This window comes from Nyctereutes procyonoides, unplaced genomic scaffold (genome assembly GCF_905146905.1).
Source record: "Nyctereutes procyonoides isolate TBG_1078 unplaced genomic scaffold, NYPRO_anot_genome, whole genome shotgun sequence".
Classification (NCBI taxonomy): Eukaryota; Metazoa; Chordata; class Mammalia; order Carnivora; family Canidae; genus Nyctereutes; species Nyctereutes procyonoides.
In genome coordinates, this window is record NW_026575046.1 from 66,069,465 (window position 1) to 66,211,361 (window position 141,897).

General features: G+C 52.7%; 1 protein-coding gene across 2 annotated transcripts; it reads right to left on the reverse strand.

Moving 5' to 3' along the window:
• Window positions 1–2,365: 2,365 nt before the first annotated feature.
• On the reverse strand, window positions 2,366–83,235 carry UNC5B (unc-5 netrin receptor B). Of its 2 annotated transcripts, XM_055325388.1 has the most exons (17): window positions 83,081–83,235; window positions 23,264–23,488; window positions 19,253–19,396; window positions 18,769–18,872; window positions 17,834–18,014; window positions 17,028–17,195; window positions 16,131–16,295; window positions 15,875–15,907; window positions 13,682–13,876; window positions 12,944–13,333; window positions 12,191–12,278; window positions 11,130–11,298; window positions 10,755–10,988; window positions 8,771–8,920; window positions 7,975–8,139; window positions 6,978–7,159; window positions 2,366–6,165 (listed from the first exon to the last, which is right to left on the reverse strand). In XM_055325388.1, exons 1-17 carry the CDS (start codon window positions 83,157–83,159, stop codon window positions 6,000–6,002), a joined length of 2,838 nt encoding a protein of 945 aa, XP_055181363.1. In that variant the 5' UTR covers window positions 83,160–83,235; the 3' UTR covers window positions 2,366–5,999. The 2 variants fall into 2 exon arrangements, with proteins under 2 accessions (XP_055181363.1, XP_055181364.1); XM_055325389.1 differs by lacking the exon at window positions 15,875–15,907.
• Window positions 83,236–141,897: the final 58,662 nt, after the last annotated feature.

The window sequence follows — 141,897 nt, forward strand, 5'->3', positions numbered from 1 at the left end:
GGGACATCATTAAGGGAGCCTGTTATCCTGTGGGAAACACAACGTAGGCAAAATGAATTTCCGAGCAGTTATTGGAAAAATAAAACTATTTCATGTTTGTACCTCAAGGGGTTGAGACTCTTGGATCAGATCCATTATATTTAAATATTTACATGTACAAATATATGTTTGTATTTGCATAGATCTTCCTGAGAGGATATATAAAAAAAATGAACCAATTGCCTTGGGGAGTGGATTGGGGATAGGGAGGGAGCTGGGGAGGGGATGGTGAGACAGAAGGAGGGGCCTCTACTTCTCACCTATTCTTTTGTTCCTTACAATTTTCTTTCTTTTTTTTTTTTTTTTTAGCCACAGGCATGTATCATGTCTTGAACTAAAATGGGTGAGGGTTTGGACAAATTTGCTAAACGGAACTGGATGAGGTAGGTCTTCCTGTGTGTGATCTCAAGCCCTAGGCTGGGGTTGGAATGGGTTTTCTTATGGCCCCTAGTGGTAGAGGGGGCCAGCTGGTGCCCGACTCACACCCAGCAACCCTTCCTGGGCAGCAGCTGGTGGCCTGAAGTCCGCTGGCTGTGCCAGCTTTCTCACCTCACTGCCCTGCTCTATCTAGGGCACCTCCTGCGGAAGCCACTTGGCTATAGGGTCAGAACCAGCCCATTTACTGCTGGCTTCTGGTTTTTCCTGTCACCCCTAGGTCTGTGATAGAGGAAGGCCCACCAGGTGGAGTTGTCACACCCCTACCTAGAAGCAGGACCCTCAAATTATAGAACTACACCAGCCAGAGGGAACTTACAGACCAGCGTATCCAAGGCCCACATTTCATGGATAGGGAAACTGAGGCCCAGGGAGCAGTGACCCTCACAGCATCAGAACTAGAACCTAGGTCCCTGTGCCCTAGGCCAGAATTCTTTGCACCCAACAAGGGGCAGGTGGCAAGGAGAGGCCCTTCTGCTTAGGTAGTGGGCAGAGGGTAGGGGGTTTAAATGGGCTTCCTTGATTCCTGGGGGGACAATCTGCCTGTGTGCAGGGGCTGCTTGTAGGAAATAACCGTCCCGCACCTGACTCTGCCCCCTCCTTCCCTGCCCTGCTGCCTCATCTCAGGCTGTACCTCCCTTCCCTTCCTACATACCCCCCCCCCAGGGACGAATGTGAATGCTCCAGGTACCCTGGGTCTCCAGGGAATGATGACCTTCTCAGGGGTGGGTCTATGTGCCTGCATGTGCAAGTGGGCATTGACAGTCCTGCCTGCCCCACTGGGCCACAAGCTCCCAGAGGACCTAGCCCACATGTGCTCTCTACCCCTCGTGGGACAGCCAGGCGACACCTGGCACACATCCCAGGGCCACAGGTCTCTGGAAGTCAGAGCTGGCAGGCCTATAGGTACCTCACAGCTCAGGGCATGGAGGTTAAAAAGGGGTCTATGGCCAAATACATCGGGGACACACTATAATAATATGAGGACACCAGCTTCTTCTCTCAGGACTTGAGAGTCTTTCATGTGCTGATGGACACTGTGGGTCTCCACTATGAGACCAGAGGGTACTTTCATGCCAAACCTGAGATATCATAGAATCCACCACGAAGCAGACACGGCAAGCTAGAAAATGCTGGGAGTGGACTCAGTTCACATAGGGAGGCTTGACGACCAGCTAACAGGGCCCCTGCCAGTCGTACCACAGCTGTGTGCAAAGCAGAAAAATATGCCCCTTCAAGATACTTCCATATGTAGGAAAATTAACACTAATATGTTGATTTTATTAGAACAAACCTTTACTGCCACCTGCTGGAAACATCTCATAGTAAACACACAGGTCTACAACCTGGGGAAGGCACCATTCTCCCCTTTAGCTATGGCACTCTTGTCCAGTGTGTAACCTGCCCAACCATGCGTAGTGGCCTTGGGTCCAAAGTTGTGTGATCCCAGCCCACCCATCAATCCCTATCAACGTGCACCACTGTGTTCTAGGTGAGTGCTCTAAACTGACCTCTCAGGCTCAGCCCTTCTGCATTTCTTGTAGGCAGAAAGGGATGCTGGGGGCTTCAAGCCCACCTATCACCTGGCTCACAGCAGGCTCAAATGATTGACTCCTGAACATGTTCTGTGAATGCTTATGCATTAATGTTGCTGATTGGGGAGCAGGGATTGGGATCCAGATCCATCACAGACTCTAACTTGCTGTGTGACCGAGTCCTATCTCTCTCTGGGCCAGCTTTCCCTTCTGTAAAATGAAGCAGTAGAGCTCGATCCTTTCCAGGAGCTCAGAGAGCTCTGACGGTGACCACCCGATCCCAAACCCATGGAACTTTGAGAAAAGCAAAGTGGGTCATTCCACTCGCTGCCAGATAGTTAAGAAGACACCATGAATACAACTGCAATTTTTTTATTAGACTAGGAAATATAATTTATTTTGTAAAAATTAATTTTGTTACAATAGGAATGCTAAACTTTATTTACAGGTTGAAGTTTACAGAACAAACGGCGGTGGGATCGGGCCATCCCTGCAGCCCTACATCCCCGGGACACGTAACCATGTCCATGGCCCAGGCAGGGGGTCCAGCCCTTTGCCCCCAGGAGAGCTGCTCCCTGCACCCAAACTCCTGGTCACCTTCCCTCAGGGGGCATACTAAGGGACCTGACTCAGCTGCCTGGTTGCTGGGGAAAAGGGGACCAGAGGGTCCTGGAGCACCCAGGAGCTGGAGAGCCCCCCCCCCCAACGCCCTCAGGAGGACCCCTGGCCCGGAGCTCTGGAGCCCAGCTCACTGCAAGAGAAGGCAGAGGGGGAGGCACGTAGAGGATACGCAGATGGACCCTGTGGACTCAGAGAGGTCACATGCTCACACCTAGGTGGGGACATGTTCCTGGATGGACACCCTGATGTGCCTGCAGACAAAAGCACACGCACAAGGGCACACCCATGCATGCACGTGCAGACACGCCCCAGAGATGAGAGACACATAAACACCTACGCGAGGCCCCTGCAAGCCCTGCGGGGGGTGGGGGTGGGGCCCTGGTCTGCCCCTTGTGGGGTCCGTGGGCCACGTAGGGAGGCCTCTAAGGTCTACAGAGGAGGAGAAATCCTGATCCTACCCTAAGGCGGGCCGTGTGGGATAACAGCCACAGCAGCCTCAGCAGAGGGTTGATTGGATGGAGCCCAGCCAACCCTTTCCAGGCGTTTCTTATAAAGCCAGGCAGTTCGAACCCTCCCAGGAGGCTCCAGCCTATCGGTTCTGTGCCCCAGGCCCCGGTACACAATTTCTGAGAATCAGCTAAGAAATGGCACGTGAGCAGCTGGCCTGGCCTCATCCACCAGGGGCTCCCCTCCTGGGTGCTGAGCAAGCCGGGCAGAGAGGAGGGGCATGGCGGACCATGGCCAACCTCCCCCCACCAGCAACCTACAGTGGCCACGTGTCAGGACCCAAAGGGAGTCAGACGGTAGCTGCAGGTGTAAAGAGGAAGTGAGGCCCAGAGAAGGCAGTCCTATGCCTGGGGTCACGCAGCAGGCTAATGGCACAGCTGGGGCTGGAATGTGCTGGTCTTTGGACCCCGGGCTGCCCGTGGGCACTGTAGGGACTGACAGGAAGGGTGCAGCGGCACTGCTTAGGCTGCTCCCATGGCCGTGTTGCCACACAGGCTTGCACAGCGCAGGCTTGGAGTCATCAGGGACGCTGAGCCCACGGCGGTGGGCACCTCTGGCAGGAAGGTTCGCTGCCTTTGAGGCAACACCACAAAGGCACTGGAGTGAAGAGCTGTTGCTGCCCAGCCCCGAATGCAGGCCTGGCCCCTTCAGCGACCCTATACAAAAACTCCTCTCTCGAACCCAGCCAGCCTGTCTGCCCGTGGCTGACCTACCCCCTGGGAGGGTAGGTAGGTGGTTGAGAATCCCCATAAGCCCCAGAGTCCATGGCAGGGACACCAAATGGGACTGGAGCCCCCAGATCTGCTTTCCTCCCAGGAGACTAGACTTTGAAAGGCCAGGATATGCCCAGGCTGGTCCCAGCAGCTGCTCACGGACAAGCTGGGCAAGCCCTGGGGTCAGTGCCCGCCCAGAGCTGTCTGGGGGGCGGGGGGCTGGCACTGCTTTGCCCTGGGTGCCAAAGAGGAGCAAGAGGCCTGTGATGAGGCTCTGTGCCAGTTCTAAGAGCCTGGTCGCAGCCACTGTTAGCTGGTCAACAAGGGACCTTGATTTGATGGCCCCTTGGACATCCTGGAGCAGGCTGGTGAGGGGGTACTGGCCCCTCCCCTCTGGCAGCCCTGCCTGTTCACAGCTCACTTCAAGACCTACCAGACTGCAGAAGGAGGCCGAGACCCGGGCTGAGCGAGGTGCCAGTGGGGGTCAGAGCTGGAAGACAGCCCTCCCCAGGTGTGCATCCACTGGGGTGGGCGTGTGGAACAACGCAGCCAGGCCACCTACCTCCCGGCCTCCCGGCCCGCAGGGCTGACTGCTGACACGGCCTTCAAAGCCACACTGGGGCCCAGAAGCTCAGGCTTCTGCTGTTAGAGGCCTTCTCATCCATCCCTTCTGTCTTATGGATGAACCTCCCCAGCCAACTGAGGCTGGGGAGGAACAGTTTCTGGATTCCTGGGCATTAACAGAACGCCAATGTGCTCCAGCTCACCTAGCCTTGGGGTGCCGGGCAGATGGGTGACCTGGCTGGTCCCACCCTGGGGTGAGGGAGAGAAGTGTCCCCAGGAGACTCTCATCATCCCTCCCCTTTACCATCGGCTTCTTTCTCTGCTTGGGGCCCCACCTCTGGGCCCTGTCCCCTTCTCCGGGAGCCCCCAGAGGGGAACACTGGAGACCCTGTCCCTGGCTCACAGCTAGCACGGCCTGCCCACACTTTCTACCCCAGGGCCTTGTAATCTGCACTCCCCAGGGTCCCAGGGAGCCTGTGGGGCACCTGCCTGGGGAGGTGGGAGGACGGGATGACCCCACCCCACTCCAGACCTCAGGGCTCCTTGGCTTTACAGATTCGGCATCTGCTTAAGATTTTAGAGGGAAACGTGGTACCATGGCTAAAACCCCATCTGACCCTGTACAACTGGGGAAACTGAGGCCTTTTAGGAATTAGTCTAAGACGGAATCATTAGCAGCAAGGTGTTCCCTGTTCTGTCTCTCTCTCTCCCTGATAATCTCTCTCTCTCTCTCTCTCTCTCTCTCTCACACACACACACACACACACACACACACACACACACACACTCACACACACTCACACGCTCACTCCTGGCCAGAACCGTGAGCAAGCCTGCACTCACCCGCACTCAAGAAAAGAGTTTTCTATTTTTTTTGTGTTGTTTTTTTCATTTTCTTTTTTTTTTCTTAAAAAGGACTTATCCAAATATTTGGATAATAAATCATGTGCGTTTCCTAAGAAACTGGGTTTTTCTTTTCCCTTGTGGTTTTGGCGTTGCTCTTTTTTTCTTCTTGGAGCCTAACTAGCGGCCTGAAGTGTCTTTCTTCCTTTCCTTTTCCTTTTTGCTTTGGACAGGAGAAAGCAGTTCGTCTGAATTGTACTTGACTCTTCAAAGAGGAAAACGGTGTGAAAGGGGAAGGGGGCTCAGGGCGGGGTGGTGGCGGGGAGGGAGACACCAGGAACCGAGGAAGAAACTGGAAGGACGCAACTATGACAAAGGTAACCCAGAACTCCCAGGGTGGAGGCGGCCTGGTGGGGTGGCAGGAGTGGGGAGGGCTCCTGCTCCCACCCACCCAGCTGCCTCCAGAGGCCTCATGGTGGTTCCCGCGTGGAGATCTGAGGGCACGAGGGACAGCAGGGGGTGGAGAAGGAGCACTGGCTCCTCCAGACAACAACGGAGTACATGGATTTGCTAAGGCTGGTCACGGTCTGGGAGTGGGGCGAGGTGGGGAGGAGGGAGCAACTCCGGCTCTGAGCTCTGGGGGGTAGTGGAGGCTGCTCCACCTCTCAGGAGGCTGCCCGGGGCCTCCTTGCACCCGCCTCCTGCCCACCCTCCCAGCCCACGGTTCTGGTTCCGGGGCAGCTCAGCAGTCCCCGTCAGTGGCCATGGCCACCAGCATCTCACTCTTGCCCATGTCCTCCAAGGCACTCGCCAGGCTGTTGAGGTCCCCGTCGTCCTGCTGCAGAGCTTCCCAGAGGTCCAGGATGACACCCGTGGGGCTCGCTTTGGTGGCAAAGTAGTTCAGGTACCTGGCGGAGGGAAGGAGGAGGCCATTGGGCTCCCCAAATACCCAGCACCTCCAGGGAGCTTGGGAAATGGAGAGAGCACCGGGGTAGGTGGGAAGGCTCCCATAACCCTAGCCCCTCTGTTGGGGGGCTGTGTGGCCCTGGGCAAGCCACTGCTCCTCTCGGAGCCTTGGCCTCCTCATCTTTAAGATGGAAACAGTCTTGCTCATCACCGTCCGTCATCACCGTTAGCACTACCATTGAAAGACACCGCTGGCCCTGGGAGAGACTGTCGGAACCTAGCATTGCATTCGCTCCTCCTCCCACATCGTTCCCTGCTGGGTCTTGCCCCCCACGCTCTCCTGAGAGCAGGAACAAAGCCTTAGACTCTTTGTGAAGCCCATCCATTTCCAGTAAGGGGTCTTGCATGTGGCATCTGCTCAACGCAGGTGTATCAAAGGGTTTCTCAGAAAGTATAATGTAGTAATAAGGACTATCATTGCCATTATATTTATCCAGCATTTTAAGTTCTCCAAAAGGGCTTTGACACCAAAATATATACCCTGTCACTTGGCAAACATTTGCAGAACACCTGCTCTGTCCCGGGCATGGGGGCGCAGATGGTGATCACCTGGTTTCACCCGATCCCCACAGGCCAGCACTCTGAGCACAGCACTCCTCAAAGAATGGCCTTCTCAGATTGAGCACACCCACGCCTGAGCTCCCGATCTACCCCAGATGGAGGGATCTGATCCTGGACTGCCGGGCTGCCTGCCCCACCTGCCCCTTGGGGACCCAGGGAGGCTGGGATGGGGCGGGCCTGGCCTGACACCCACCGGTCCATGGAGAGCTTCTGCGCCAAGAGCCGCCAGTCATTGCCCCGCGAGTTAGGGGCATCCAGGCTGTTGCATATCTTCTGGCGGATGGACAGTGGAATCTTGAAGGCATAGGGTCCCAGCTGGGTGGTGACTGTGCTGCCAGGGGCAGAGCAGAAGGTGTCCAGGGAGCCGGCAGGCGTCTGGAAGGGGAGGGGGCAAGGTCTGAGGGGGGCCGAGGGCTCCCCCACATGCATAGTACTGGCATCTGCCTCTCAACCTTCCTGCCCTGGGTCTGTGCAATCACAGAGGTTCTGGTCACTCCCCACATCCTGGGCAGGCTCCAGCTGCTCAGTCAAAGGCCTCCTCCCCTGGAAGGTTAGCTTCCAAGGGCCGGGGCTGCATGCCCAACTCACAGCCCTCGGGGCATTCCATGCTCATGCACTGTCCCAGGCTAATGCTGATGCAATCTCGCGATTACAAAGCCACAAGGAGCCTCAGCCATGGTCTAATCCACACAGACCCACTTTTACATGTGTGGAAATGAAGTCTAGAAAGAGGAAGTGACTTGCCCACGTCACATGCCAAGTTAGGGGCAGAGCTGCGTCTAGGCCCATAGCCAGCGCTCTTTACGCTGCACTGCAAGGAGGTACTAGCACTGTTGTCCTGGGTGGACTGGGTTTTGTTAAACCTCAATCTGGATTTATAGGGAGGGGAGAACCATAGGCGTGAGCCAAGTGCTGACCTGATCCCAGGTCGGCGGTATCTGTCCTCCCTAAAACCTACTTTCTGACTCAGTGAAGTAATCTATGTTGCCTGGCACAGGCCAAGCACAGCACCGGGCACTCAGTAAGTGGTAGCTCTTAGCAGAACATGCCCAGGTCCCAGCTCAGACTTGGGAGGTGAAGGGGACAGAGCTTTATGGGAGACAGCATTCCCACCCAGCCGGGGGAGGGGGGCACGGGGCTCTGAATGCTCCAACCCCTGGCCCCACAGAGTTGGTGTCCTCTGGCCTCACCTCTGCCAGAGTGGTGTGCAGCTGGAAGATCTGGCCCTCCCCTTCCACCTGCCGCACACAGATCTTGCAGGTGAGCTCTGTGGAGGCCAGGCTGTGCCTCTCCAGGGTGAAAGTACAGTGCAGGGCCTTCTGGCTGCCGCTCCAGATGTGATAGAAGGGGATCTCCTGTGGGAGGGGCGGCAGGGTAAAGGATAGGAGGCTAGCCTGCCCTGCCCTCAGGGAACGGAGGCAGAGGTGGGAAAGAGGCCAGCCTCAGGGAGTGCTGGGCCCTCTCAGGGGGCAGTGTGGGCCTCTCCAAGGGCCCTTCAGCTGAGAGAGGGGGAGCATATGGGGGAGAAGGCACAAGCCTGGATACATGCATGTGTGTGTGTGTGCATGTGTGTGCACATGTGCAGGTATGTCTGGGCTGGAAGCCTCATTGTTGTGTAGATTGGTGTGGGCACAGGGATGTGACCATCCAAGATTGCTCTGGACAGTCTGCCGGGCACAAACACTCTTAGAGGTGGTAAGGCCTCTTTGAAGATGATGTGTATAGACACTGGCATGTAGGAGTGTGTGACGGGGTGGAGGGGAGCCTGGCTGCCAGTGGCACCGAACTTGGGGATGTGCCTAAGGATGACTGGGAGCCTGGAGAGTGGTGTGGGAGGGAGGCAGAGACTCGGGGAGTGAGGGGCAAGGCTAGAGGAAGGAGGCTGCGCCAAGGCTTGGGGGTGGAAGTAGACTTCTCTGGGCAGCCCCTCAAATGCTCCTCCTCCCCAGGTTCCTTCTCCCACAATTCCTTTGGCTCAGCCCTCACCTGATACTTGGCCAGCAGCTTGCTTCTCCAGTGGGCGTGGGGGATGTCATGTAGAGAGAGGCGCAGGTTGTGGTAACTGTCTTTAAACAGCAGGGGTTTGGGCTCCTCCACTAGATAGCCTCCCAGGGTCCGCTCCAGCTCTAGCACCTCCTGTGGGCCAGGAGGCAACGGGAAGGGGGAGCCCATCATACTTGGCCAATGGGTTCTTCCTGCTGCAAGTTTGGGGTCTGGGGACACACGCGGGCAAGGGAGCCAGGCTGTGATACTGAGCGCAGGCACCCAACTGAGCACAGGGCTGGGCATCTGCTAAGGGCTCAGAGAAGACATACTGTGTGAATAGATGGATGGATGGACAGATAATGGGACAGATGGATAGATGACTGGATTTACAGATGACTGGACAGATAGGTGGACAAATGGATGGATGGGTAGATGATAAATGGATGGATAGATACAGACAGACGGGTGTACAGATGGATATACAAATGGATGGGTATATAAATAGAAAGACGGAAGGAAAGACAAATGGATGGTTGGTGATGGCTGAGGCAAAGACAGAGGCATTGCCGAGTGAGTGAGTATACAGCTAGACTGGCAGCAGGCGGGATGGATGATGGATGGACAGACATATGGATGGACAGACAAATGGGGACTGAAGAGATAAGGAATGCCATCAAGCCAAAATGTGGCAGCTTTCCTCCAGACCTCCCTTCCATTCTCTGACCAAAGAGGGACACTGGCCCTGCCCCTGTACTGAGAGACGGAGACCGCAAGAGCATTGCTCAGAGCCTCCAGCCCATTCTGGGCCTTCTGGAATTTCAGGCCAGCCTGGCCCAGCAGAAGACACTTCGCTCTCCTTTGAGCCCTTTACACTTTGTGCTGCCTCAGTACGCAGCTTGTAGTCTGGGACAAGTCACATGAGCCTGGGAGATAGCAGCTAGCGGAGACCACAGACTGTGGAGCTACAGAAAGGGCCTGGAAGCTTCGCAGAGCAGTGGATGGAAGGAGGAGAAGGTTTACACGGGGCCAAGGGGCGGTGTTTTTCCAGTGTTAGGATGAGCCTGAGGTCCTAGGAACTCAGGGGTGGTGGGGGCTGGGGAGGTAATGGACAGGGCCTCGGAGGCTGACGGGAGACAGGGTGGTACTAACACACCTGCCACTTCAGGCTCTACATGCTCAAATCCGACCCCTTCACCTTTCTGCCCTCCCTGCTCCAAACCACTCGCCCCTGCTGCAACCTCCTTTGGCCTATAGTGGGAACCTGGTGGTCAGCCCTGGCACCTCCCCTCTCCCCCTCCTCCAATAGGTCGCTGGCCCTGTCCATTTTACTCATACAGTAGCCACCCCTGTCCTTGATGCTGTCACTGCCTGCTGTCCAGGGTCCAGATGCAACTTCCCAACTGGCCTCTCTGCCTCTTGTCTACCCATTCCCACAACACAGCTCAGGGGCTTTCAAAACAGCACCTGCCCCTGCCCACCGGATAGATCTCAAATTCCTGAACTCGGCTCCCGGGTCTGCTGGGGAGCTGAGCCCGGCCCATCTCTCCCCCTCACTCACGCATGCACAGCCCCTGCATGCTTTGGCCACACTGGAACGACACGCCGGCCTTCGGGTTAGCTGCTCTGCAGGCTGGGATGCCCTTTGCCCTGCTCCGCCTGGCACCCTCGTTGGCTTTCAGGGCATAGGTCTAAGGCTAACTGTGCTGTGAAGCCTTCCCAGACCTCCTCCTCCCAGCCCCCTGTCAGTGGGCCCCCTGTTTCCTCGTCTTTAGCCTGGGGCTTGGTGAGGGCAGAGCTGTGCCTGATTCATCTCTGTGTCTCGAGGGTCTGATGCCATTTCAGTGTTTGAGCGATGAATGAACGATGAATGAGGCTGACGATGGTAGAGGGGTGCCAGGATTCTGGGGTGGGAGATCCCGAAGGTTCCAGACAGCTGGTCAGCCAGGGGCGCCAGCGCTGGGTGGTGCCTATGGCCCGGCCTTACCTTCAAGGCCACAGGGGTGTCCTCCAGGCAGTAGACTCTGAGGCTGTACTCTAGGGAGGTGCAGAGGGCAGGGGCAAAGATGGCCAGCTGGAGCCGCTTCACTGCTGAGCGGGAATAGGATTCACCGGTGAACACGTAGGTGCCCAGCTGGTCCAACAGGATGTGGCACGACCTGGCCTCTAGCTGGCAGTAGCAGGGGGTGTTCAGGGTTTCCTCGTCCAGAGTCACCACCTCCTGCAGGGTGACGGCGGGGGTGAGGCACGCGGGTCACAAGGCCGTGGAGAGGTCCACCCAGGTTGGGCCTTCTTTCCATTTCTGAGGCCTCCCAGAGCAGGTTGGGATGGTGGCCCCGGCCCCCCAGTCTTGGCTCCTCACCTCCCAGTGGCCCTGGTGGGCCTGGGTCTTGAGCTGGAAGATCCAGTCACCGGCACTGACTTCAGCACAGTGGGGTACCGTGAGGATGACGGGGCGGCACAGCAGGAGGCCCGTGGGCCCACAGGTCACCGAGGGGCTCAGGACTGTCTGGGTCCCTTCTGAAAGCGGGCTGGGGAGACAGCAGAGGGCAGGAGGGAGGCAGTGAGGCGAGGCGGGGAGCTCAGCAAGGGCTGGGGCTGGTGCGGGGCTCCCACCTCTGCCCTGGCTCCTGCGTGGCCGAAGGCAGGTCTCCAGCCCTGGGCTCCCAGAGGTCAGGGGTTAAGGAGAAGCACAAGGATGGCACGGGCCTCAAGATTGTTCTCAGATTTCTGCTGTTTCGCTGCCACGTTCTCGCAGCCGTATCTCTGTTCGCATTTTCAAAGGTTCTGTACTCCTGGGATGTTTCTGACAAGGGTTGCTAACTGCCCTCTGGAAAGCTGCTACCCGTCTAGCCTTCCACGGGCACGTCATGGGAGGGCCGAGTTCCCACGTTTTTGTCAATAGGAAGGTTTTATCATTTGAAAACAAATCTGTAAATTCAAGAAGCAAAAAACTCCTCATATCTTCTGGCTGTTTGAATGACTATTTCTTTGACTACAAATTAGGCTGAGTGTTTTTTCACAATCTATCGGCCTGTGTGTATGGGTGTGTGTGCGTGTGAGGGTGGCTGCATCAGAGACTATGTGTGAATCGCTTGTTCACATCCTCCATTTTTGTAATGAAACGTTCAATTTTTCTTACTGGTCTCTAAAGCCTCTTTACATAGTAAGGATATTAACCTCTTGTCATAAAGTAGCTACTTGGTCAATTGCCTTTCAGTTTTATGATTTGTTGTGCTCGTTTTGTACAGTTTATATGTGGACATAGTAAGGTCTGTCTGCGTCTTCCTTGAAGGACCCCCTCTGGCCTTAGGATCAGGTGCAGAGTGGGGGATGGTGATATCTGAACCCAGGGTGGACGGGCAGCAGGGAGAGGAAGGGGTGGAGGGCAGCCCACACCAGAACCGGGGTCTCTCTACTCACAGGGTGTTTTCTGCTTTGTTGATAAGGAGGTACATCTCGTAGAACTTGCCCTGGGGGATGGCTCCATTGGGCACCAGCAGGCTGACCCCTAGGGGGAGAAGAGGTCAGCAGGGAGGAGCTGGAGGGAGTCTAAGAGCTTAGAATAGGGGGCAGCTGGGGAGCATGGGGTGGCTCCTAGCTTGGGACAGTGTGGGGACAAAGACACCTCCTAAAATCTGGGTGGTCAACAAACAGCAAGGGCTGGGGAGAGAAGCTCTGGGGAGTAGGTACAAGGACAGCCCAGTCACTGACAGCAGGAGGTTTGTCTGGTAACACAGGGGGGCCGCTGGCACTGTGAAGGGGTATGGAGATGGGGCAAAGACTCAAAGTTGGAAGGTCCCAGTGCCAGTTGTAGCCTTAAATCAGTGTGACTCTGGGAAACGATCAACTGATGGCTTTGCAACCCGAGATGGGCAGCCTTGCCTTCCCAGCAGTGCTCTGTGGGTCTGCTGAATTTCAAAGAGGTACTCTCTCCCACTTAACAGATGAGGTTTACTGGGAGGCTGGCCCAGAGTTCCCTTGCCTTGGAGAGGCAGAGAAAGGCCTAGACCCTAAGACTTCTATTTTATAGTCCCTTCTTCCTCCTGGGCCCTGTATTCTCCATCTGAGAAATGGGATCAGGGAAGTCCTATCTTCTGCTGGTGGAGGGGGTGCTGGGATGCCCAGAAGGACATGCTGAGGCCACGCTGACAGGCCAGCAGAGCGGGAGCCCACCTGTGCCGGGGATGCTGAGTCTCCCACCCAGGCAGCCAAAAGTGCCGCTGACGCTGCTCCCCGGGTCACGGGGCAGGCCCAGGAGCTGCTGGGAGCCGAGGCTGGCACTGCGCAGGTGCAGCAAGTGGGCATCCCGGGCGAAATCGCCAGAGTACGTGCCAGGCGGCAGGACCCCCAGCAGGTCGGCCCCATCTGGCAGGCCTGGCCCAGATCCGGTGGTGCCGGAGTTGTAGACCTTGATCTTGAGACTGGGCAGGGGGTCCAGCAGGGGGGAGTTGGTCATGGGGATCTTGTCCGCGGAGTCCTGCAGGGCATACACGGGCCCGCGGTAGATGCCAGCACTGGCCGTGAGGTCCGGAGGCACAGACGGGTGCAGGAGCTGTGGGTTGTCTGCAGGGGTTGGGGCTATGGTTAGACCCAGCTGTGCCTCGCTGGCCCACTCCTGTCCTCTGCTCCCACCGGGGACCCTTCTGTTGCAAAATCCCACCCAAATGTTCAGCTGCTAAAGGCTCAGTTACCATCACCGCAGGAAACTTTGGGGACTCGCTACCCGGCTACCCCTTCCCTTCTCTGGGTCTGTTTGACCTACACTCATGCAGTCATCTGTGGAGCAAAGTCTAGAAAAACCTCGGAAGGGAGCAGGAACCCGCGCTCCAGTCTGGCTGCTCTGGCCGGCTGCCGTGCCCCTCTGGGTGCCCCTGCCTGCATCCATCACCCCAGGTATTCCCAGGACCTTACTGGGCCTCGCGGTCTTGAAGTTGACGGGGTGGAAGCCGCCAGTGAGGGCGGCGGACGAGTCGGTGATGTCCGTGTCGAAGTCCCGGCAGTTGCGGCGGTACACCACCACCCCCACCACCATGAGGACGCCCACGACGACGAAGATGGACACCACGAGGCCCGCGTACAGAGCCACATCCCCCGAGGCCTCCAGCACTGTGGGCACAGGAGGGCTGTGTGAGGGGCAGGGGCAGAGACCTGGGGCAGAGAGACCTGGGGCAGAGACCCAAGTCTGGGGGCAGATACACAAATCCCAGGGTAGAGACTCATATCTCGGTGCAGAGACCCAGGTTCCAAGGCAGAGACCCAAGGTGGGGGCAGAGACTCAGGTCCTGGGGTAGAGGCCCAAGTCTGGGGGCAGAGACTCAGATCCCAGGGCAGAGACCCAGGTCCCCAGATAGAGATCCTAGTCTGGGGACAGAGACCCAGGTCCTGGGGCAGACCTGCACTATGCTAGCTCCTGGTCTGAGCCCTGCCACAACTGGCTGGGACCTCAGACAAGCCTGAACTGCTCTGTGCATCAGTCTCTACAAGTAAAAGGGTCTCAAATCCCCTGTCCTGCTTCCCTCTCGGCGCAGGAGGAGAGGCAAAACGACTCGTGGTCAGTCCCAACAGTGAATTCATTGCTCACTGCTGAGAAAGAGACAAGGGCTGCGGCTCAGTTTGTCCTGTCCCAGCCAGGATCTAAGCTCAGGGCCCCATCGCAGCCTGCAGCACATCCCAGGGCCCGAGGTCCCTGCTCCCAGGACTCTCTGCAAGTGGCCATCCTGAGCTCAACTCGCATCCTATGCTGAGGGTGGGGGGTGGAGATAGAGGGGGAGCAGGAGGAGAGAATGAGATGCAGGCGATGGGGTGGAGAGAAGGTGAACAGGTGGGGGGAGGAAGGGGCTCAGGGAGGCCACCCACCGCTACATGTCCCTCCCCCCGGCAGGCTGCTACACAGCTGCAAAGAGCTCTACAGGAGCCAGGCAGGAACGAGTCATGGTCACCAGGCAGCGTCCACTGCGGCGCCATCCAACCGCACTTTCTGCAATGATGCACGTTCTATGTCTGTGTGGTTCCATGACAGCCACCAGCCGCATGTGGCTCATGAACAACTAAAGTGTGGCCAGAGGCACTGAGGAACTAGTCTTCACAAGCGTATTTAATTTTAACTGACTTAACTAGAAGTCGAAAGAGCCACAGGTGGCCAGCGGCCACCACGCTGGACAGCCCACGGCCAGAGCCAAGATGTCTGCTCTTCCCTCTTGCTTGTTTTGGGAGCTCCAGGAAGCAAATTCCAGTCTCCCCTCCTGCTTTCCTTGCCTGGACCCTCCCAAGCCCACCTCCCTGGTGACTGCCCATTTTTGTCACCTTCTCGGGCCCCATCTCTCCCCAGAGGCCCTCATTCTTGTGCTCCCCAGAGGATCCCAGCACCCAGGGGGAGGGGTGGGGGGCTGCCACAGGAGGCCCTCGGGGCTTGGCTCTGCCTCCTGATGGTCTCCCTGACGACTGGGGGAGTCACCAGCCCACCCCCCAACCCCCGCTCTGTGAGCTGGGCCCAGGGCCTCACTGCTTGATTTTTATGATTCTGAATTATTTGGAAATTATGGTTTCATTACCACAGGTCAACCTGCCTAAGCAGCTTTACTGCTCTGGTGCTGCTACGGCACAGCCTGGGGGAGTCGGTGGACCAGTCCCTTGGGGCTGACGCTGGGCCGTGGGTTTCCTGGAGAACCTAACCTAGTCCTACTGTTGGGGGTATAGTAAGGGGCACCGGGATGGTGGGCGTGGGCCTGTGTGCTGGCTCTGTCTCAGAGAGGAAGGCTGAGGGCACAAGGCTAAGAGCACCAGCTTTGGCCATATAACTATTTAGGTTCAAATTGGCTGGATCCTTGAGTTAAGTCCCCTCCTCACTCTGAGACTCAGCTTCTCCTATAATGGGAGGGTCAGGATGGTGCTCTTCCTGTCAGCTGCGGGCCCGCCAGTCTGCGCGGGATGGAGGCCGTGACGTGTGCGGTACTGGGGGCCGGGGACCCCATGGAGGGCTGGTGAAGGGGCACCTTCAAGTCTCCCTGTCCCCCACCCTGCCCTGCACCCCACACCCTGGAAAAGCCAGTCAAGGAGAACCAAGGATCCCCAGAGGAAAGAGGACAGCCATGAAATGGGACTTACGGTGGCTTTTGGGGTCACTTAGAGTTTTCTTATCTGTCGAGGGAAATAAAGGGAAAGACAATGACATGGGTGGCAGAGAAAGGATGGTGAAGGTGACAAGAAACGTGCAGATGAGATGATGCATGGGGCGGGTGGGCAGAGGCCCCAGGGGCTACTCTACTGCAGCCAGCACCTGAGGCTTGGGGCTGGCTGGGGGCAGGGGTTTCCTCATCCGGTTCGAGCCCCCACCCCGGGGCCCGCTGTCCCAAGGACTCACTCTGCACGCACAGCCCGTCCGTGCAGTTCTTGGAGTCGAGCAGGGTCCCGCTGCAGTCTCGGCCTCCGTTCTGGGGTGGGGGCGCCATGCACTCGCGGCTGCGCCAGTGGGCACACTCGGTGCTGCAGGCTGACCACTTGCTCCACTCTGTCCACGCTCCATCGACTGTAGGAGCACCGCACCCAGCACGTGGGAACACAGGCACGCACCGTTAAGTGTGCAGAGCACAGCAGTGCACACACCCCCACGCACCCACGCACGCACGATGGCAGGAGAGGAACCCACGACACACAAGCCACGTGGAGACACCCACCCCCAGCCACACAGCCCTGTGCCAGGACAGTCAGGGCACCAAGGGGGCATACACAACACAGATACACAACTAAGGTCACTCATACAGCTAGAGCCAGTGCACTCACACAGACTCAAACCCAGGGCAAACACACCACGTTGTTCACATAAAACCAGAAGAGATGGGACAAAACCAGACATTCAAGGACCCACAGACAGGGACGCACAGGGTGAGACAAAGATGAAAGGAGACCAGAGGACATTTGTGGGATTTGGGGTGGTGGTCAAGATGTGTCTACATTAAGAGCAGGAGCATAGGCTCCTCTGACCCCTCGGCGGTGCTGGAACTCTGGCCCTGACACTGAGAACCCTCAGCCTGAGGCTCAGAGACCCCGTCTCTGTCTCTCCCATGGCCGGGCACAGAATGAGAGTCCATAGGCTACACCATCCTGTCCGGCCCGCTCAGCTGGCCATGGGCCCCAGGACAGCACCTTCCACTCCCCACGATGTGGGGAGAGTGGCCACCCTGAGTGCGGGGTACCCCCGGGGCCGGGGCCCGGGGTGGGACCGGGTGTGGGTAGGATGCCAGCCGGCCCATGGCCTTACCTGGGCACACTGTGGTGCAGGCGGTCTTTTGGAAGGCCTGGCCCTCACAGAAGGCGCCTCCGTTGAGCGGGGCCGGGTTGGTGCAGGTCCGGGTGCGCTTTTGCCAGCCACGGCCGCAGCGGTTGGAGCAGGGCGTCCACTCGGCCCAGCTGGACCAGCCCCCGTTCACTGCAAGGGCAGCGGGTATCACTCGCTTGGCCCGGCTCTGTGACCCGCGGCACCCCCCCCCCCCATCTCCAGAGTGACACGGCCCTTCTGCTGAGGCCTGGCCTTTCCTAACTGGACCCCTCCTGCCGTGGCACCAGGGACTCAGTGACTAGCAGCCAGATCGGGACTGTAACCGCCAGCACCAGAGGGGACCAGGGAGGTCAGGGCCTATTCCAGCTCTCATGGTACAATGGTGAACGGAGGTCCAGAGAGGGCTGACACTTACCTAAGGCTGCCCGGTAATCGAGGACCTGGGACTGGAACCCGATATAGGGTTCTTTCTAGCACACTCGAGGCATCTCAGCTATAGCTCTGGCCCTCCCACCCAAGAGAACAGCAAGGAATAGCCTACAGGCCCAGGCAGCGGTTCCTCACTCTGCTGGGACACTAGGCCCCGTTCCAACCCCAAACCCATGAGTGCGGACTTGACCACTAGCTTTGCCGTGTGATCTTGGGGAAGGCACCTCCCCTCTCTGGGCCCATCCTCCCACCTGTCCTCCAGGGTCCTGCTGGCCTCCTGGGCAGGACGCGGTGAGGCAGGCATGCGGCCTCGGCCCTCCCACTCCCCTGGCCAGGCTGTCCCCACGCGGGGCCCGTACCATAGACAGTGACTGTGGCAGTGGTACTTCGGCGCTTGGCGACAATGTTCTTGGCCACACAGGTGTAGTTGGCTGTATCTGACAGGCGGGCCTGGCGGATGATGAGGTTGTGGTCGATGGTGAGCAGGAAGTTGGTGTCCTGGGTGGGGTCGATGATGTCCTCGTTCTTCAGCCACTCCACCTGCAGGAGCGCGGTTGGGGGGGCATGAGCGCCCGGCACCTACTCAACTGCATCCGGGCAGGGGCCCGCTCTGGAGGGGAGAGGCGGCCCGGCCGTAAACAGGACAGGGGTTCTATCCACATCCACACACGGTGGTGACACTGTGAGGCAACACCTTCATGAGCCAGGCACTGCGCTGGGCTCTGCAGAACCCAGGGGTTGTGACGACCACCCACCAGCTAGACGGACCTGGAAAGGGACTTACACCAGCCTCGGTTTCATCAACCGTAGAGCAGAATTTCTTAGCATCTACACCACGGGCTGTTTCAAGCATGAAACAAGTGAGTGTGGAAAGTGAATAGTACTCCCCATAAGTACAATAAGCATTAGCTAGTACTGTGGGCCTTCACCGAGAGGCAAGGGCCACGTGGGGGGCATCCAGGCTCGGACACGCACAGTCTGAGACCCTTTGGCATCCATAAAGTTGAGACTTTGGCTTCCAGGAGGGGAAGGAGGATCTGGTCACAGGCACTTGCAAGAGACTGGGCCTGGGGTGCGCCCAAGCAGCCCCTTGGGGATCTGGCCCCGCTTGGCCCCATGCCTCCGGGTTCTGCCTCTGGAGGCCCCAGGGGGGTCTAGCGCATGCTGAGTTCTGCAGAGGTGCTAGCTCCCTTCTCGGGCTCCAGCCTCGATAATTCCCATCTACGAAATGGGGCGAGCTCTGGGAGGCTGGCGGTAGATACCCCACCTGGCTATTCCCCTCGTCCCTGCTCACCTCAGCCACAGGCACCCCCTCTGGCGGGCGGCATTGCAGGAGAACCTCCTGGTCCAGGGGCACTTCCTTGCCCAGAGGCTCCTGATCGAAGTTCTTGCGCAGGTCTGGAGAAGGAAGAGGGGTCCCCGGGCAGTTAGGCGGAACAGAAGCCCGAAGCGCCCGGCTGCAGCCACTAGGTGGCAGTGCGCACCAAGGGAATGGGCTCTCCCCGGGGTCGGGGACTATAGGATCCTAAAGGCATCACCGCCCGGAGGGCGAGGAAGCGGGCAGCTCCCTTACACCCAAGTAGGTGAAAGGGGCCCTTAGGAATCCTGTGGCCTGCGCTGGCCCAGGTCTGGGTCTAGGAGGCTTCTCTGAGCGGGCACCCATGTGCCCTGATGTCGCTGCGGATGCCCCCCCACAGATGGGGGGTTTTCTCTCCAGGATGCACCAGCCGGGGAAGGGGCCCCCGGGGGAGTGGGGTGGGGGTGTCGGGACGGCGTACATGCGATGCGGACATAGGCCCGGCGACTCTTGGTGGTGCCCGCGGAGCTCCAGGCCACACACTGGCACCAGTAGTCCTCCAGCCCGAACAGCTCCTCCACCTGCTGCCGTGACACCTCGATCTGTACCTCCCGTACCCGCAGGCCTGAGAGGAGGAGACAGGTGTCAGGAGGGCGCAGGGCGGAGGAGGTGAAGCGCGGGGCATGGCACCGTGACCTCTGCCTCTCTTCTGCCAATGCCTTCCGTTTCCATCTATTTCCTCATCCCTTCTGCCTCCTTCCAGCCCGAGCCGCCACAGCCACTCACCCCGAGGTGGCCACAGAGGGCGCGAGCCTCGACCCTGTGCGATGCACTTCCTGCCCTAAAGCCAGTGTGTGTTCCTCAAGATGCACAAATGCCAGGTCCTTCCCCTGGTTGTGCCCTCAGTCTTCACAACATAAAGGCCTAGATCCTCCACGTGGCCTTTGGGCCCTACACAGTCTATCCACGACAGCCTCACTGGGCATCTCCCCCACCCCACCCCCAGCCAAAGGGCCTTTGCATATCCAGTTCCCTGCCTGGAACACCCTGTCCTTTCTGTGCCCCCTGGACTCCTAGTCCCTATTGGCTTTGGGCTGGGCCTCGCTTCCGGAGGGGCGCCCCCCCCCCCCCCCGACCCTGGCCCATCCCCCACCCACTCTCAAAGCGCCCCGCTGAGCACTGGGCTATGCAGTGATCATTCCTGCCCGGCCTGGTTTCCCCACGGCACTGACCACTATCTGGAACTCTGTCACCTATCGCTGTGGTGGTGTGTTAATGATGTATTTCCTGTAGGGGAATAAAGAGGGCTTTGCCCTGTTTCCTGCTGTGGCCCAGGACCTGGCACAGACGAGGTGTTCCACAAATACGTGAAGGAAGAGAGCGTGTGGCCTCTCTCTGGTTAGGAGCTGGAGCTGGTGGGAGGCCCCTCTTCTGGGGAGCCTCCCATCTCTCAACAGCTCCCTGCCAGGGCCTGGAGGCCTCATTGGATAACTGGTTCCACCAGCTACCCAGAGAGGATCAACCACTCTTCTGCTAATCCTCAACAAAGCCCCTTATGCTCAGAAAAGGAGTGAACCCCCTTGGATTAGGATGCCCACCCAAAGCTCTTCCCCAAAGCCTGTGGGAGGACTGCGAGGCCTCCTCCTCCAGGAAGCCCTTCCTGACTACCCTGGTTTCAGAATTCTTAAAGCTGCTCCGCCCTACCGTGTGTCCCCAGCTCATCCTCTCATGCTTACACGTGGGTTCTGATAAGCCCCTTGAGGGCAGGGTGGTCAACTGTACCCTCTGTGGTACTGTGGCATGGTGGGCACACAGTAGGTGTAAGGTTGGATGGTTTGGCAACTCTTGGCCCCAACCTTACTCCCCAGCCGTGTGACCTTCACTAAGTTACTCAGCCTCTCTGAGCCTCAGTTGCCTCATCACAGTTAGACACTCAGGGTAAACTCTGAATGAAGCACGACGATTACTCTGCCAAGGCTGAACACAAATCTACTCCGGAAGGTCATTTGGATCCCGTCCAGCTCCTTCCTCCCATGTGAGGAAACAGAGGCTCAGAGAGGGTTGGGGGCAGGCCGCAAGTCCTACCGCAAGGTGCCAGCAGAGCTGAGATCAGCTGTCTGGGGTCTTGCCCTGGTCAGAGCTCTATACCCAAATACCTCTTTGGACCTCTCCTAGTGAAGTCCGTGGCCTTAACTGTCCTGGAGCATGGGGTAGGATGCCCTTTGCACTGGGAGCCCAGACAGTGAGGAAAACCTCCTCCTGGTGGCCAGGGATCTAAATGGGAGGAAGCTGGGGGTTTGCCACTGGGTACACCAGGAGGGAAGAGGATGCTTCTTGGGGGAGTGGCTTGACAAGCAATGTTGTGTGACCCGGGGCAGCACAGCCAGGACCCCTGCCCCTTATTCACCAGGCTGTGAAACTGGAAAGGGGTCCCTCCTAAGGGGGTCATCCCATCCAGAAACACCCAACAGCCCGACAGAGAAACCATCACCCAGTGGGGCTCAACCCCTTGGTGATGGTCACCAGCAGACAGAGAGGAGACCGGGACCTTCTGTCTCCCAGACCTGGGCCCCAGTGCCAGGTGTCCCCCTCCGGCACAGCAGCCAAGTGGCAGGTGGCGCCTGAGCCAGGACACCCAGGATTGGGCCACTTGCCCCGACCTGGCATGAGCTGGTGGGTGGGCTCGTCTTGCCTCTTCTGGCCCACAGCTGTCATCCTCTGTTCTCCCGGGCCCAGAGAGTGCCAGGGTGGGGAGCAGCAGGCTGAGGTGGAACCAGCCACACTGCTGCCAAGGGAGTGCCCACAGGACCACTGTCTATTCTTTGTAGCTAATGGGGACTAGAGTGCCCCAATTTCTGGGGCTGGTAGGGCTTGTGTGCCTAGTAGCAGGGGAGTAGGAGCCATGCTGTTACTATTACTAGTAATTGCAGGGTTTGCGAGAGACCTCAGCAGGGTACACCATCCCTTTGCTCTGTCGGGACCCCCATGACTGACCCCTGATATAGGCCGGTGGGGCCCAGGGGGATGTAGAAATAAGGACAGGCTTCAAGAGGAAAGAGGCGAAGGAAAAAACCAGAAAGAGGATGGAAGACAGGGGGTTTACTGAATGCCTGCTTGGTCCTGGCACTATGCTCAACATTGTACAGACACCTCCTTGTTCCATTCCCACCAGCACCTTCCGTTAGCATCCCAGTTTACAAAGAGAGGAAGTGGGGCTCAGAGAGGGTGAGTGACTTCCCAGAGTCACACAGCCAGAGAATGGGGGCAATGAGGGTATGTTTCTTTTATTTTTTTTCTTTAAAAAAAGGGGGGGGGATTTTTAAATTTTTAGAGTTTGGGCAAGCAGGAGACTCCACATCTATTTTTTTTTAATTTTGGCAAAATCTTATATAACCTAAAACTTACCATTTTAATATCTACCGTTGAGTGGCATTAAGTACATTTTGGGGTATGGTGTTAAGCCTGGATGGTTCTGAAATCTGCGAGCTCTTCAAAGAAAAATTAAAGTTGGAAGGAGGGAGAAGGGAGAGGGCGTGAGGAGAGCATGTTGGGGGGAAGCAGAGAGACATAAAAAGACAGAGAGACAGGGGTGAGAAGGGACAGGTGGGAAAGACAGAAGGAAACAAGAAAAGGCTGAAAAAGGAGGAACAGGACGAGGCAAGAGGTAGTAGCAGCAGAACCAAAGCTGAGGCGGGCTGTGGGGTGAGGGGCCCTCGGAGCCAGGGCCTGGCTGGGGCTGCCCGACATTGGCCACCTGCAGGTCACCAGCAGCGGGTGGCCCCGTCCCAGCCTGAGTCCTGGAAAGGACCCCCTGAGGGACCTGGGGACAGATAAGCCTCCACCTGGCCTCGGGGGCACGGCTGGGGGGGTGCCCGGGACCCCACATGCACCCTACTCTCAGCATCTGGGCTCTGTCCCAGCACCACCTCTATGGTTATTTCTGTTATAATACCAACCTCAGGCTTTAAAAGGAAAACAGCTGATGTCTATGAAGGAGACGCAGCATTCTTACAAAGGGGAACAGACTCACTTCCCACAAACATGAACGATGGTCTAGGATTTGGGGTACGTGCAGGGCTGGGGGTGGGGGGAGCCGAGGGCAGTTCCTCTCCGTCACACAGGGAGCGTAGCAGGGGCTGAGGTGTGCATGCATGTGTGCCTGTAAGAACCCAGCCCTGCCCCAGACTGCTCCCTGATGTAGGCCGGAGATGGAGAGAAACCAGAAATGGCAATGAGCACTCAGCAAGGATTCGGGGCTCTTGCATTTTGTGAACCAAAGTCAGACTGGGACATGTGGCCAACCACTGGGGAGATCCTGATCCAGGATGAATCCCAGAGGGGAAACTGAGGCCCAGGGGGCTGCCATGGCCGAGTGAGGTCCCACACGGAGCCCAGAGTGGAGCCAGGCCCAGGACACAGTGTCCCTGGCATGGCACCTCCCGGGGCCTGCCCTAGCGTCCTGGGGGTGACCAAACCAGGGAGGCAGGCTCACCAGTGGCCTCATCCAGGCCCTCCTGCGTGATGTGGTCATTCTGGCTGACCCACTCGCCGTTGCACTTGAAGTAGATCTGCGTGGCGGGGAAGGCGCGACAGCGCAGCTCCACGGGCTTGTTCTTCACAATGTAGGCGTCCTGGGGCTCCTGGAGGAAGTGGGGCAAGGGCTCGGCCGGCGCCGACGGGAAGGAGTCAGGGAGCACCTCGCTGCCAGAATCAGTGCCTGCAGAGGGAGGGTAGGCTTCGTGAGGCTGCAGGCTAGGAGGGGTGGGCAGCTGGACGCCAGGGAGGACGGCGCTGTGACCTGGGCAAGGTCTGGCACTCCTGGGGGCCTTGGTTTCCCCAGCCCACCCAGCTTTTAAGAGTTTGTGCTTTGGAGCCAGTCCTAGCTCTATAATGCTGGGTGATTCTTTCTTTACAGACAGAGATGTCAGAGTGGCCTGGAGAGCTGAAGTGACCCATCTGGGTGAGGAGACCCCTCTAGCCCTCCCCAGTGTCCCCTGCACTGGACCTACTGAGTCTACCCTCCAGTTGCTGACAGTGATGCCCCCATCCACGAGGGCTGGAATGGGGCTGAGGCCGGAGCACAAAGCAGGCCAGCTCTGCCCTGAAGCCACAGCTGCCCTTTGCAGCCCCAGCTGATGGAAGTGGGGAGACGAGCCAGGACCCGCAGAGGCATAAGGTGGGGTGATGTGAGATGGCTGCATGGGGCCTGGATTCCTTGATGCCTGGCCCTCCAACAGGGCCTCCTCCTCCAGAAAACCCAAGGCAGGCGCAGCATAGAGGGGGAGACCACCTCCCCAGCCGTGTCTCTGCCCCACGCCTTAGCCTTTCCCACCTCGGCCAAACCCACACCCTCCACCCTGACAACAGACAAGGAAACTGCAGAGCCTGGGGTCTCAACAACGTCCTCCCCAACCAGGGGCCAAATGGGAACCCTGGTCCGCCTGCCCCCTGGAAAGAGCAGCGCCTCAGGAGGTGAGACAAACAGGAAGGGAGAGGGGCTGGCCTCTTCCAGCGCCAGGAGGGAGGGAAAATAGGCCAGGCCAGCCTATTGGTCCACTGTCCACTTAGGAAAATTGACTTTCCAACACAAAGCGTCAAACAGTCAGGTGGCTGGGACAAGCAGTGGGGGGGGGGGGCTGTCCTCCTCTGCGAAGCTCCAGAGGGAATGAATCCAATTGCAGGGTGTGCATCTGCCCAGCCCCTCACTGCCAGCTGTGGCCTGTCACTGTTCCAGCACTCCAGTCCCTCAAGTGGGGTGGGGTCCCAGGAGGCCACGATGGGACATGCTTGGCCCTAGGGAGCTCCCGATGCACAAAGGGGGCAAGGGGACACTCCATTCTCCAAGAGCAGAATGAACAAAGTGTGCCTGGCATGCCCAAGCTGTGCCATCCCTTTGGGGACCCCGGAGCTCCTGCTAAGGGTGGGGGCGGGGGGCTGCAGGGGCTCTGAGAGCATGCACAGGCTGTCGCTGGCTCTGGGTGCTGGGTCGCGGGTAGGCTGCCTGTGTGCCACCTGCAGGAGCAAAGGGGAAGCCAGCCAGAAGGTGTCAATCCAGCTCCATCTAGCATATTCTGTGTGGTCCTAGGACAGCCCTTTAATTCCGAGCTTGTTACTTTGTCTCTGAAGGTGGCAGGGAGGTAAACACCCTCCCCAAGGCTGTTTTGAGGACCACATGAGCTAGACAAGCAAGGGTGCCCAGGAGGGGCCTAGCACATAGCAGGTGCAAGTTGTGGCATGAAAATGGCAACAAACACTTGCCTCACATTAGGTGCTCTGTTTTTAGTAGTTTACACAGCTAACTTACCTAACTCTTGGAACAGCCCTATAAGGTATTTATGCAAGTCTTCAGTTTATATGGGGGGAAACTGAGGCTCAGAGAGGCTAAAAAACTTGTTCTAGGGCACAGAGCTAGCAAGAGACAGAGCCAGGGTCTGAACCCGATAAACAGATTCCAGTGTCTGGGATGCCACCCAGGACCCCACACTGCGTGTCACTGGAGTAGCTCCATAACATGGTGAGTGTCCCTGCATCTGAGAATCCTAATAGATCCAGACACCAGCCAGGACCCTACAACTCTAAGAGCTGTCTCACCGAGGCTTGTGGGTAGCTACCCTGGGAATAGCACTGAGGATTCCAGAGCTTCTCCACACCCACATCCTTCGGCCAGGCAGGGAGACACACCTTCTTTGGAGGTTAGAAGACTGGCCACCCTGAGGGTCTGGGAGCTTGGGCAGCTGATGGCAAGATGAAACAGTGCCTGGGTAACTGGGCACTGGGTCTCCCAGTGGCATGTGGGCAGCAGAGCACCAGCGAGGCTCCGTGCCCACCCCACACTGCCAGCACCCTGCTTTAGTCTCAGGCCTGGGGAGACTGCAGCCCTTACTGACCTCAGGCACCTCATCTGTGAAATGGGGGGGAACCAGGCCTCCCCCTGGGGGGGTAGCAGCCCCAGAGAAGGTATGTGGGAGCCTGTGGGTCCAGGTGCCTGCTACCTCTACCTTCTAACATGCAGCCCCCAGGTGATGGCTGCCCTGGCTTTCTGCGGCACTGCAGGCTGTATTTATGACTTTGTTTTATAACCCTAATGCGGCTCATTTATAAAGCAGGCGCAGACGCGGCTGAGCAAAGTAAACATTAGACATCCATTAGTGCAGTAGGCCCGGGTCTGGCGGCCCCTGGGCCTGCCCTCCCTGCCCCAGCCCTCCTCTCCACCCTGGCATGAAGCTTCCTCTCTGGCCTTGGCAGGACTGCGGCCAGGCATCCTCACGGGTGCCTCTCTGGCACAGCAGTGCAGGGGGGGTGGCTCTTGACGTAGCCACTGTCCCCTTGCAGCGTCCCCAGCCCCCAAGGCAGGCGTGCTGGATTCAGATGCTGCCGGGAGACAAGAAGGATCAGGTCTGACCTGAGAATCCCTCCCCAGGCGGACCACGGGCAGACTAGATGCTTGCCAGGCATGGAGTAGGTGCTCAGTGAATGCAAATTAAATAAAAGTGGGGCGGGGCAGTCCTGGCGAACAGCTAGGCTGGACACCTCTCCTCCTCCTTGGCCCTGCCTTGGGCCCTCGTGGCCCAGGGAGACTCCACAGGCGTCCCGGCTGAGGGTGGCCTGAGCCTGTCCTGCAGGGGCCAGCCTGGAGGAAGAAGAGTGATGGAGTTTCAGGGTCCCCGGGGCCTTCCTCTGCCTCATGCTTTCCTACGAACTCACCGGGTCCCGCAACAACCCACACAGAGCTTCCAAAACGTCTTTGGTCTTTAGTGTCTTGGTTAATTTTTACCCCAAGGCCAAGAGAAATTCCTAGTGGTTCTGTTTATTAGTTAGATCCAAACAGCTTGTGTGTCTGTGTCTGTGTGCGTGCTAACAACCTGGCAGCCATCTGAAAAAACAACACCCGTAAGTTGAAAGAAAAAATAAGATTTGTATTCCACTCCTAAACAGCCACAGAGACTAGCAATGGGAATGTGCTTGCCGCTTGCACACGGCACAACTTCTCAGGTCTTGCAAACAGACTGGACCCCCCCGCCCCCCCGCCCCTGCCACCCATCGTCTGTCTGAGTCCTTCCAAATGCTCACCTCCCACCTTTGCAGAGAGAGGATGGTGTGTGAAGGGAAAAAGCGGGGTATCATGTGATTTTTTTTCGATTTTGAAATCGAAAGTTATCCTGAGCTAACAGCTGTGGTGGTGTCTGGCAGCTGTTCAGGACGGCTGTCTTTCCTCCAGATGAATTAACTTCCCACAGCACCCCTGGGAACATGTGCAGCACCCTGGGGTGCTTTGGCACACCGTTTGGGAACCACAGCCCTATGCGGTAGGTATTCTCATTACGCTCCTCTTACAGATGAGGAAATGGAGCCCAAGAGAGATGAAGTAACCGGCACGGGGCTATGCAGCTAGGAAGTGAATCCGGGCGGTCGGATACCTAAACCTGACTTCTGAATTGGAATTGGCATTGACTTCCACTATGTGGCAGGCATTTCAAGTATTTTGCCCCATTTACTTCCCACAACCCCCAAGGTGAGGATTATCTTCCCATTTTCCAGATGAAGACATGGGGCTCCTAGGGACTTGCCCCATAGCAAGGTCACCTGGTCAATGGGAGGCAGGGCCGTGTCTCCTGTCACCCCGGCTTCGCTACATCTTTCCCCTCAGTGCCATCCTTACAGAGGAGACTCAAACACCTGAGAGGCGCTCCCGGGGGAGGAGAGCCTGCCTCGGCCAGGCCAGGTCCAGATCTGGATCTGGATCTGGATTTCCTGCGGGTGGGAAAAGGTCCCACGTGAAGTGTGTTTTCCTAATAGGAGTCCTCATTTAAAATGCAAGCTGCCTCTAAAGCCACATACACGAATGGCCCAGCTATCCCAACATGAAGGAAGGAGGACGCATCCTGGGCCAGGTGGAGCCACAGACGGTCAAACCCTGGAAAAGCCCAGGAGCTCTGGGTTTGCAGCCCAGCCGGGGACTGGCGCTGCTGCTGGCCTTCCTCTCAAGCCTTACTCTGGTTCCTTCACCCTGACACTGCTGTAAGCGGAACCTGTCGGCCTATGATGGTGTCCTACTGGGTCCATCTTTAACTCCAGAAGCGAGTGTCCTGCACGTGTGGTCACCTTTTTTGCCACTGTTATTCCTAGCTCAAAGGCCCCGCACAGACTGGTCCTGAGGCACAGTACGGGGGGAACCCAGAGAGGGAGGAGGGGGGAGGCACTATTTGCAGCTGGGCTCTCCCAACCAGACCCAGGCCCTCCCACCCCAGGCCTCAGATCAAGAGGACCACCAGCACCTCAAGGTGGGACCCCTTGTGGGTGCCATTCAAACCCTCACTTCCAATTTACCTACAGCTGCCTGTCTGAGGGCCCTTGTCAGCTGGTCTCACGTGGACGCAGTTGCACAGGGAGAGAGGTTACCGTCAGGGCTGTCTTGTCCAACACCTCCTCCCCCCCGCCCCAGCCACTCTATCCAACCTTGATTTACACACCTCCAGGGACAGGGAACTCACCACTGCTTTTCTGAGCCAGGTCCTCTTCTGAACGGACCTAACAGAAAAGTCCTTCTTTTCAACTGAAATGTGCTGTCTGAGCTTCCCACCACTGCCACAATTTTAACCTGAGGTTCACAAAAGAGTGTTTCCTCTTCCAGCGTGACAGCTTCCCAGCCCCTGGAGCATGTAGGCGCCTTCCCTGGCCTTCTCTCCTTGCTCTCAAATATTCATGAGATGCAGCTTTGCACACCGCTGCCCGTTCCTCATGGACAAGCTCCATTTTGCTCCCAACCCACTTAAAATGTGGGAGAGGTGACCAGGGCGGGGGCTGGCAGGTGCATCCCGGCTCCCAGCGGCTCCAAGCTTCCTTAGAAGTTTTGGGGAGCAGGAGCACAACTCCCATTCCCTGGTGTTCCCCACATTGTTCGGGACTGAATAACCATCGCCCAGTAGGGGAGCGGGAGCCTGCAGGACACAGCCAGGAGCCCGAGCCACATCTCCACCCCACGGGAGGAGCCATGCTAGGTTGAATGCTTCTTCTGGGGGGGCTGGGCTTGTGCAGGGCCCAACGTGGGGACACAGGTTCCCTCACTTGGCAGGGAGGAGGTCAAGGCCACAAGTTTGTTTCAGAATCGAAGCCACTAGAATAAGCAGGAGCCAGGGCCTTGGAGGTGAACAAAGTGGCCTCAGGACAGAAGTGAAGAGACTGTATTTTACAGAGGTTCCCCCGAGAGGAGGGGGAACTATGGCTACAGGGTCCAGACATTTCCTGAAAGAGAGGCTATCACCAGATGCTCAGGGAAGCCAGTGGGCTTCCGCTTCCCTTACAGTGACCCTGAGAGCAACGGGTTCCAATCTCCAGTCCTCCACTGGGACTTTGGGAAGGTTGTTTCACCTCTCGGGTCATCGATGGGATGCAGAGGAGTCCCAATCGGAGAGGCCTAGAGCCCTACATTCCACCAGCTGAGACAGAAAGTGACTCATCAACATCACGCAGCAAATCAGGAGCCAAGCCGGGCCAGAGCGCAGTCTCGGCTTCAGGGCTCAGGTGGGGAGACAGCAGGCCAGGCCAGGGCAGCAGTGCCTCTATCCACCCCCAGGCCTGGGGCGGAAACCCACTAGCACCCATCTCAGCGGGGGCCACCTCTGGTCTGGCCACGGGGCAGGGACCGCAGCACGAGGCCGCAGTGGTTCATAGGAGGGCCTGGGTTGGGGTTCCCCGGTGGTGACAAGGCCAGGCCTGAGAGCCCGAGGCTCAGGCTCAGCAGCGGGAGGTGGGCATCTGGAGCAGGGCCCTGTGTCTCCAGGGCGGGCTGGCCCACGCCGACGGGGCAGGGCCGGGAGGGGAGCAGGGGGGCAGGCGGGAGGTGAGGGACAGAGAAACACCCCACGCTGGGCACATTCATCATCAGCAATCACAGTCTCCAGCCCCTGGACGCGCAGGCTGATTCTCGCCAGACTTGACCTCCCACTGCATGGAAAATCTCTTCCATTCACTGCGAGGCTGATGTGCTCAGTGGGGAGTGTGGAGAACGGCGGGGGGAGCCCACTTATTATTATGTTTTAAAAACACATATGCCCCCCCATGGAAGGACCCCTCCCTTAACACAAAGCCCTTCTTCCATCTGGCCCTGGCTTCTGGCGGCTGTGGGGTCCAGGCCGGGGCCCCCCTCAGAGGCGGTTACAATGGCCGTTACTGATGACAAATGGGGGCTGGCGGGCTTGGGGGATGCGGAGTTACTCCTAACAAAAGAGGCCCCTTGCACAGCCCTTTTTCCCATACCCTCTGTGCCCATGACATCACTTCCTGTGCTGGCCACGGGAAGTGGCCTCACTGGGACGGCCACCTGGGGCAGGAGCTTGGATCCTGGCCGATCCTGAGAAATGTCTCCCCTGGAAGGGCTCAAGGGCAGGCAAAGGAGCTGGTGGGAGGTTTGGGGTTGAGGCCCCAGGGTAGGCACAGGGTCCTGGAAGGGAGCCCAGACCCCATTTAACTGGGGTACACATGACTTACACAGTCGGGAGGGACACTATGGTTATTGGGGCTCCCCTCAGATGCTCAGTGGAGCCTGAGGAGGCGTATTCCACACCCAAGAGTCCAGGCGCTCCCCGCACACCTCTCCTTTGGCCACTGGACCCCCTAGGCCTGGGCCTCTCCAGGGCTGATTTCTGGTGGCTCCCCTTCCGAGCCTCAGATGCGGGGGTGTCACTATGCCTGGAGGTTCGGGCCCCAAGGAGAGGGCACTCTGCTTTGCCCTCTTCTCACAGACAAGGCGCTCAAAGCCCTCTTATGCATCACACTCTAGATTATAACCTTTCACCAGCACGCAGTGTGATAACAAACATCATCAATCCAACGATCCTGCGGAGGAGGGGTTCATGTCAAGGAGGAGCAGACGGAGGCTCACAGCTACCAAGAAAGCTCAAGAAGATAAACCACAGGCCTCCTTTGGCCCACAGTGCCCCTGAGGGATTAGCTATTTCTCTGCCCATTTTGCAGATGAGCAAATAGAGCCTCACCAGAGTTTACCAGCTCACCAGAAGGGAAGAGGGTCTTGGTTTTGTCACCCCAGCACCTGGCCTCGCTACCTCTGAGGGCCTGACAAGTCCCAGATTGTTCTGGATGCCCCAGACAAGCAGAGATCCATCCTAGCCTGGAGGGACCTGTGCTGGCCCACTGCGGCCCCCGAGATGTCACACTCAGACACACACACTCACCCCAGCGGACACCTGCAGACCCTATCTGCGGTCACAGGCCACCAGCCTCCCCTTGGATCCCCAGAGAGCCCCGCCAGGGCTGGGACAGTGACTCTGTTCTTAGGGCTGTTTATGTCAATGCTCTAAGGCAATGGCTGTGGCTCTGGCCCATGGGGGGCCCCTCTATCCTATTCGGTCATCTGTCCCCCATTCAGAGATGGCATGGGGTGTGTCTGACTTGTTCCAGTCCTACCTAGGGAGGCCTCCCCTTCCTCCCGGGCATCCTGCCCATGCTGCTGATGGACCTGGATGCTGCTAGGCAAACCTTCAAGGTGTGCCTCAAACCATATAACTGTCCCCCACCACCCACTACAGTCCCCAAGCCCATGTCCTCCCACCAGGACCTCCTCTCTGTGCTCCCTACCTCCCCCTTCAATCCCCTCTCCTCACAGCTGCCGGAGCCCTCTCGTGAAACAGAAAGAAATCTCCCTCTCCTGCTTGCACCCTCTGGCTGCCATTTGCACCTGTAATGAGGTCTCACCTGTCACCGAACCCTCTGACTTCAGATGCTCACCCATTGCCACTGTGCTCCAAGTGCCCCATCTCAGGTGTGGTCCTGCCCCTTGAATATGCCTCCCTTATTCCGCAGGGCCTTTGCTGTTCTCTCCTGGAATGCACGCACACCGCCGGCCAATCTCCCTGTGCTCCTGTGGCAACTCTCGGTCACTGAGACCCCAGTGCCACCTGCCTCTCCCGAGTGAGGCCCTCCCTGACCGCCCCGTGGACACCGACCCTCCTTGGCTCTCCCCCATATCGTCTGCAGGTTGTCTTGGGGTTTTTTGTTGTTTTGCTTGTTTGTGTGTTTTCCTTGACAGTTCATCTCTCTCTGGAATACCTTCTTCCTGTATTTGATTGTTTGCTGTCTGTGTCTGGACAGGTCTGCTCTCTGGAAGGCAAGCTCCTGGAGAACCTGGAAATCCTGTTTGCTTGTTTAGCTGGGCCTACTGGGGATGCAGAACTTTCTCCAACACCTGGGGTGGCAGGTGAAGGTGGGAGGGAGTGGCCAGAGGAGATGACTGTGCACAGGTTGGGCCAACCCCACCTGAGCCATGGGAGGCAGTCCCTTTGGAAACCCGGATCCTCTAGGATGCCACTAACAAATGGAACCTCAGAGACCATCTAATCCTCTAGGACGTGGAGATCAGAGAGGGTGTGGCCTGGCTTCAAAATCACACAGCACCTGAGCAGCAGAGCCAGTAGAGACACCGGGCTCTAGACTCCCAGGGCAGGAGGAAGGACTTTATCTTTAAAATCCTCCTTTTTCTTCTAATGAAGGCCTTTTCTTGGCCTTGTTTTTTGGCCTTTTCTGATTACAATTTAGGAAGAAAGAAAAATGAGAATAAAAACCGCCCATCGCCACCCCCAGTTTACCAGATTTAACACGGGATAATGGTCTTCCTGGACTTTTTTAGACATGACACATATTTTGTGACTTACTGAGGTACTACCATGTACAGCTGCATATTCTGTTTCCCTTGCAAGGCCATTAACTGAGGACTCTGAGACCACAAGCCAAGTGTACAAGGCATTTCTCTGGTGCTCAGCACAGTCTCACACGTCACGGATGCAGGCCAGCTGGGCTGATGACCCTGGCACAGCGTCCCAGGTCACTGGAGAGGATGCAGAGCTGGTGCGGGGAGCCACTGGGCAATGACGTCAGGTTGGCTTTGCATGTTCGGGTGCTGGGCAGAAAGATGCCCAGGGTCCTGTCCCTGTCTCCCAGGGAAGTGAACGAGCCCAAGGGTACAGCCTCTGGCTCAGAGGCTGCCTGAGGGGGCGGTGGTTGTGTCCCTGTTGCCCTTCCAGGAGAGGTGTCTGCACACCCTCCAGGGAAGTCAGGGTCAGGCCTTTCTTAGAGTGCCTGAGGCATGAATTTCCTCTCCTTCCCAGCGTCTTGCTCTGCGGATGGACAACCCCTCCTCGCCAAGGGCAGACAACTGCCAACACACTGCCAAGCAGAAAATCGGCTATGATCCCTGCCTGCTGCCGTCAGCACGGTCACCACGGCCGGCCAGACCCTGCCCCAGTGTGGTTGTGGGCCACCCGGCAGGCACCAGGAGGCAGGGCGGAGCCTGGGCCGCAGGGCCCTTAGACCTGAGTCCGAGCCCTTCACTTCCAGACAGGAGCTGTGACTTGTCCAAGGGCAGACAGCCAGCAACCCTAGCATCCATCCTGACATCACGTTCACACAAAGGGAGCCCCAGCGGGGCCAGAGAGAAGGGGGGGCAGAACCTGGCCTTTGCTGATCTGTGAAATGGGCATAGGACAAAGGAGGAGAGATGAACAGAGGTGGAGGTGGAGACACAGAGAGAGGGACAGAGCAAAAGAAAGCTGAGCGCACCAGCAGCGGAGGGTGAGGGGAGCGGCACGGGGGGCTCCTCCTGGTATGTTTTGGAGTCTGGAGTCCACGGGGGTCTGCAGTCAGGCCCCGGGAGCCAGGGGAGGTGGCTTCCATCACTGGTCTCCATCTACACTTCTGCTCTGCGTCTTCCCCAAGGCCAGGACTGGGCTAAGGTTCCAGGGGCCCCAAGGGAGGCAGACGGTGTAGCCTCGGGCTCCCAGGGGTTGGGGTAAAGGGTCTCAGGTCACAGAGCAGGGCCGAAGCAAAGCTGGACTAGAGCTTGGGCATCCTGGCACCCAGCCCAGTGCTCTTGCCCTTGCCTCTCTCTGGTTGTACCGGTCGGGGAGACCCCGGCCCTGGGCTTGGGTGAACAGCTGAGTCATCAGCGGTGAAGACGGTGGGGAGACAGATGGCTCAGGACAAGGGGAGGACCCACATGGCTGCTCAGAAGCACCTCGAGGGAGACAGGGTGTTGGGTAGGGACTCACCCCCTCTCTTTCGTCACTCATCAAACGTCCTCACCACCTACGGTAGGGTCTTGGTGAGCTGGGCCAAGCTTTGGTCACACCCATGGGAAGCTCACAGTAAAAGTTCAAGGTGAAGGATCCAACATCTTGACTCTGACTCCTACTCTGTCTGCCTCCAGCCCAGCCCCACAGGGCTGCCCCTCTGCCTGCTAACCCGACAGTGCAGAAACCAATCTCCAGCTGTGTCTGTAGCTCCCTCCTCCTCATTTAGGGAGCCAGCCTACCTCCTCCAGGAAGCACGCCTTGACTACTTCCACCTCGACTGCCATAGGGAGTTCTCATTCTCCAGGCCCCTATAATCCCTCATATTTTTCTTGGGCTGAAGCACATGGAGCTCGTGAAGCAACCTTGAGTGAGCTTCCCTCCAGGCCTCAATCTTGCCTTCTGGGAAATGGAGTCACTTTTACTTGCTTTGCCCCCTGCCATCCCAGGGCTGCTGGGAACACAATGTCAGGAGCGTGCAACTATTTTTGCCAGGTGGGCAGCCCCGTGCTCTGGCTAATTTTTAGTACTGCTTTTTTGCAGTTAAGAAATGGTGGATGTGCCTTCCTGGGGCTGCCAGGGTCACTGGCCCACATCTTGACCAAAAGCTCTAGGGTGTTCCTCTGGGTTTGAGGTGCTGGCTAGGCGCCCCACTCCCCAGCCTCCAGCCACTGCCCCAGCCCACTCAGTGAGGACCCCCACTCAGTGATGACATGGAGCTGCAAAAAAGGCTGATGCAAGCTGGAAGGAGTGAAGGAAACAGACTCGCGTGGGGCAGGTGGAGCTCCACCCCCGGCCCCCCTGGGACTCCCGGCCCTGCTCCTGCCTGCTTGTTTGTACCTGCTGATGTAACTGCTGAGCCTCCTTGGCTCAGGGCTCGGCCCGCTCCACTTGACCTCTGAGCTGGAGCCAGAGGGAGCGTGAGAGGGCAGGTGCCTGGCCCCTGGACACCCTGACAGGGCTCTTCTCCAGGGAGGGGCAGCTGACAGCAGAGGGGCGGAAAGAGCCTGAAACACAGCACAGAGAAGAGCACTTGCTCCACTGACGCTGGAGCAAGCGGGACGTGGGTGAACCCTGCTTTGCCACAGTGTCACTTCAGGGCAGTTGTCCCATGGCCCTGAGCCTGTCACATGATAGCCTCAGTGTGTCAATCTTCCATGCATTTCTCCAAGGGGGTAAAGAAGTCAGAAGGAAAAGACCTATGGGAGAAGCGTGGCTCTGTGGGAGGAAAACACTGGAATAGTTCCTGCATGACTAGGCCAGTTGCCTCACCACCCTGGGGCCTGGGTTGATCTGTAAAATGGACACAGCACCGTGCCCCTAACTGTGCTCGCTTCGCAGAGATAGCTGGAGCCAGGGGTGTGAAAGTACGACATGACATGAAAGCATGTGGGTGGCTCCGGGGATCTGGGGACAGTTGTGGGAGGGTTCTCTCCAGGAGCCTGGAGGTGGGGCTGTGCTATCTGCCCAGCCTGGCCCCAGGAGCCTCCTCGCGGGGAGGAAGGCATGGATGAGGATTACAGGGTTCCCCAGAGGCCTCCAAGGAGGCGTCAAAAACACACAGGTGGTGAGGACAAGAGCCAAAACACACTCCTGGAGACCGCAAGGCCACCTGCGTGCCGCTGAGGGCCCTGACCCCACAAACCCGGGGTCTGGAGATCATCCTGTCTCCAGACTCATTGTCAAAACTGGTTTCCCTGGAGACGCCTTTGCTCTTTCCCCAAGAAAGGGAAGGAGAAAAGAGCCTCATGCAGTTTATGTGTCTCTCTGGTTAACACTGAAGGCTCCTGAAAGACGGGGAAGGAGCCCGGTGGGGAGGACGTGCCCATCTCAGCTGCCCTCGCTTGACCCCTCAGCCCCAGGAGAGTGGGGTTACCTCTGGTTCTGCTAGGTTGCTTTGGAGGGAGGGCTGCACTCCAGTTGGGATTCGGGGGCTTCCCAGGCCACGCAGATCGGCCTTCTCTTTCCCATGGCCTTGAGTCACACGGGTAGCCAGTAACCACTGCTGTTTACAGACCAGCCCCCTCCCAGACCCCGCACGGAGCACTTGGTATAGAGCAACTACACCCAACCACCTTTGAGGCAAGTACTCTCATCACGATCCCCAGGTTGTAGGTAAGGAAACTGAGGTACAGAGAGGCTAGGCATCTTGCCCAAGGTCACAGAGCAGGGCTGTTGGCACACAAACCCGGATCTCCGTGACTCTAAGCCCCTATCATTCACCTCCATGCCAGGAGTCTCAAACGGCAGCATGCACCGGAATCACCCGTGGGCCTTCGGTGGGGCTTGAGAACGTGCTTTCCTAACAAGCTCCCAGGTGCTGCCGCTGGTCCACTGCTCTATGCCCTCTTGCCTCCCAACAGAAATGTAAAACACTTGGCACACACAACTGTGCTTAATGGAGTCAGCTCCCTTTCTAGGATCCAGCCGGAGACCTTTCAAAAGGAACCAAAGGAATCACAGGGCAGCATGGTGCCGGCCACCTTAGCTTAAATCGGCTCCGGTGTGTGGCAGTAAGAATAATGACAGCCGTCACCGGCACCTGTGTTCTGGCACACTCCGTACCCTCTCTGGGCCTCAGTTTCCTTATCTGTGAAATGGGAGGACTGAACACACTTTATGCTCACATCACACAGGGAGGGCAGTGTCTGGCACCTCAAAAGGGCTTATCGAGTATAAGCTGTGTTATTGTTATTATTGTCGTTGCCACTATCTACATCATCTATACGGTCTGTGCAACAACCCTGTGAGGCTGCTGTAATATCCACCTCCGTTGTTTACCTGATGTCGCTCAGCAAACTGGCCCAAGTCACCAAGCAGTGGCGGAGGAAGGATCTGAAGCCAGGTTTGGGAGCCCAGTGGCAGGACCTGTCCTCCACGAGCAAAGAAAGATGCCCACTTCCTCCCGAAAGGATGGAGAGTTATTTCCCTATTTTTTATTTTCTCTTTTATTTTTTTATTTTCTGACTTATTTTTTGTATTTATTTTCTTACTTATGTTTCCTGCACTTCCTTCTAGACCCCCCACCCCCACCCCCCAGCCCAGGGTATAAGAGTGTCACTGCTGAAGGGAGAATGTCTCCAGTAGGAAACCAGAGCTATGTCAGCCCCCCATGCTTGGTGACCTTGGCCAGCCAGACCCCTTCCCTCCCTGTCTGTCCATCTGTGTCCCCTGGTCTGCTTCTCCTTACTGGGAACCCTCTAGGCGCAGGGCTTGGCTTGGCATTGGCTGGTCCCGCCCCTGAGAGGGGGACGGTCACATGCTACTCCTGAGACCCTCCTGCCCCCACATCCTCTGGGATCGCAAGTTCAAAACAATAGAAGCTTCAGGTTGCCCTTGATGTAAAAGGTTTAGTAGGTGTCTAATTTTAGCTGAGAAATACTCGGCATTTTTCCCAGCCGCCGCCGATGCCGCGCTCCGTGCTGGACACACGGCCTTGGTTTTCCTCCCCAATTGTTCTCGGCTGGGGGGCTAGGGGCTGACTCCAGCTCAGGACAATTGCCTTTGTGTCTGCTTCCGGGTGGCTCTTAGTTACTCAGCAAAGAGAACGGGACAGCGTGGAGTTCTCAGCCCAGAGCTCTCAGCCCCAGCCCTCTGGCCCTCCCCCCCATCCTGGCTGCAGAGCCCTTGCTTCACAGTTTGGGTGTCCCCAAAATGTGGTCTTTGAACAAGACTTGCTGGTCACAGCCTCTCCAAACATCCAGGGGCGGTGGCAGCGAAGGCCTGTGGCCAACAGGGGCCCCCCAGGGCACAGGTGAGGATGCCAAAGCCCAGAGAGGGTGTGACTGGCCTAAGGTCACACAGCACTCTGGCAGAGCTGGGCCTGGACTGTAGGCCCACAGTCACTGTCTGGCGCCCTCCGCACCACGTGCGGAGAAATCCCACTGCTGTCTTCGCTCCCAGCCAGCGTGGGGACACCTCAGAGCGTCAGATCCCAGGCTGCAAGCCTCTCATTCTCTTGGCCTCCAGTGGAGACACCTGGAATGCTGCATCATCACCCCGCCACCCCTCACCTGAAAGGTCACCTCCCAGAGAGCCGAGCCCTGCCTGCCCCTCCTGACAACCCCGGGGCCCTGGCTCTTCCTCTGGTATTTCTTTTTCCTTATTGCTCTTGCCACCATTTTTAGTTATATATTCATCTGTGTGTTTCCTTGTTGAATGCCTGAGTCTCCCCCAGCTCCTCGACTCATCCCAGGGGGCAGTCACAACACTGAACCACTGGGGTGGAGACCCTACTGTGCCAAGGGAGGCCGGGGATGGAGTGAATGGGGCCACTGGGGCCACTGAAGCCTCGGGGCACTGCTCTCTGCCACCCAGCGTGGACATACTCAGATGTTTTCAGCAGCAGGATGTCCTCACTGGCACCCTCTGCCTGAACACCATCCCTGGCTGGATGGCACATATGTGCCCACTGCTGACGCCCAGCACCAGCACGGGACACAGCAGACACTTCGCAAATGCTTTTTTTGCCTGAATAGATGAATCCTGGGCAACTCTGGGTCCTCTCTCCCTAAGAGGCCTCGATTCGACCTATGACCCACCCTTCCCATGAATGATTCTGGAAGCAAGAGAAATGAGGAGCCTCGGGGAAGGCCCCCACGGCCCCACCCCAGAGGGCTGTTTGCTGGCCTTGCAGCGCCCAGTTCTGCTGGCCCCCCACCACCCCAGCCGGGACCCAGCACGCTATAATTAGAGTCCTCCTTCCAGGCTCCGGTAATGAGGGGTGTTGGGTGCCAGCCGTAATTACAGCCTGGTTAAAACGAACAGGAGCCGCCTCCAAGCCAAATTACAAAGTCTGCAGCCGGACTCCCTCCTGCCCTGCTCCCTTTTTATGGGGCTGCTCAGAGGGAGGGACTGGGGAGTTTACGGAGAAGCCAGCTCAGGCTGGGGCTGCGGTTTCGGCGCAGCAGAGCGTGGCGGAGAGCCGAAAGTCTGGGCCTGTGATGCTTTGAAACTCTCCTCGAACCTCCCCCACCCCACCCTCATCAAAATTCCCAGCCAAAGCCCAGGTCAGGAGCGGGCAAAGGACCCAGCCCTTCCAATACTTTCATCAGCACCACATCTTGGGGCTGAGCACTCTGTGTGCACGGTTGTATCTCACGGGCAGAGGCACCATCACCCTACATTACAGCCCCCGTTCCATGCTTAATGGGCTTGTCCCCAACCACACAGCCAGTGAAAGAAAGGCAGGACACAGGTACACAGGGAGAAGGTTTCGGAGCACATGCACATTCCATCTTGCACAAGGCAGGGTGTCAGAAAGGGCCCGGTAATCCCGAGAATGTTGAATTTTGGGAGTGAAGGCCTAAGAGATGCAGTGAAAGCCTTCTCCCCCACCTTTTGGAGATGGAGAAATTGAGAGTAACTGCCACTGGCATCTCAGGATCCAGAGGCAGAGCCAGGATAAGGGAGGCCTTGTCGGCCTCAGAAGCTCGGCATTGTAGAGTATGAGCGCTGCAGAGAAAATCTAGCTGAGGTGCAAGCACAGCAGACTGGCCCCTCCTGAGCCTGTGGCAGACATCACTAATCAATCATCAATCCCGACCTGTCTGGACAGGGCCTCAGACTCCTTCTCAACACAGGACTACACCCAGCCACACCAATCAAGTGATGAAAGACTCCACCATCTCTGATTAGAACTGTCTCCACTCACCCCAATTTAACCCAAGGGGAAAACAGAGCTCTGAGAGTTGGGGCCACCTGGCCCAGTAATGGGGTGGCTCTTACTCCTTTGTGACTGGCCTCCATGGGTGTGCATGGGCCACTCCCACTGCACCCTGAGCCCGGCCCCATGAACTCTGGGCCTCACGTGTGGGAAAGACTCAGGAGACTCAAGAGCTGGCCCTGGCCCCAGCCCGCAGTACTGACCAGGTCAGCTGGTCTGCTGCCCTGAGCAAAGGGACCTCATAGGGACAAGCTTGCTCACCGGTGGAGGAGTTCTGGTGGCAACCTCTGCCAGCACCCCCTTTCCTGGGCCTCTCGGCTGGGCTCTCCTCCCAGCCTGAAAAGCTGGCTCCAGCCACTCGCTGCCCACTCACCACAATTGGCCTGTGGTGACTCAGTCTTCTGGTTACCTGCCCCCAGCCGTTCTTCTGCCCCTGGCATCCCCCGCTCTAACAAGCCTCTTCAATGGAGCCTTTGATCCGGGCTCTCCAGGCTCTTGGATCAGGACAGCCGGCTGCCTTCAGCAAGGGGTGTTGGAGAGAGGTGGGCCTGGAGGACAGTGACCATGATAGGACGGGCCCAAGCCTGAGTCCTCAGTGTGCATGACTCCCCCAGCCTCACCAGGATGACCAAGGCCCTGAGCCTAGAAGCCCTCCAGGGGAGGTGAGAAAGCTGCTGAGATTTCTGGGAGGTGCCCGCCTCTCCCAGCACTGCGGGCCTGAACCGGAGGGCATTTTCAAAAGGACACTTTAATTAGGGAACAGGGCGGCCAGCCAGCAGGATTATAGCCACACCCGGTGCCATCAGAGGCCTCTAAACTCCCAGGCCCAGCCTGCCTGTCTTGCCTCCACCTTTTGCCACCTCCTCCCTGGAGTTGTGAGGAAAGGGGTTGGGGGGTAGATCCCTGAGCCCCTCTGCTTGCCACCCCTATGGTGGAGCCCTTGCAAAGAAACCCTGGATATCTCAGGTATGTTTTCTCAAACTGAGTTGGGGATCTCAGGCATGGAAACACAAGAGCTGGAGACAGTTGACAAAAGCAGAGAAGCCATCCTCTGGCCAGGAGGCGGGAGTAGTTCCGGGGCCTCCCCTGTGCTGGGCCATGAAAGGAAGTGGGCTCTACAGCCTCCACCCCGACCCTGTGTGCCCCCTACCTCTCTCCACCAAAAGGGACAATGACACAGGTTGGTTTGTCTCCTAGAGGCTCTGGCTCACACCCAAATGGTGCTGTTCCAGGCATCTTCCCCCCTCCACCATCCAAGATGGGCAGACCTGGAGCTGCCTGGGGCTGTCCGCCCCTAAATGTCAGGAGTGGGGACAGGGGGCCGAGGTCCACGACTGGCCTGTGGGCAGGGCACTGCACCACACATCTTCTCTGTGCCCCAAGTTCTTCATCTATAAAATGAGGGAGATCCACATGAACCCCCCAGACCTGCCTTTCAGGTAAACAGTCACCTATGTGAGAGTAACTGGCACGGGGTCTGGTTGGCTCAGGAAACCTTGGGTTTAACTTCACATCCTGCTCATATGTTAAGGCTATGTGAGCTGGGGCAAAACCACTTCACCTCTGTGGGCCTCAGTTTCCTCATCTCAGAAGAATAGGAGGTTCTAATAGATGCAAAAGTGCTTTACAACCTGTGAAAGGTGGTCCACGGCTAAGATCACTTATGATTCTTTTTCTAATGAAAAAGGTAGCTACACCTACCCTCCCTCCACCCTGCCCATGAGGCGAGGCTGGCACAGTTCTATCAGCTTCCCACCCTGAGGCTCAGCCTATCCCTTGTCATCTGCCAGCTGGCTCTCAGGCTGGGGACTGGCGGGTCCTTGGACAGGGAGGGGGAAGAGGGGCTTTGGATGTTAAGTTCTCCAGGGAGGAAATCTACCCAGTGGTGAATCCTCTGCTTGGCTGGGCACCAACCCCAAGAGAAAAGACAATGTTGGGGTAGGGTGGGGCAAGGGTGGGGGCCTGGGTGGCCCTGGGAGCAGATGGGCACTGGTGGGAGCCAGCTGGATAAAGCCCAACCTTGGTTCTTCCTTGTGCTTCTCCGAGGTAACTCCAGGGGTTCCACGGGATGCCCCAAGCTGTGTAACCTTGGGTAAGTCCCTTCCTCTCTCTGGACCTTCTTCCTCTACAAGGATGCTCTTCAAGAGCATGTCCTGCTGCTCGCAGATGCTCAGAGTAGAGGTGTTCCAGGAAAGGTATAGGGAAGCCAGCCTCTCCACACAGCTCAGCAAGAAGCCAGGTGTTTTGGGGGCCACAGGGCTGGGTTTAGGGGGGGATGTGGGGTGGCGTGTTTGAAAGCACCAGGGCTTCACTCTAGGAGCCTCTGACCTGCAAGCCCTTGCCTCCCATCCTGCACTTGGCCAGCAGGTGGTCAGAGTGGAAAGTGGGTATCAGGACGTGGCCCGCCTTGAATGGGTCACACGCACGATGGGCTTCAGCACAGGCCTGGCGCACAGCAGGCATGCTGGCCGCCCGTGGGAGCCGCCAAGGCCTGGTGACCTGGCACAGCTCCTCACACACCTGGCTGCAGCCCGCCCCTGCCCCAGGGAGGGCTGCCCTGCCACAGACCCAGCTTTTCTCACTCCTGGCTGTCAGGCCCCAGGTGGCTGCTGAGTCCCCAGTCAGGAGCAACACCTTCCACACCCACGCAGCACCTCTGCGCAGCACCTGGCGTGCGGAGGCGGGAGCTCACCACCCAGCCCGGGATGCCGTCCAGCCTGGGGCTGGAGGGGAGCTGGGACCCCGAGGGCTGTGGCCTTCGTTCTGCCCATTTCATGGACGTCTTACTGAGGAGGCGCTGGCCACCTATGTGACTGGTCTGGGTGGCCTGAAGGGGAAAGAGGTCCCAGAGAGACACAGGGGTCCTTAGACACCTGGCCTGAGATGAGCGGCAACTCTCAGCCCAAACGTCCCCGTTCACTGTCTGTTTGGTGGTGGACAGAATGGTCCCACTTAGTAGATTAAGGAAACAGAGGCTCAGAGAGGTGAATGGCGTGCCTGGCTCCGAACCCGGGCCAGTGGTGAAGCTGCGATTTGACCCCAAGGCTCTTTTCTTCCTACCAAGAGGCCAGGTACGCTGGCTGGGGGGATGCTGGTGGAAAGGCACGATCTAGGGGGACAGCGGACTCTCCTCCTCCTCAACCCTTCGTGCCTGGGAGGTGCTAGGGAGCCCCTGCTCACTAGCAGAGGGGATCCACCGAGGCAGAGCTTTCCAGGGCTTCCCCTCAACCTGTCCCTGCCAGGATGGTTTATACTGGCTGCTGGACCCCTTCCTTTCCCTTCCCTTCCCCTCCTGCTACTGGGGCTGCCCCAATTTTCCTTAGTGTAATTCCTTAATCCTGTGATCCTTGCTCTCCCTGGACCGGACTGGCTCCCCCCCACCCCCGTACTCTCTGCTTCACCTCACAATCTGTGCCTTCTTTATGGCCTTCCTTTCCATCCCTCTGGGCTCCACACTGGCTGGAGTGTTCTTGTGTCATCTTAGGGAAGCAGGGGACCTGGGCTCTTGTCTCAGCTCAGTAACCAACTGCTGTGTGACCTTGAACAACTCCCTGACCCCCTCTGGGCCGCTGCTAGCTCATCCGTCATTGAGGGGTTAGGTGAGAAGTTCTGATGCTCTATGAATATCAAAAGCCACACCAAATGTTCAGGCTGGTATGCTGGTGGACACCTGGGACCTTGGGCTCCTGGCTCCCCCTCTTCGCTCCCCACCGGGGCCCTGGAGAAGGTGGTCCAGGGCCTGGGCTGCCAGGCGGTGCCATTCTCTGCGCCTCTGAGTGTCTGCTTGGGCTCCGTCTGCTTTCTCGGGGACTTCACGATGCGTCTCTATCTCTGCTCAACTTCCCTCGTGTTCCCTATCCTCTCCTCTCCCCCAGGCAGCGGTGGTTGACCCTGTCACTGGAGCCAACTCCTGGCAGAGTTATTTCCCTCCATGCCGGGCTTCCATTAGTCAGTAAGCACAGCAGACCCAGGCAGGGCGCTAGGGGATGAGGCAGCCGTAAATCACCGTGGCTCGCTCTCTCCTAGCCCGGCTGCTGACAGTCTGGGAGCTCTGCTGGCTCAGCTGAGTCTCCCTTCCTGGAGGAGCTGGGGTCAGGCTGGAGCAGCTATGTGAGTGGCAGTGGTACAGGGTATGATAGACACACGGCCACTTACCCAGTCATCTCATGGTAGGGACATGACACGGTAACAGCAGCACCCCAGCTCCCGAGGGGGGGGCACCTGCTAGGGGATGTGGTAGGGACCTTGGCAAGTCATTGAGCCTCAAAGCCTCAGTTTCCTGGTCTGTAAAATGGGGGTGATCATACTTCAACTCCATAGGGTTCACGAGAGGATTACCTGAGGACCCCACCTGTACACACACACACACACACACACACACACACGCCAAAGAGCGTAACTCAGTAAACAATGCCATCTTCTTGCCTGTCTGAAGCCACATCTCTTACACTATACTCTTCCTTTTTTTAAAGATTTTATTTATTTACTAATGAGAGAGACAGAGAGAGACACAGGCAGAGGGAGAAGCAGGCTCCATGCAGGGAGCCCGACGTGGGACTTGATCCCGGGTCTCCAGGACCAGGCCCTGAGCTGAAGGAGGCGCTAAACCGCTGAGCCACCTGGGCTGCCCTGCCCTTCCCTTTTATAGGGGACTGGTCTTTTGCTTGAGATCCAAACTGCCAGAGGTGAAACAAATGCCAGCAGAGCTTCCAGAGTCGACCTTGTCTAGAAAGGGTGAGAACTCAGGCCAGCTGCTGGAGTCCAGGAGCCTCTGGCACCCTCAGTGAACAAAGTTTGGCTGAGAAAATTAAATGAGATCACAGGGGTGAGATTAAAAGAGCAAATTGCTTTAAAGGGCTTCCGCTCATTCCAGATCTCACTGCAGATGGATGGCGCTAATTACCAACGAGGAGTGGCCTGCTTAGTAAAGCAGGTCCCTAGTCCCCCCCCCCCCCCCGTGTTTCTAAGTTAGGGACTCTGGAAGTCAAGGCTGATCCACATTCCCTTCCCCCATAATGAGGGGCACCTGGTGAAGCCTGGCAGCGTGATAACCTGGGGATAACTCTTGCTCCAAAGCCACAGAGCTACACGGCCACGTGTCAAGGACAGCATGTCTTCTCTAGAATTCCACTTCTGGGAAGCCTCTCCCGAGCTCAACCAAGCTGCGTGCGTGGAGGTGTTGCGTGCAGCGCTCTGTGCCAGGGTAAGATACCCGCACGGGGGGAACTAGTGGAGTAAAGTATCTCCCCAGGATGGATGATCCTGGGGTGGGAACGGTGCTAGGTAGGAAGTCTACGTAACCACACGGGAAAGGTTCACGCAATCAGGTGAAGTGAGGAGCCCCGAGGGTGACATGAGGCATTTTTACTTTGATTTCACCATAAAACAAACCCAGGCCTGGGCCTGGAAGGAAACAGGCTAATATGAGAGCAGCGGCTGGGTCCGAGGGGGGCCGGATTATGGCTGCTGCTCTTTCAGATCTTTGTCTCCCACCATCTGGGGTGATATGGCCACATTATCAGGACTGTATAAGCAAGCAAATAAACAAATACATCTTGATCCAGACGTACTGGGTCCAGACTGGGGAGAAGGCCAGAGCCTGGTGTTTCAAAGAGCCTCAGAGATTGTAACAAGTGCCCCTCCAGCTGCTTCTGGCAAGCCTAGCCAACATTCTAGGCTCACGGAGCATGCGACGGCCTCGGGGCGGGAGCTTTGGGGGGCCAGAGGCCATCCACTCTGCTCTGTGCACCTGTTGCCCCAGGAAGGCCTCTCTGGGGACGTCCCATTGTTCTCTGGCCAGGAGGAAGGTGGGGGCAGAAAGAATGGCTGGTTCCAAAGCCAGGAAATAAATCTCCCCAACCCAGCGTCTCCATTCAGGCCAGCTTATTGATGGGGGGACCCAGGGGGCCTGGGGAGAGCTCGTCACCTTCCCAGGATGTGTGAGAAAACTTCCCTGTGCTGGGCCCATGGCGTCTGACAGACTCTGGGGGCCCATCCTGGAGGCTTCCTCCGGCTATTTCCTGGTGTTGTCGGCCCCACCCCGCCACCGCAGCAGGACTCCAGGCGCCCACGGTCCCAGAGCCAACACACACCCCTCCCCTCTCACCACAGCCCACTGGGACCCCAGCCTTGGGGCAGGCAGGATGATCTCCATGGGCCTTATCGGATCTGATAGTCTGTGAAGGGAAGAGATCCCCACCAGCTCCCCCAGGACACACCCTGCCACGCCAGGGACAGAGAGCCATGGACATCTGCATACAAGTTATATTAATTCGATAACCACCTGCTCTAGTAGAAAGTGCACTGGACCAAGAGTCAGAAACCCTGGAGTTCGGTGCTAACAATCCTACTACCTCCATGTGACCTTGAGCAGGTTACCGCCCTCTGTAGACATGGGTCTCCCACCTGCTGAACCGGGGACTGCTGGCTGGTCTGTAAGCTGACATGATACGGTGAATAATATAAGCATGATACTTGCTCCACGTGTGACAAGGACACACGTGGAGCAAGGAGGGGGTCCTTGGGATGCCCCTCTCAAGCTGTGACCCCCACCTGCGACAGGTACTGCCTGAATCCCTCCTGGGAGACATTCCTGAGATAGTTGCTCTAGCCTCTGGAGCGCCCTCCCCTCCCACAGGTGCTCACCTCTCACCCCCCAGGCTGTGGGGGTCCCTGGGGAGGCAGAATGCTCTCAGACCCACCCAGCTCTCCTGCCCCTCCTCCCCTGGCAGCCCTCAGGGAAGCCCAGCTTCTGACACCCTGGAATTGCTTTGAACCAGGTGCTAGGGAGCTTGGGAGGGCCCCAGGGAAAGGCAAGCAGAGCCCACGCTGTCCAGGGATAGAGCAGACTCAGCACACACATGTACATATGTACACACACACACACACACACACACACACCCCATTCCACCCCTGTAGCCTGGACCAAAACAGTGCAATCCAGGCCCTGCTTGCGAGTCTGTCCACCTGCTGCAGGCAGTGCCTGGCAATGGATAAGGGGCTGGTGGAAAGCAAGCCTCATCTCTGGGAAGTGCCATTGCTGCTCCTTGCATCAGGATCTCTGGGGCATGGTGCCAGGGGAAGGGCCAAAGCTCAGGGAACGGTCTACTTCAGCTCCTGGGCCTTTGGCCTGGCACAGTGGGGTGGCTAGTATGGCCTTGCTGTGGGGTGCAGCACCTCTAATAGTGCTTTGGGGGTCCCCCGAACCCACAGCTGGTGAGGGAGAGGGTGTGGGGGAGGAGTCAGGGTCTGAGCTGCAGGAGCCAAGAGCTAAGAGGGACAGGGCGGAAAAGCCCTTAGACCCCAGAACCCTACAGCCTGCGCTCTGCCCTTGCTCTCTGTGCCCCTGGAGTTCCCCAGGAAAAGCCCCCTCTTTTCCCCAGCCCCTACCCCTCTCTTCTGCCTGCCCTCTGCTCCTCAGGGAAGAACAGACTGCCTGGGTCTGACTTAGGGACTTAGGCTCTGGTCTCCGGAATGCACTGTAATGCATTCAATGCCTGCAGGCTCCCCCAGAATTCACAGGTGCTGCCTAGCGAGGCAAGTCCCCAGGAAGGGCTCTGACCGGGGGCAAGTCACACCAACTCTCCGAGGCGGTTTCCTCCACTCCAAATGGGAGAGAGGATGCCTACCTCTTATGCTGTTCTGATTAAAGGGGGTGATTTAATACATGTTCAGCACAGTGCCTGGCACGCAATAAAATCTTAAAAATTGCTCATAGCTGTTATTATTAGCAACCTCTTGGCGCCTTGGTTTCCTCCCTTGTACAATGCAGTGCAAGCCCTGCCTTCGCGAAGTGACTGAGATGAGAAAGAGATGAGAGATAGGGATGCACGCTGCCAACAGGAGCAGGCAAGGTAGAGGGCAGGAGGCTGTGTGCTCTGAGACTGATGCCCGGCCCCCTGGGACACACAGGTCATACCTGCCCTGCCCAGGTACAGAGCCACAAATGCGAGCCATGTACTTTGGCCAGGGGTTCTGTCTCGGTTTCTGCAGCCCCAGGCCCAACGCCCATTTGATGGGTGAAACACAGAGGCCCAGAGAGGGCAACAGACCAGCCAGGGTCACACCACACAGCAAGTGAACAGCTCTGAAGGAAGTGGAGCCAGAAATATAAAACTCAAGCAAGATTCAGGTACCACTGAGAGAGCCGTTAACTCCTTCCCCCTTTCCGTTTTTTTTTTCCAAGTTACAGACATTTATAAAAATATTGTAATACATATGATATTTAATTTAACCCAGATCATAGCTCACTCTTTTGCCGAGGGGGAGAAAAGCACTCACTTCATGTACTTCCAAAATTCACTACATCTCACTTCATTTACTTCCCAAACTGGCACACCTGATTGACTTCAAGCAGCAGAGTCCCAGAAAAGTATAGTCAATCAGACAGTAAATGAAATGATAGGCTGGAAATACACACTCTCAGCCTGTGGATTTTTTCCCCTTTTTTTTCAAAAGGGGGGAAAAAAAGGCTTAAAAAAATTAAATAGCATCGCCTCTTCTTCCGAGCCTGAGTGCCTGCGTGCAGATATGAGACTCTCACAGGTCAAGAGTGCTTTCTTGGTTCATTCATCCCTTTGCCCACAAATGGGTCGCAGGGGGGTCAGATGGAGACAGAGCTCGGGGTCTTCTCAGGGACCCTGTACAATCTGCAACTCACATCACTTCGTCTGCAGGCATGTGCAGCACACGTGAGAGGCCGCGTCGGAAAGCAAGCGCATTATATAGGACAAGCCACCTTTGCAACACACCGGCCCACCACGGAGTCTCATCTCCCATCCTGGGGCAGATGGAAAATTGCTCTCGCAGACAGGGAGGTGTGTTCTGTGGCCTGCGGGTCTCCAGTCCAGGGCAGCTGCCAGAAGAAAATCCAATCTGCCTTTAAGTGCCATTTACAGTGTTTCTATCGCACCAGTCACCTCTGATAGTAAAGGGTAAAAGGTAAAAGTTTAAGAGTTTAAAACCTGCAGGAAGACTTTGGAAGACTGCAGCTAAAGGGAGCTGACTCAGACAAGACACATCATCAGCCTGTCTGTCAGGGCTCCCTGGAGCTGCCCCTCTGTCCCACCGACCAGCCGAGCACGAAGGCAGAGGATGGCGTGCATGCATGTGCATGCGTGTGCGTGGGTGTATTTGTATATATTTGGGAGCATGTGTGTATGTGGGTGTATGTGTTTCAGTGAGTTTGTGAGTCCTGTAAGTACAAGTGAAGACTCATAAGAATGTGCTGGAAAAACACCTGCCTTCTTTACTTTGACTCTCTTAGCAGGAGCTTAGGATTCTCTAACGATTCGACCAAGCAATTGGATGACGTCTGACACAGTACCCCTGTCTGGCTCCCAGCTCCATACCAGCATACTCAGAAGACTGAAATAAAACCCAGATAGCAGTACCCCTGGTACAGTGGCTGCCACGGCGGAGCCCGTGACAGACATCACTAGCTGCTCACGGCACTCTCATCAGCTGAGCCCGATCTTTGCCTCAGGATCGACACAGCTCCTGGAGGTCACTGCTGCTTGTTTAGGGTTGGTAGACAAGAGGAGGCCCACCTGCCACCCCTGAACTGGATGGTCTCTGAGGTCCTTCCACCTCGAGCATGCTCTAAGTATCCCCCCTCTTCAGTTTCCACTAGATCTAGACCTATGTTAGAATCTGGGGGATGGGGGGTGGAGAAGTAGATTCTGCTCACAGAAGTACAGCCTATGTTGTTGAGCTGGGAGTCAGGAGGGGGAAAAGCCCTCGTGCAACCATATGAGAGTGATAACAAGGCTGCGCCTGAGCTCTGGGCCCGTGATGGTACATACCTGGCTTCAGTACCACCAGCTCCAATCCTGTGCCCAGAGCAGATGTTCCTAACTGCTGCTACCTTCACAAATGACATCAGGTGTGGCCCTAGAATTCTTCTGAATGTAGCACATCAGGTGGTCACCCTCTGGGTCTCAAAACAGCCACAGGAGGTGACCTGTTTTTGTGCCACTGCTGCCCTAGATTTTGAGGTACGGGCTACCGCACCAGGGAGGCTGGGGTTATCAGGGAAGGCTTCCTGGGAGAGGCAGGAATTAAGCTGGGACTTAAGAAGCACCCAAACATCCAAGCCAGACCAGATAGGCTAGGAAGAGAAAGAGGCCAAAGCTGGGAGGAACGTGATTGGGGAGAGGGGGTGATTTCCAGGAGGACCTCAGGAGCACACCAGCCAAGGCAAGGGAGCATCCTGTTTGGAGAGAGCAGAACAGCTGGAAGGTCAGGACCACCCTGGGAGCAGGGCCTGGGACCCCCACAATGAAGGCTTTCAGCAGCCAGGAGGCCCAGGCCCAGTGTACCCCGGGCTCCCAGTGCCCCTGCCTGCTCAGGAGTGGGGGATGCTTGTGCCACCGTAGTCACCCGAGGGCGCAGGGAATGGGCACCAGTGGCTCATGCATCTTCCACCCGGCTCCCTCAGACTGTTCTCCCGATCCCAGACATGCTCTCAGGGAAGAAAGGGACATCCCCACTGCATCCTAGAAAGCAGGGCAGCAGTCTGAGTACCAGAGCAGGAAGAGAGAAACCTGCATTCCAAAAGGCCCTGCGGCCACTGGGATATGTGGCCAGTACCCTACAAGGGACTTTTCTAGGGGACTAAGTACTCTCCTGTGCCCTAAGATGCAGTTTTGCTTTACCCTCTGTATGACCGACTGGCTGCTTCAACTGGAAGTCTGCACTGCCCATTGGGCTACCTGCCTCCTACCCACCTCTGCTTTAGGGGGTTGTTGGAGACAAATGGGAAGTGATGGGAGGGAGGAGCTGCACTGGGGGCTCTCCTAGACTTTGGGATGAAAGCCAGCAAGCCATATCCTCCAGAACAGCTCCGGATCCAAAGACTCGCCTGGAAAGCATGGTCTCAGCACAGACAAAGTAAGTTCCCACAGGGCTAGAGGCCAGTCTCAGCTGACGAGCTCAGAAACATACACTTGCAGGTGAGAACACTGTTCTCTGTCACTACTGTCCCCACCCCCTGAGAAGCCCCAGCCCTTGCAAGCTGGCACCGGTGCAGCTGGGCCAGCCTTGGAGGAGCAGCTGGGAGCTGGCAATCCCAAATGGGTTCCCCTTGGCAGCCTGGCTGTGTCAGGGCAAGGGCTCAGGCTGCTGTGCCCAGGCTGTAAGGCTCTGGTGCCAGGACCAGGTGGGCAGCCCTTTAGAGTTGCTTAGAAGGAGCCTGGAGCTGGTGACGGTCTGTGGTATGTGAGCCGGGTGGAGAGGTGATCTTGCTCTCATGTGTGTGTTCGACCCTGGGCTCAGTCAGGCACCGGTGCGGGGCTATACAGGCGGGATGGAAAACTACAGCACAGAACGGTCCACCTGAATGCCTTCTGGAAGCCACCCACCTCTGCCAGGAGGAGCTGTGTGTGGGACCACCTGGCCAACTGATGCATATACAAGCATCCAGGTGCACCACTGCCTGTAGAAATAAGGGTGGACAGAGGGAGTGGCGACTGCAGGCCAATGGGGTGTGTGTTTTACAACTTCCTGTGTGTGTGTATAACCCGTGTCCACGCATATAAGTAGGTGCATGTCAGTGTCTACTGTGAGTTCAGGCATCCTGTGTGCACACAGGAACGCGTGCACGGGGCTGTGTAAAGGTGCATTATTGGAGCTGCTTTTAAAACAAAGACCCTGGGCTGCAAAGGAAAATGATGAGATTCTTAAGAACACCAAGTGCAGTAGATACTGGCCGGTCTACTGGGGGCTGTTACACTAACCGCGTGTCCATTCTGCCTAATACATAAATTACTAATGTAAATTAAAGGATAATTGAGGCCCTTTAGGCCCAAATATTTAAATTATTTAACAGGCAGTAGGGAATGGGAGAAAAAGGAAGAGCTGAGTTTAACACCCAGAGAAAGAAAGTGCCAACTCAGGGGGAAGAAAGGGAGGGTGGGCCCTCCCACCGGCTCGTCCCTCCTGGATGGGAGTGAGGATGTGCGGGTCCCAAGAGGAACCCAGGCAGGGGAGGGCCTCCTCCTGCTCCAGGACTGCTCTCTCCGCACTGTCTGTACTGCCTCCCTCCTTCTCTTCCTTTCTCCTCTCTGGCGGCAGCCTCCCTGGGCATTCCTGCTTGGGTAAGCGCTGCCGAGGCCAGAGGCAAGGCTGCCTGCCCAGGAGGCGGGGGGAACCCAACTGCCTCCTGCTCAGAGGCTCCTCCAGCAGGAGATGAGAGCGGGTCCAGGGGTCCAGGGCCCTCAGACAGGTCCCCAGATTGAACCTGGCATCTCCTTCCCCGAGATATCACACAGTGGCAGGGCAGCACTAAAAGAGGGGCTGCGGGGGGTCACTGAGTCCACCTCTTATGACACAGAGGAGGGGGGTACCAGCAGCTAGCCAAAGGCAGATATGGCGCTCCCTGTCCTCTCTCCTATTCCCTGAGGCCTCGAAAGGGGTCTCTTGGACACAAGTAAGACCCCAAATCACTAGGGAGGCTTAGTTCCCTGGCACTGGACCCTAAGGCAAACCAAAGGAAGCATGTCTTCCCTAAGGCCCTCTATTTGATGTCTGCAACTTGCTGCCTGGCTTCTCATAGACCCGTAGGGCACAGAACTCCCAACCATGCACAGATTCTAATTTGGGGAGCATGGTCATTGCTCATATCCTTGCCAGGGCCTGGGGGGCGAGGGGTGCAGAGGTGAGGAGGACCCCGTCTCAGGTCCCCAAAACAGCTCTGCTGGGCTGGGGATGGGTATCAGATTAGAAGTACAGAGGATCAGGTCTGGGGAGCTCAGAGGGCGAGGCCCCCAGCTGACAGGGCACTATCTGAGAGCTCATCCAAGAGGGGAGCCCTCGGTGGGCGAGAAAGAAACAAGTCAGGCCTGTTCACTCACCTCTCCTCTCCAGCATGTTACCTGGGTGGGCTGCTGGGGACCTGCTGGAGTGGCTGGCCAGATGGAACAGTGCCTTCTTCATGGGCCCCAACCCTCCCTTCAGGCCCAGCTCCACCAGCACCTGCTCCGAGAAGCCTACCCTGATGTGTCAGGGACGTGTGCACCATAGCCTGAGCTGCTGTCAACTCAGGGTGACCTCTTTGTTCTCAGACACCACAGCGAGCACCTCTGCAGCAGAAACTGACCTTTATTATCCTTTATTGTCTCGAGGAACCACTGCCAAACAGCTGGTGCTCAGAAAATGTTCAGCGACAAGCTTCCTGGACAACCCTGCCGGGCCTGGACATGCCTCCGGTGGACAATAAGGGCCACTGACTTTCTCATCTGATTTGTGCCGGAATCTGGGGAAGGCTGGGGCAGGGCCACCACTGGCACCAGTGTTCTCCAAGCAGCAGGGGTGTGATCAGATGGGTTGTGGATGGCCTGGCGGGCCCGGATCCTGGTGGCATAGGGAATGGGCCAGGGAGCGTGGATGATGAGGTGTCCAGCCCTCCCACTGTGGAGCACAAGAAAACTGGGGTGCTGAAGAAGTGCCCTTCATGGGAGATGCCGGCCAGTGGTCTGTACCCCTCTGGGTCTGGGCCCTAGTCTTACTGACCCCATGGAGAAGTGCTCATGGCTCTTCTTCCTCAGAGGGCAAGTGTGGGAGCAAAAGCATGGCAGATGGGAAAGGGTTCTGACAAGTACAGAATACTCGCATGGTTACATCCATCCATCCATCCGTCCGTCCGTCCATCCACGCACTGTTCCTCCCTCCCTCTCCATCCAGTCACACACCTGGCCACCCATGCACTGATTACTGAGGTTTAATGGGCACCTACTCTGACACAGGATGTGGTCACCTGCGGTGAAAGAGCCCAGAGTCCCTACAAGGGCGGGCCTTGCTAGAACCTCCCCATAACTCATCACACTCCTTAGAATCTCACCCCTCCCAGCAACCCCATCTTGTCCAGGAAGGGACTCCTGTCAGCTCTGTTCTTGCTTGAGGGGCAGCCTTTACCAGCTGGTGGTCTCCAGTCCTGGGGTCAGATTTTTCCTTAACCTTCCGAAGGCAGGAGTCTCGTTTCCCCAGTTAAGCCACCAGCTGCCTGAAGTTGAACCCAAGCCTCGGTCTCAGGCCTCTTGGAGCATCTGCAGCCCCCACCCCGAGCGAGGTATGCCATGCCTTCCACAAACCCTTGCTGAGAGATGGAGGGAAGGGGAGACATAACATTGGGCACATGTAGGGTGGGATACTTTATGGAGTGATCACAGGTCCCCCATGAAGCAAGCAGAGCTCACATTATTTGCTCTATTTTCACAGGAGGCAGGACCACAAGCTGGGTCACGTAGAGACAAGAGTATGCAAACTCTGACCACCCCACTGAAGAGCCGAGATCACCTGGGGATGGAGAGGCCCACCCAATCTCCAGAAGGCCCAGGATAGGGACTAACAGGAACCCAAGAAGCAGATAGTAGGGCTGGCCCAAGACCTCTTTATCATGCTGCATGGCCACCTGGGGAGGCACATAGCCTGCTGCCTTACTGGCTGCCAGGGGTGGGATGATGACATTCTCAAGACCAATTTGCCCCCTCAGCTCCCCTCCCAGGGGATAGCTGGGCTGTCTCTTCCCCCAGCCCACCCGTTCGGGCAGTTCAGGCTCCAAGCCCTGGGGTGAGCTCAGGGCCTCCTCGTACTAGACCCCACCTCGGTTCTCCTGATGGCAGGACCCCCAATCCTACTTCGAGTCAGCTCCCATTACCCATCAACAAGAAACCCAGACTAGTACTTCTCAAACTTGCAGTAGATAGGAATCACCTGGGATCTTGTTGTAATGCAGACTCTGCTTCAGGAGGTCTGGGACAGGGCTGAGACTTTACAGGCTTAACAGGCTCTCAGGTGAAGCTGGTCTGGGGACCACACTTGGAGTAGCATAGCTCTAAGGGGCTCCCTGCTCTGAGCCCCAGCTTCGCTGCGCTCTTCAGAAATACCCAACCTCAGCTTCCTGGAGAGCCAGCGTCACGGGGAGAGGACATGTCATGTAGAATAAAAAGAAATCTTTTCAAAAGTGGTCCCTGAGGGTGGGGGTGGGGTGGAGCAGAGGTCAGAGAGAAGAGAGCCTGGGGACAATAGTGAATAGAGTTGGGATTATTTCCTGAACTCTGACTCCTCGTGGGAACAGGGTTATGAAAAGCTTTTCTTAAAATGGTTATTATTTAGTGGGCTGTCCAAAATAAACACACACACGCACTGCACGGAGCCAGGCAGGAAGTGAGGAACATCTGGGAGACATCTGGCTGCTGGAGAACTGGGAAGTTGGGGGGGGGGAGGCAGAGAGAGCTGGAGACAGTCTGTGTGCTGTGATCACCCACAGATGCACACTGCCACGCCAGCAGGAGTTGGGGCACGCGTGCACACACATTCTGTCTCTCAAAGTAGTCCCAGTGACCCGCAGGATCCGAGCTCACAGCAGGGCCGGAGAACACAGGTTCTCGGAAGCGGACATCCTTGCTCTCAGCATCCGCCCTCCCTCCTCCTCTTGGATGTTTTTATATTTATGACTGCCTCTTTACGCAAGCTGAGTGTTTTCCTTCCACCTGCTCCCTGGTTCTCCTAGAAAAGCAGCCTTAGGGGGTAGATGGAGCCCTGGAGCAGGCATCAGGAGAGCCGGGGGCCCTCCTGCCTTGCCCCAAGCAAGGCATAGCCTAGGGTGAGCCTTGAGGCTCCTCTGAGTCTCAGTTTCATCCCCTGAAAGATGAGATGTGATTCTCCTGCCTGGCTCACTGAGGAGAGAACACTAGAGAACAGTCACCCAACTGATTTCTGCTGCAAGCCTTCTGCAGTGCCAGGAAACTCCTGGGTGCTGGGTGTCCTCTTAAGAGATGAGGACTCAGACCTCAGCATCCAGGTTTAGGGTGTAGCCATAAAGCCTGAGTGGTCCCAGGCTGGGGAGACACCCCCTCTCCACAGGCTTTGGCCCTGATGCCAAGAAGACCTGCTGCACCCCGTGAAGGTTGGGGCTCAGAGGCTCCTGACTGGGCACTGGGGTATCCCTTACCCTTTCTGTACAGGGAGTGATGTGTGAAGGACACCTGAAGGGCAGGGACCCAATATCGTATAATTCTGTGTCCTCAAAACCGCCTGGCCCAGGACTGGCCACAGAGGAATAGGTGGAGGGTAAATAGATGAAGCAACAGTGGTGGGGGGTGGTTAGGAAAAGAGTATGGGCCCTGGAGACAGACAACCTGGGCATAGATCCTGGTGCTGCTGCACACTAGCTGTGTGCCCTCGGGCTGGTTGCTTCCCCTCTCTGGGCCTCAGTGTCCTCAACCACAGAACCGGGAGCACAATGCTTAGCTTAAGTAGCATGACATGTCAGGCCCTTCCCACGGTGTCTGCTGCTCAGTTAGCTCTCACTGAATGTCGTCACTACCAGGCACGGAGGAGATTTTAAGAGTGGCCGCCACTTTATGTGATCCCTAGCACCACAGCTGCTACTTCCCTCTATGCTGCTTGAGACAAGCAGACAGATTTCCAGTCTGCCCTGGGCTCGCAGGCGGGGTGGGGTGGGGAGTGGTCTCTGGGGAGCAGGGAAAGGACTAACTCCCCAGCAGAATGCTTATGCGTTTCTAGACACACGATGGATGGCATCTTCCCAGAACCTCCAGAGCCGCGCCATCCAACACGGCTGCCACTAGCTGTTTAATCTTTAATTAATTAAAATGAAAAATTCAGCTCCTTAGTTGCATGGCCATATTTCCAGGGCTCAACAGCCACATGCAGCTAATGCTACCATACTGGACATTGCAGGTGGAGAACACACCTGCCACTGTAGGCCGCTCCCCTGTACAGCCTCCTGAGAGTACTGTGTGTTGGCATTTTACCAGGAGCCAGGGACTCCTGGAAAGTCCCATCTCTCCATCCTGGGACTCCAGGCCAGCCCCACATCCTCTCTGGGCTATAATCTTATCAGAGGTGATGTGCAAGATAACAGGGCAGAGGCCTGGGCTGTTGTCACCCCCATTGTTAGAGGTTTATTATAAGATTAACCCGGCCTGAACCCACTCGAATGGCCCAGGAACACCATTATGATCCTGTGTCCTTGGGCAGCACTTAGAGGCTCAGGGCCTCGACTTGGGCCATGGTAATGGGAGGCTCCTTCCAGCTCTGACAGCCTGTGATCTGAAGATAGAGATCTCCTGGGGCAGCGCCAGGCGGAGAAGAAGGCGAGCCCCGCGTCTCCGTGCCAGTTACTACTGCTGCTGTTCGGGTCCAGCCCATGCTCCCAGGGTCAAAGCTAGATACGCCTGATAGCACTTTGCCCCTGCCTGCCTCCCCCCTCCCCAGATAAGATAGGGCTACCTGGGCGGCACTCAGCAGGGGGGGAGAGGACAGCAAGGCCACCCCCAAGGGCAGCTCTCAGCCCTAGGGCTCACGTGCTCACTGTGGCCTCTGGCCCATCCCCTGAGCAGACCAGGGCCACCGGAGCCAGCAAGCACTAACCTTGGACGTGGTCAGCCACCAGGCTCCATGACGCAAGCCGCTGACTCCAGAGGGCTGTGCTGCAGCACAGACGCGGAGTGTTTGAGGAAGGGAGGCCTTTGCAACAAGCCGAGGCAACGTCTAGGACGTCTGCAGGGGGCTCCGGCCGCAGTTACGGGCTCTCTAGGGGGCCCCTCGGGCACTTGTGACCCACTGGGCTCCTCAAGGACGCCTGGGCAACCTCTCCTCTAGCTAAAGCCGATCACAGCTAACTGAATCTCAAGAAATAGGCTCTGAGGGCCGTAGAAGGCAGCCAGGCATTCCGGAAGACCTGGCGACAGTGTGGTGATTACGGGGTGAGGTCTGGAGGTGTGCTGCCAGAGGGGGGCACCCCAGCTGGTCTGGAAGATGGGGACAGAATTCCTGCCTCAAGAGGCTTTCAGGATGAATGGGGTCAATGCACATAGAGTGCGTGGAACAGTTCTTCCAATATACGGGGGCCACTGTGATGGCAGACTCAGAAATATCCAGACCCAAAGCCAGAAAATCAGTGGACTCTCCAGGCTGTAAAAGGAAAAGCAGCCTAGCGGGTCATCCTAAATCCCCCTCCAGGCAGGAGTCCCCACCAAAGTTGTCTCTGGCTCTTGGGGACTGGCACCCAGGAGCCTGCCTCCTCTCATTTCTAAGGGCCATCAAAGGGAACTTTCTTCTGATTTCTCAGCCATAGGCGTTCTCAGGCTAGACAGGATGGCCAGAAATATCAAATATGCCCTTACCTTGCCCCTGCCCCCATCCTCCCCCTGGTGTCCTAGAAAGGAGACAACGTAGCAGGAGAGGGTGCAGAGGGCACATGGGAGGGCAGGGGGCAGGTGGGTATCTGCTTCGGTCAGAGAGAAGGCAGGCGTCTGCTGGGCAGGGAGGAAATTGTTGCTGCTGGCCTCTGCTTGCCGTGACCCTAACAGGAAGCAATGCGTGGGCCCCTTGGGAGGCGGAGGCAGAGGGAGCAGAAGGCAGGATGAGGGATAAAGTTGGCCCTTCCAGGCCTCACCACCCACACCCACCGCGCTGGCCCTGCGCCCATGCTGGAGCCTATGGGAGGCAGGCCACAGGCAGTACCTCCCTGGCTGGGACCACTGGTTTCTGGGGGCGCTGGCCATCCTGAAATGGGGATATTCGGGTCCTGGGGAAAGGGGAATTGACAGCTCGGCAGGTTATGTCAGCAGAGGAATTGTAGCGGCAAGTGGCTGGCCCAAGGCCAGTGGTGGGAGCCAGAAAAGGCAGATGCAGGCTGGACCAACAGCTGTCCAAGTCGTCCCCAAAAGGAGCGGGCCACATGGCAGGAGAGTGACAGTGCCGCTGCGGGGTGTGGAGCAGAGGCTGGCACGTGAGAAGTATGGCTTAGGATATCCGGAGCTCTTCTGGAGGCAGAGCTCAGTGGGGAGGAAGGACCACAGTGCAGGAGGGGGAGCGGAGGGGCTGGCTCGGCATCCAAAGTGCCACCCTCCTGCACCTGTCTGAAGCCCCCAGAGTGCGCTGGCCCCGCCTCCAAGCACCCCATGGAGGACACCTGTGTGTTTTTCTTCAAGCCTGTGGCCAATAGTTTGGTGGGTTTAGCAGGCGGCTCCCCGAGGGCAGGCCCAGAGGTTTATATACATAGGGTGCATGTGGAGAAGCAGGGAAGAAGTCAATGAAGCTGAGAAATCTGCGCATGGGACTCAGCCCGGGACCCTCAGGCACTGGCCGTCACTCACGAACAGGAGCCAGCTGCCCACCGCCCACCTGGGGAACTGTCTGCTCCCATACTGCGGAACAGAGAACAGGACCAGGTGGGGGTAGGGGTAGCTGAGGTGCCTACCTTGGCTGGGCCCTGTCTAGCTTAGCACCAAATACTAATATTGGCATTGGGAGGGAACATTCTGAGCCTTTCCAATTTACCAGCCCTGGGCTGAACATCTCAGGGAGGGCTCCTCCAACTGACCCCTCACAGCCTCCCATAAGGTAGGTACTGCTGGTAAGGGGCAAAGAGGGCACAAGGTGAAGCGATCTGCCCAGTGACACCTGTGGGGAGCTCCTAACTGCTCAGCACGAACCACGGCCTGCCACCCAGCTGTCCCTTCTTTTGCCCACTCCACAAATGAGATGGCTACTTCTGACTCATTCATTCCTTGGGCCTGGGCGTCCTGTTGCTTTGGGAGCCCCATTCCCCATTAGTGGGTTTCCCTGGGGGAGTTTTCTGTTGACCTAACATTATGGAAGATGTTGCCCCAGGGCTGCTGCTAAAACCCACTGCACTATTGGCCAAGTTATCTGCTGCCTTCTAAATCCTAGACTGCTAGGTGTCTGTGAGGGGACTGGTGATAAGCCAGCTTCTCCTGGGTCAGAGGCCCCCTGGGGACACAGGGGAGGTTTATGGTGGCTGGAGGAGAGGCCACTCAAACGTGAACCCGCCCTCTCCCCTACCATCCACCATCTACCATCATGCCCCATTCACCAACCACCGTCGACCGGTGGCCACCAGCCAGAGCAGCTCGGAAGCAGGGAAGTTAGCAGGGAGTTATCAGGCCTCAGTTTCTAAATCTGAGCCCAGTTGGCCCAGCAGGAGACTGTAGATGCAATGGGAGGAGAAGGAATGCATGGAGAAAGGCCATGGCAAGTGGGGAGGACAGAGGACAGGAGTGTGAACTGGAAGCCTTGAGAAGACAAGAGCATCCTGAGATGGGGTGCTGGGGGTGGGGGTGGGGAGTGGCCCAGGAACAGGGCCTCCCTGGGCCATAACCAAGCATGCCAGGCCAGCCTCCTGGCTTTCATGACCCATTTGGGAGCAGCAGCTGCTCCCCAGAGTGGTCAACCCCTGAGTGCTGTGACCAATCCCTTCTTGGGGCTCCAAACTGCTGGGAGACTGGTGTTTCCACCTGGGGCAGGGCCACCAGAGCAGCTTATTTTTAATGATTACACTCCTATTTATTTATTTCATTGCTTAATGCCCCCCCCCCATTTCTGCCTCAGGGAGTTACAGGCAGCTAGGCTATTTGCGGTGGAGTTTAATGAGGCGACACAGAAGCTGCCTTCCCTCCCACCCACTGTAGGAAGACAGAGGAGTCCCCTCCAGCCCCAATTACCTGCCTGGTGGGGCTTGCTCCCACCTTACTCATCCTCCCCAGCTCAGGTTACCATCCCTCCTCTCCCCACCCCCCTGGCTCACCATAAATGAGGAAAATGGACTGGCATTTATTGTTTTTACTTGCCTTAGTAAGTAAGCACTAAACATTTCTCAAGACAGAAAAAAGAACTTTTAAGGAGCCACAATAAAGACCATTCCTGCTCCCAGGAAAGCCGTCCCTTTCCGACCCTACAGAGGCCACAGTCTGAGGATGGAGGCAACTACCCTGCAACAGACACTGTATATGCACCTCGCGTAATAACAGCTAGTGTGGAATCCCCACTACCCTACCCCACTTCACAGACAGGAGAACCGGGGCCACCAGAAGTAACATCATCACCCAAGGCCATGTGGTCAGTAAGACGTAGAAGTGGGTCTTGAATCCAGGCTCCCAACTCCAGAGAACCCTAACCACTGAGTGATACTTGCCCCCTGCTCCGCCTGCAACGTGTCATTTAAACTTTATGACAACGGATGCTATAAGGAATAGATGGCTATTAATTCCATTCTGAGGTTGAAGTGGAGTCTCAGATGTGCTAACTTGTCCAAGGACACATGGCCAAGCAGTGGGGAAGGTGGCAACTGACCCCTTCTGTTGTCAGAGCTTGTCCATGGAAGCACGAGTCTTGGGGACCAAGAGAGGGGTCCTTGGGCAGTGTGTTTACAAAGCCCCATGGCTCTCACAGCCCCCCAAGTTTGGGTCCTGGCTCCTTGGCCTCTGCCACTGCACTGCACACCCACCCTGGGCTGCCAGGTGCCCTCCACCCCAGGCAGCCCCATCTCCCACTCCCATATTCCCGCTCTGAGTCCTGCCCACAAGCCTGCCTCCTCCAGGAAGCCTTCCCCATCCCAGCCATAGAGACCCTCCACCTCTGAGCTGGAGAGAGCGTGAGCTCTTTCTTCATAGGCATCCATCTTTTCCCCCTAACTACAATTCTGTGGGCTCCTCGGGGCAGGTTCTGGGTCTTCTTAGGCTACACACAGAGAAAGGAACTAGAAATAATCAGAGCTTCTCTGTTCTTAGGAGATATCCAGGAACAGGGCCCCTCTAGGCCTTGTGAGACCTCCACTAGCCCACCAAGAGCTCCAGGGAGCCCGGATTCCCCATCCATCCCCCCACAGAAGCACAGCGGGCTGGTTTCCTTTGCACAGAGGAGAAACTGAGGCACAGCTAATGTTAGCACTGGTGGCTCAGGCAGAGGGAGCCCCACACCCACCAGTGAGGAGTCCACTGCCCACCAGGGTGGGGTGGGAGAGCCCTGGGCCCAGCTCCGAGGAGCTCCGAGAACCACTTTACGACGTTCTAAGTGGGCGCTCTGCTGACAGCTTAACGGCCAGATCCTCCCGGCCCCGGGCTTCATATTTACGAGCTGGAGGCTCGGGACGGGGAGGGTCAGGAATTCAGCCCACACCACCCAGTCCCCAGCCCTCTGGCTCCGGGGCCAGGAAGCCATAAAAAATGATCTTGCATTGCTTCCCTTCCCCCAAATGGTTTTAGGGGGCTGGGGGAAGGGAGGGCGAGTGGAGGCTGGGAGCAGAGAAGGCGCAGGGCCTTTTCCGGAGCCGCATAAGCAAATATGCACGGAGAGAAATGGGACCCCTCAGCCTCCCAGCCCCGGGCCCAGGTTCCTGCGGCGGAGCTGCTGATGGCGGGACATGAGCATGTTCTTGGGGCACCTCCTCCAAGCCAGGGTATCACCTCCCACACGAGGCCGTATGCCCTCATGCCACGTAGGCTGCCTTCCCAGTTTACAGCTGAAGAGTGAAAGGCCCGGAGAGGAAAAGGAAGTTGCCCAAGGTCACACAGCATGTGAGTGGTAACACACTGACCTGAACCCAGGGCTGACTCCCAGTGCAGTTGGGCCCGCGATGTAGACACCTGAGCCCTGGAAGATGGAAGAGCATCTGGCCTGCCAGTGGGCGAGCAGCCAGGATCCCTTCCTGATCTGAACGGGCCTCCCTATCTGTACACTGCCTGACTGTGACCCGATGCTCTCTAGGGGCGGCCCTGGCACCCTAAGGCTGGGGTTGCCCCATGGAGCCATGTCTTGGGCCCAGGTGATGGGGGGGGTCCCTCGTTTCCAGGCTGAGGCCAGGAGGCTGCGCTAGCCCTGGTCATCTCTGAGACCAGTCCCCAGAGCTGGGGGACGGGCTCCAGGAACCCTGGAGCACTGCCCCCTCTCTGTCCCTAAGTGTCCTCAGCCCCCGTCTGGCCTGGGAAGGGCCCACGTCTCCCACAGGATGTGGCCGTCTGGCTGGCTGTAGCCGCCACCACATCCCCTCTGGGCACTGTCCAGGCCCAGTGCTGAGGAACGCTGACCACGGAAGCGACCCCACCCTCTGGCCCACTCTGGCACATCCCCCAGGCCACATACATACCCCTTCTTCCCACTAAAGTGGGTCAGTCCACCCAGGGAAACCAGCCCTCAGCTCTGTGCTAAGCTGGGGGGCTTAGTACATGGCTGTCAAGCCCCAAGATGCATATGGGGAGGGGTGGTGGTGAGCAGGGTTTGACCAGAAGGGCCGGTTGGTGGCCACAGGCCTTCCTGGTCGCCACCCCCTCCTGTCTTTCTCTGTGGGCTGGGCCCTCCCCCCAGTGGCCCCCTAGTGAGGGGCTGTCTGCAGATAATCAGGGAACAGATTCGGAAAGAAGGAGGAAAAAAGCACTCAGGCGCCAGACAGGATCCTTATCTACTGGGGCGGAATGTCAGAGGCAGCAACAGGGCAAGAGTCCTGCAACAGAGGCCCTGCATTCGCAGCCAGAGGGGTAGGAGGGGACCTGCCCTGGGTGCTGGGGAGGAAGGGGGACAGGGTGGTCTGTCCTGGGCCTGCGGAACCTGAGGACCAATGGGAATCTGGCCCTGCCCAGGAGGGGTTCTAGATGACCCAGTCTCCAGGCCAGCTCACAGGCCCCACAAGTTTAGACTGGCACCAGGACCTCCACAAGAGGATGAGGAGGAGGGGCTAAGGGAGTCCCCCAAATTCCCAGCAGGACAGCAGGGTACCCAGACCCAGACTGAACTGGCTGGGCCATGGCCTTAGCCTTCAACTGTGGCTGTTCCCTGACTAGCCGTGCCTTAGTGCTCTCACCTGTAGAATGGGGATGAAAACCCCCACTGCCTCTTGCACTGAACTACTAGAATCCTCCACGGAGACCCTGTCTGTGAAGACTAGGAAGGGTCATGGAAAGGGGGTGCGTGTTCCACCTGATGTTCAGAGCCTTCCACTCCAAGAGGCTGCCAGCTACTTCTCACACAGCTTGGAGGCCCACAGGAAAGCCGTGGAGGGGTACTACTTCTTGGGACTAGCCCTACACTTTCAGTGAAACCCTATAACATGACAGTGGTTCCTTTTATGAAGCAGAAAGCAGGCTTTCTGATGAGGCACTGTCTTCCCAGGATGGTCCATAAACCAAGAACAGAACCAAGGAGCCTGGGTCCCCCTGGCTTGGACTGCTCCTCTGCACCTAAACTGAATCTCGAGGATGAGCGGGTCACCTGTGGGCCTTGGGAGGAGAGCGCTGTCAGTGCGGGCTAAGGGCACAGGCCCTGGATGTTGGTTCAAATCCAGGCTCTGCCCCTTTCTAGCTGTGTGACCCCAGGAAAGTGTTCTCACTCCCCACCTGCCTACCTGGGGCCTCAGTTTCCCTGACTGTGAAAAGAGAGATACCTTTTCAGCTCTAGCATTCTGTGCCTTTATGCTTGACCTGACACTTGGGTCCCTGCCCCTATAAACCTTGAATGTAACAGCAAGAGACAGGAAACACACACTCCTATACACATCAAAGCAGTATCAAACTAAGTGTGACCAGTATATCCTAGAGCGTTCTGGGGCCACCTCTGGTACCCTGGCCCTCATTTCCTGCTGGCCTCAGCCAGGGGCAGTCAGAGTCGAAGGCCTCTGCTGGAGTTGGCTAGCAGATCTCCCAGGGAAGGGGCTGGAAATGCTAGTGAGGGTCCTACAAAGAAGGCAAGACTTCTGGTTGGCAGTGGGGATTAAAAGTACACCCCCCAGCCCCACCCCTAGCCCCATGAGGGCCTGGCTGGCCTGTCCTCCAGCTGTCATCTGCAGAGCCATGAACTAAGGCCAGTCTGGGACAGGGCCTGCCTTTGGGGCTGGAGTGAGTGATGGAGAGGGGACCAGAGGGGAGGGGGATGGGAGGCAGCCAGAGGAGGAGGCACAAAGGCATGGCCAGTGGGAGGGGCGAAGGTGAGTGCTGGCTGGAGCCCGAGCATTTTCCGGGCTGTTATTCTGGGCAACTTTTTATTTATTCAGAGGCTGGGGATGCGGCTTAGCATTTGTTGGCTCAATATTTATTACATGCACATCGGCCTAGTACCACGGATCCCATGACAGGGCCACTGCAAGACCCTCTTCCCCCATCTCCTCAATTTGAGGGCACATTTGACAACTTGCAAGGAGGACCTTAAGGGTAGTACCTTCCCAAAAAACCACCTAATCCAACTCTTTGGTTTACCTTTGGGGAAACTGAGGCCTAAAGAGAGAAGCAGCCTGGCTCAAGGTCATAGGCACTCTGATACTCGATCCTTGATCTCTTGGCTTTCAGGTCACCAGGAGAGACAAACACCGCTAGAGTAAAAACAGTGCAGACCATACTGAGAGACCTGACGCGACCTGCCCTCCAGTCCCCCACTGGGCACAGGCAGGGCCAACAGAGATCTTGGCACAAGGCCGTAGCTTTGCCCCAAGAGTCTTTACCCCTCGAGCCTCAGTTTCTCCCTCTGCACAAGCAAGGTAATCACACCCACATCAGGAGCAGCTGGGAGGAGTGCATGACGACACCCTGGAAACTGTTGAGTCCTGTACAACTGGAATTTGTTTATTGATCTTGATGCTGCACAGGCCAGGTGGGAAGAAGTGAGGCAGGACACCGTGGGGGAGGAGTGGCATCTGTCCACAGCCACCAAATCCCTTCCTTATCACAGCCTCCAAGGCAAGGCAAGTGGCACCTAGCAAGCAGGTCAAGGGCAAGAGCCTCTTCTCAAGCAACTGAAGACATGTAAATGATCCAGAGCAGCACAGTGGGGGGCAGGGGAGGGCAGTTGGCAGAGCTGGTGGTGACATCACATTCCCACCCAGCCCCAAGCTTTCCAGCAGCCGTGAGGTCAGCTGGCAGAGCGAGGGCACCTCCCCCACCCGCCACGCGCTGAGCCAAGAGGAGCATGGCACTGCCAGGGCCGGGGCAGGGTGCCAGCTCGGATTCCACGGGTTCCTCCTTCCTCCCGCACCCCCTCTGCTGCTGCTTCTCCTTCAGCCCCCCTGACTGTGGCTCAGCGCACTTCCCCATGCGCACAAGATTGCTGCTTCTCATATAACACATAAGCTGTGGTGTGAACTTCTGGTAAATGAAGATCTTATTTAAAACTGTGTGCTATCAAGGGAGGGGAAGAGACAGGTTCCAACAGAGCTCAGCCCTTTTGCCAGGAAAAGGAGGTGCTGGGCTATGCACAGAGCCACCAGCGCTCCTGGGAAGTCACTTGGAGAAGGGCCACAGGGCTCTGGGCATGCCCCTGATTGCCCACGAGGGTCATAGCAAGCCACTCTTTATCTGTGTAGGAGGGGAGGGCAAGGAGGTTACCCCACTGGAGGTTTGGGTTTGCCATGTGGAACACAGGGTGGTTTAAACTTGCAGGGCTTTCCAAGAATGCAGAACTTTGGGTCAGAAAGGCCTTGGAGAGAATTGGATCTTGGGGTCCTCTACCTTAGAAGCACAGCAGGATCATCTGGGGTGCTTTGAAGGCTTCCCATGCCCAGGTGAGACCCGAAGACCAATTAAGTCAGAATCTCTGGGGGGAACCCAGACAGAGGTGAGTCCGTCATTCAGCCAAGGGTGAGAACCACTGAGCGGGTCTCTTTTTAACAAGGGTGCATTGGTCAAAATTCATGTATTTCCTAAACCAGAACCACTAGGGGTGAAGGCCAGGCATTTTGAAAAAATTTTGAATCTTGAAAAAACTCTAAGAGATTCACATGTACAACCCTGATTATTCATTCACCAAGCACCTGCTCATCGAGGGCCCACTCTGTGCCAGGCGCTGTTCCAGGCCCTGTGGGTATATTACCGGGTGAGTGACACGTCCTGCCTGCATGGAGTTTACAGGCCACAGCGTAACAGATAATAAGCCAGCTAGCACAGAAGTACGTGCACAAATAATCATCTCAGTCTGTAGTAGGTGCTAGAAGAAAAGTAAAAGGGACAGGGGATCAGGGAAGGACTCTCTGAGGAAGGGATATCTGGGCCAAGACCTGGATGAGGATGACAGGAAGGAGCCAGCAATGGCAAATCCAGTGGCTTGTGAGGGGGGCCACTCCGTGCAGAGGCATGTCTGCTGACATGGGGGCTGCACATTCCTGCAGCTGCAGGACCCACTCTTGTCAGCTGTTTACAGGGTCCTGGCTAGACAGGAAGTACTGGGAAAGAGCCAGTGTCGCAACTGCCCTCTTGGGACCTCGGGAAATTCTACAGGCTGATGGGCTAAGAGGGATTTTAGAAAATGTGCAGCTGAAAGCTTTAAGGGGCCTCAGAGTTCACTAGTTTAACCCCCACCCTGCAGTTATCAGATGGGGAAACCGAGGCTTAGCAAGGGGCCGTGATTTGCTTTGATGGGCATCTCAGCTCCGAAAAGGGTTACATGTGAGACAAGGACTCCACTATGGGGCCTGCTTGCCGTTGTCAAGCCCACTGTCCGCCCCTCCCCCTTTCCTCAAACTGCTGCTTGTTGCTTTCCATATAGGCGACCTGTGTGTTCCAGCCATGGTCTAAACTAGCAGGACACACCCAGGGAGCTTGGGTGGTGGGAAAGTGTGGGCACCCCCCAATAGTTGCTCTGTTAGGGAGGTTCTTCCTCCCACACCAGGAAGCCCATCGAAGGCCAGACAGAATGGTGCCAGATAAGGCCATGGAATTTGGAATTTAATGGGATCTGGAATTTCCCTTATAGGAAAGCTGGTCCCAGCTGTCCACCCATGGTGAGCGGCCCAGGGAAGGGTGGGACATATTCTGGGGAGGGGATAGGTGGCCCAGGTGCCCCAAGGCAGAGGCCTGATGTGGCAGAGAGGGCAGAGTGGGCAGAGAGAAGGGTGATGGCTATCTCTGGAGCATCCCTGCCCAGAAGCGAGCTGGGTCAACCAGGTCATTCTGTGTGGACAGACCGCTGGAAGTGGCCGCTGGACTGCTCTTGCTCAAGCCTGATTTCTGCCTTTGAATGTGGTGTAGCCAGGAGGGCTGAGGCCAGGCACTGCCTGTTGTAGGGCCACCAGCTTGCCTGCTCATGAGTGGGCGTACACCCCTACCCTCTCAGAACAACTCAGAGCTAAAGCCCGGACAGCTCCTCTCAATCTCGTGTTGACTTCCCTGGAGGTAAGTCCTAGAGGTAAGACATGGGGGCCCTGGAAAGACAATCTAGAGTAGTCTAAAATGCTTCTTAATCTTTCTCAGCTGTGCTGGGATGGAAAGGGTCTGGCAAGGGTGAAAACTCAGCCAGCCACAAAGCAAGTCCCGAGAAAACTTGGGTAAGTCATCCCTCTCTCTCTGCCTCAGTTCCCCCACTGGCAAGAAGGAAGTGCAAACTATCACCCTGATGACCTCCTGGGCCATTAAGCAGCTGAGATTCACATGTGAAGATGCTCTTTGCTCAAAGTGCTTCCTGCCTATGAGCAATGGGCATCACCTTGACATGTGATGGGCAGAAAAGCCAGAAAAATGGGCCCTCACGTGCCCCTTCACAAGCTCTCTCAGGCCATGGCTCCTGCCAAGCTCCGCACACTGACCCTGCACCATAAGCACTAGGATTCCCTAGAAGGAGCCTTGGAAAGGAAGTCCAGGGTAGGGAGGTGGAGATGCTCAAGCACTTGGAAACTTGTTTAGCTGGCTTTTTTCAGCAGTGATTGGGGCTCCCCCCAGCCTGGGGGGCTTCTGCGAGCACTGCGATCCGGTGGGCTGTGGTGGGAAGGTGGGGAAGACAACTGACTTCAGGCTTCCAGAGGCCCCTCTCCCTGGAGAGGCCAGACCCTCAGCTGGCCCGGCCCTTCCCTCTGCAAGCTGCACAGGACCCAGGGCGGAGGCAAAGAAGGATGCTGTCAAGGGTGTAATAAACGACTTATTGACTGGTTAGCAGAGTTTTCAGGGCTTGGAGCATGACCTTCCGGCAATTATGCCCTCCGCTGCCTGCCCAAGGCCCCTCCCTCTCTGGGGAGACTCAGGTCTTGGGGGGACGCTTCCCCCCAGACCATGCCTGTCCTGCAGGGGCCTGAGGCATGCAGACAAGCCACCCTCGGGGTTGCTACCCTTCCTTCCCAGCCTCCCACAGGAATACACACCCTCTCTGACCAACCTTTATAAAGGCAGAGGCTGGAATGAGAAGGCTGCCCTGCTGGCCCAGACCGGTCCCGGGAAAAGCCCAGTTCCGACCATCAGCTCTTTACTGAGATGACCGGAGGCACACTGGTGGGGCTGCTGCCTTTGACAAAGCTGCTGTGGGGCTTCTGTGCACTCACCACACAATGACTTCCCAAGTCATCACTGCGCAGCCAGCTCTCATGGGGATGTCCAGGGAGGTGTATGTGGTTGAGACCCGGTTCCAGCCCGGGGAGTGGGTGCAGAGTGGGGTCCTGGAAGGAATACTGAATTCGGAGCCTAGAGGCTAGGTAACACGCAGATCCGGTTCTGACATAAAATCTGGAAGATTGGGGTGGGTCACCTCACCTCTCCAAGCCCTCATCTGGTTGTCTGAGACCTTCTTCCCAGAGTGATTACAAGTTATGAAATGAAATGTGGGCAAGAGGACAGGCCCAGAGTAGGAGGGCGGCCGGGGCCTTGGGGAGCCTACAACACACCTGGCACACAGATGGAATGCATGTGGATGGGACCCTCACTAATCAAAGTAAAAGCAAACGAAGCAGCCACGCCAGCATGCTGTACAGCTCTGTACAGAATGGGAGTTGTACCGTGTGTGTGCGTGCCTGTGTGTGTCGAGGGACTGGAAAAGGAAGATCCAAGGCTTATCTGAGGCCCAAATAGCACCTTGCAGACCCTGTAGGTAAATAATAAATAAAGCCCTTTGCACACACATGAACTGTGATGATGATCCCACCTCCTCTCTGTGAGGCAAGTGCTGTAGGATTCATTACCCATTTTACAGAGGAGGAAATCGAGTCCCAGGGGGCTGAAGGGGTCTGCTCAGGCCCACACGGAGCCAGGAGTCACAATTCCCCACCAGGAACAGCACTGGTGGGTCCTGCCCTCTCCATCTTCCCTGGGAATAGCACGGGGAACCTCTCTCCCCTGGGGGGCCCACCGCTTGGACCTATGAGCAAAGTAGGAGGTGCGCGTATGAGGAAGCAGAAAGCATTCAAGCAGCCGTGAAAAAAATGAGAAGAGAGGTCCAGGGGCACATGGGTGGCTCAGGGGCTGAGCACCTGCCTTTGGCTCAGGGTGTGATCCCAGGGTCCGGGGATCCAGTCCCGTATCGGGCTCCCTGCAGGGACCCTGCTTTTCCCTCTCCCTAGGTCTCTGCCTCTCTCTGTCTCTTGTGAATAAATACATAAAAATCTTTAAAAGAGAGAGGGGCGGGGGAGGTCCGGATCTGGCCTGGTCTCACACCCACTTCTCTCTTTCATGAAAGACAACATCCTATAGATACTATTTCGTGCCTCCTTTGCTCGTCAGTATGTCTTGGGAGTCACATACCCTGTCAGCTCCTGAAGAGCTGTGATGAGTGCTTGTGCCATAGCTGATTGAATTTCAGGGCACTCAAGTGATTTCCAATATTTTGCAATTACAAATGATGAGCATATGTTTTTTTTTTGGGGGGGGGGTGTATGTATTTTTGTATCGATAAAGGTGTACCTGAAGGGAAGAGTTCTAGAAGTCACGTGTTTGAGGGTCACTTATATATCTTGTCTTGTGAATTGTCTGTTTGTCTCTTGTCTTCCCTTTTCTTTTTACCAGGCTTTTGGTCCTTTGTTCCTCAGTAGTTTAGAGTGCTTTCTGAATTGGGGTATTAGTTCTTTGCCTGAGGAATATATCACAAACATCTCCTCCTGGTTTGTCAAATATTTCATCTTTTGACTAGGGTAGGGTGCTTTATTGTCAAAAAAAATTTTAGTTTTTATGTAATAAACTTGATCAATTTTTTATTTTATCGCCTCTGGATTCCGAATCATAGCTAGAAAGCCTTTCCCGCCCCAATGTTAAGGAGAAATTCACCCATGGTTTCATCTAGTACTTACGTCTGGATCTCTAATCCATTTGGAGTTTGTTTTTTCCCTGTATGGTGTGAAATGTGAATCAAAGCATATACCTTTTTCCAATGGCTAGCTACCCAGTTATCCCAGCACTATTTATTTCAAAGTCTGTCTCTGTCCCAGTGAGCCAAGATAGCATCTTTGCCATATATTGCATTTCTTTACGCACTTGGGTCTCGTTCTGGACTTTTATTAGGTTTGACTGGTCTGTCTGACAATTCACACACCTATGCCTCGGTTTTAATTATGGAGGCGCTACAGTATGTTTTAGCATCTGGTAGGGTAGTTTTACCTCATTTTTTCCCATTTTTGTGCCTCTAAGTGATTACTCATTTAATCTCATTGGCGAATGCTTCTAGCACAGTGTTGAAGAGAAGAGATGGTGGGTAACCATGCTTCATTAGTGATCTTAATGGAAAGGCCTTTAGTGTTTCCCCATTAGATAAGATACTGGCTTTAGGATTAGGGTATGTATATATTTTATCATGCTAAAAAGAACCCCTTAATTGGTATTTTTTGAGGGTTTATACGATGAACGGATGTTGAATTTTGACGAAGGCTTTTTCAGCATTTATAGAGATAATCATATGAATTTGTTTCCCTAGATTCATTACTCTGGTGTATAATACTAATTTGGCATATGTCATGAAAATTAATGGATTTTGAACCAACCTTGCATTCCTAGAATGACCCAGAGTTGATCATTCTGTATCACTTTCTTAGGGGAAAAAGAGAGAGAGAGAGAATGGAACTGGGTACCAAGGATGACAGCATTCGTGGAACCCTTTCTCTGTCCTCTACATGCATTATTAACTGATTCAATCCTCAAGACAGCTATGGAAGCAGGCTTTATTATTCTCATTTCCCAGATGAGGAAACGGAGACCAACAATGTGGAAGCAGCCTGGCCAACATCACACAGTCAGCAAATAAAAGACATGACTGGATCTTGGGTCTCGGTCATAAATGGGCGGTGTTATTTGGCTATTATTCTGACATATTAAAAATGCTCATTACATGATAAAATGTGGGAAAGGGAACATCTCTGTAGGAAGTGGGGGAGGATCTGCTCTTACTTCCCAGAAGCTTGAGCTGTCCCCTTGGCCTCACCCCACTGGAGCCCCACAGAGGAATGATGAGAGGGGGCTGGCCAGCACACCAGCCAAGTGCTATCAGAAAGCAGCCTGCAGATGCCCCTGAACCCTGCGAGGCCAGGCAGCGAGCAGTCCTTGAGGCCTGCCACGACCCCATCCAGCCTGGGCCTTACTCTGACTTTGCATTTATGTCTCAGGCTCCAGACAGTGTAGGAGCAGCTCAGAGAATGAATGCTAGTCTGAGGAGGTGTGGGCTGCCAGGGAATAAAGGGCAGAGAAGAAAACCTGCCCCTTCACTCCCTGCTGGTCCTGCCTGCCCCGTTTTCTAAGAACGGGCAGCTGGCCGAGGGATTATGTAAGTTCTGGTGGGCATGGCAGATGGTGTGCTGGCTCAAACACATCAAAGCCAGCTCTGACACTAACCTTCCCTGACGTGGCACCCCGGCCTCCTCTGCTCTGGGGTGTGCAGCATGGTGAGGAATGGGAAGAGACCCAAACTCTGTCATCTAGCTCAAGAGCCATGGCCAGCCAGGTGAGGGGAGAAGCCAGGCCCCACCAACAGGCAGGGGGTTCCAGCCAGGGAAGGGAACCTAGGTAGGCCCTCTCTGCCCCACAGCAAACAGCTCTCGGATGAACTGCGTAGTCCCTGGCACAACAGATCCTGCTCTGCCCGCCTCCTTCCACCTCATATCAGCTCCTTGGGTTTGCAGAAGTTTCCAAAGCATCTCTCTGGGTGTATTCTCCTTTGGCCCTATCTGACATGCAGCTGCTTTGATTCCTTTTGCTGATGGGTAAACTCAAGCTCAAAGAGGGGGAGTGATTTCTTGGTCATAGAGTTGGCCTTAGAGCTGAAGCTTCTAGATGTCTCGTCCAGTGCTCTTTCCAAATGCATATGACATGCAGGCTTCTTCCCTTGCTGTAACAACAGGTGGATCACCAAGTCGCCCTGCGGGCCACCCTGAATCTTATGTCTGATGTTTCCCATGCCAAAAGGGGACTACTAGAAAGAAGCGAGGGCTAAAACCAGCAATTAGCAGATTCATTTCTTTCTGGCTAGAAAGAAAAGAAAACCAACATTTACTGACCATGCCCCATCTCATTTGGTCTCCCCAACAACTAATCAGGGCTCCTTTTTTACAGTGAGGAGGTACAGGCTCAGGAAATTACAGTTTGTGACTCAGATATATCGGACTTGAATGCAGTTTTCTAATTCTAGGCCAGACCCTCTTCATTTGGACAGATGAGGACACTGAGGCCCAGAGAGGGAGAGGGCCTACCTCAATGCCATACCGTAGATTAGCTGTGTGGACAGGACTAGAATCCAGGAGGCCTCCCAATCCTTAGCTCAGGGCTCTTTCTGCTGTTGTCTCTTCTGCGTGAGTGTGTGTTTGTGTACAGAAGTGGGGCGCGCCAGCAGGAAAATATGGGGCCAGATCAGATTTGCAGCAGGGGTCATCATGCCCAGCAGCCCCAGGCTATCTGGCTACTAGGCAGTAATTCCAGCTCAGCCTGGGATCGGGGCTCCTGGCAAGAACCAGTGGGTGCCCAGCTGCGAGGGTGGTACTGGCCAGGCCTACTGCTGCCTTGGCCAAGGACCCGAGGGGGTTGATCAATCTCCCAGGGAAGCTCCCTGAATGTTGGCACTGAACACAGTGCCAGGGAGAATTTGGCTCCATCAGACCCTGCAGCCAAAACTGTTCCCCTGCACCAAACCCAGCTCCTTGGTGGCAGTTGCTATGGAGGGCTGAGAGCTGTGGTCAGACCCTGCTCATGGGCTTTCAAGAAATACCCTCTCAGCCCACATGTAATCCCTGGCCCCAGAGTCCCTGCGCATGCAATGGGCATTCTGTTGAGCCCCGAGAAGGCAAGCTGGAGGCGAATGATGCATAGGGTAGGGAATACAAGTAGGAAACAAACATTTTGCAAGGGGCTGGGCCAGCTATCCCATGTGAAGGCTACCTTGCAGGTAAGTACAAAGTTAACCAGCCTGGCAAATGCCTGCCAGGCCACTTTCTGCACACAGGGGCCTGAAGGCACTTGGCTACAATGCTTGGTTAATTCTCTGCAGCTCCCCTGGACCTAGTGACTAAACTCTCTCATAGCTAGGGGCTCCAAGCACTGAAGACTTGGCTCTGACTTTCATCAGGGCTGGTACCTAGTAAGTGCTCCAAGATAGAAGCAGAAGAGAATGAAGGGAGAGAGATAGGCAAAGAGAGGGAGGCTGCAAGCGAAGCAACTAGAATCTCTTGATTCTTTGGTTACATCCAAGCAGCAAGTCCACAGCACAGTAGGGACTGAATCATAGCGACTACCTGCGTGAGTGAGGCCTGATCGTGAGTTCTCATTCATCCATTCTACAAGTGTTTATCCAGCACCTTCTATAGGCCAGGGACTGTGCTTGGCACCAGGGACATGCGAGGGAGCAAAATCAGACTCAGTCCCCTCATCACCTAGCGTCACAGCTGCTCTTTCATGACCTAGTTGTTCAACCCCATCCTGCCTCCACCCAGGTCCCCAGGGCCCTGGCTCAGTGACAAGGGAAGGGAAGGGAAGGGCAGGAGGCTGCCCCTTGCAACATTTGCCACCTGGTCCCAGGCCACTGCTCATTCTGTTGAGTCTCGCTCTGCCCTGCTGTGTCACCGAATGCCCAAAGGTAAGATGGGAGAAGGAGCCAGGAACAACTTTCCTGGAATTTCTGACTCAATTTCTTGTAAGCTCTCCATCCTCCATGGGTGCTCAGGCCCCAGGCTGGGCAGGCGGGCGCCTCTGATTGCATTACAGAGCTGCTTTCCTTCAGCTCCTGTCTCCTGACCCCGGTAATGCCTCGAGACGCCACTGGAGGCCCCTGGGGGTTGCAGGCTCCTGGGTGATCTCAGATGTGCCTCCCAGACCTTGGGGATGCCTCCTGGTACCCGCCAGGCTTCGGTGAACACCAGGGGCCAGAAAAGGCAGGCAGCCTCCCTCATCCTGCCCCTCTCCCTGGCTCTCAGGTCAACCTGGAAGCTTCCACTCCCTGTCTTCTTGCTCTCTTGCCCAGAGATGCACAGAGAAAAGCAAGGCTCAGCACCCTCACCCCAGGTGTTAGCCAGATAGATCAGGCTGGGGGAGAGGCAGGAAGGAGGGAAGGCAATAGAAATCAAGAGAGCCTACTCCATGCCAGGATCACCTTTGCCATCTCACAGCACACCACTGCCCAGTGAAGGTGGCAGGTCACCTTCCAGACAGGTCCAGAGCACTGAGCCACCTGGCCCTGGCTCTCAGTGAGTGCTTTTAATTCCAAAGCCTGGCTCTTTAAAAGTATTAAGGGACCCCTGGCCCCAGAATTCCTGTTGTACCAGATGATCAGATACAAATCAGGGGCTGAATTAGGAATTTGTTTCCTGGGTTGATGAGCCAGATGTTCCCACTCCCACCCCACCCCCTTACAAACGCACCCCCTTACTAGGAACGCCCTCTCTGCCTACCCAAACTCTGTCCTTCCTTCAAAGGCCAAACACCACCTTCCTCCTCCCGCAGGCTTCTCTCAACAGCCTCAGGACTTCCTGTTGTACCACCCAATACGTGGCATCCGTAATGATGATGCTGATGAGGACCGTGAATGCAACTGAGCACTCGAGAAGGTGCAATGTACTTGTCTATGTTACCTCATTGTTCCCCATGACAATCTGATGAGTGTGGCATTATTAGCAGTCCCATTTTACAAATGAAGACACTGAAGCTCAGAGAAGGTAGACGACTTGCTCCCAGACCTGGAGCCAGATGGGACCCCAGCCAGGATCTGACCCCAAGTGGTCTGACTGCACAGCCTGCCCTCTAAGCACTGCAATGGATCCCTCCCGGGCCGTGTGTGTGGCTCAGCTCACCTGAGTGAGCTCCTTTCTGCTGCACCATCTCCCACTCTTGCACCCCAGCAGCACACATTGGGCACATGGCTCAGGCCTCAAAAAGCGACACAAATCCATTCAAGGGTCAGGCCCCTGTTCTGCCCCACTTGGACTGTAGCGCCCAGTGCTTGCTCTGATTGGATGAATATGCATGTGCACACGAGTTTCAGGGCTGGGCTGGTGTTCCAACAGGATGTGGGGATGGGATCCCTCCTTCCCCAACCGCAGGATCAGCCTCTACCCCTGCAAAATGAAACAGTGAATGGTCTGGCTGGGTCTGAGAGTGTGTTCCCCCCACCTCCTCCACAGCACCCCCTGAGCCTTGATGGGGGTGGCAGGGTGTGTGTGTGTGGGAACAAGTGCCTCTTCTCTTGCATATTCACGCTGCCTCTGCCTGTAGGGTCCTTTTCTGCCCTGGGCCCTGCTTGGCATCTGGGGCTCTTGGCCTCTGAGATAGGAGACGCTCATGGAGCAGGAACATGGGACTGAAGTCCCGACGGTGATTTATGGCTTGAGAGAGAGAGAGAGAGAGAGAGAGAGAGAGAGAGAGAGAGACCGAGGGCCACATAATGTTCACAAGGGCATTCCAGTCGATATATTGACTTTCTAGAGGGGCCTCTGTAAACACAAGTGCTTCTGGGCCTCAGCTACCTCTGCCTCTTGCTGGCTGCTGGGGCCTCTTCAGATGGAACTAGGCAAAACAAAAGCCAAACCCCAAGGCCCTTAAAGGTCATCCTTCCACTTCTCCCCACCCCAAACTTCCAGAAGGGGAGGGAGACCAACCAGAACCCAGGGAGGAAAAGGCCCCCATCACACAGCAGCAGAAGAGCAAACACTAGAGTCTCCTAAATCCTAGGCCAGGAGCTGCTAGGCCTAGGCCTTTCTCCTCCTCGCATGCCCCTAGAGGAAGCTGACTCTGGCATCACAGGGCTGTCCATACTCGCTATGTGCCAGGCCCCATGCTAAGTGCTTTATCATAATCAGGTTGTGTGATTCTTAAAACCGCCCAATGAGGATGGTGTTATTACCCCCATTTTACAGATGAGGCAATTGAGGCACAGCACAGCAAGGTGAGCTGCCAAGGCCAGTGAGGCCCCTCTAGAAAGTCAGCTGACTAGTGGTTAAGAAGTGTTTCCTGGACTCACTCATCCTCAAGAGCCACAGGGAGGGGCAGCCCAGGTGGCACAGCGGTTTAGCGCCCCCTTCGGCCCAGGGCCTGATGCTGGAGACCTGAGATCAAGTCCCACATCGGGCTCCCTGCATGGAGCCTGCTTCTCCCTCTGCCTGTGTCTCTGCCTCTCTCTCTCTGTGTCTCTCATGCATAAATAAATAAAATCTTTAAAAATTTTTTTAAATAAAAATAAAAAGAGCCACAGGGAGAGAATCAAGGAATAAGATAGCTTTTCCTCTCAATCTTCCGCCCCAGGTCCCAGCCTGCAGTCAGAGGTAACTGAGGGTCAGTTTCCCAAGGCGCACCCCTTCAGATGAGGCTGAGAGGTCCAGGAGTGGACATACGACCAGGGGTTGCCCCACCAAGGACTGGGCTGGCCCAAGATGGTGGCTGAGCAGGTGCCGATAGGGCCAATTTTCTGAGAGTGGGAGAGGCCTGGGGCCAGGCCCCCCTGCCCAGGTGCTCCAGCTAGCAGGCCCCCACCCAGTCTTTTCAGGACATGCTCTTAGAAAGACCTGAAAAAGAGAGTCAAGGTCTGGCTCATGTCACCCCCTCCAGGAAGCCCCAAGGCTAGGAAAGTTTACTCTTTGCTGTGCTCTCCCTACATATACCATCACTGCCCTCACCTGGCATCTGAGACTCTCTGAATGTCCTAACGGTTTTGAAGTGGACATGAGCATCCAGCCCAGTGACCACCCTGAGGGTTGGCACCAGGGCTGCTCTGGTTCCAACCTGGGATCCAGGTCAGCTTCCTAGGTGACCATCCTCCTGGCCGGTGGAGTTCTTACAAGGACCAAGTGAGGTCCCATCTATAAGAGGGTTTTTTTTTTTTTTTATAAACTAAACCAATATGCACCAGCAGCAGGGCTGCGACTTTCCTATAGGTCCCCCTGCTGCACAAGGGCCCATCTTTGACCCTAGAGCTGAGGATGGCAGTCAATCAATATAGGCAGAAGTGGGAAAGCAGAGGGACTCTTGGTGACCAAGGAAGTGGTGAGGACAGTGGAGTACGGCTCTTGTGTGTGTCTGTGTGCAAGTGTCCTGTTTCAATTGCCTCCACTGAGAGACCCAGCCCCAGCCATGCCTGCTTATGTAGGGATGCCACTCACTCAAGCTCTCTGCCTGCCTCTACTCTAGCAAATTCCAGAGGAGACCTCATTGCCTCCAGAGGGCTGCAGCATGAGGCTGAGCCAGGTCAGAGAGCAGATCTCCAAACCACGGGTGCTGCCACTGTTCTTGGTAAGCTGGAAGTCAACTGAAGGTGACCCAAGGACTCAGACCCTCATCCTGGGGGCCATCGACCAAGTTCCTGGACTGGCTTTAGGACTTATCTATGGTTGACCTTCCTCCCTCTGGAGCAGCAGGACCTACCTGTCCTATCTGCCCTCAAGAGTGTGTGTGTGTGTAGTGGGGGGCAGGGGAAGCTGGCCTCTGCCTTCCAACTCCAGAACCTGGCAGTTGGACCAAATCCTGCTCACAACCCCCAGTGCAGGGCAAAATAAGATCTCCGTAGTGCTAAAGGGCAAATGGCCTGGGTCCCATCGGGAAGAGACATCCCCAACAGAATACAATGGATGGAGCTTCTCATGCCTGGTGGTGACTCACTGTCCCCACACCACACATACCTATTTATACACAAACACACCACAGCTGTGCCCATATGCACACACCCCCACACCCCCAAACACACGTAGTCACCTCCATCGCACGTACCCATATACAAAAGGCACAACCCTCATCGCCACATCTATTGGTCCTGCACGTTCATCTCCATTCCCCAACACCCCAACGCAACACCACACCTACGCTCCCTTCCCACTGCACACTCCCACCTCCGCAATACACATTCTCACCCCTACAACACCGACAGTCCTTGATACACACTCTCACACCCACAGCCTGCCTTCCCGGAGAACCGGGGCCTAGCCCCGCAGAGAAAGTTGTGAGGCGCTGGGGGCAGCCGGGGCGGTTCTGGGAGGTGAGGATGGAGGCTGGGCTGGGTATCCTCAGCTGCTCAGGTGGCTTGGAGCTCCAGGAGGCTCCCCCTCTCCCCCCACCTCTCCCAGGGCTCTCAGCTCGGCAGGGGAGGGGAGGTAAGGGGATGCAAGGAGAGGGTGAGAAGGAGAGGGGGACGGCGGAGCAGGGGGCGCAGGGTGGAGGGGCGGGGCGCCCAGATGCGTGGCCCCAGGTAAGCGCCACTATGGAGGCACGGAGCCCACCCCGAGCCCACTCCATGCCGGGCCAGGAGGCGCTGATCAGGTCGGGCGCTTTCGCTTTCGGAGAGAAGGGAGGGAAGGAAAGGGCTGGGGAGCGGGGACCCGCTGCTGTATGCGCCACTCCAGCATGTGTTTTTGCTGCCAGTATCGAGAGAAAAAGCTGCGGAGAGCAAGGGGCACCGCGGGACCTGCACAGGCTGGCCGGTGGGGGCCCGGGGCTGAGTGCGAATCCGCCGCGTGCCCAGCTTACAGCCGGGAGCCCTGGCCAGCTCCGGGGCGCCCGGCTCCCCATAATGAGGGTGGGGAGACATCCCCCGGGGCAGCCGGGGCCCCAGCCCCAACTCGGGAAGCAAATCAAAGGGGCCAGTGCACCTGATTCCCTCGACCTTCCTGAAACTGCCCTTCCTCCTATTATTCTAATTACGGTATTTTAATTTTCCCTTTAAAAAAAATAAAGACAAGAAACAGAAAAGCACAGAAGGCACTTGTTTGGTTTCATTTTGCCTTCACAGTTTTAATGACTCCATTTGTGGAAGCTGTTTAGGAAACTGGTGAGGAGGAGAAGGAAGAGGAGGCCCTGAGAGGCTCGGCTGTGGCCTCGGATGCCCGCACCCTCCCTTCTCTGCTGGGGGCCACTCGGCCTTGGTGGCAGGTTCTCTTTACTCCTCAAGTCCCATGACTCCGCCTCCCTTCCTTACCTACAGGCCTTGCTAGGTGGGCTCCCGGATGGATGTCTCCCTGCCACCCCACCCCAGGGCTGAGGGTCAGAAGAACACACTTAGAGGGAGGAGGGCTCCAGGATGGACACTTTAGAATCACTAACCTTACTCTCTTAAGCACTTGGAATGAGGGAGTCCTTCTCTACCCTCATTCCCAAAGTCCTAGGCAGCCCACACCCTCTTTAGAAGAGTATGGGGAGGAAGGGAAGGGGAGATGGGAAGATCTCATCTCAGGCCTGACAGCCAGAAACTCAACAGAGTGGGTGTGGAGGAGATGGGCTCCCCAAAGCTTCAAAATAAAAACTAAAAATATATTTTGTCCCATCTATACAAATGAAGGCAGAGTTTTAAAATGTAGAGCCAGCTAGTCCCACAATCCAAGGGAGCTTGGCCTGTGGTTTATCTCACCTGGGATGGGTTAGGGATCAGGGGTGGAGCTACCTTTGGGCACCTGACTAGTCTCAGGGCCTGACCTCTGGCCCAGCCCTATTACACCTGTCTGGGGTCAGCATTCCTGACTCCACCTCTTTTCCCCATCCCACTACAAGTCTCAGTCTGACCTAACTACCAAACAAACCTTATCTTTAGCAGCCTGCCTTCCCTAGGGCCTCAATTCAGCAGCTCAGTCCCAGACCCATGCAGACAGGTGGAAAGAAGGAGCCAGAACTAGCCTGAGGTTTGTGAGGCCTGAGTTCAGATTCCAGATCTAGCCCCGAGTCCCCATGTATACCCCCCTTCCCACCCCCCCAGGGCAAGTCAGGGCCTGTCCCAAAGCTTCAGCAGTTAAGGAAAGGGGTTGGAAAAGAGGGGAACTGTTTTGTCCTCTGGAATTCCCAGTTTGGGGTGGGGGTGGAGAGAGGAGGGAGGAGAGAAATTACCTCCGAATTTCTTCCCCTGCAGTGATACTTTCACTTTAATGAGAAAGCACATTAAGACACTCTTGATTTTCCATTTGTTTGAGATGGGTGTTTGCTACAGTGTAGAGGGTGACGCAAAATGGGCCACCGCACCACACCCACCCACATGCACACACCCACCCACATGCACACACATGCACACACAGCAGAGACACTGGGAAAACTCTGACTTTAATTGCATCTTAAAAAGATGTGTTATCATGATTCCATGGTCCCTTCTCAACCATCCCAGCCAGAAGCCAAGGCAAGACTCTTTAAAAACTCCTGGAAAGGCTAACGGTACGGTGAGAGGAGATCCCGAGGGCCAACAGGGGCTTTTGAAGTGGCCTCTGCTGGCCAGTCACTTGCTGACACCTCCTCCTTCTAAGGGTCTGGATTTTATGGTTCCGGGTTTGATTTTTCCACCATCAAACTTTATGGCTTAAAAATCCCTTAGTGCTGTAAAGGGAGCTCATCCCCATATCCACTGGGAAGGGGGGTGAGGGAAAAGAGACAAAGTGCCTGCCACCTGACGGAGCTTGGACACCTCCCAGAGAGAGCCCCGCTCTGTGGAGACAGCCTTATCTCCATCAGCTTGATATATGCCTTCAGGCAGAGGTGGATGGGGCCACGAGGAGGCGTCCAGTGTGACCTGAACCAGCCTGGCCATCAGAAAGGAGCAGTCCTGCACGCAAGTCCGCCATCTGTGGTCAAGCAAGATTGAGAAGAGCCAACACTGTGGCCTTGCTTTTCCCCAGCAGTGAAATGGGGACTCGTGACGGATCCACTGGGCAGACCCCAAGAACATTCCGACAGATGTTCTGTGCCTGTGGCATTGGAGAAACGGGCTGCGTAGGAGGAGGGGGCATGTTCTCCCCTCCTTGAAGGCAGATTTTCTAAGGGCTTCAGATTCTGGGCAGAGGGGGGACTGCACACGGACCCCACCAGTTGGGCCCACTGTAGGCTGGTGGGCAGGCAGCCCCTGCCGTGCTAAGTAACAAGCACAATTCCAACACCGGTTCTGCTCACTAGTGAGAAATCAAAGCCCGGTATTAGAGGCCACTTCTGGCTGGGCTCCGTTTGTGCCCAAATCCATCAAAGCCCTGGGCCTGGGGTTTCCTCTGGGGAAGGTGGGGGCTGGATGCTTTGTTAAGCAGGAAAGGCAGGCCACCCCCAGCCTCCCCAGCCCAACTCTAGGCCAACCAGTCTTGCCTTTTTCCTGCCCAGCGGAGGCCCTCCCCCCTCCCCTCCCCTCCCCTCTCCTCCCCTGTAACCTCAGTATTTATCCCTGATCCCATTGCGCGGCTGGTTCTAAAACAGTTTCCCAAGCCCCGATCCTGCCCAAGTGGCGTTTACAGAAGCTTCACCCTACCCTTCAATCACCTCCCCTCAAACACCCTCAAACCAGAAACCAACACCCCAGCCCAGCAACTCCCACATTCAACTGCGCTCTTTAAAACAAGGTTGGTCATTCAGCAGCCTGCCCCCTCCCCCATCATTACCTTCCAACTTCAAAACACTGCTTTAAATACCAGAGTCTGCCCAAATCGTAATTAACTCGGATCAAATGATTGTGTCGTAACTTTACAACAGAGGGCTGGGGGGGGGGGGAGTGGAGGATGTGCTAAAACCAAGCCCTCGCTCCCAGGCCGTGGGAATCATTAATTCCAGAGCGAGGAGTCTTTGGCCATTGGGGTGCAGCGGGGGGCGGACGCCAGCATCCCGGCGGAGGGCGGTGGGGGAGGGCTGCGTCACCTCGTCCGCTTTCTGCGCCAGCTTTCCTGCCCCATTCTCAGCCCCGACTCGGAGGGCTCCACGCGGGACGATCCCCCGCCCCAGCCCCGCCCCAGGAGCCGAGGCGTCCAGCCGCCGCCGCCGCCGCCGCCGCCGCCGCCGCCGCCGCCGCCGCCCACCTCCTCGGGCTCCCGCACCCAGGGCAGGTGGGCTCCCGTGCGTCCACCCGCTCGCCTTAGAAGTCGCAGCCCAGTCGGCGGCGCGGGCCCACCGCGGGCCCAGCTCCAGGCGAGCGAGAGGTGTGCACAACCAGGGCGAGGGGGTGGTGCCGGTGGTGCTAGGGACTTTATTTTAGGAGCCTACCAACCCCCTTGACGCATCCTGCAGGCCCACTGTAGGCAAGCGCATCTCGCGCCGGCTCCCCGGACGGGCGGTGCGGTGGGGGGATGTCCGTGACCCATTTACAAGGGAACTTGGCAGGAGCGCTAGGTACTCTGCGCCCACCCCAACACACACCGAACCCCAGAGAGAGAGAGAGAGAGAGAGAGAGAGAGAGAGAGAGAGAGAGAGAATCGTCCAGACCTGCGGATCTGCGGTCGCGGGGAACGCCGTAGGAGCAGTGTCCAGCCCTCCCCCTCGGCCTCGCACGGCCAGCGGGGCGCCCCGCGGGTCTCTCGCTCCTTCCCGTCTGCGGGTCTCGGGGGCGCGGCGCGAAGGAGCTTGCACGGGCCGCCCGCCACGGCTGGCTGGGAAGTTGCCGGCGAACCGCAAGCAAGCGCACACCTGGCCCGAGCAGCGGGAGTCTCGCCTTTTCGGTTTTTGCCGCCGCCGGTGCGGGGAACCCGGCGTCCCCCGGAGGCCAGCCCTGCCGCTTCCTCTGGGGCACCCGGCCGCGCCCCCGCGGGGTGGCTGTGCGCCGGGGAGAGCTGCCCTCTCACTCGCGGCCCCTGCGCCTGCCCCGAGCAGGCGGACGCGGCGTGACCGCTCCAACTTCGGGGCGGCGCGGGCGCAGCGGGCCCCGACCCCCCGCCCCGTGCCCGGTCGCTCCCTACCTGCTCGGCTCAGCCTCGGGTCCCAGCAGAGCAGCAGCGCCAGCAGCAGCGCGCCCCGCGCTCCGCTCCGGGCCCACATGCTCCCGCGGCCAGGCTCGGGCGCCTCTCCCGCGGGGCTCGCTCCCCGGCCCCAGCCCCGCCGCCGCCGCCGCCGCCGCCGCCGCCTCGCCGTCCTCCCGGCGCCCGGCCGCGCCAGCCCGTGCCGTCCGTGGGGCCCGGCGCCCGCTCTCCCGGCCGGGCTCCCGCGCGCCTCTGCGCCCCTCTGCGCCCCTCTGCGCCCCGGCGCTCCGCGGGCTCGCGCGCCCCGGCTCCGAAGTTACGCGCCGGCAGGTGAGCGCCCCGAGCGGCCCCCGCGGCGGCCGGCCCCGCGCCTCCCCGCGCCCCGCCGCCGCCCGCGGCCCCGGCGCCCTCGCCGGCCCCCGCCGCCTGCCACAATGCCGAGCGCCGCCGCCCGCTCGCCCTAGTCGGTCGGCGAGCCCGGGCGGACGGCGCGCGGCGGGGGCGGGGCGGGGGCGGGGCCGGGCGGCCGGGGGCGGGGCCGGGGCGGGGCCCCGGAGGGGGGAAGCCGACGGCCGGCGCTGCGCGGCGCGGCGCGGCGCGGCCTCCGCCCAGGCCGGGGGCCCTTCAGGGGGGTGCTCGCGAGACGCGCGGCCCGGCGAGCTGGAAAACCCGGCGGCGGGAACGTGGCTGCAGGCGCAGACTGCCCAGTCTTCCTTTTCAAAAACGAAGGAAATGTATCTCAGCTCGCCTTGGCTTGGCTGTGTCAGCTTTCTCATCTGATTGAATTGAGGCCTCTCGCTTTTGGCTGCCTTGGTCCTTATTACCTGTGCCTTCAAAGTGTGGGGATGTTTCCAAAAATAAAAAGAAAAGAAAAAAGGAAAGAAAGAAAGAAAAGAAAAGAAAAGAAAAGAAAAGAAAAGAAAAGAAAAGAAAAGAAAAGAAAAGAAAAGAAAAGAAAACTCCCTAAATGGGAAAAATCTCAAACACTTCAGTCCCGGTTGAGCCGGGGCTTACAGCTCTGTGAACGTAGGTATAGATGCGGATCGTCCTGGATGGCTCTGCTTCTCTGTGTGACCTTAGGCAGAACTGTTTACCAGCCCCCTCTAAACCTCCTGTAGCACCTTAGGTGCTACTGTTAAAAAGCTGCCCTCCAAGGCAACAGTAGGGCACAGGGGAGAGGTACAGCCCTTGGGCTCTGCTCCTCACCCTCTGTGTGACCTTGAGCAAGTTACTTAACCATTCTGATGCTTCCTTCATCATCATCTAAAATAGAGAAAAATTATAATTATCTCATAAGGGGGTGTAGAGTTGAATGAAAAAAATATGTATGGAAACTGCATAAATGTCACTAATCTCTCTTTCCAAGATCTCCTCTCCTTGCCAGTCTGATTTGTGGGGGAAAGTCCTGGCTACCCAAGAGTGGGCCAAAAGGCATATGGAACTAGGTGGAGCTGGAGGAATGGTAGTGTCTTGAGACTGAAACACAGTGATACCAGAAGCGGTGGACCAGCTGCACTGGCAGAGACCTGTGCCCCTGAGTTAGTCTTCACAACAACTCTGAGTTGTACCAGTTGTATCCCCATTTTATAGATGATGGAATGGAGGCACAGAGATGTAAGGTCATTTGATCAAGATCACACACAGCTTTGAGAGAATAAGTGAGTGAAGGGGACAGGGGAGATGGAGTTGGAAAGAAACTCTGAGCTGGGGAGCCTCCACCCCACACCTCCTCTGGGGCTGGACTCAGAGAGAAGGATGCTGGCAGCCAGCAGGAATGCCTCTGTCCCCTAGCTCTGATCTGTTCTCTACTTGGGATTTTTCTGGAGCACGGATCTAGAATCGTTCCTCAAATACAAGTGCAGTGGGCTACTTCAGGAAGGGGTGAAGGAAGTCAGAGGTTGGTCCAGCCAGGCCCGCGGGAGCCAGTAGGGGATGGGCTGGAATCAGGCAAAGTGTCCCCAGTGACACATGTTCCCACATGTGATACATGTCCCAGTGACACTCCAATTCCTAGATTGGAGGAGAAAGGACTTGGGGACCAATCTAGCAGGCTGGAAGGGGACCTGGTGGGGACAGAAAAGCAGTAAGTACTGCCCAATATCCTCCTCCACACACTCTCCCTGCACAGGTGGGGCCTGGAGCATCTGGAGCATGGTGCTTGTAGTCAGCCACTTCCCCTGCCCTCTCTGGCTGGGTATTCAGGATCTGGAGGGTGGATATAGGTGGAGCAGAAATACCTGGGAAGAACTTTGGCCAACTGAGAAAGGTCCCTGTGGGCAAAGGTAGTTAGGTTATCTTTAGCTTGGCCCAGGACAGCCCAGGCAAGTGTAGCGGCCAACTCCACCCATCCTCACAATTACAAGCACACATACATACACAAACCCCAAGCACAGTTATAAGCACACATGGCCTATAGACACCTATAAAAGTACTCACAAGTAAACATGCAGCAAAGATCCACAGGTGCAAAACGACCCTCTTAGAAACACTTACAAACAGGTTCCCCATTGCAGAGACAACCACAAACCCAAGACATGAGGCCAAAAAAAAGCGCACACATTCCCCATGCCACAGACAGACTCATACACAGACATCTCCAAAAGCACAAATGGACTCATAAGAGACAAATTGATACTTAGATACTTAGCTACCCCAAAGAAACACATACAGGAACACAGGTACCCAGACCCACAACTGACTGTCATCCCCTGGGTGTGGGCACATGGTCAAGGACACTGTGCTGCATAACTCAGCTGGGAGCTCAGCAGAAACAGAGCATGCAAGGACTACAGGGCTGGTGTTCTCTCCCCAGCCTCCGCCTCTCTCCCTCTCTCTCTCTTCATCAGAAGGCCAGTGGGAATTGGAGACTTCTGAAAACTTCCAGTCCTCTGGACTTGCTGTTCAGGCAGGAATTGTACCAGGTAGGCCCTTCTAGCCCAATGTCAGGTTTCAGGGCTTTGTTTAACTCCCGGCAGCAGGGAAGGGGGGAATGAGAGGGCAAGCAAAAGAAGAGTGGTTATTTATTTCCCTCTCTCCTGCAGGTGTCTGCCCCACTTCCCTCCCCAGCCTAAAAACTCTTTCAATTCTTAAAATATGCCTGTGGGGGCATGGGGGGAGGGTCCTGGGCCCTGTTTTCCCTCCATGACTCCGACATCAGGGTGGGGAACTTAATACATTGGGGATCCCTCCATAATTCCCCTGCATCCCCTCCCATGCTGTCATGGTGTGCGTGCTGGCCCTCGGCTCCAGCCAGGGAAAGGATTGCAGGGGGAGTCATAATACCCAGAGCCCATACCTGTCCCTTGGATAGGTGAATGGGCAAGGCCCGGGCCCTGGGATGACTCATTGGAGTAATGGGATTACAAATTACTAAAGTGTTCCCAAACCCAGCAAAGGTGTTCTGCTGTGAGTTAAGAAGGAGGAGGAGGTGGTGAGCTGCTTGGAGGCAGGGCACCTCCTTTCCCGTTTACCATTATACATCCAGCTTGGAAGACAGCATCCAAGGTAGGCCTACAATCAATATTGGTTGAGTCAGAACATCAGTGAGACTGGAAAAAGAGGGGTTACTGAGCAAAGCACCCACAGCCTTGTCTAATGGGCCCTAGAAGGAGCCTCCGACCTCCCCCTCCATTTCCTGGGGGCCTGGGGCCAGGGGCAGGAGGTGGGGCTGCCTTCCTACAACACAGAGCCAGTTCTGACACTTACTGGAGTCTGCAGATGCTTCCGTGGGCTACCCTCATTTCCACCAAACCTGAAGAGCATGTGGCAGACGAGAGTTCTGGAATCCGGAGTTGAGCTGATGTTTGATGGACCAGGGCCAGCTCTGACCTGCTGGGAGAAGGTGGGCTGGCTGCTGAGCCTTTTCCTAGCATCGGTTTCCTCGCTTGTAAAATGGAAACACTACCTACCTCCTAGAATTGAAAAGAACACACAGAAAGCCCCTTATCTGGTGGAGTACGTACGAGCTGATTGAAAAGCAGCTGCGGGTTGCGGCAGCGGCGGCGCCGGGCTGGGTTGGCACCTCCCGCGGCGGCCAGGCCCCGTGTGCGCGCAGGTGCCACTAGGGGGCGCGCTGCAGCTCGCATCGCCACCGAGGCCGCCGCGGCCTCCAGCCTAAGGCCAGACCCCCAGGGGATGGGGGGCGCCCAGGAGTGGTTCCTGGGACCCTGGCTTGTCTAGGGGAGCGGGCTCTCAGACGACTCGGTTTGGAGGATCTTGGGAGGTGAGGTTTGAGAATGAGTTCAGAATCCCTCCCCTGATCCATCCAGTCCGATGCCCCAAACACCTGTACTGTGGGGAGGGAGGCCCCGAGGTTGAAGCTCCTTAAAGCACTACCATGTCTTTGTAGTAACATCATTATAGCTAATGCGGGGTGCTTTCTAGATGCCGGGTACTGTCCTGGGTTCTTTATGTGCGGACCACAGCCTTCTGAGATAGGTACTGGTTACTACCTCTATTTGCCAGGTAAAGCACTGCGGCCCAGGCGGGTCACCTGCCCAGGGTCCCCTACAGCTCGGGAACGGCGCAGTGGAGATGCAGATCTGGACAGAATGGTCTCAAGTGTGTACTCTTCTTTTTCAATTGAGATTAAATGCACATAACCTATCAGGGCGCCTGCCTGGCTCAGCCGGCCGATCGTGCAACTCTTGATCTCGGGGCTGTCAGTTCACGCTCCCTATTGGGCGTCAAGTTTACTAAAACATAAATAAATGAAAATGTATGACCCTGTGTTTTCTAGTATATCCAGGATGTTGTATGGTCATCACAACTATCTAATTCAATAGCATTGCCATCACCCCTAAAAGAAATCCCACACCATGAAACAGTTACCTCCCCTGCTTCCCTTGCGCATTCTTCCCTTCGTCTAGCCCCTGGCAACCACGAGTCTACTTTCTTGTTTCTGTGCATTTGCCTATTCTGGGAAATTCATATAAATGGAATCACAACACTACGTGACCATCAGGCTTGGGCTCTTAACCTCGGCTAAATACTGTGACAGCCCTCCTCCCACTCCCATCCCGGACACACATCTTTTCTCTGGTCCCCCCGGGGAGGGTCCTCTCCCTGGGGTTCAGGCAACAGAAGCAGTTAGTCACAAAAGCCTTGGGGTCAGGCCGATTTGGGTTTAAATCCTGGCTCTGTCTTGGACAATTTATTCATTTTCTCTGCTGTTGCCTTCTCAAAATTCTTTGTTGTTGCTACTGTTAATTTAAAAAAAAACTTTGAATTTTAAACGGTTTTAGATATACAGAAAAATTGCAAATATAGCAAATTCCTATATACCCCTCACCCAGTTTCCCCTACCATTAATATGTATGTAGTATATTTGCTACGATTAGTGAACCAATATTGATATGTTATTATGAACTACATTCATATTTTCTTAATTTTTACCTAATATCCTTTTTTTTCCTGTGCTAGAATCCTGTCCAGCATGCCACATTACACATAGTGATCATGACCTCGAAGACTTCTTTTGGCTGTGATAGTTTCTTAGGTTTTCTTTGTTTTCTATAATGTTGATGTTTTTGAGGATTATTGATTAGGTATTTTGTAGAATGTCCTTCAGCTGGGATTTGTCCATCTTAAAATTCTTAATAATTTTTTGAAAAGATTTTATTTATTTGGGAGAGATCTGAGCTGAGGGCAGATGCTTAGCCAACTGAGCCACTCAGGTGCCCCAAAATTCTTAATGATTTTTGAACAAGGAGCCCTGTTCAAAATAATTTTGCACTTGGTCCTACAAATTAGGTAACCCGTCCTGTCTATAGCACAGGGCAAAGGCCCTGGAGCGGGGCCTGGGATATGCCCTAGTCTGGCTCGTGAGTCTCAGTACTGCCCAGAGGGGCTTTAACAGCTCTGAAGAGGGAGTGCTGGACTCCAGACCCAGGGTGGGAAGGAAACCATAAACCTGCTAGAAGATTGCATTCCAGGGAACAGTGTGAGAAAGATGTAGGGCCAGAAATGTGGATGGTGTGTGGTCAGGGTGTGGCCAGGCCCTAGTCTCTCCACCAGGGGACAAAAGGGCAGAGAAGGCAGGAGGGGAAATCTTCCAGCTAAGGCAGGGGCTGCTGTGCTAGAGACTGATTCTGCTCAGAAATGGGGAGGCCTGGGTGCTACCTGTAGGGAGTCCAGCTGTGGGAGCATATTTCAGGCTGGGGTGTAGGGGCGGATTGAGGAGGACAGCCCAGGGCAGGGAACCAGTCAGGTTTGCTCCTGAGGCAATGAGACCAGGCCTGGAACTGCAGGGGGTGGGGACGCAGAAGGAGAAAGAAAACTCTGGACTCTGAGCCTCATGGAGTGTGGGAATCTGGGGGTAGGGGAAAGGATGGGGGCTGCAAGAGCCCAGCAGGGGAAGGCAGGGTTGCAATAGGAGGAGTAGTGAAAAGAGGAGGAGGGGTGGACTGGGGAGAAGGTGGAGAATCTGGGTTTGGACAGGGTGAGTTAAAGGTGCCTGTGGACTTCCCGACATACCTGTGTGAACGGAGGATGGACCTGGGCTTAGAGGAGTGGCCACTGTCTTAAAGGTGAACAAAGCCAGCTAACATACACTAAGCAATTGCCGCGAGCCAGACGCCGGGCCAAGAGCCGTACACAAATCAGTTCCTTCAATCTCCATGATAACCCATGAAGTGGATGCTATGCTTATCTTCATTTTAAAAATGAGAAAACTGTGACTCAGATTTCCCTGCTTAGTGGGAGACAGAGGCCAGATCGAAACCGTGGCAGTCTGCTTTCAGAGCCCGCACAGTTGTCACACACAGGGGACCGACCGCCTGCCTAAGTTCCCTGGGTAGTTCTTTTAACAGAGTGATTTCCTGTCCATCCTCTCTGTTGTTCTTGGAGGTCAGGGTTGATCCTGGCGTCCTTCAAATGGAAACTGAGGCTGGGGGAGAACCAGGGACAACTGGTCAGGACTGACTCTGAGCTTTCCAACCCTATTCTACAAGCCTCTTCTGATCCTGTCTGGAGTTAGGAGTGGGGAATTATCTCTGGAGAGGGAGGAGAGGGTGCAGTGTAACAAGGAGACGATTCAAATAGCGTGATAGACCCTGTAAACTCTCTTGTGCTCTTTTAGACATTCCAGTTTAAATGTGTTCAGGTAACACCAAGTTACTTGGTCTAATGCAAACATCCAGGCACTTCACATTTGTTTTCAAACTATAACAATACAGTGCTTGGTGTGTAGAAATGCCTTTTGCCATTTCACATAGTGCCATTTCAGAACTGCTCGTGTGATGCTTCCTGTATTGTTCATGTAATAATGGGCTGCTAATCGAATTGAATGCTATATTTATACTCTCCAGAGAGGACAAGATAATTCACTCCCTGAGATTAATATTTAAATCAACTTTATTTACAAATCACTATCTTGATAATTATAACTCTGCAAAGTTTTCATTTGGGCAAAAGTAGAATCGCTCAAGTTCTAGCAGTCGCTTAAACCAAAAATGAGAGAGAATTCAAAATGAATTTGTAAGGGAGACAACATTCCCATGTGTTTGGGGATTCCATGCTTCTGAATTTTCGGTAGCAGGTTCTTTTGAAGGTGACTCGCTTTGATTTTTACAGGATAAATGGCAAAGAAATTCTTCCGTGGAAGGTATTCTTGAGGTGGTCCTCACATGAACTGGATGCATGGGCCACAAAGATCTTAATTGGAGGAAGATGGAGAGGCAAGAATCCCAGTAGACTCATGTGTGTGTGTGTGTGTTTGGGGGGGTGTTTGGGGCAACAGATAGCGTAGACCTCTCCTTTCTGTTGAAGGCTGACTCTACAGTGAAGGGCCGTATGGGGAGCGCCCCTCATCACTTCCTCTGCTCTATCTTTCTTGTAATATCAGCAGTCAGCTCATCTGGTTCTGGATATTTAGATTTCTCTTTGTTCCACTCTTTTGCCGTAAAATCAATTCTACCATGAACTATGAATTTGGACTGATGTAGCTTTTCATTGGTTGCTTCTAGATCTGCTATTCCTGATGACTCTTTATCCACTGCTGGCATCTTTTAAGCAGGCTCTGTCGGTGTGCATGTGTATACATATTCTTTCTTAAAATGGCTGAGCTTTTCAAGTAGTTAGGTAAGTTGTAGGGTGAGAGATTTTTTTTAAACAAGTCAAAACTTCTGCTCTCATTTAAGAGGGCTGTACAATATTCCAGTGATTGCTACCCAGATTACCATCACTCAAGGGCCCGCACAGAAGTCAGGACTCCGACCAGTGTTGCCTGGTTGGGGTGACCTGTGGGAGCCAGGAGATCCCAAATGGTGGAGAAGATCAAGGTCAAGGAAAGGAAAGTTCAAGAACTAGAAGTTACACCCACGTTCCTGCCCACTGCTTCCTCTTCTGTCTTGTTAGGAATTTGATTGAAGCGTAATTTATATACAATGAAATGCACAGATGTTGAGTGTAAAGCTCTATGACATTCGACAGGTGAACACACCTAGTAACCACAATCCCAATCAAGATCTGAACATTTTCATCATCTCGAAATTCCCTTGTCCCCTTCCCAGGCAATCCTCACCCTGCAGAGGCAACCACTGTTCTGATTTCTAACAGTGTAGATTAATTTTGCTTATTCCTGAGTGCCACATGCATGGAATCAGATAATATGTGGTAGCCTTCTGCGACGGGCTCCTTTTGCTCACCATAATGACTGAAATCCATTCCAGGTTGTTGTGGTAACAGAACTTTGTTCCTTATTATTACTAAATAGTATTAATTATTTGAACACACCATAATTTGTTTATTCATTCTCTTGTAATGGACATTTGGATTGTTTCCCATTTTAGTCTAGTACGAATAAGGCTTCTGTGAATATTCTTGAACAACTTTTTTCTTTTTGGAAACCTATGTTGCCATTTTCTGCAGTAAATAGGAGTGAAACTGCTGGGTCCTCAGGTAAGTATATATTTAATTTTATAGAAAACTGCCAAAGCTGTTTCTCCAAAGTGATTGTTTCACTTTGTACTCCCACCTTCCGTGTATGAGAGCTCCAGTTGCACAATCTTCACCAGCATTTGATATCGTCAGTGTTTTTAATGAAGCCAGTGGGTGTGAAGTGGTATCTCAATTTAGTTTTAATTGGCGCTTCTCTGATGACTAGTGATGCTGGTCACCTTTTCATGTGCTTATTAGCCACTCCTATGTCTTCTTTTATGAAGGATCCGTTCAATCCTATTGCCCAATGTTTACTGGGATGTTTCTCGTGTTTTAATGTTGATTTATAGGACTTCCTTGAACATTCTGAATGCACACCCTTTGTCAGAGAGGTGTTCTGTGAATATTTCCTTCCTGTCATCTGTAGTTTGCTCTTTCATTTCATTAACTGAGTGTTTGAAAAAAGCCAACATTTTCCAATTTGATAAAGATCAATGGTTTACATTTCTTCTTTTATGGCTAATGCTTTTTGTGTCATAGAGCTATACTCCTGTTTCCTTCCAGAAAGGTTATTGTAATTAGCATTTATGTTTAAGTCTATTATCTGTCGCTAATTATTTTTAATGTTTAGTGTGAGGTGGAGGTCGAGGGTCATTTCTTTCCCCATCTCTTTATCCACTTGTTTCAACATCATGTTTTTGAAAAGACTTTCTTCTCCCCATTGAATTGCTTTGGCCCCCTTTATCAAAAATCAATGAACTGTGTAAGTGTGAATCTATTTCTGGATCCTCTGTTCTGTTTCATTAATCCATTTGTCTATTCTTACCCCAGTACCACACCATCTCCACCACCACAGGTTTACAGTTAATTTGTTAGCTCTCTAACCCTCTTTTTTTTCTTTTCTCAATATTATTTTGCATCTTCTAGAGCATTATCGTTTCTACTACCTTTAGAATCAACTTATTAATTTCCATTTAAAAAGTTAAGATTTTGATAAAATGTCATCAAATGTATAGATCAATTTGGGGAGAACTGACATCCTAATGGTAAGTTTTCCAATCTGCAAACAAAGATATCCCTTCATTTTCTTAATTTCTCTGAGCATCAATATATCATTTTCATTATAGAGGCTTTGTATATTTATTCCTATAAATCTTATGGGCTTTTATGCTGTTAAAATTATTTTAGTCTCATTTTCTAACTGTATAAAGATACAATTGATTTTGTATAATGACCTTGTATACTCTGAGTTACTAAATTCAGTAATTAATACTAGTTGTTTTATTCTCAATTCTTCTGGATTCTTCTCATACACAAACATATTATCTGTGGATAAAAAACATTTTACTCATTCCATTCCAATTGTTATGAATCGTGTTTATTCCTCATGCCTTATTGTACTGGCTAAGATCTCCAGTACGATGTGGAACAGAAGTGGTGAGAACAGACGTTCTTCACATGTTCTGGATCATAGGGGGAAGGCCTTCATATTTCATCATTAAGTAGCATGTTAACTGGCAGCTTTCTGTAGCTATCTGTTGCCATATTGAGGAAATTCCCTTCTATTTTATTCCTACTTTGCTAAGTTTTTTAAGTATCATGAATGGGTATTAGATTTTGTCAAATGTTTTATCTGCATAGATGGAGATGATTGTAATTTTTCTCTTCTCTCTTCTGTTAATGTGAATTATAGCAATTTATTTTCAAGTGAGAAATTAGTCTTTCATTCCTGGGATAAATCACATTTTGTCATCATATGTTATCCTTTTGATATCCTGAATTCAACTTGCCAATATTTGATTAAGGAATGTTTGCATTGACGTTCATGAGGGATGTTGCTCTATACTTTTATTTTTTGTAATATTTTTGTGGGGTTTCAGTGGAGGGTCATGTTGGCATTGTAAAATGAGTAGGAAAGCATTTCTTCCTTTTCTAGTTTTGGAAAAAAGTTTGTGTGAGATTGGTACCATTTCTTTCTTTAACAGTTGAAAGATTTCACCAGGGAAGCCGCTTGAGACCAGTATTTTCTTTGTTGAAGGTTTTAACGTTAACCCAATTCTTTAACAGACTTAGGCCCATTACTATTTTCTATTTCTTCTTGGGCTAGTTTTGGTAAGCTGTAATTTGCTGGAATTTTTTTCATTTCATCTGAATTGTCATATTTATTTGTGTGGGATTTTAAGATGGAGCCTATAATGATATCCCCTTTTGGCTTTTGGTATTGGTAATTTGAGTGTCCTCTGGCTCTCCCTTTTTATTCTTTTTCATTCCAGCTAGAGGGTTGTCAACCTTTTGATAAGATCGTTTTCAATCTTTCAAGTGATCATATTTGTTTTTGATGAATTTTTCATTTATCTATTTTTTAATGCTTTTCACTCTGTTAATTCTTTCCTTATGCTTACTATGGAACACGCTCTTTTCTTCTTAATGTGGATGCTTAGATCATTGATATTTAGTTTTATTTCTATGTAACATAAGCAGTTAAAGCTATACTTTATTTTAGCAGCACTTTATTTGCATTCCATTAATTTTAACATGTTTTCTTTTCAATTTCACTTAGTTTGTTCAAATAACCTTCAAGGAAGGAAAATAGGGGGAGGGAACAAAGGAATAAGAAACAGAATGAGCAAACAAAACAAATAATAAAGAGGTAGATGTAAACCATGACATATCAATAATCACATTAAATGTAAGTCATCTAAATACATCAATTAAAAGACAGAGATTTGCACAGTGGATAAAAAATTACCTAATTATATGGTGTCTACAAGAAACCCAGTTCACATGTAGCTATATAGGTAGGCTGAAAGTGAAAAGAGGGAAAAATATACTCTACAAACACTAATTTAAAAAAAGCAGAGTGGTGGGGCACCGGGGTGGCACCAGTTAAGCATCTGACTCGATTTTGGCTAAGGTCATGATCTCAGGGTATTGGATTGGAGCCCTACATTAGGCTCTGCACTCTGCGTGGAGTCTGCTCACAATTTTCTTTCTCTCTCTGCCTCTGCCTCTCCACTCACCTGTGCATGTGCGTGCACTCCCTCTCAATAAATAAATGAATAAAATCTTTTTTTTAAAGCAGAGTAGATATATTAATAAGATCAAGTGGACTTCAGAGCAAAGGAAATTACCAGAGACAAAGAAGGACATTAAATATTGATAAAAGGGACAACATTCCAAGAATATATAGAAATCCTTAATGTGTATGCATCAGACAACAAAGCTAAGTAAAAAATGACAAAACTGGAAGGAGAAATGGAAATAGACTTACCTGCAATTACAGTTGGAGACTTTAACATCCCTTTCTCTCTACCAGACAGAAAATCAACAAGGATATAGAAAAACTGAGCAATAGCATCAGCCAACAGATCTAATAGGTATTTATAAAGACACTCTACTCAAATAGTAAGATATACATTATTTTCAGGTGCTTACAGAAAATTTAGAAAAGTATATCATATCCTGGATTTTGAAACAAATTCTAACAACTTAAAAGAATTGAAATAATGTAGTCTGACCACAAGGAGAATCAAAGTGGAATTCAATAACAGAAAAATAACAAGAGAATCTCCTAACACTTAAAAAAATACTTGGAACTGAATTATAATGAAAGTACAACATAATTGTGAGATGCAGCTAAAGGAGCATGGAGAGGGAAATTTATAACACTGAAAACTTACATTGGAAAAGAGGAAAATATCTCAAATCATTTTCACTTACTTCAAAATATTATCTCATTTCCTGGGGTATTATTCTTTGATCAATGAGTTATTTAGGAGTGTGCTGTTTAATTTCCAAATATGTGGTATTTTCCAGATACTTTTTGTTATTGATATTTATTTGATTTATCCAAATATGGTCACAGAACAAACTTTTTATGACTTCAGCCCTTTAAAATTATTATAATTTGCTTTCTATATGAATACCTATAATATATATATCTTGATGAATATTCTGTGTGCATATATAATGTATACTCTGTGATTGTTAAATGTAACGTTCTATAAATTTCAGGTAGTTTATTGAAAGCAACTAGCAAATTGATAGCTTTGTTCAAATCTATTTTGTTTATTCAAATCCTTTGTAATCTACTTATTCGAATGTGGAAAGAATAATGTTAAAATGTTCAGATATAATTTCTCTACTTCTTCCTTTAATTTCCTGAGTACTCACTTCATGTACTTTGAAGCTCCATTATTAAGAACATAGACTTTTAGGAAGGTCAAGTCTTTTTGATAAATTGATCATTTATCATGGCGTAATGTCTCTATTGCTGGTAACACTTTGTTTTGAGGCTGCTTTGCCTGAAATTACCATAGCAACAACTTTTTCTTACATGATAAGAAAAACTTGTTTTATGTGTTACAGCACAATATTATAAATAGAAAATATAGTTGCCTTGAGCAATAAGAGAAAAGGCAAGCAAATCTATCAAATTAATCAATATAAACTTTACATCATTGTTGTACCTATGGACCATACTGTATACTCTGAACAATTTGAACAGTTGTATTAAAGTGTACATATATGTTAATGTATAATATAATCTGCATCTATTTGATATGTATATCTTGTAAGTTTAGACCCTTATACACCATGGAACCATGACCTCATCAAGATTGTGACTCTATCTATCATTCCTGCAGGTTTCCTGATGCTCTTTGTAATCCCTCCCCTCTGTCTTCCCTGCCCTCCCAAGCAAACACTGACCTGCTTTCTTTCACTGTGGGTTAGTTTGCATCTTCTAAACATGGAATCACATAAAATGTACTCTTTTTTGTTCGGTTTCTCTCTCTCAGTATACTAATTTTGAGATTCATCCATGTTGTTAAGTGTATCAGTAGTCTATTTCCTTTTGTTACTGAGCAGTAACATATTATGTGGATATACCACAATTTGTTTATTCAATCACCTGTCACAGGATGTGTGGGTTGTTTCTAGTTATTACAAATAAAATTACCATGAGCATTTGTGTGCAAGTCTTTTTTGTTTTTGTTTTTAAAGTCATCTCTATACAGATGCAATGAAATGCTGGGACACCTGCACCCTGATGTTTATAGTCCCAATGTCCATAATAGCCAAACTGTGGAAGGAGCCTCGGTGTCCATTGAAAGATGAATGGATAAAGAAGATGTGGTTTATGTAGACAATGGAATATTACTCAGCATTAGAAACAACAAATACCCACCATTTGCTTCGACATGGATGGAACTGGAGGGTATTATGCTGAGTGAAATAAGTCAATTATTTCATTGACAATAGGACAAACATTATATGGTCTCATTCATTTGGGGAATATAAAAAATAGTGAAAGGGAATAAAGGGGAAAGGAGAAAAAATAAGTGGGAAATATCAGAAAGGGAGCCAGAACATGAAAGATGCCTAACTCTGGGAAACGAACTAGGGGTGGTGGAAGGGGAGGTGGGTGGGGGGTGGGGGTGACTGGGTGGTGGGCACTGAGGTGGGCATTTGACGGGATGAGCACTGGATGTTATTATGTATGTATGTTGACAAATTGAACACCAATAAAAAATAAATTTATTAAAAAATAAATAAAGTCATCTCTACACTCAGCGTAGGGTGTAGGTCTTTTTGAGAGAGATAAATATTTATATAATTGAAATATATATACACATTTGAGATATATATATATGTGAATATATATATATATATATCTCAAATATATAGTATGATATATATCTCTCTATATAAATGATATATACACCGGCTAAGAAAAAAGGAAATCCTGCCATTTGCAACAAGGATGAAACTTAAGACCATTATGCTAAGTAAAATAAGTCAGACGGAGAAAGACAAATACTGCATGATCTCACTTATATGGAGAATCTATAAAAGTCGACTCATACAAACAGGAGAGTGGTGGTTGCCAGGGTGTGCAGGGTGTGAGGAACAGGGAAATGGTGGTCAAAGGGCACAAATATCCAGTTACGAGATGAATAAGCTCTGGGGATCTAATGTACACCATGGTGATTACAGCTAATAGTACTGTATTATATACTTGAAAGTTGTTAAGAGAGTAGATTCTAAATGTTCTCACCATAAACAAATATTAATTAAGTGACATGACGGAGGTGGTAATCATTTTGCAATGTAGGAGCGTATCAAATCAACAGGCTGTACACCTTAAACTTTCACAATGTTGTATGTCAATTACATCTCAGTGAAACTAAATAAATTATATAGGTTCTAGCCATTAAAATTAGGCAAGGAAAAGAAATAAAAGGCAGGCCAATTGGTAAGAAATAAATACAACTGTCTTTATTTGCAAACAACATGATGGTCTATGTAAAAAACCTGATGGAATCTAAAAAAGCTACAAGAATGGAGGCATCTGGCTGGCTCAGTCAGTTAAGCACCTGCTTTGATTTCAGCTCAGATTGTGATCTCAGGGTTGTGAGGTTGAATGCTGTGTCATCCTCTGCACCGGGTGTGGAGCCTGCTTGAGATTTTCTCCTTTGCCTCTCCCCCGCTCACCTCTCTCTCTCTGTCTCTCTCACAAAAACAAAAAGCTACAAGAATTAAGAAGTAATTTAGCAAGGTTGCCAGGCATCAGATCAGTATGTTTAGAAATCAGTTGTATGTCTATATACTGGCAATGAACAAGTGTAAATCAAAATTTTCAAAAATATAATTTACGATAGCCTAAAGCCAGCTCTCAGAAGGAGAAGAAAAAGAAAAAGAACAAACAGCCCCAGCAGCCCTATCTGGCAGTGTTTGCCAATGTCGGTTGTGTAAATACTCCCACCATAGCTGAGTTCAAGATATCAGCATAACAGAGTAACATAACGGAGTGGAATTATGAAAAGATGTGCTCAACTGGCTCTCATGAGCACAGCTGGTTCCAACACACGGCTGCATATTTTCCTACTTCTTCATATGTATTAATTAAAATATTGTCTTTCCTTTTTATGAATACTATCTAGGAAAAATGTGAGGACGGAAATATAATTTTACTTTGTTTGCTTATATCTTTCACAGAGCAGGTAAACACTTTCCTCCACCTTGGGGTGAGGGACAGCCTCTTCCCGAGGTGAGTTGACTGGTGCTGGGGTTTGGTGTTAATTAGATCAAGTTCACCTGTGATTAGTGCTCTCCTCAACCTCAGGTGCCACGAGCAGCTTTTTGATCCTGCTATTGAGCTGGGAAAAGGTTTGGCTGCTGTTTCCGATGGCCTTTGGCTCACTTTTGGATTGGGGCCTGGCATAGCCTTGACCTTGAAGTGCGAGAGGAAGCACCACACCACGTGCTCCTCCTGTGGGAAGGCTGTGTGCTCAGGGGTGAGACCCAGAGGTGTAGAGCCAGGCTGCCTGGGCTGAGAGTCGAGCTCCTCTCCTTGACTCTTGGGCTGATTCTTCTAAAAAAAATTTCATTTCATTTCATTTTAATTCCAGTCGAGTCAATATACGGTGTTATATTAGTTTCAGGTGTACAATACAGTGATTCAACGGTTGCATGCACCACTCGGTGCTCATCAAGACGGACGCTTGTGTGACTTTGAACAAGACTCCTAGCCTGTCTTACCCTCAATTCCCTATCCAGGAGGCGGGCATGATGCCTGCCTTGTGGGGTCATTCCAAGAAGGAAATGAGATGAGCTTTGTGTTATGCCGAGTAGGGGGCCTGACACACAGTAACTCCTTTCGATCTGAATTATTTTAGGCCTCCAGGGTTAGAGTACCCATCTCTCCTGGAGGGCCTGCCTTCATCCCATCTCTAAGCAGTGGCAACAACAAGGTGGGGGGGCCTTGGAGGGCCTTTAGTCCCCCCATAGTAGCTACCTGCCCCTCTTCTAAGCTATCACCCAAATAATATTGTGTGATATGGACAATTGGCATTTCCCCCCAAGCTTATAGATAAGCATGTCTAAGAGTATTGTTGTGGGTTGCATCGTGTCCTTCCAGCCTCAATAAAAGGTATATTAAAGCCCTAACTGCCATTATCTCAGAGTGTGACCTTATTTGGAAATAGGGTCTTTACAGATGTAACCGAGTTAAGATGAGGTCATTTGGATGGGCCCTAATCCAGAATGACTGGTGTCCTTACAAGGAGGAATCCAGACACGGATGCATCCGGAGGGCAGATGCTGCGAACACACCTTGTGAGGATGTGGGGACATGCAGCCACAAGCCGAGGAAGTCCGAGGACTGCTGCCCCCGCCCCCCGCCCCCAGAAGCAAAGAAGAGCTACAAGTGTTTCTACCCAGTCTCAGAGGGAGCACCACTCTGCCCACATGTTGGTCTCAGACTTCCAGCTTCCAGAATTATGGGACATTAAGTGTCATTTTAAGCTCCCCAGTCCATGACACCTCATTGTGGTGGCCCCAGGACACTAATCCAAGCACCTTGAGAAAGTTCTACTTTATTAATTCCAACATACGACCAAGCACAAGTCCCTTCCTCCTCCCCTCTCTGTGCTTCCTCAATATCCGAGCTTCTGCTCCCCGAGTCCCTTGGAGTAGGGGCTCTGCAGCTGGGCCCCCACCCTGGGTCACCCAGAGAAGCAGCTATCAGTTCCCCCCATCCCACTCCTTCTGCTCCCACTCCCCAGTTCCATCCTGCTCTCACCTCCCAGGAACCATGTGTCCCCTCACTCTCCAAAGGGGGTGCCCTCCACAGGGAGGCAAACAAGCCTTGAGTCCCTCCTGGGCTCCTGGGTGCCTCAAGACATGGTCCCAGGGGATCTTGCAGCTCCTTGCACCTACTGCATGATACTGTAAGCCCAGGGGTTGTGGATGGAGACCCTGAGGCTCACAGCAGTTGGGGAACTGGCTAAAGACAGCTGGCTCCTGAAGGGAGGGTGTTGGGGGCCAGGCTCTGCAGTCACTCCACACTGTCCTCTCTGCACTGCCCTGGGCAGGTGCCAGGGGTGCAAGCTGGCCCCTCCACTGGACCTGTGTCCTCCTCGAGGCTGTCCCAGCTGGCCTGCAGTCCTGCCTGGACTCTCCCGCTGTCTTCAGGCTTTGTGCCTAGAGAAGCGAGTCCCTTCCTGGTGGCTCTGCTCAGGGAGGAGGGCTCCCCCCGGGCTGGGATGGTCTTTTCCTGTTGAACAGTAATTTACTGTGTTTCTCACTGAGCTCACCTCAGGGAAAAACATGCTGGGAAACAGAGAGTAGCAGCTTGTGAAGACAGTGTGTCCTCTGAGGCACTTTCCTCCCCGCCCCCCTTTTAAAAAATCGCTTATCCTCATGTTAGTTAATTGCATAACATCCTATTAATTTTTTCCACCCTCTATCACCTTCCCTGGAAACTGCGCTGATGGCTGATCTCACTGGGCTGGACAGGGCACTGGGAGGTCAGGGGTCCAGTCCTGGCTTGTCCACTCACTCCCTGTGTGACCTTGGGTGGGTCACCCTGATGCCAGTGGCAATGCAACAGCCCTGTTTGCTGAGCACCTAGTATGCTCTGGGCTCTACGCATGAGTCCTCTCACCCATGCTCACCGGCCCCTCTACAGGGTGGCAGGAGTCCCACTAGCAGACATGGGAGGAGGTGGTGCTCAGAGAGGCTGAAGAACTCCAACGAGGCCACCCAGTGAATAACATCAAGGCTGGGGGGTAAGATGAGGCAAATCTGCCCAGACTGTTTTCACTATACCATGCTGCTGCCCCTTCCCTCTCTGTGTCCCAGTCTCGCCGGTTGTGAAATGGGGGATTGGACTAGGTGGCAATCAGGTCCTTTTCCAGCTTTCTAGACAAATGGCTCTACTCTTCTCCCCCTAAAAATCCCTTATTCATCTGGTGACCCATGACCCTTGAAAGGATAAACGTGATCATACCACTTGCGCAACCTGTGCAGTCTCGTTTATCGAGTGTCTTCCCTTGAGGGCAGGGGATCTGCTGTCCTCCCACAGCTCAGTCCCCGGCATGGAGAAGGGTGCTGGGTGGGCTCTCAATGCTTGGGCAGTGGCTGCTGCTGGGGTTCGATCAGCACAGCGTGGTGGCTGGGGCGGGAGGCGAGTTTACAGGGCGAGCTTGGCCGCCCTGGGTGGGTGTTGAAGTGGGTCAGAAGGCCAGGCTGGTCTGCCTGATTGTCATGATGAAGTTGGCAAAGTTGGGCTTTGGTTCTTGGGCTGCCCCCCTTGACGGCCAGACCAAGCCCATCTCTGCCAGCTTATTTTCGCCAAGGTCTTATCTGATGAGCTATTTCTGTTTCTTAAATATAGCCATCCGTATTTTCATGAGATCTGAGTGGAACATAAAGTACCGGGGATCCAAAGGGATGCGGTGCTAATGGTGGAATTTTAGACGTTGTGAAAGACACGAGGAGACATATTTTGGGGCAGTTAGTGTCTAAGCAGGACCTCAAAGCCTTCCTGGTGTGCAGTGACTCACTCCAGAGGAGGACTCACTCTAGATGGGGAAGAGATATAGCGGCTCCCTGGTCACCAGTTTCAGGAAGGGCGAGGCAGCTGTCTCACCCAGACCAGTGGTAACCCTCTCCTTTCTCCCCATTGTAGGATCCTGGTCATCTCTTTTGACTCACCCATCCCAACCTCCTCATTGGACCAAAATGGGCCCGGAGCTCAGAGAGGGCAGTAGCTCGCTTGAAGTTGCACAGCACGACAACGGCCTGTGCTCTGTAGCCCTACCTTTCTGACTTCCAGTCTTTGCTCACCCCAGTAGTTTCCATCTGTGTTCTGGGGAGCCACAGGGTCCTACAGAGGTATTGAAGAAGCTGCCACAGGGTGGGATGGGGGCAGGTGTTGAGTAGGAGCATTCCAGAACCCCAGCACTTCCCCAGGAGCTGCTTTACACAGGAGACGGTCTGTTTAAAGAAAGCGTCCCGCTTTCTTCCAAAAAGAAGTTTGGAAACCACAGTGATCCTGTTGGGGGGCATGCACGGGCGGAGACTTTGAAAAGATAGAGGAGGCAGGAGGGGCCCCTCTGTGAGGCTGTGCAGGCATCACCTGCGTCATCCCTGGGATGGTTAGGTCCACAGAGAGAATATTTAGTAGGTGAGAGCCCTCCGGGAAGCGCTCTGTCTACAAGGGAAGAGCGTGCTCAGCACCTGGCATAGAAGATGATGATTACAATAATTAAGAAATCTAGGTGCTCTTGACGTTGTACCAGGCGATTTTCATAATAATAAATATTAAACTGATATTAGTTGACTGAATAAATGAAAGGATGAGTCTATTCCTGTACAGAGAAGCAGGTAAGAGCTGGAAGCGAGCAGAGAGAGAGGGAGAGAGAGAGAGAGAGGCGAGAGAAGGGTCTTTGAAGAGAAGTGGGAAGCAGGTTGTTTGTAAGCTTTCACGTAACACCTTGCTTTGCAAAACCAGCTCTCCACAGAGCATCTGTTTCCTTTGGGTATTGGGTCTGGGACCGGGTCGTCGACCGCGGGCTCAGGTCTCCTATCTGCACACACTTGCACCTGCAGAGTGTCCTCCCCAGCATTTCTCTCCTCCATAGAGGTCTAGTCCACATAAGAAGGGATGCCAGGATTGTCTTCCCACTTGGGAAAACAGGCGCAGAGAAGCAAAGTGACTCTCCCAAGGCCACACAGCAATTCTTGTCTTGCATCACAGCCCCTAGAAACTGCCTCGTCTGGAATGTTGGCCTTTATATTCTCTCGCTGTGAGAAAAACCAGGTCAAAGGCGGTTTCAAGTGCTATGTGAAAACCTGCCCCATGAAAAGGGTCCAGAGGAACTAGGGCCAGAGAGAAATGTAACAAGACAGGCAAGTCGATCTGGTTCCTCCCTGGGCCTGGGGAGGACATGGGCCCAGCTTCCTCACCCCTCAGGGTCCTCTCCCTTCCGGCAAATCTGTGATGAGCTAGGGAGTTTGTGGCGGGCTTACAGCCCGAGTGGGCCCTGCATGCTGGTGACCGAAGCCCAGATATTACAAAACAGGAATCGGGGTCCTATTTCACTGGTCTGTATGTCCCTTCTACAGCATCAGAGCTGACAGGTCTGACGTGTGTCATGATATGCTCTCCTGGGACCCCCCGCCCCGCCCCACCAGCACCCGGCCACAGGAGGCATGCAGAGGCCCAGGTTGATGACGCCTGCCCTGGCCCTGTCTGTGCGAGGAGGTGGGAGAGGTAGATGATGCCTGCTTTTCACGCCTGGCTGGATTTAGGACACTCTGGGCACAGGGCCTGCTGACAGCTCAGGCTGTTGGTGTGGGGCCCCAGAGCCCAGAAGCAGAACCCCAACTCACACACTGCAGTCACAAACCATGTGCATCTTGAATAAAATATACTTATCAAGCCTTAGAGTCATAGTGCTTTTTTTCTTTTTCCCCCCTCAATGTTGAGATGCATATGGGATACTCTGGAAGCACACAGAGGGGCCCTACTCACTCTTAGGGAGCAAGGATGACTTCCCAGGGCTACTCACATCAGAGCCACATAATGGATAATGCATACTCTCATGCTAAATTTAGGCCAGCATTCAAGACTTTCAGCTCCGTCCAGCTAAAATATAACGCCAGTCACATAGGTAATTTAAAATTTCCCAGCAGCTACATTTTCAAAAGGAAAAAGAAACAAGTGGAATTAGACATATTTTATTGAACTCAAGATGCCTGACACATTTTTGTTTCAACGTGTAACCAATATAAAAATTGTTAATAGTTATTACATTCTTTTTTTAATACCAACTCTTCAAAATCCAGCATGTATTTTACACTTAAAGGCTATCTCAGTTTGAACTCTACATTTTCTTTTCTTTTTTTAAAGATTTCATTTATTTATTTATTCATGAGAGAGAGAGAGAGAGAAGCAGAGACACAGGCAGAGCGAAAAGCAGGCTCCTGATGTGGGACTGGATCCCAGGACCCCGGGATCACGCCCTGAACCAAAGGCAGACGCTCAACCACTGAGCCATCCAGGCGTCCCAAACTCTACATTTTCAACTGAAATGCTGGATCAGTGGTTATAGCTCATACAATTTACTGCGGCAAAGTACCCATGTTGTTCTAAACATACTAAAAAGTTTTCCAATAAGCGAATCAAGTATCAGTTTTAAAATTAAAATTAATTAAAAATGAGTTTAAACTGAAACTGAAGTTTCAGTTCCTCAGTCACTGTAGCCACGTTTCCAGTGCTCCGTGGCCACTGGTGGCCAGTGACTGCCGTGTGGGAGGACGCAAAGTGTGCCTCCGGCTGGGTGCTCACACTCCCCTTCCCCTTCCCTTCGGCTCCCCTGGATGTGCCTGGGTACCAGCCCCCCTGTCCCTTCACACAGATGATGCTCCTTCTCTGCCCTTCCACATGGGTAAGCCTGGCCCCCTTCCCAGGTCCCACCTTGGTCGCCCCCACCAGCAGGGGGCATGGCATGTGCACCTCCACCCTGACAGTCCCTGACTCTCACTGTGGCCTGTCATTTCCTGTCCCGACAGCCTGTCAGAGCCCTCTGTCACCACATGGAAAGTTGGCAGCAGAGCTGGGACCAAGAGTTCCCTTCCCTTTTCCCAGATCTCATCCCACGCCCCACCTCCTGCACCTCCTGGAGCTGGGCCAGACAAAGGGAGGCAGGTACAGCTAAGGCCTAGCGCAGGGCACACTCCCAGACTCCCTTCTCTAGGGCTTTCCAGCTTTGCCTGCAGAGGGGGATGGCCCACACAGTTGCTCCCCCCTCCTTCAGAAGGCTCAACCCAGGAGCAGGGAGGGGAACTGAGGGGGGTGTGGTGGGGGAGAGGGTCACAGGAGGCATGAGGCTCACCCAGAGAGGTGTAGTACTTCCCCCAGCACAGCCTGTCCAGGCTTCAGTCTTTCCGTTTGCCAATGGGATTTTCTCATTCTTTGCAGATGGTGACCTGCGTGGGGACAGCAGGGTGGGCTTCCCAAATCCAGGACTCACCTGCAGCTGCCTCCTTAAACATGTGGAGCTCAGCCAACCCCAGGGCCATTCCTACAGCCGTCCCATTCAACCCAGAGGGAAGCTGAGGCCCTTTTGTGGTGTATACACCCCCCTAACACCATCAGCTCCCTTTCTGTCCATTCCCCATCCAAAAAGGACCAACTCTCTCCTTCCATTTCCTCCCCTTGGGGGACATTTGGCCTCTTTCTGGCTTATGAGCTTATACGGTGTCCTACCAGCTTCAAACATTGAGTGGATGGATCATTGTCTCCAAGCCTTTCAAGAAAACACTCCCTCTCCCTCTGTCCTCCGTGGGAAGACGGACATATCTGTAACAATAGATATGTTACCTGTGCGTTTCTAAACTGGACAGGTCTACTTCATCCTTCCTCCCAGAAAACAGTGACATAAGCATGTTTAGATGAGAGAGATGGAGGCACCCAGCATAATGCCTGGCACATATCAGGGGCTGGATAGTGGGAGGAGGGCAGAGACTCAGTGTCCTATGAGTAGGCCAGAGGTCTCTGTCCTCAGCATGGGTCTTTGAGGCACTGGGTGGCCATGTGACAGAGGGATCCAGCAAGAGAGGCGGGAACTTAGGTGGTGTCTCTGACATCGTTGTTGAATGAGTCACTGAATCTTCCCAGAGCCAAGGCCGGTCCTGCCACAGAGCTCAGAACCATGTGACCCTGGTGACGGCTACCTAGCCATTTCCTATGGTGTGGCCGACACTCCCTGGACAGGGACACTGCTCCCAGGAGGGATCACCAGAGCGGTCATCCTCCAGCCACTAGGCTTGCTAGAGTCTGGAGGCATAAGGGTGCCCACCATATTTAGTTCTTTTTAAAGTTTTATTTATTCTGGGTGGGAAAAAATAACCCATAATGTCATCATTTCTTTTTTTGGATTATGTAAAACAAGATTCGTTCATTCTCTCTTAGTGTTGTCCCCCCACCAGCCAGCCACTGCAGACACCCAACCTCCTCACCTCTGCGAGCCGTTTCAGGGGGTGCCTCTCAACCAAATCCGAAGATCATGCAGACATGTCATTTATATCAACATGACTACAATATCTATTTGTAAAACCAAAATGGGGTTACGCTTTATATAGGGATGCAATTTGTTTTTCCACTTAATGTCACCACACTGATTATTCTTTGAGGCCAATGCAACTCAATTGCAACTCTTTGCAAGGTCCACCTAGAGGCCCAAGTGAGAGTGTGGCTGGTGCCAGGCCTCGTGGCTACTGCTGGGAAGGTGGGCAGGCACGGTGGGCGCACGGGCAGCAGCCTCCGCCCCAGGCTCTCACTCCCTCCTGGATGACTGTCGCCTCTCCAGGGAGTGCCAGGAGTAGTGAGACAGAGGAGACTCTCCTTCCTGGAGCTGTGTGGATGAGAGTAAAGCCCCTGCCCTCCCAGTCTGGGAAAACTAATTAATCCAGGGCACTTGGTACCGAGAGATGAGAATGGTGTTCCCGGAGGCATAGTCAGGGCTAGGAATGGCTGAGAGTCCCTTCTGCGGTACTGGCCTGGCCCTGGGCCCAGCTGCCAGCCCAGCTGCTGCAGGCAGATAGAGCTGAGGTTAGGGCTGACCCTCAGTCCTTGAGGAGCCAAGGAAGAAGCTGCCAGGCCTGGCAGGGAGGCCCGAGGTGCCCCATACCCCATACCCTATATCCCAGCCCTGGACGTAGATGAGGTTGACAGAGGTGGCAGTGGTGTTGACCTCCTGGCTGCAGCCCGGAGGAGCGGTTCCGTGTGGGGTCAGCTGCATCCTTCCCCCTCCTCCTGCCTGCTTGGAGGTTGCCACTGGGGCTGCTGAGCAGTTGGGGAAGGGAGAGGTTAGAGGCATCAAGGGACTTGGGAGGAGGGGAGATGCTATTAAAAATGTAATTTGTTAAAAAAAATGTAATTTGTTGTGTGTGTTTTTTCTGATTACACACCAATGCATATTCATTGTAGAAAATTTGGAAAATAGAGATAAGCACAAAAAGCAAATAAAAACCCCTCTCCTAATCTCCTCATTCAGGGACACTCACATACCCAGTGTGACGGTTAAGAGCCCAGGCCTGGGGTCTAACTACCTGGGCTTCACCTCTGGTTCTGCTACTCAGCAGCAATATGACCTCGGATGAGTGCCTTAACCCCTCTGTGGTTCCTTCCCATTATTGCTGGGAGGAAGAAGGGAACATCCCTAAAGCGCCTGACAGCTGTGGTCATGGTAATGAAGCCCCTCTCCACCTCCACCTGGATGGCTGACAGTGTTCTCAAACTTAACCTGGCCAGAACGGGACTCTGTGTTTCATCCCACCCAAACGTCTGTTCCCTAGCTGTTCCCCATCTCTGGCCACGGTGCCCCCAACACTTGGGTGGCCAGCACTTGGAATTGCCCTTGAGGCCTCTTTTAGATGTCAACTGTCTACCAGAAACAGCAGGCCAGAGAGCAGGAGGTGGAGGACGAGGAGGAGGAGCACAAGGAGAAGGAGGAAGGGGCAGGAGAGAAGTGAAGGCACCCAGGAAGGGGAAATCGAGGAAAGACGGGTGAATAGTGAAGTAGAGAGCGAGACACATGTATTACTTTCCTGCCTGGGGGTGAACATAGGTGTATCCTCCCCCCAGCTTGGGTCCTCCACCCCAACCTATCGCCCCTCACCTCACCGAGGCAGGCCTTGTGCAGGTTCTGGCCCCGCCCCCCTGACCCCTGCCGGGCCGCAGCCCCCACCTCGCCATTCTCTCGGCCCATCAATAATTTATGGCTTGCAGGGTACAATAACTATCAATAATGCACAGGCAATTATGTCCTACAGCTCTCACACAACTGTGTTACTCCTAATGTATGCGGAGCTGGGTCCTGGCCTGAGCAGCTCACCCTTCCTCCCCCAGCTGGACCCCCAGTGGCTCAAGAGAAGAGCTGGGCTAGCCAGGGTGGGAAGGGACAGTGTCAGGCTGGAAGGCCGGCTCTCCCTGCCTCACAGAGCTGCCTCTTCCAGATCCTGCGGCCAGACCAGGTCTCACCTCAGCCCCTCCAGGCAGGGCCTGCCTCTTAGTTCTAATATCCCAACAGGTAGGGACCCCCCCCCTCCCAAACTTGCCCCAGCGAGCACCTACCAGCTTATTCAGCTCCAATCCCAAAGCCATTTGCCAATCAGTTTCCTCATCTGCAATATGGGTCTGATACCACTGCTTTCTTTCCCACCAGGCTTTGCTTAGTTTGGGGGCCAGGGGTGCTATTGCCTTGGAAAGCTGGGAAAGATTTTGCAAGCATTCTATAGACAAGACACATGTCTGAGGGTGGGCACTGTTGCACTGGCCAGACACCTTGGAGGCTGGATAGAGATGGGGAGAGAAGACAGGAACTCACAGATCCTGCCCTCAAAAGCCCTCGTCTGGGGGACAGGCAAGTAATGTATGGTGAAGGAAGCTGGTGGCGTGAGGCTATAGGGAGTAGTGGGGATTGTGGAGTAGTGGAGATGCACATCCCATCTCAAACAGGTGGCTACCACTCAATGACCGCAAATGATGCCACGTAGGTAGATGGGTCTAGTGTCACCATATCCACTTAGCTATCAAGGAGACGTGGGACTGTGGCTTTCTATGAAAAATCTCTGACTTGTAAACATAGGTTAAAATTTAAAATATCGAAAGGAGGGGTGCTGGCAAAACAAGTCCATCAGTGGGTCAAATCTGGCCCCAGCTACTAGTTTGGCCTACAAAGTGGTTACTTTCTCTGTGTTTTTTTAAGAAAAGAACAATTCCGGCCAGCACAGAGCAACCAAAGGAGCTTTAGAATGGGAGCTGGGAACCCTGGGCTGTCCCGGCCCTGCCCGGTTGTTTGAATTGTGTGATTTCTCTTCTCCGACTTCCATCTCCCCTCTGAGTGATAGGAGTGCTGGACTCCGTGCTTGGTGAGGCTCCTGCCGGTTCTGTGGCTAGTGTGGAAACATTCCAAAGTTCCAGATGGGGTAGCAGAGTTTAGGGGCTTGGCTTTCAGCAGGTATCAAGCCAGACAGTTTGGGGCTGGGGAAGAGAGGGCTCAGATGTCCCTCCCAGGAGAACACACACACACATGCAGGTCTCTCCAGTGTCTGTAGGCCACTCTTTGAGTGGGTTCACTCTTGGGAAGCCCCTCACCGGTGACGCCCCCTGAGCCTCTTTGGTCTTTGGTAATCAGGCCCTGCAGACAGGCTCAATTCTCTCTGGAAAAAAGACACTGTTAACACTAGCATTAGTGGTGTGTCTTCCACCTGCCGAGCTTGTTATTTCACCGTCATGTCGAAGCCTTCCTACATTCCTGTGACAGCAAAAACAAGCAAGAGAGATTCCTACTCAAGAGGGAAAAAATAATAATAAGCAAAAAGTCCTAAAGCTCAGAGAAGTGGAGCAACGTACCCAAGGTCACACAGACAGTGAGATGGCGAATGTGAGAGCCATAATTCAAACCTAAGTGTATGGAGTTCCAAATCCCAATCCCTCACTGCGTTCTTCCTCCCCAAAGTAGGTTTTAGATCCCTGGTTTATGGCTTCTTATTCTGTCTGGAGTGGGACTCACTTCCATGGGTTGGAGAGGAACAGTGTTATTTCTGTGGAGGGAAGCCTGCCCACCATCTGCAAAGCTGGGATGGAGACAAGCAGGGCTGCTGGGGCTCTCAAGGTCACTGCCTCCTGAGTTCCTCAAGACCACCCTGATGGGGGCAGGGCAGAGCAAACCATAGCCCTTGTCCAGAGGGGGATTTTGAGGCCATAGTGGAGCTTTGCTTCCATAGCAGTGGAGCCACTGGGGAAGAGCACAGCCTGGATGAGGGTCATGGCTCCGCCAGCATCATGACCCTCAGAGCCGGCTCTCTTCCTCCTGGTAGGGCTGTTGCCACAATTTAGGCAGATGGCATTCGAGAAGAGCCTGGCTCATGTTAGGTTCTCAGCAAGCGTTTGTGCAAAGGAGAAAGTAGAAAGAGAAGACAAGTTTCTTGATTGCCAATCCATTTTCCTGATGTCTTGGCTGGGGACAGAAACATGGCAGTTGTTAAAATAAGATGACCTGCTAGGCTGTTTGATGTGACATACTGGCTTGAAAAAAAACACAAAAAAAACCCGTGTTAGAAAAGAAGACAGAAAGAACAAGAAAGCTGAGGTGAAGCTGTGGTTCCCAGACTCTCAGCAAGGGAACTGAGGGTGGGGGTCGGGTGGGGTGGGGAGGGGTGGAGCGGACTGAGGTCTCCCAGGGGAGGGGCCTCCTGGTGGGGCTGCTGGCTCATCCCAGGCTGTACCATTACCCGTGAGCCCCTTCTGGGAACAAGACTTTTACCTGGGGGCAGCCAATTTCCAGAACTAGGCCTCAGAGGGATCATCCCAGGCCAGGAGCTAGGCTCTGGTAGGTCAGGCAGGATGGGTAGGCAGCGGGGTGGGGTGGGGTGAGGGGTGTGCCCTGGGGCTGGCTGCCTGGGGAGCACCCTGCCGGCTGAGTCTCTAGGCCTGAGCCTGAGGTGTGGCTGGGAGCCTAAGGGACTCACTTTGAAGGCTTCTGGTTATTTAAATTGCTCTTTTATTTCTCATCACTCATTTTAGACTCTTCTTACCACTTTATACCATGTGGTCCTTTACCGATGCCAACTTGATCAATGTGTTCATAACCCAAGTGAAGGTTCAAGTTCTAGCTTAATTAGGGGGAGCCAGTGAATTAGCACTAATGAGCCCCAGAGAGGTGACGCTGCATGTTCAGGTCACACAGCAAAATGGAGCCTTGAAATCTGGAGTAAACCCCTCATCACCCACCCTGCCCTGCCCCAGCCCGGCCCCCTAGTCCTCAGGTAGTTCTCCTGGCAGCCACGTGTGCAATAGCATTTTTTCAGGTAAGCCTCGCCCGGGAGGGGCACCCCAGGGTCCTGCCTACACACCTGCGGCCTGCCCCTCCTGCAATATTAATCTGGCTCTTATCAATGTTTCATCTGCTTTCCATCCCACATCACCCCTGCTACCACCGTCTTCTCACATTTGAGCTCGGGATCATGAAAAATAGATGTGTTTACTCTACCCGCCCTGACGCTCTTCCCCAGGTTTGGGACTTAACAGGAGGTGATCTTGCTCAAATGTTCTCCCAATCGTCGGATTCCTTGGCCCCTCCGTACCTCCTGCAAAGGATACTGAATGCATCTATTCCGGGCCCCGCTTTCATTCTCCAAAGCCCACTCGTGGGCCCTGTAGTCCTGGGCAGGCAGGAAGACCCATTTTTGACCACGGGGCTCAGAGACACTAACCCACTTGCCCAAGGACACACTGGAAATTTTTAATGGTTTCAAAGGGGCAGGAGTCAGCGCTGACCCTTGTCGTCCTCTGACCTTCTTGTCCTCTTAAAGCAACGTCTTCTCTGCCAGGATGGGCTCCTGAGACCAAGTCCTTTTTCTTTTCTTTTCTTTTCTTTTTTTTTTTTTTATTACATGATACAGACAATAATCTTTAGGAGGGAGAAAAGAGGCAGGAGGAAGCTGAGGCTGCTGCCGCTGGTACTCGGCTTTGACATCGAGTGCCCTTCCTCAGAGACCTTCAGTGGTTCCCCACTGGCCATGAAGATAAAGCTAAGTTCCTCGGCTTGGCAAGGAAGGCCTTCTGCAAAACTGGCCCTGACCCACATTTCTACTCTCTGTCACTCCTGCTCTGCCAGTAGTCACATGGGGGGGGTCTCACCTTTCCAGGACCGCTGTCTTCCCCTGCCTCTCCCCCTCACTGGATCTTCCCATCTCTGCCGGTCTCTTTGGAAAACTTTTTCCTCCTGATCTAGACCAGCGATTCTCCAAGCAACCAACCAAGATCCTGCCCCCAGAGAGTCTGCTTGCCCTGGTCTGGGATGGAGCCTGGGCATCACTGTCCTCACCTCTGTGACTCTTGGCCAGCTGTAAGCTCGGTATAAATAATAAAACACACAGTCTGCAATTTGCCTCAGGATGACCTAGCTGGGGTAGGGAGAACAAGGTTTTAAAGCTGCATTTTGCATCTAAGTGTCACCCCCACCCCCAACCCAGAAAGCTGATGTGCTGAATTGGGGCGATACTTGCCCCAAAAGGAGTGGGGCTAGCTTTCCCCTCCGGTTGCCTTTCTTTCTCAGGTCCTGGGGTGGAAGGACCCACAGAGGGCAACAGGATGGGCTCCCCACTACTGCCTGTATTCACCCATTTTCCTGTCATTCCCCCCAGGTGACAAAGAGCAGCATCTTTTACAGCCGCCTCCCTTCAGTGACCCCTGGGGGTTTGTGGAGGTAGGGGCCCCAAGGCCCTTTAAACCTAAGGCAGGCCACTCTCCTTATCCAACCCTGAGGGAATCAACCCCAAAGCCTTCAAACTGATTCCTATAAATCCAGCCCCCCACTGTGTCTTCCTGAAAGGGGAAGGCACAGGCCCTTTACATCTCTGGAAACTCCAGGACAGAAGTTTTCAATGTGTGTGCCTCCCACTCGAAACATTGGTACCATTTGGAAACATGTTTGAAATGCAAATCCTCGAGTCTTATCCCAGGCCTACTAAATCAGAAACCCCGGGGATGGGGCCCAGCCGTCTCGTTTCAACAAGCCTTCCAGGTGATTCTAATATATATTAAAGGGCATGAGAACCACTGTTCTAGAAGAGGCGGGATCAGAGCCCTATAAAAACCCTCAGGCAGAGCAGACTCTGGCGGATGAGGTCGCTGCCCTGCAGGCCAAGACGTCCCCTCTGAGACCTGTTTGTCCCCACCGCCGTGCCAGGCTGAAGCAGATCTCCAGTGGGGGACTGAAGTGTTGTGTCCGGGTGACGACGATGAACCCTATCACTATGGCCAATGGGTGAGGAACACTGCCCTGCTGGGGCTGAAGGGAACGCCTGGCTCTGGGACTGCCACGACCTCGGGCGTACACGCACACCGGTGACCGAGGAAGGCGAGGCTGAGGCCTCGGACTGTGGGCCATGGTATCCTGACAGCCCGGGCCCAAGGCTGCCTCTCCAGGTGACGTGCTTGCTCTGGGCTGGGAGTACCCCTTGGCCTGGTGACCGGCTGTGCCTCTCTGAGCTGGGCTGGGGAGAAGGACCACTTGGGAGCCCTGGGGACTGCCTGCCCTCCGTGCTGTCACCTGGTGGCCATCGCTCAGGGTGGGAGGTTGCTGGCCCGGCACAGGTGCTGAGGGGGTGTGGGTCCTGCCTCTGCCCCCCCTGCCCGCCCTCTGCGCTGCTCCAGTTGGACGGGACTTGGCAGCCGCCCTCAGGAGAGGGGCTCTGAGGCCGCCCTGCTCCAAGGAGAGGAGGTGGAGATGGTGCCCAGCCCAGCAGGCACCTTGGAAGGAAGCACCGTAGAGGTGAGGGAGCCCTGCACAGCCGGGCCCCCACTTGATGAAGGCGGAGATAGGAAGGAGAAAGCAAGTTGGAGCTTGGGCAGGAAAGGGGCCCGAGGCTGGAAGAGGCTCCCCAGAAGTGGAGGGGGTGGCTGCTGGCCACGGTCTCCAGCCGGCTCTGGACTCCGGGGGTGTGGGCCAGTCTGAGCCCCTGAGTTGGGCAGATCTTGGCTAGCTGGCTGGGGAAGAGCAGCAGTCCTGATGTTGGCCTGCAATGAGACTGGTGCCAGGTCCTGCATTCCTGCTCCTTAGAGGGCTGCTGTTTACCTGCTGCCTCCGATGTCTGAGTAACGTCACAGGTAGGACCCCAGAGGATGCTCCTGTCGTACCTGGGGTCACACGCTTTGGGCCTGGCTGTCGGAACTAAACCTGCCCTCGGCTGGGCTTGGGAGAGGAGAGCAGTAGCTTTGAGCAGCTACCTGGCTTGTTAAGGAGCCGATGGTCAGGTGCTCATGGAATTCCCCACCTGAACCCCCAGGGTCTGTCCTGAAGACCCCCATCTGGCATTAATCTGGCTTGGTCTGTGGCTCAGGAAGGGGCAGATGAGCAAAAACTCGGCACACCTGTGGGCACGAGGCACCGGTGCTTGGAATGAAGGGGGCTATGTGGAGACCCAAGTCCTGGGTATACCTCCCCTAGGGGGGAGTCACACCTTGTACTACGTGCTGCCCCGACATCCATGCTTAGCTGGGTGGGCTCAGTGCGTTGGGGTCAGCCAAGTGCCCCAGCTTGTCTTCAGCTGCCAGCTGGGGAAGATGAGCTTGAGGCCAGGGAGGTCCTGAAGCTTAGAAGTCGAGATCAGTAGCCTGAAGATTTCCTACTCTGGGACTGAGGCCAAGAAAAGTGACCTCAGGTGGGTCTACTGAGGACCTCTTTGAGCTGTGGCTTCAACTGAAGGAATGGCTCAGATCTAGAACCAGAGGGCTTGACAGAGGAGGCTGGGCCACAGGGTCCCCAACGCTGAGGTTTACTGTCGTCTTCAGCATGCCGGGGCTAGCCCTAGGCCATGCTGCCCAAACGTATGGGCCTCCTTGGCGGGAGAGCCTTCAAGGGCTGGGTGGGATCCTGGCCCTGCCCTCTTCCCTCTTCCCTGTGCAGACCCTCTGACTGTTGAGAAGGAAAGACTGGCTCTGGGTTCCCTGGCCACACCATGCGCTGCAGGGGTGTTTCGGTGGACTGTGCTCTGGGAAAGCTCACAAGCTGGGCCTGGGATCCTGGACGGAGCTCCTGAGATGACCGCCTGGTTGCAGTCTCTCTCCTCTCCCCCCTCGTGCTCCCCATCCCCTGACAGCGAAGGTCCTGTGGTAGGAACAGCCTCCAGCCATCCCTTTGGGCCTCAAAGGCTTCTTACTCCAGGAAGTGTGATCCTGGCCCTGTGATGGGTATCAGGGTGGAAGATGAACGGTACTAGCCTGCTCGGCCATGAGGTCCCTAGTGTAGCAAGGGAAGCCCCTGTGAGCAGAGAGGCCCGATGCTAGCTGACTGGGGGAGGGAAGGCTCAGGTGCCCTCCACTCTCTGCATAGAGGGGAGGCTGGCAGCCGCAAGAATAGGACCTGCAGGTGGGGAAAGCACGTTCTTCCTGGCAGCTGTGAAGGGTGCTAAGGCCCCTCTCCTCTGTGGGGAAGCAGCCATGCGGTGGTGGCTGTAGGACCACTGAGAAGCCTGGGGTCTGTCTAGAGTAGCAAGTAGCTAAAGGCTAGGAGCGGATAAATCGTATGCAGGATGAGTTACTAGGAGGGCCAGAGTGAGGCTGGATCCCCAAAAAAATGCAAGCTGCTGGTTCAGGGGTATCAAATGCCTCGAGGATGCCCCACCCTTGCTGGCTAAGCAGACCCCTCAGCTGGGCTGCCCTGGCCCTCCCAGGCTCAGGCCTGCAGCTGGGCCCCCACGAGCCAGGCAGCTCTCCTCCCACCACCCCTGACTATCTCTAGAACCGCTAAGGGGAGTCAGAGTGCTCGTGCCTTGGCCCAGGACCAGGCCCTCTGACCACAACATTGCTGTGAGGAGTCCTCGCTCAGGTGTCTGGATGGGGTCTTGACTGTTCCCTGGACTTGGGAGGCATGGCCTCTGGCAGGCACGGCTGTGTGGACCCGGGGAGCAGCCTCTTGGTTCTGTTCTCTGGAAGGTCTCCTCCAGGCCGCCTGGTCTCGTCCCTCCACCCAAAGCTACCAGTGGGAGTCTGTTCCTCTGCCTGTGATCTGCCTTCCTCTTGCTTCTGACTTCCTAGTAAGTATCCTAGCCCCCTCTTGGGCTTGGGTCTTCCTTCTCTTGCCCTCCTGGCTATTTGAAGAAGGAACTCGGGGATTGCTGTGTTCATGCCCCCCTTTTTTTTTTTCCCTTCCTGCTTTGGTTTCATGGTCCTAATTCCTCTGAATTATGACCCTTCTGACTCTAGACCTTCCCTGTGCACTTCACGTTTCCAGAAGCTTGGGATTCTATATGAAATCCCTGGTCCTTTTGGCTTAACTGGCTATAGTACTTAGTAGAGCTGATTATCTCAGCTTTCATCTAAAGATCTTTAGTTCATCTTGAATTTTGAAGCTTTGAGTTCTAGGTTGACTTTTCCCTCTAGATTGGTAAAGGGGTCATTCTGGCCTTCTGGCTTTTCCTGTTTTGAGAAATCAGCCATGAGCCTTCACGGTCTCTTCCTTTTTGATTGCTTTTGAGATTCATCTCCATGATTATCAAAATTAAGGTGTCTACCCTCTTATTCTACTCGAAGCTCAGTTCTTGGCCACTCTCAAACTTATCTTTCTCTTCTGAGTCTGAATATACTTGATAAGATTTCACAGATCCCTGCTCTGGGCAACAGGCTACAGGAGTCCTAAGCTGAATCACTCACCCTGAAGGAAAGTGGTCCTCTACCTCCTGAGCAGGGGGCAGTGAAGTTTCCAATACTACAGACAACAGGTGTGAAGCTTTGCCTTGAGCTGGGAGAGCTGCTTTGGAACCTGGAGGGTCCAGTTACCTGGCAGGTCTCTCCCACTGTGGGAGGGCGTGAAGGAAAAACCACACTGGCTCTAGGCTGGGTGCCAGTAGCTCTAGAGACTGGAAGGGCTGGTCCCTTATCTGCCAGTTTCTGCTTTAGAGCACTTTAAAGGAACAGGTGGGACAAAGGCCATGTCCTTTGGGGCACTCGGAGTCTTGACCTGAAGAAAGATCAGTCATTCAGCCAGACCCTTGTGGCCCCTTTCCTAGGGAAGGAGGCTAGAGGGCAATAATAGTTACCAAGATCAGAAAAGTATCCCAGATTGAGTCAGGGTGGATTGCTAATTCAGTGAAGTATAAGCTAGGTGAACACCCTAGTTTCCATCTGTCAATGTCTGTACATATCAGATGTTCCTGCTCGCATGTCCCTCTGAACCTCTGGCTACATTAGGGACTAACCCACATGCTCACAAACATCCCAGCACTACCTGTAGCTCCTAGTCCTGTCCCTAACCCCCAAGTCACAGCCACCTAATGCCTATTCGGTAGGCCCCAGTCCCTTGCCCTCTGTCAGAGTGTCTTTTAATACCTACAGGAAGCTGACTTTTCTGTTGGGGAAAAGGCTGGGTTTACTTAACCTCCAGTGTGATGGAACTAATGCTTGCCTGGTTTCTCTTGAATTTTCTCAAGAATTCCTAGTTTTTAAAGTCTGCTCCTAAGTGTAAGATGCTACCCTCCTGACGGGATGGTGAATGCCTGTGGCCAAGTATAGGTATGGGGAAGGGAACCCAGGTTAGGTGGTTAGTTAAGATGTTAGGGACTCCTTGTGATTCTGGACTGTCTAGGCCTCCCTTTCTCTGACCAGAGGCTATGGGAAGAAGTCGGTCTTTCTGGGACCATCTTGAGCAGGCAGGGCTTGGGGCAAGAGTATCTGGTTTACCTGCTAACTTGACTGGCCTTGGAGAGAGCAGCTGGGCCTCCCATGTCTCCCCTTGAAGGGGAGGAAGCTTCTGGAAGGGCCTAACAAGGCTAGGGAAGCTGGCCATTTAGAATAGCTCTCATGTAAGTCCTTATGAAGGAGAGTGGCTGATCTGTGGCCCTAATTTCTCCTTGCCTTGAACTTAGGGCATTGGTATACCCTGGGCAGTAACCCTACGGTTCTGAGAGCTCAAGAACACCCTGCAACTATGTGGGGTGGGGGGAGAAAGAAGTACAGGGATGCAGGGCCTGCATGCTCCCTACTGCTTCTGAGCAAGCAGGCTGGCAGGAAAGGGGCCAGCATGGATGCAAGCCAGAAGCTAAGGCTTGGCAGGGAAGCCTGGCTGGTCCCCATGTGCAGCCCGAGAAGCACTCCTGGATGGAGCACGGAGAAACCTCTGGAGTTCTGTCTGTAGGCTGTGTACAAGACCTGAGGATCCAGCACCCGATGTGAGGCTGGTCTAGGAGCCCCTTCACTCTGGGAACCCTTTGTTCCTGAACCTGTGGGGAAGAGGACTAACTCTGAACACCTGCTAGTCAGGAATTTGGGTCCATTTTTTTCCCCTTCTTTGAATACAAAGGCTTCTACTTCTAACTTCGAGTTCACTCCTTTCCTCGGTGTCTGCTCTACTGACAAGCCCAGCAAACCCCTTTTTCTGTTTCTGCTCTTGATCGCTAGTGTTTCCTTTTAATCCTTAGAAGCTTCAGCTCTGTGTATACTATTCCTCTGCTCTGGCAGGTTGCCTCTTTCCGTTTGAGTCCCTAACCTATTAGCCAGTTATCTTGCCCTCTGGATCTGAACTCCAAATCTATCTGAATCTGATACTAATGCTCAAGCTCCAGGTTGTGTTGCTTGCCCCTTTGTCTGCCGTGTAAAGGCAGGGGCAGTGTTGAAAGCAGGAGCTGATGTAACTAGGCTGGGCTAAGTATGGGGATAGCTGTGGGGACCAGAGAACTTCATCTACTGTTCAGTTTTCCTACAAACTCACCCTTAAATAGGGTCTATGTCCTGTGGCTTTCAGTTGTAAGCTACTCCATGCTAGAACCCTGTGGGTATAGGGGTAAGGTATAGGGAGGGGGAGCATTGTGTCCTCCCAGGATTAAGCTTCAGAACTCCTAGTGGGCCCCCCTCAGAGGGGAAGGCTAGAAGAGCTCAAGCTGGCCAACTAGCTGCCTTTTGGGCCAGGTAAGACTGATAAGGGAGTTGTCCTTGGTAGACGGGCCTCTGTGGTGGAGGATGCTTTGGGCATATCCCAAAACTCCAGAAATGACTTTTTTTTTTTTTTTTTTTTTGGTCTGACCTTCATGAGAACTCACTGGGATTTCTGGAAGTAAAACTCCATAAAAGTCCAAGACCCCCCCCCCCACCCACACACACACACACACCTGGTCCCCCTACTATTGCAGCCCCTAGAATTTCTCACTTCAAGCTAGTCCAGCAACTTGGCTTCCAGTAAGCTGACAAAGTGCTTCCACCAGTTCCAGGGGCTTCTGCAGGGAAGTTGATCTTGGCTATGATTCTGTGTATCTGTCTCTTCTTAGGGTGGCAGTTTGCCTTTTGGCCCCAATTCTCTAATGGATCTAAGGAGTCGACTTTGTTCCATGTCTTGTGTGACCAATGGTGACTTCCAAGCTCCTCACATGCTAGAACTGGTTTTCATCTGAATATCAATCTCTGCTGGTCACAGAACCTGGCATGCAGTTCTCCCCTTGATTGCGAAGGGCTCAGGCAGCAAAAGGACCCAGCTGTTTCTGGCCGCTTGTGGGTGGAGCTGGCCACCCAGGGCTGGGATGAAGCCATAATTGTGGCAGGATCTGTGGTAGAGGCTAAGTGCAGCTAGGAGGTGGGGTTCCCTTCCCTACACACTGGTATAGTTTGGGGCTTTGCCTCAGTACAACATACTGTAGACCATGGTGCCCTCACAGTACTCTCCTGGCTCCTTCCTAAGAGGTTGCTCCCTGGGGGAAGTAAGCTGTCTCCTTCCCACTCTGGCTCTGCCAGGTACCCAGCTCCTTGGCCATCTTTTTTTTTTTTTAACTTAAATTTAATAGGCCCTCAGTTATGGTCTCTTCTCTATGACCCTGTGTTTGGGGTTCTAATCTCTCAGGACAATGGGGAAGAATGATCTCTGGCTTGGGTAGAGTTGGCTGCTTTGTTCGGTTTCTTCAGAGGGACTGTTCTTCCTTGAGGACTGTGTTTTCCTGAATTCCAGAGGAGTCCCTAAACAAAATGATAAACTAGTAACCCCAAGGACTCAGGGACTCTAGTTGAACTTAAAGATAAGGGAGCCGCTAAATACAGGGCTAACCCATGCCCATGGTGCACGTGAATTGGGTTTGGGGTCTTGCTCCTTGGAACGAAGCAGTATTGCCTAGTATTACTTCAGCTACGTCAACTTAAAATGTCTAGTTCTTTCTAGACTCCTGTAGAAACTTCAGGAATATAGAGCCATGAGGAGAACCTCAGATACCAAACAAGTGATCTGATGACCTGTAGTCCTAGAAAGCTGGGTCTGGATCTGTAGAGCTTGGATACCTTTCCCAGTTCAGAACCCAATCAACGAGCATGGCCATCTCTTGGCTTGTATATTGGTCTTAAGCAACTCCAGCAGCGTCTGAGGCTTGTGTCCTTGACACCTTGGAGCAACAGGGTTTCCTGCCTTCCTCTGCTGGGGTGGGAAATAATTAGAAGCTCACATCTGTGGGGAAATCTCTATGCTGGGGGAGTGTGAGCTTAGCCTGGAGAGTGGTTAGATTATAGATCTACATAAGTGCTATCATGCACCTGTCTCTTCTAGTCACTCCTGGGACTTATTCATGCTATTGCTATGGAAGTCCAGGTGGTAAGTGCTAATAGTCTAGCATGCCATTCAGTGCAGATCACCTGTTTGGTTGCTTAACTCTGCTGTGAGGAATGGAGGGCCTCTAAATGCCTTATGTGTTTGAGATCTGAGGTATGTACCGAACCTTGGAATGCCCAGGCATAGATGTACTCAGTGTCACTAGGGGCTACCACTCATCCTAGGAAGGTATTCCTACCTCCATATCTTCACCAGAACACACTCTTTTTGATCAGTGAAAGATGGCCACTAGAAACTTTTATCTGAGTAATAAAACAGGCTGCCCTACCTATAATTTTTTTGACCTATTGCTATACTTAATTTCTATTAGCATTCTTCTCTCCCTGGGTAGGAGTTCCCCGTACCTTCTAGATCTCCCTTGTCACTTCTTTAAATGCTGCATATCTTTTTCCAGTCACCAGTCTAATCTTTATATTCTTGTTCCATCCTCTCATGACTTGTGATTTTTGGTGTTATTGGGGGATTTATTACCCTCACGGCCAAATTTTTTCCTGGTAGCTTTAACACTAGTACAGAATCTCAAATGCCTACAAAAGTAGGATATCACACCAACTTTGAAGTTCTCGTGGAATGGCTACTCCTGGTGGTCCTACCCCCATCCTGGGTCCATGACCAATGCTGTGGTCAGTGCTGGGCTTCTCATCACCCGGTTTCAGAGGCCTGGGGTATGTGTCAACAATCTGACTTTCCAGGGTTCTGTCTCAAGCACACCAAATCTATGCTTCCGTGATTTTCCTGAAATGTCCCGTTTGAGGTAAAGATTTGCTTCTGTTTCTGAATTTTAAGAACTTAGTATCCTCGAGCTTCAGGACTTAGGAGCTTTTCTAGAAAGTATCATGTCAAGTAGGAGTTCAATTAGACATGTATTCCACTTGTAGGGAGGGATGCATAAATCTGACTTTTCAAAAATGCTTGCTGTTAGATTATACTTCACTGTGTCCAAAGACCTAAAAATGAGTGCTTGTTCGTAAATTTTTATGCCCGGTCTTATTCAGTATCTGTGAATATAGTGTGCTATAAATATCTTCAGTTGGTAGTGTAATTGGAGGCAGGGCAAAAGGTGGCAAGGGAATTTACTCTTTCAAGCTATCAAGGCAATGCCATCAAGACAAAACCTCCAGTCTCCTGGAGAAAGCCCGGTCTGTGTCCTCAAGATCTATTAGTGACAGAAAATGAATGTCTGTTTATGCAGCCCTTAATTCCTACCACTTGACCTGCCCATTCTCAAGTGAACTAATCTTGTGAGTACTTATCCACAGCTAACTTTTGGAATTAATACCCAAGCTTAAAATTCTTCTAGTGAAGGCTGCAGGGGCTGTGGGATGGTGGTGTCTCCCATGCCTGTGTTTACACGTGGTAGCTTCAAAGCCTGTTAACAGAATCTTCGCTTTGGAAATAGTGAAGAGAGGCTTAGAGAAATGGTAAGAGACTGTTCTACCGGAAATAAAAGCAACCAAGTTAATCAAGAATGTTGAGGTTTGGGTCCCCATTCTTTCTGGTCTGAATTAGCTGTTCGGTTTCTGTTCCTTGTCCGTTAAATCCAAAGAACACTTGGACTTGCATATGGTCACATTTCAAATGCAATATCCAGCCTGTCTGGGGGTCAGGTGAGATCTATTGCTTTCTAAGTGAAAACTTAGATAAATCTGCTAAATGTCTTTTATGGTTCCTTTTCCTTTAGAACATAGACTGGGTTTTGTGGGACAAGAAGCAATATAACTGGGGCTATTATGGTGGTACTAATGAGAACTTCACAAGACTTAAAGTTAAAACCTGTACAGGTTTACTGAGGAAGAAAAGAACTTTTTGTCTCTGGAGAATGGAGTTTCAAAGTTAGCAGTCACCATCAAATTACTTGCATAGATTGACTCATCAATAGTGATATATAGTAATCATTTTCCACTTAGAAAAAATATTAAATAGAAGGACATAGCAATATTTGGCAATCTTGTTAGTAGACCTGTATAAGACTGTACTCCATCAGCCTGGCTCCATACCAATAAAAGCATTAGCTGCACTATCCTAGGAAAAGGAGGAATAGGGTTCAGGGGCATGCTTGATATGGGCTGTAAAGACAGGGGCAGAAATGGGTGCATACACCCCACCCAAGGACCAAAATAGATTGACATAGGCAATCTACAAATATAACTTATTAGGTTGACAAAGATGATGAAACAAGTATTGGTGAGGAGTAGGAGCCAAGTACCCTCCTAACTGCTGGTGAAAATATAGACTGGTATAGCTGTTAAACAATTGTTCTATAATCAGAAAGCATCGGTCTCTAATTATGAGGGAGAGGTCTCTGGATATCCTCTACCTTAAGGAGTAACAGCCATATCTGCCCTGGGCCATAGAACAAATAGGCTGGTTAGAAGAATGTAGGCGGCCAATGCTAGGACCTTTTCTTTGACATAGCCTCTCAATTGGGTCCTGAAGGACATCTGGCAAATCTTAGATACGTCTACTTCTTCCAGGCCACTCCACTCGGAGTTCAAAAGCTAATGTAATTAAAATACAAAATCTTGGGCAGCCCCGGTGGTGCAGGGGTTTAGCACCGCCTGCGGCCTGGGGTGTGATCCTGGAGACCTGGGATCCTCAGCTCCACTGAGTGGAGCTTGCTTCTCCCTCTGCCTCTCTATGAATAAAATAAAAAAAAAAAAGCTAATGTAATTCCATTTGATCTTTGAGATGAGTGGGTAGTGGTAGTAGGCAGCATAACCCCTCTGAGGACAAAGGAGCATAAAATGAGGTTACAAGTGGTTAGGGACAAAGTCAGTGTATATGTACACATGGTAGATCCATCTCCCTTACTGACATCCCACTTTTCTATACTACAGAAAATGGGAAATTGATTTTAGATTACTTTTTCATAATCTTACAGCTAAGACTGTAGATGCAATCAGATTCTAACTAGATGTACTTGAGTCCCCATCTGTTCCTGGTAAACAAGGATCTGAGGATATTCTCCTTTGCAGAGGTGTTCTAGCACCAGCACTAGCTTTGTAGTATCAAGGAATTTGGGTAGTTCTAGCTTCTCACTTTCTAGGTCCTGGCAAAGGTATCAACCCTCCTTGTGTGTAGGTTCCACGGTGCTATTCTGACACTCATTCTCAGAAACCTAAAGTCTGTTAGTCGTCAAAGACCTTGTAAACTTATTTTTGCTTAAGAGTTAGAATGGGTTGTTAAGCCTTGACTCCCATCTAAGACTTAAGGCCATGTAGGAATACCTAGTTGAAGTATACCAGTGTCCTCAGTTATATTAAAGGTCATTCTTGTGTCAAGATAAAACCCTATAGGGGCTGAGCAGATAAGGACTGGCTTTCTAGCTTGTATCACCTGGAAATAATGGAAACAAAAAAAATGAAGGGTTTAAGATTTGAATGACAGAAATGACAGGACTTCGTGGTGAACTTAGGAGAAAAAGGAACGATTGTCAAATACTAGGCAATCAAAATTAAGCATATGGAGGTGTTAACGAGTTAGGACAGTACTAACCGGAGGATTTGTGGGGAAGGGGTTACTTGGTCGTGAGCAAGCTTGGGTTGCATTGCCTATCGGACGTTTGAGGCTTATACTCTAACAGGCAATTGGACAACTGAACTTGGAACTTCCCAAGGCAAGGGCAGTACCCTGAAGGTAAACCTGGAATTCATCTAAGGAGCACGTAATTAGCTAACAGCTTCTAAACTGCCTATGTGCCAAGATGGGGTCCCTGGAGGGATCTCGGCACTTAATAGTTGGGTAGGTACACAGGTGAAGGGGGACTGGGAAGTAGGTGATCATGAAGACTGAAGAGCAAAAAGATTGCAGAAACAAGGCGATCAAAGGAAAGCAAGACCAGTCAAATGTGTGTGTTTAGCGAGTAGAATGGGATCATGTCTTGTGCTTATCAAAATGGTTAACTTAGTGTCCATAGAAACTGTTAAGACAGTAGAAACAGAAGTTTGGACCACATGAAGTAGAGCTGGAATAGAGACCACTCTGACACAATGGGGGAACAGGCAGGGGAAAAAGCTCCATAAGAGACTCTCCTTAAGATGAGAGCTACCTTATCTTAATCTACAGGATCACCTTCCCCATTATCCTTAAGACAGAAGGACGACTTAAGGCTTTTCTAAAGAAGCACAGGGTTTGACGCAGGCGGACAACTAGCCTTTATAGGAGAACATGGAGTAAGAAGGCCTAGATTATAGGTCTGCTTGTAGGCTTGTGGCCAAGTTCTTACTGCTATCTTAAGAGAACAGTTTGAGAATGAAGGCCAGCATGTGTGCAGGGTGTCCTCATACCTGCCTTCCAGTGTATTCATCGCTCACAAATGTGAGGTGGGTGCCAGGGATGGGAGAAGGTTAGTAGCTATGTACTAGCTTCTAACAGTGCTTGGTCCAGGAGGCTCTTTGCTACATTCTTCCCAGGGTGCTTGGGCATATGCTTTAGGCTCCCACATGTTCTATTGGGTGGTCCTTTACCTGTTTTGCTCAGGAGAAGTAGGAACTTCTTGCTGGAGGCAGACAGAATGAGAAGGTCCTTAGTTGAGCTAGCCTGGCCTGAAACCAGCCACTTTGACCCTCCCTTGGCCTAAGGGGTATTAAGAATTTCTCTGAAGATCAGGGATGGGCTGTGATGTCCTAGGTGCTGTTGTGGGAACCCCCTCTCCTCCCACCAACCTAAGGAGTCTCAAAAGGACTTGGGAGCATATAGGATCGGCTATTTCCTGTCCCGGTGTCCTATAAACAGATGGCTGAGCAGTCCTATCTCAAAGTATCTGTTAAACTTTCTAGAAATATCTTTGTAGTTCCAGACAAGGGCTTGAGCAGGGAACCCTAACAATGCATACAACCAAACAAAAGGTGGTCCTTGATGATCATAGTCAGAGTTGATCTTTTACCCGCTACACTGTAGTTCCTTCTACTCTTTGTGGGAACTAGGATACGGGTAAGGTCTGTAATGCTATCCTGCTTGAGGTATTGTCTCTGTGTACAGATTTTTTCCATCTTTTTAGAATTCTTTAAATCAGGGTCACTTGTCCTGCAGTATCCTCAGCATTCAGGATTTTGCTAACTGCATCTCTGGTGTACCTTAATACAGCCCCTGTTTCCTGGAAGTCTGTAGTTGGCTCTAAAAAATTCAAGTTTGCTTCTTGGCAAGACTATGTCCTATGCAGCTTTGGACTGTCAAGAGCTGTGTACTGCCGCATGATGAGCTCACAGCCGTGGGCTATGATCTAGTTAGACTTCGTAGGTGTAGCAATGAGGCAGCAGATCCATCTAAAGGGCTAGCCTATTTATCAGCAGGAATCCTGATTCTCCCTTCACCTACCAGTTCCCAGATTTTACAAAAAGTCTCCTTAAATAACTTTGTGTAATGGAAGCAGACAAACCTCCTCATGGTGGTTAGAGAAGTCTACAGCATGGTCTCCTGGAGACAACTGTCCAGCAATTAGAAGTGCAAAGAACATGGAGCGCTCCTATAGAAATCTGTAAAGCAGTACTAGCTTGTGTAGGTCAGAGCTGCCTGGGAGCATAATTGTTGGCCTTTGAGAAAAGAATAGGTAGGTGATTGAAACCTGCCCGAAAGAATGCAGTCAGGTTAAAATATATACACGCACCTAAAGAACTTCTCTTAATAGGAACTCCTGAAATGCCAGTGTCAGGATTACAATGCTAAGAAAACATGGAGAATTCTGGGGCACTGGGGACATAGTAGTCCTGACTTCTAAAGTCCTTTAATTCTGTGCTTGTAGTGATCCGATCAGACAAGCAATTTGTTCAAAAAGGATCAGTAGGATCCATCAGTAAAACTTGTTTCTTCTAAATATCCTGGCACCAAGGACTCTCAAAACTTGTTCTAGTAAAAGGATTTAGGTGTGGTATATCAAAGATACTAGGCTTTTGGAGACCTCCGACTTGACTATCTTAAATGCAGGTCTTTTGGGTATACACTTGTGGTCGAGACTGCTGGAGCTCCCAGTATGCAAACTACCTCCTGGGCACCTGGTGTGCTTGGCTTCTAGCCTCCCTCGCATCTATCTAAGGTCATGTGCTAAGTTCTGGCCAGTAGAGCAGGACCAGAAATACATACTACTTAAGTGGACCTAAGCCTGTACTTCTCTCATGATCTTTTTCATCCCTTATCTGCTGGTTTAATGGTAAACTGAGGAGTCAGTCCACAACACGAAGGAAGCCCCAGTCCCTGAACAGGTACAAAGGAACCAGCTGACTAGGAGTACCCACCATCCAACAGGGACATGAGTGAGCCCATGGAGGCTGAGGCCTGTTAAAAACGCCAGCCTTAATTACTAATACAACCAACCATACTGTTCAATATAAAATGCTTATTTTCCTCTAAGCTTTGCTAATAGCTTCTAAGCTGACCACATCCATGTTAGCTGTTAGAAGTAAATTATCTCTTAAAGCCTTAAACTGGCTAAGTGACTTAAGGGAGTGTTGGATCAATCCATACAGAAGTGTCTGAGTGGGTCTAGCACACTTACTGGAGGAGAGCTTTCCATAAGAAAGGGTGGTGATTCTTAGCTGCTTGGTGCCTTCTCAAGTGGGAAGAAAAATCTGACCCGGATCATTTTCTACCCCTTAGCGGTTTCTAGTCCTGATGTGCCTGGGTGCAAAGCAGTCTTAAAACTGTGGGTAACCTATGAAGGGCCCAGTGGCATCCCTAAGTTAGAGTTCCTTAGTAAACAGAAAAGCATTAAAACTTTACTGTCAAAAGTATTCATGAGTCACTAGACATCTGTTTGTTGGACTACCACCAGAGGAAAAAACCTAGAACTGTCAGGACCCCATACTTTTCCTATATCCTAATCACTTTTTAGTAGTCATACAGCCTGATTCCTAGAGAAACTCTTTTCTGGAACACCAGTAGATGCAAGGAACTACGGTTTCACTTTGGATATGGCTGCCATGAACACCCTTGTACACCTGAGTAACAGGTCTGTGGGAATGTGCACAAATCAGGCACACAGCCAGATGAACGCCGAAGTAAACATTCAAGGAACTGGCATTCAAAGAAAAAAAAAACTGGCATCATGAAGCCCCATCTAAGGTCCCTTCCTGAGGGATTGTCACTACCCCGAGGTGATAGTATCCAGACTCCTATGGGTATAGACTAGTGCTACTCAGTGCCTTTTGGTATCTTATGCCCTGGTGTGTTAGAGGAAATATTCTTCCTGGAACCAGTACTTATGGAGCTCTCACATGCCAGGTGTTCACTAGCATCTGAATGCAGATTCTCTGCTAGAGAATACTAAGGAATTCACACGTCTAACTACTTCTCAAGCCCTTGAAGGTAGATACTATAACTACTTCACACGTGAGAACTGAAGCAGAAGTCTCAGGCATGTTTTAAAGATGAACTGAATTAACACATTCCAGGGATACAGAACATATGCATACGTAGCATTTTTTTTTGACTGAAGAAACTAATACAAAGGCTATTTACTGAAGGTCACTCCCTTCTTCCTCCTTCTGCCCTCCCCCCCCCCCATATCAAAGGCCCAGCCCTGAGGCTCCCTTGTGACCATCATTGTACTGCTACCTCTAACATGGAAATCTGAAACTTGGCTTTTTCCTGTAGAGCTGTGCTGCTCTGAGCAAGGAAGCTTCTGTGAACCTGAGCAGCGAAACCTATAAGCAAACCAGGTATCTCTCTGGCACCCGGGATAGGTATAAAACCCTAAAATCTTGTTCACTGGCTTAGTCCTGCTTTGGATTGGGAATTTATATGTAGCCAGTATGACACCCAAACATCCTAGTTTAGATACAGTAATTAAGTCCTCTGGAATAAACCAAGGATTTAACTTTAGGCGCTGAAAATATAATTACTCTGTTCCGGTTAGCTTTGTGAAAGGGAGTCCTGTGTTGACCCTGGAGCCAATTTTGTGGAACTTAGTTTGTTCAGGAAACTAGAAGAGGCTGGTTTAGACACGAAGAACTGGTATTAGCATGTATATACACACTTGCCCTCCTTTTTTTTTTTTTTCTTAAAAATCGAACAATTTAGTGATTCAAACTGTCAGTTGAGAAGGAGCAGCTTCTGAAGTAGAATGCTTTCTGAACAGGGAAACTAGAAGCGTCTTTCCTTTCTCAATTCCCCAATGCTCAGCTGGCGATCCTCCTATTGAAGGGCTATTAAATCTGCCTCTTCAGAGGAACAGTTAAGACCTAGCCTGTGTAACAAGCCTGAACTGGATGAATGGCTAAGTGCAGTTTAACAAACCTTGCCTTTCAGTGGCTCCTGTATACCAGCTCACAAGAGTCCCCACCGGGGAGCTCAGTCAAGAACCGAGAGAATGTGCCTTCTCTGTGGCTGGCAGAGAGGAAGGCCGTGGTGGAGGGGTGAGTGCAGAGGCCACAGGCCCTAGACTTCCTTAGGGTTCTTTACCATCTTGAGCCTGGGCGTCCTCTTGTGGAGTGTCCTGGGTTTGTTGGAAACTTGTCCTCAAACTTCTTCCAAATGTGTTCAAGGAACATCTCATCTTCCACAGGAGACTGTGGCTGACTACGGGCAGGTAATGATAGGTGTTTTCCTGCACATGATTTCTTGGGTTTGTCCAGCAATAAAAGCTACAGTTGACTATACCTTTGTCTTCAGGGGACAGGGTTAAGAGAAAAAACGCAGGAGGTCTGTATGGGACACAGTCGCCTAAAAGCTTATGTGATTCATTTGAAACTTCCACCTTCAGCCTTCCCCACCCTCCTAAGTCTGGCAGTCCTAGCAGGGAGACTTTTTCTGCATTACTGCTCCCCACCAGACACCTAAGCTTCTGTGTAGTACTCAGTAAAGATTAATGGCTGCTGCCCTGGCCTCCTGCATTCCCTGTAATTCCTGATGACAAAGTGGCTTTTTTTTTTTTTTTTTGGCTGAAGCAGATACTACAATTGTATCCACTCCCTTTGGGGGAAATCACTCCCTCTACGTCTCTATGTGCCTCTTGAAATTTCTAGAAATGTGCTGCTTATGCTTTATCTAGATCTTGGCAGAAATATTTCGACTAGGGAAATCACACTGGTAGAGTTGCTTAGATATTTAGCTTCACACCACGGATGTTCAGCTTGAGCTGCTATCTCATGCCCGGGTGGAATCCTGATATACAGAAATGGCTGGAGGCAAAAGATGTATTCGTGTCTTTAGGTTTTTGGCAATCTTTGAACTATACCCTCTCAGAGGCCGTGAAGCTCTAATCTTGTCTGACTTGCCCCCAAGCTGAGCTACTTGGTGGATTTGGTGTATAGGCATTTCTTGGAGATATTGGGGATTTGGTTCTGGACCGCTGCAATGAAGCAAATCAGGTGAATGTTTCCTAGTGCATATAAGAGTTCACACTAGGCTGTAGTCCAAAGTCTGCAATAGCATGATGTCAGGCAATGTATATACCTTAACTAAAATACTTAAAAGCTAACCATCAGCTTTCAGGGAGTTCTAATCTCTTGGCTGGTGGAGAGTCGTGCCTTCCTGCTGACTGATCAGGGTGGTGGTTACTACAACTAAGACAAGACCACAATGGAGTTTGGCATGTTGATAGACTCCTTCATGAATGATTTCTCTGTAGCATATGATGCTGTTTGATAGCATTTTACTCACACAAGAACTTCTCCCAAAATTGGAGTCTGTCCTCTTAAACCCTGCAGCTGCTCTATCGACTAAGTGGATGTAATATTCTAAACCCCTTGTCCTTTTCCATGTCTTCACTGGAAGTAGATGCCATCCCAGAAACCATCCTTTGCTCAATGAGAAGCAACTCTTCTAAGTCTTAGCAGGAGATTGTGGCTGTGCAGTCCCATCTCTGGGCCCTACTTTGAGTGGTCTTAGTGTCTCTACCATGTTGCAGGTACTGCCTCCACTGAAGCCTTGAACCCCATGACCTCTGCCATATGAGGGTCAGGATCCACTCCTTCCAAAGGCCTGTTAACATTGAAAGATGGGCTCTTCCCATGAATCACAAATGTTCTTAATGGCATCTAGAATGGTGAATCTTTTCCAGAAAGCTTTAAATTTACTTTGCCCAATTACTTAGGGCTTCTTCTGATGGACCGATCTATGGTAGCTATGGTCTTAGAAAGTACATTTCCTAAAAGACTTGAAAGCCATAAGTGACTCCTTGATCCACGGGCTACAGAATGGATGCTGCAGAAGCAGGCATGAGAAATTAGCCACCTTGTACATCCTCACTGGAGTTCTTGGGGTGACCAGGTACACTGTCAAGGAAGAACAATATTTTTAAAAGAACTTTTCTCCCCTGGGCAGTAGGTCTCAACAGTGGGCTCAAAATATTCAGTAAATTGTGTTCTAAACAAATGTCCTGTCATCCAGGCTTCTTCCACTTATAGAGCAGAGGCAGAGTAGGTCTAGGGCATAATTCTAGGGCCCTAGGATTTTTCAGAACAATAAAGGAACACTGGCTTTAACTTCAAGCCACCAGCTGCATTAGACCCTAACAGAGTCAGCCTGGCTTTTGAAGTTTTGAAGCCAGGCATTAACTTCTCTCTGGCCAGGAAAGTCCTAGATGGCATCTTCCAGCAGACAAATGTCCTTATCTATACATTGAAAATGTGCTTAGTGTAGCCACCTTCATGAATTATCTTAGCTAGATCTTCTGGATAACCTGCCTTACTTTGCATGTCTGTTAAGGAGATGGCTTTCCTTAAACCTCAAGGACCAAGGTCTGCTAGCTTTAGATTTTTCTTCAGCTTCCCCCAATCTCTGCCTTTGTGGAATTGAAGAGCACTAGGCCTCACTCAGGATTAGGTCCATGGGAATGTTGTGGCTGGCTTCATCTTCCACCCAGACTACTCACTTTCTCCATATCAGGCAATAAGGCTTTTTTGCCATAGCATTCATGCTTGCTGGAGTAGCAACTTCTAACTTCAAGAACTTTGCCTTCACAACTTGGCTGACTGATGCAAGAGGGCTGGCTCTCAGCCCACTTTGGCTTTGGACATGCCTTTTTTGCTAACCTTAATCTGTAGGGTTTTTCTTTTTTTAATGTTTTTTAGGTTTTGTGAGGGATACAGGGGAAGCAAAAACCTAGGCAGAGAGGGAAGCAGGCTCCCCATAGGGAGCCTACTGTAGGACTTGATACCAGGGACCTGATATACACTTGTGAAATGCTCTCCAGTTCTTCACCCCCAAAATGTAACTTATCCTTCATTTGTCTGTGTTAAGTCTCCTGGAAATATATCCTGGTTAAGAGTCCTTTTTTCCCCAAATTACTTGATATGTCAGATTTTCTCATGAGAGCAACAGGTTCTTCAGTGATCTAGTAAAATAATCAAGTGATCTTTTCACCTTGTAACCACCAAGGTAACCAAGAGCTTCAGATCTCTTAGCAAAAATATCTTCTAACGATAGGCATAAATAACTGGCATCATCGTTATCCATATCTGAAGTGCTAAGTGATTTCTTCAACAAATGATCATTAATTGAAATTCCCCCAAGATGTATCCCCTACTGCAGCTGAGGTGATCTGGGCATCAATATTTTCTTCCTAGGGGGAAAGGCTATTGTTTAACTTGATCCCCCCAACAAGGCTTCTTTCTATTCTAACCTGCAAAAATAAGAATTTAAGAGTGTTTAATCTGTAGCTCTTGATCTAAAGTGAGAGACGTGTGACTCTTCCTTTCATATGAACACTTAGGCCACTTAATAACCTGCTAGTGGCCTCTAACTTCAGTTTTGCCTTGAATAGGGAGGACTGAGAAGGGAGTGAGGGACTAGCCAGTGGCTGGAGAAGTCAGAACCTCTACATATACTGATGAGGGTCACTGTCTTATATGGATGTGGTTCATGGTACCCTGAAACAATTACAATAGTAACATCAAAGATCATGGATCACTATACCAAATACAGTAATAAAAACTTGAACTACTATAAAAATCACAAATGTGACCAACAAGAAATGAGCAAATGTCAGGAAAATGGCACCAGTAGACTTGGTGCAGGGTTGCCACAAGCTTCCCCCCCTTGTTTTTTTTTTAAATCTGCAAAATACAATAAAAGGTATACTTGCCCAGCTCTGTGCTTACTGCGACCTTCAGGTTCTGTGATAGATTGGGGTCTGTGGAGAATTTTTCTTGATGCTTCTGGAGGCTTGTTCTTGTCTGAGCCCCCTCATGCTCAGAACAGCTCAGTTGCTACAAAGAAAACCTAGCTTGTTCAGTCTTGCCTCTGAGCTTACAAAAACCTCAGTACTTAACTCTTCACACTGGAGGCTTTAGCTGTGGTACGAATAACTGTCGTTGTTCACATCCACTGCTCTAGAGGACTCCACAGCCCTATGAATCATTGATGGCTCAACTTATTGGACTCTTGAGTTCCCTATTTGGGGCTATTACAGGAAATGGTGGGGACTGGATGGAAGGGAGGTGGAGGTGTTCTAGTAATCTAGGGAAGAACAGGTATGAGACAGGACCTTGATCAGAGGGTAGCCTCTGAGGTCTATGGCTCAGTGGTGGCCTGTCTGGCTCCTGTGTCTATGCTGCAAACAGACTGATCTCTAATGGCCAGGCAGGTGGGTTCCTCTCCCCAGATGTCCTGTTGCCGTCAGAATTGTTCTCTTCCCGTGGCTTGGTTCAGCCTGCTGAGGGGCCCTTGATGCCCCCTACCCCAGCTCCTCTGTGGCTGTGAATCCTGTCTGCTGGGTAACTGTCCCTTCATTCCTAGACTCTCCTTTTCTAGTGGGACTGTCGGACTTCCTTGACGCTGAAGTAACTGGAGTTGCAGCTACATCCCATAGTATTAGGTTGGTCTGTGGGCTGGTGACTAGCCTGAGCCAGGGGATCAGCTGGTTAGTGAAGAGTCTTACTGGGTTGGGATAGATCAAGCTCTGCTTCTGGCTACTTGTATCCAGTTAGCATTATGCTACAGACCCTTAATGTCCAGGGCCTGGGGCTGGTGGTAAAATGGGCTTGGTGCTAATTTTCTCCATGTGGGCTGATGTTCCTGCTGGTGGACTTGGGCTTAGAGAATCCAAGCCACTTCCTTGCTGTGGGACAACTGTAGCCCTTTTAGCACTTCTACCTGGACCTTGATCTAGCCTAATTCTTGGTTGCAGCTGGTGATGACCATGTCCTTCAAGCTTTCCTCTGCACAGGTACCTTGGTAGGAGCCCTCTTCTGTCTACTGGTCTCTAGCCATGTTGGGGTAGTCCTGGTTTCCCTGAGTTCTGCCCTATACCCTTCTGGGGTTCATGTGGCAAGGGCGCGTGAGTATGTCAGTAAAACATTCTGATTCCCTGGCTGGGTGCACCCAGTCTTGGATACAGCACATGTGGCCTGGGCATTTTCTCACTGTGTGGCAGTAACTGTTCTGCAGGGGTTTATGTGGCCTACTGTGTTCCCCTTGCCTCAGGGCCACTTGCTTCCTTTCCTGTTCTTACCCATACAATATCTTAGTCTCCCCTCTGGCAGGGGCACCCTTGTGCAGATGTGGGCTTCAGGAATCCAGGCCACCTGCCTAGATTTCTATGGGAGCACTTGCCCCATGAAGAGGATGGCTTCTAGTCTGTGGTCTAGTAACTTTCATCTTGGGATCCTTCCCCCCTCTGTCCCTTGGGTCTCCTCCATTCAAGATATCCTCCTCCTCTGGGTCTGACTTCTGGAGCCCAACTTGGTTTGGGATCAATGTGTCTTGGCTCAGCCTCTGCCTTTCCCTCCCAGGGTCCTACCTGTTGCCTTCAGTCTCCAGTTCTGTCTCCCTCTGTTGCTCTATCTACTGCCTTCCTTGATCAGCAGAATGTCCTCAAGTGGTCTTCCCTCTATCTAGTCACCAGGTTTCTATTCTTAGGATATAGTTTTAGAATTTTACCCCCCCATATCCTTTCTGTCCTAGGGCTATATCCTTCTCTACAGCTGGTTGCTGTCTGCTTTCCCTTGTCAGTCATAAACTTATTCCAGAATGAAACTCTCAATGTCCCGGATATCCAGCTGCCTTATACCATCATTTCTAGGCCTTATTCTTGGCCTTAAGTTTGAACATTAGATAGGACTGAAATGTCAAGGACCCACTCCCTGCCACCCTCCTCCCCCAACCAAGGTAGTATATTCCTAGTCCATGGGAATGACACAAATTAGCCCCCAGTCACCAGGCAAGATTTCTGTTGCTGAGTGCTGAGAAGTCCTAATAAGGTCATAAGGCATGATATGGGTGGGCTGCAGTTCTTTGCTTTTGGAATGACTACATTTGGTTGGAGTTGGCACCTGGGAATTATGAGGAGGCTAGTGGGATAAGACCAGATCCTTTCCTCCTGGTATCTATATTGAATCTTGAATTGAGGGGACACAGGCCCATCAACTTCGAAAGAATAACCTACTTCTGCAAGGCAATGTTCGAAACCACATTTGAACGTGACCCAGGGCTGTGCTGATCTCTTGGGGGCATGATGTCTGAGGATTCCCACAAGTCTGATAACCTGTTCCTGAGGTACAGTTCTACCTTATGGGTGATCTTCAGCTCTAGCATTCTCAGAGAAGCAGGTAGAAAGAAGCTCCTAGTTCAGGGCTATATAGGAAATATCCTGTAGAGGCATCCTTTTCCATCCAAAGGAGCTTGAATTTGGATAACTGAAGGCCCTATATCCTCTGGTATGGGAGAGTCCCATAACGATTCCATACGGTCTTGTATCCCCACATGTATAGAGAAGGAAATTGCTTACCTGTTAGAGAACATAGGCCATAATACAAATTTTGTGGCATCTTGAGACTAAAGACTTCATGTCTTACACAAGCTTGTATAGGAGAATCCAGGTCTTTCCTACTTGCATCACCACAAAACACAAAAGCTACTGGTTCTGCTTTAACTTCAGAAGTTTTAGAAAAGCCTGTAAAAAAAAAAAAAAAACTACTTTATATGCTCTCAGACTTAGTCCTAGGCCTACCCAAGTACATGCCTTCTCTTAAATTGGACCTGATCATCTGATGGTCTCTTGAGTGAATCTCAAGTTTCCAGTTGCCACTTGTTATGTTGGTCTTGGTGGAATTACTTTGGTGCCCTCTCCAAACACTATTCATGCTAGCTGGATGCCTGGGAGCCAGCCGGCTGTGCATCTCCTTTGTGCTGAATGATGCTGGAATTTGGTTCTTAGTCTGCCTGAAGTGGACTGTTCAGGAGGCTCAAGTGTAATAAACTTCAAGAGAAGCATGTAGCTGGAGACTGATCTATACTGGGGGCCTCTATCCTGGGTACCAGTGGCGCTTAGGATGCAGGCATATGCCCCACTGGGCTCTTGTCATAGCTCATGGTTGACTTTGCTAGCACTTGTTCTCCATTTTCAAAGGCCTTATGGGACCACTTCTCTCTTCCTTCTACTCAGTGACTACAAAAGATAGATGGATAGTCTTACTGATCATTCTGGTTCCTTGTCCTGATTAAAGCTTATCCTCATGTCTTTCTTGGTCTAAGATCTCTTATCACTCCCTCATACCTGGGATGGTTTTTTGTTAGAGAATGCTACATGTGGCTGCCTGCTGTGTCCAGAGTTGGGTCTTCCAGTGAATATTTGTTTCTGATCTAACCATTCTATTTTTTTTTGGACATGGGATTCTGAGAGGGCCAGCTGTGTTTCACTATACATATAGAATGGTTGAGGACACCTGGGTTTGAATAGCACTGGCCATGAGGCATGGTGCCCAGTTTTTTCCACTTCCAGGCATATGGCCCGTGTTCTTGGTTGAGATTAATGTCTGGACCACCGAGGCTGAAAGTCCAGTATGAAGGTTCATGACCCATAGTATGGGTCTAGTCTACTACAACCTGATGCCCCACTCCCTGGCCCTATAAATAGCATAGATTCTTAGACTCTTCTTTCTACATGGCTTCTCCTCTGAGGGTTGCCCAGGGCTCAATGGGAATCCTTAGAAGGTGCTGAGGGTCTCCCCCACCCTGGTGGATTACTGGAACCTAGCAGCTGGAGAATCTCCTTGAAGCCAGCTACCATCTTGGAAGCCCTAGGCATAGAAGCTCTGGGAAGAATACAAAGCTCTGATGTGAAGCCCATGCTGGGGCTTCATGGGCTTGAAGCCCATGAAGGAAATCGGTATCAGAGCTTTTTTTACTTGCTGTCGAGTTCATATTCCTGGCTGAGCAGGACAAAGTCTTTTTTTTTTTTTTTGTCCTCTTCTTCCTATATGTATTATTTTACTAGGACTGCCATAATAAAGTACCACAAACTGGGTGACTCAATGAACAGAAGATCCTCATCTCCATTCTGAAGGCTAGAAGTCAAAAATCAAGGTATTGGTGTTTATCTTCTGATGACAGGGAGACTATTATGGATTTCTTTCCCAGCTTCAGCTGGGCTGCTGGCACTCTGGGGTTCCTTAGTTTAGATCACAAGGATTTGTCATCTTCACATGGCTTTTTCCCTGTATCTAAAACTTTCCTTTGTAAGGACATCAGTCCTATTGTATTAGGGCCTACCCTAATCAATCACCTCCTTATTACCTTAGAAAGACCCCCCCATCTACAAATAGTCTTGTTCTGAGGTAATAGGGATGTAGGACTCCAAAATATGAATTTGGGATGGGCATAATACAACTCCCAACCCTGCAATAGCCTTTAGCCTAAGGCCAAATCGTCTACGAAGTCTAACTTGACCTCAGGGTTGAACATAGGTCTAGTAGTAGGCTGACAGCTTCCCCCTCATTTAGGAAATGTTACACTAAGACAGTGACCCAGGCCAGCTGACCAGTCAGCTTAACTCTGGTCTATGGTAGTCTAATTTATTTTTTTAAAGCTGTTTGGCTTTACCCTCCTGGAAGAGGTGGCACATGATCCTAGAAAAGGGTAGGTCCAAAGGCACCCCTAGCAGAGCCAGAGGTCTGTCAAGTTGCAGAGACTGGTGACCTAGGCAGGGCTCTGAGTTCTCAAAGAAGGTGACTCAAACCTGTGAGGTTGTGCTGTCCGGAAAGAGTCTGAGCTTGAACTTGGAAGGTGCTGAAAGACTGCTAAGCTATGGTGGCTGGTCTCTAACAGGATTCCCAGAGGGATTAAGGAACTTCTCAAGGGCCAGCTGGAACTAAACTACATTCCTACAATTTCTGTTGCTCAAACAGGCAGGTTGGTAGAATGTGCCAGAAGAGCAGCAGAACTAGGATTCTGGAGGACTGAGTCACTTCAACGTGGAAAGAGGAAACCCAAGGATTCAGCTCTAAGAATGTCCTTCCCAGGAGATAGCAGTGGATGGCTGGCAGAGAGGAGCTGGAGCTGGTGGTCCTCCCAGGGAGCCCCAAACTAAAACCAAGAGTAGTTGTAGTTAAGTGAGCCGGTTATAGAGAGACCAGGGCAGGATCAAGGGCTCCTACCAAGCTTGCTTACTAGCCAAGAACAGATCTCTGGGCTCTCCTGCATCAGGATCCCCCTCCCTACCTTTGCTCCATAGCAACCAGTTAACTGAAAACAAGCTTAATCCTATATACCTTCCCCAACTTGGGGACTGGACCATTCAGCCTGGTCACCAGCAGCTCTTAAAGGAAGTGGCATCTGGAAAGAAGTCTGGCTCGTCTGGATAGTAGGGCAGGGATGGCCTCACAGGAATCGGGAAATATTCTGATTCTATCCTTTGAAAGACTAGAGAATTGATATCATTTCCTTAAATGTTTAGTCTCTGTAGTGTCTTTCTCATTCCTAGTATTAACTTGTGCCTTCTAGTTAGCCTGGCTTAGAAGCTTTATCAATCTTATTGATCTCTTCAAAGAACCACCTTTTTTTTATTGGATTTTTCAATACCCCTGCCCCATTGACTTACTGTTCTCCATTTCATTGATCTCTGCTCTAATTTTCTTTGAATTTAATTTGCTCTTTCTAGTTTCCAGAGGTAGAAACTCAGATGACTTTAGATCTTTCTCTAATACATACCTTCAGCTCTATGAAGTTCCCTCTAACTACTGCTCTCATTATATCACACTCCAACTTTTCGTTTTCATCTAGATCAAAATAATTTTGACCCATGGCAGAAGTAGGTTTTTAATCAACTATGTTGGGACCTTCAGCTAAGTGTCTGATACTGACTTCTAACTAAATTCCATTGTGATCTGAGAGTAGACACTAGGACTTTTTTTTTTTTTTTTTAAGAAAATCTGTTAAGGTGTGTCTTGTGACCAAGATTGTGGTCTATCTCAATGCTCCCTGTGAGTTTGAGGGAAAAACCTACTCTAAGGTCAGATGCAGTATGTAGGGGTCTCTAGTATCCAGTTGAGTAGTGCTTGAGTTCAATTATCCTGACTACCTGCTGGATTTCTCAGTTTCTGAGCGAGGTGTTCACACCTCCGGCTATAATGGATTCGCCTGTTTCTCCTTGCTGCTCCACCAGTTTCTTGCCTTATGTAGTTTGACACCAAAGTGTACATGTAAGAAGTATGGTCTTGGAGAATGGAGCGTGTTAGCATTCTGCAATGCCTTTCTTTACCCTTAATACCTCTTCTTTGATATCTGCTCCAACTGAAATTAGTAGTTACTCCTGCTTTCTTCTGACTAGAAGTGGGTGGGAAGCTATACCATGCTAACACTAATCTGTCTCCAAGTGGATTTCTTTCAGGTAACAGTTGGGTCACATGTTTTGATCTACTGCGGCAATTTGCTTCTTAATTGGTACCTTTTAGACCATTGATCGTCAATGTAATGACTGCATTAATATCTACTGTATTCTTCATGGTTTCCTATCTGTTGCTCTTGTTCTTCATCCCTGTCTTTATCTTGGGCCCTCTGTTCTCAACTGAGCATTTTCTGTTCTCTCCTTATTACATCATATTTTAGTGGTTGCCCTGTATAGTTTTAGTCTTTTAAATTCACATTTACAGGTAACCTAAGTCCACTTCCAAATAACACTATAGTGCTTCACAGGTAGTATGAGAACCTTGTACCAGAATACTGTAATTTCTCCCTCTTATGCCTTGTATCAGTGGTCTCTGACCTATAAGCATGTGTATCCATACCCTGCATAATTGGATACATCGTTATTTTGAGCCATCTGTCATCTGTTAGAGCATTAAGAACAAATTTTCCCCTTCTTGCTTTGTTTTTGTAGATCTGGGTTTCTGACCCTGTATCTTTTGAAAGCACTCTTCTTGCAATGCAGGTCTATTGGCAAAAAAATGAGTATTTCCTTTCGTTAAAGGCTAACCATGGGGTATAGAACCCTAGGTCAGCTTTTCTCAACATCTCAAATATTTCCCTCTATTTTCTTCACGTGGTTTCTGAGAAGTAGGATGTAATTCTCAACTGTTTCTCTAGAACATGTCCCCTCACCCCCACTCCTCCACTAACTTGGTTCTTAAGGTTTCCATCTTTGACTACACTGCCCGTCTGTTCTCACATGCTGTCTACCTTGTCCATTAGAGTCCTTGGCAGATTAATCAACCTGGTAATTCCAACATTCCTGCCAGGTCTAGTTCTAATGTCTGCTTTGTCTCTTTAAAATGTGTGGTTTCTCCTTGTAGGTCTTGCAACTTTTTCTTGATAGCCAGGCATGACATACAAGGTACAAAGGAACTGGTATAAATAGGCTTTTAGTAATGTGAGGGAGGTGGGCCAAATTTTCTGTAGTCCTGATTAGGTCTCAGTCTCTTAGAGAACCTGTACCTCTGGACTGAGGTTCACAAATGTTTCTCAGTCTGCTCACCCCTGTACCCCCACTCCTTAGGTGGAGCACAATGTCTACAGTTGAGTGTTTCCCCAAGCCAGTTAGGCTCTGATACCCAGCTAGGCAGGCAGGCTTAGGGCCTAGTGAACTAGCTCCCCCTTGGGGTAGGTGTATATTCTGGCATATTTCAAAATGGGTCCTTTTCCCTTCTTGCTGGAGCCAGGAATTCTTCTGATGTTTACTGCAGGAACTTGGTCATGCTCCTGGAGGCCTTACCATACTACACACAACTACCCCAGAAGTCAGTCCCCCTAGAGTTTGTCCCAGGGTTGTCCACACTGAAGCTACAGCAGCTCACCATTTCCAACTGAGGTTTTCCTACCCCAGTTTACTTCAGCTCCTGAGTCTCTGCTTTGGTAAACTGCAATGGACTGTTTGCCTGTCTCTCCAGTCTTTGAGACTGTACTTTAACTTGCGTCCTCCCCTCTCTCAGGGGAACTCTTAGAGCTGGTATATTTTAGCTCTTTAACTTTTAGGATACAATGGCAATTCCAAGCTCAACATATGGGAATCAGGAACTAGAAGTTGAATATGCTTTCCTAACTCAGTTTGTGAGGGAATCAAGTGTTTTTGGGGGGTATGTTCCTCCTTGCCCATGTCATAAGACCTACATTATAAAACTTTCAGAGCTTCTATTTAAGCACTACCCTTATTGCTAAAAGCAGACATGTTATCTTAATGGCTGTGGGAACCCGGGCATGTGGTTCATGGTGGCAAGTTCTACATTCAAGTCTAAGTATCACATGGCCTAAAAAATCTCCCTTTCCTCTTAGTAACTACTTTCCCTTTTTATCATGACAACTTCCTAGAGATTTGCCTTCATGTGACATCTACTTTACACACAAAGCTCCTAGAAATTGACTGAATTGAATATTTAAAGTATAGGACAGGACTTGATATACCCAAAAATAATTAGCATGATCAACATGATCCTGCATTGCACACTGAATTTGCTGAGAGCAGATCTCCGGCTCTAATTCCATAGCATTTTTCCCTGACCTTCCTCCACTGACTTGAAGGTCCATCCTGTCAGACTCTTCTCAGCCTGTGGCACCTTTGGGCAGCATGCACTTCTGTTCTCCACTTTCCATGCCTAAGTGGCCCAGAGATGCTGAGGCTGCTTAGTACTTCCTCAGTTGGACTGGCCTTAGCCTGTCCTACCCAGGCAGGTCCTGTAGGCTGTTACTTCTGAAGCCTCTGATCCTGTTTCTACTTAGCTCTGCCTGGATCAGTCCAGCTGTGGTCCTTTGTTAGGTTGGCATATTCCCCAAGCTGTGCTTTCCTGTCCTGGCTATGGGCTCTACATGTCTGTTATCTACTTTGAGGTCCTTTATTGGCTTATTCTGGAGTGATAATCT

Bases quoted from the DNA above. Each gene is read 5' to 3' on its own strand.
- UNC5B (XM_055325388.1), bottom strand. From the start codon at position 83,159: ATGTGGGCCCGGAGCGGAGCGCGGGGCGCGCTGCTGCTGGCGCTGCTG. The intron at 17,196-17,833 runs GTACGGGCCCCG...CTGCCCTTGCAG, and splicing joins TGCCACAGTCACTGTCTATG to TGAACGGGGGCTGGTCCAGC. The intron at 15,908-16,130 runs GTGAGTCCTTGG...TTCCCTCGACAG, and splicing joins GGACGGGCTGTGCGTGCAGA to ATAAGAAAACTCTAAGTGAC.